The sequence below is a fragment of the Salvelinus fontinalis genome, chromosome 2 (genome assembly GCF_029448725.1).
Source record: "Salvelinus fontinalis isolate EN_2023a chromosome 2, ASM2944872v1, whole genome shotgun sequence".
Taxonomy (NCBI): Eukaryota; Metazoa; Chordata; class Actinopteri; order Salmoniformes; family Salmonidae; genus Salvelinus; species Salvelinus fontinalis.
In genome coordinates, this window is record NC_074666.1 from 40,666,382 (window position 1) to 40,803,151 (window position 136,770).

At 43.9% G+C, this 136,770-nt stretch overlaps 5 protein-coding genes across 7 annotated transcripts; 2 read left to right on the plus strand and 3 right to left on the minus strand.

The window, feature by feature from the left end:
- Positions 1-2,343: 2,343 nt before the first annotated feature.
- On the plus strand, positions 2,344-83,333 carry LOC129818796 (uncharacterized). 2 transcript variants are annotated; one of them, XM_055875047.1, is made up of 22 exons: positions 2,344-2,615; positions 3,745-3,835; positions 15,867-16,444; positions 32,440-35,863; positions 35,991-36,035; positions 37,241-37,356; positions 41,450-41,609; positions 42,146-42,285; positions 50,875-51,001; positions 60,906-60,941; positions 61,102-61,223; positions 61,705-61,834; positions 67,367-67,482; positions 67,720-67,846; positions 68,586-68,618; positions 68,740-68,849; positions 69,175-69,301; positions 69,697-69,824; positions 70,040-70,163; positions 80,679-80,837; positions 81,823-81,982; positions 82,342-83,333. In XM_055875047.1, exons 1-22 carry the CDS (start codon positions 2,500-2,502, stop codon positions 82,428-82,430), a joined length of 6,258 nt encoding a protein of 2,085 aa, XP_055731022.1. In that variant the 5' UTR covers positions 2,344-2,499; the 3' UTR covers positions 82,431-83,333. The 2 variants fall into 2 exon arrangements, with proteins under 2 accessions (XP_055731022.1, XP_055731013.1); XM_055875038.1 differs by having other exon boundaries at positions 2,345-2,615; positions 67,337-67,482.
- Positions 83,334-85,237: 1,904 nt separating this feature from the next.
- LOC129818805 (B-cell CLL/lymphoma 7 protein family member B-A-like) lies at positions 85,238-89,260 on the minus strand. The gene is made up of 6 exons (XM_055875060.1): positions 88,884-89,260; positions 88,371-88,446; positions 88,169-88,274; positions 87,903-88,067; positions 87,686-87,762; positions 85,238-87,493 (listed from the first exon to the last, which is right to left on the minus strand). The coding sequence occupies exons 1-6, from the start codon at positions 88,973-88,975 to the stop codon at positions 87,389-87,391; spliced, it is 621 nt and encodes a 206-aa protein (XP_055731035.1). The 5' UTR covers positions 88,976-89,260; the 3' UTR covers positions 85,238-87,388.
- Positions 89,261-89,872: 612 nt separating this feature from the next.
- Positions 89,873-95,734, minus strand: LOC129818836 (transducin beta-like protein 2). The gene is made up of 7 exons (XM_055875102.1): positions 95,352-95,734; positions 93,610-93,728; positions 93,171-93,355; positions 91,326-91,477; positions 91,027-91,153; positions 90,783-90,935; positions 89,873-90,670 (listed from the first exon to the last, which is right to left on the minus strand). The coding sequence occupies exons 1-7, from the start codon at positions 95,479-95,481 to the stop codon at positions 90,211-90,213; spliced, it is 1,326 nt and encodes a 441-aa protein (XP_055731077.1). The 5' UTR covers positions 95,482-95,734; the 3' UTR covers positions 89,873-90,210.
- Positions 95,735-95,755: 21 nt separating this feature from the next.
- nsun5 (NOP2/Sun RNA methyltransferase 5) lies at positions 95,756-104,058 on the plus strand. Its single transcript, XM_055875090.1, has 10 exons — positions 95,756-95,978; positions 96,179-96,298; positions 96,600-96,771; positions 98,504-98,612; positions 98,697-98,832; positions 99,010-99,125; positions 99,870-100,048; positions 100,238-100,448; positions 103,161-103,319; positions 103,444-104,058. The coding sequence occupies exons 1-10, from the start codon at positions 95,886-95,888 to the stop codon at positions 103,727-103,729; spliced, it is 1,581 nt and encodes a 526-aa protein (XP_055731065.1). The 5' UTR covers positions 95,756-95,885; the 3' UTR covers positions 103,730-104,058.
- Positions 104,059-104,106: 48 nt separating this feature from the next.
- On the minus strand, positions 104,107-120,570 carry LOC129818812 (nuclear envelope pore membrane protein POM 121-like). Of its 2 annotated transcripts, none has more exons than XM_055875080.1 (13): positions 119,966-120,570; positions 119,027-119,242; positions 118,652-118,813; positions 118,439-118,519; positions 118,070-118,235; positions 114,784-114,875; positions 114,591-114,670; positions 114,368-114,489; positions 114,172-114,271; positions 113,805-114,083; positions 111,987-113,651; positions 111,697-111,804; positions 104,107-107,633 (listed from the first exon to the last, which is right to left on the minus strand). In XM_055875080.1, the coding sequence occupies exons 1-13, from the start codon at positions 120,532-120,534 to the stop codon at positions 107,533-107,535; spliced, it is 3,741 nt and encodes a 1,246-aa protein (XP_055731055.1). In that variant the 5' UTR covers positions 120,535-120,570; the 3' UTR covers positions 104,107-107,532. The 2 variants fall into 2 exon arrangements, with proteins under 2 accessions (XP_055731055.1, XP_055731048.1); XM_055875073.1 differs by having other exon boundaries at positions 111,987-113,654.
- Positions 120,571-136,770: the final 16,200 nt, after the last annotated feature.

A 136,770-nucleotide genomic window follows, 5' to 3' on the forward strand; every position in this document is an offset into this window, starting at 1 on the left:
GTTGGGAATATTGACATATGGCATTTAATACTCAAATGGTGCATAGCCTGGCCTGCCCCAGTATCTGTGCGTTAGACATGTCGAAGATGAGTATGACGTGTCTCCTCTCTAACAACCAGGAAGCTCTTATTCAAACTCCCATTACAGCTCTGCAAGCGTTATAATGTCAAAATATGTTTGTTATTCAGCAAACATGGAGTTTTGCTGAGCAACTATTTACTCAATTTATGGACGGTGTGTACTTCCAAAATAGGATTTAATAAAAATGTACAAGCAAGCGAATAAATGCCTAATTGGCACCTCCAAACACTCAATCACTCATTGCACAGGTCGGAAGTCTACAAAAGCTCAATACATTGGAGGTGCCAAAGAGGAATTTTATCTGTTGCTTGTACATGTATATTTAGATACTATTTTGGAAGTACATAGTGCCACAGATGATCCATTATATTGATCAGATACTCAAGATGCTGCTCTAACAATGAAAATAAATGTCTTCAAAAATGGAAGACAGTCGGGAGGAGGCAAGATCAGGTGGGACCATTCTAGCCAATGAGAGGGCAGAAACTAGTGTGAAGACCAGGCACAACTCCAAGATAAGATGTTTTTTCTCAAAGTTGCAGGGATGTCACGTGTCCTACTTATATCAGTACACTCGTAACAACCTAAGCATTACGAAACTTTTATTCGATCAAATAAGCCACACTAGCAAATAAGCCATTACATTTTTTTAAAACTAAATTCAACACACTCTCATTGACGTCCATACAAAAACTTGGTGAGCAAAAAAATAAACATCTGCTGGAGAAGACGAATTTCAGGCCCAGTTATCCCTCATGCTTCGCCTCTACCTCTCTGACACTGCGGTCTAAAATACAATTTATGCTTTGTCTGAAAATGTGGTCAGAGGCTCCGTATGACGGGTGTGGCGCAATCGCAGACTCCAGGCGTAGAGGCCAAATTGAGCTCCATACTGCATCGCTGTCCGCCACACAAATGTTGTAACAATGCGGCGGGTCCGTATAGCTCCGTAATGACATGATTGGTTGATCGTAGGTGGGGCAGGAGATCCTGTATAAACACAAACTCACTTCCTTGACAAAAGCTATGCGCTGCACCGCGAAGCGCAAGAAGTATGAATGCATTGATTACTGCAGAGGCCGCATCACTGCACGGAAACAGATTGACCATGTAACGCATTTTTTTTATTTAACTAGGCAAGTCAGTTAAAAGAAAATTATTATTTACAATGACGGCCTAGGAACACTGGGTTAACTGCCTTTTTTAGGAGCAGAACGACAGATGTTTACCTTGTCAGCTCGGGGATTCGATTCACCAACCTTTCGGTTATTGGCCCAACGCTCTAACCACTAGGCTACCTGCCGCCCTTAATGGGAGAGACTAGCATATAAAGACACAGCTGCCGCTTAAACTGAATAGCCAAAACCTAAAACTGAATCTTACCTTTACCAAACCATTAACCCTGAGCTAATTTGTTTGTTATCGGTTTGGGTGTCAGGTGTGTCCGTAAAGCCCTTTCCCTGTTTAATGGACGTTTGAATTGGAGCTTCCTGGGCATTATGGCGCTTTCAAAACAACTGAGAACTCGGAAATCTCCGACTTCAGTGCGTTCAGGACAACAGAGAACTCGGAATAAAAACAAGCTCACTCTGGGACAAATATTTTTGAACGATCATCCAACTTGGAATTCCGAGTCGGAAACTCTGGCATCTTTCTAGAGCTCCGATCTGAAGATGACCGACGTCATGTTTTGATCTCGTTCTTTTCTGAGTTCCCATTTGTCTTGAAAGCACCATGAAGACTGAAAAAACGAGGTCATAGGCTATAATGACTTCGTGATCAGGTCGGAAATTCGGAGCTCTAAAGATGCTAGAGTTCCCGACTTGGAGTTCCGAGTTGGATGACCATACAAAACTAGTTTTTCTAGTCAGAGCTCGTTTTCTTCCTGAGTTCCAGTTGTCTTAAACGTACTGAAGTCTGAGATTTCCGAGTTTCCAATTCCCAGTTGTTTTGAACACGACAATAGAGGAGGCGCGTTAAACTTACTCATCGTCGACATCGTTAATACCTCGTTCAACTACTAGTCGGAACTTGGAATATCAAACAGTTCTGACTTGAACCTGGTTGTAGTTACAAGCGTGCCACGTTTGAATGACAAATAAAGTCGGAAATGTCAGAGCTTCCTAGTTCCGATTAGTATATGAACGCGGCATACCGCACAGATACTGGGGCAAGCAAGCATGCCCACGCTAACATACTGTATGACATATCATTTGAATATGCCAAATAGCTCCTCCCCCATTTCCTATTGCTACAGCGTAGTAGGGGTTGGACTGGAGTAGAGCACATTACGTCCATAATGAGTCGAGACATGAAGGAATTTACGAAACTGTAGTTTTACCCCAAAAATATCGTGGGTCACCTCAGGGACTAGAGCTATTCAACTCCTTGCTCAGATGTGACTGTTTCAGAACTGTTATGTCAAACATGAAAAGACAAAGTTCATGGCAGGAGGATATCGCCCGAAACTTTTCCAGACTATTTCAAAGATCTAGATCTCAAGAACCTGAGAAAACAGAGGAAAGCAACATCAGGTTTGAACCACAAAGTTAACATTGTAACATTGTAACAAATAACAATCCTACTTTAGTGTAGTGGCTTTCCAGCTTCTAGTTTTGGCAACAAATCCTTCTTTGAATATGACGTGAAGCATGAGAACGAGAGGTTTTGCCGTAACGACAGACAGTGGTCGCAATCTGTTACATTTTCCATCTACATTGTAACTTCTCTCGAAATCTAACAGTATCATTCTGTTTCTATGTAGGCTATCTACTTCTGGGTTTTATATATCTATTAACTACATAGCCCATTCATAGACTCTAAATATCTTTAGCGCCTATTGACGGATGTATCTTCCCGAGGGAATTTTGTTAAGAGGCCCGAAGCTTGCTCGAAACGTTGACACTCATCGCTAGATGTATGGTTTTGGAAACATAATAAACGTATATTTCACAGCAGCTATATATAAAAACAACAACTAAAGGTTCCATTCTACACACCTTTATTGTGTTGGTGTTCCCGCGGCCATGTTACAGCGCTTGTTTAAGAAGACAGAGGTGACCACCTGTGCTATTTGGTATCTAGCATGCTCTGAACACTGTGAAATCATAACTGGGGAGGAAAGTCAACTGGAGGCACACAGCATATGGATCTGTGCAAATCAGATACAGTAATTGCATATGTTTTATTTGAAAGATTCTTTCTAAACGATATGAAAGATAAGGGCCATGTGTTCTGAAACCAGTTTAGCAAGCGGTTATTATTGACGTTTCAGCATCGGAATTGTAGTTCACGTGGTCAGTTTACAATGCTGCAATGTACGCCACTTTTAATCCTTGCCTTTCATTCAGCATTTAGTAATAGCAATTAAACGTCATGTAGCCTAATGGTTAGAGCTATGGGCCAGTAACCCGAAAGGTTGCACGATCGAATCCCTGAGCTGACAAGGTAAAAATCTGTCGTTCTATCCCTGAACAAGGCACTGTTCCTAGGCCATCCTTGAAAATAAGAATTTGTTCTTAACTGATTTACCATGTTAAATAAAGGTTAAAAAAATAATTGAGTGTGGGGGAGAACCAAAAATCCTACAGGTCTTCTGCAGTATAAAACTAATGTGCACCTCTGGTTTATTCTTCTGACCTATTTTTTTCCTCCCATCACCAGTGGCCAGGAGAATTTAGTCAGCAGCAGCCTCAGCAGTGAGACCAATGAAGGGGAACCAATGCTGCACCAAGAAGACCTGGAGCTGTCCAAGGTATGGAGGTTAAGCAGAGCTGACTGGTCAATCCATACCTGGTGCCCAGGTAGCAGTATTGCTTCTGTCCCTCTCCTTTCCCCATCCTGGGCTCGAACCAGGGACCCTTTGCACACATCGACAACAGTCACCCACGAAGCATCGTTACTACTTCAAGGATTCAGAGCGAGTGAAGTCACCGATTCAAACGCTACTAGCGTGCACCGCTAACTAGCTAGCCATTTCACACCGGTTACACCCATAACTGTGTACAAGTAAACAAGGCTTGCACAGAGAGAACCTGTAACACTAACAGAGCTGCTGTCGAATGCTGAGTAGAACAGTTGAAAACATGCGGCATATGCTGAAAGTTGTATGAGGATGATTGCATAAGAAGGGGCCCAAGGTTTGTCTTGAAGCTCTTGCCCTCAGGCTGCTTGTGTGTGTGTGTGTGTGGTGCATGCTCACACGCATTTATTTAGTACAGTAGCGTTAAGGACAGTAAGGGATCTAACCATCAACCAGGGCGGTTTGGTTTTGCAGTCAGGGCTGTGGGCTTACATTTTCCATAGCCTACTCCTGGCAAATTATAATGCTGACCATGGCAGTATATTATTTGCACGTAACCAGAAATAGTTCTAGCATAGCTTTTAAAGCCAGCTTAACAACAGGATTTGCCCCTGACTCAAGTGGTCCCCTTTATAGTAGGTCTGAATTGAATACCATTTCTGTAGCCAACGTTCTACCAGACATCCTCCAGCCTACAAATACTTGCTTACAAGTTTCTGGGAAATTAAATACACAGTCTACTGGGCTCATTAATCAAATGGAGAATTGTGTCAGGCTATACTGTATGTGCTGCCCAGTTGAGAGAGGGAAGGAGCTCATATTTCCTCTGCTGAATCTCTCTCCGCTCTCTCTACTGTAAATAGTATTGACTTGGGTTGGTCTTGCTAAACAGACATTTTGAGTGAATTGGAACACTCTATAAAGACGCCAGAGTTTGGGAATGCTGAGAAGTCTTGCTACCGGGGCTTGTCTAGCAATACAATCCCTCATCCGCAGTGGAAGGTCAAAATGTTAAAATGTCAAAATATGAACAACCCAATTGCATTCATAGCCTTGAATATTCTCTCTACCTCTTCATCTCCTCCTCTTGTTCCCCTTTTTCCTCCCTTCAAGCTGTCCTCCTCTCTCACATGGTTCCGCATTAGCTGCTAGCCTCTCTGTCTGGACTGAAAATACCCCTTTAGTCATGTGCTTATTGGCTATGCTTAGAACTCTGTTGTTGATGTTGTGTTCAGTAAAGTATCTATCCCTGGCAGTCAGACATATTTTGTGTCTCACACATGCTTAGCCTACAGAGGGTGGAAAATGCTAACAATTGCTGGAAAGACTGAGATCCAGCAGCATTGTGACTAGAACCTAACCAGTAATAAACACCTCTCTATGAAGGGTACCTACTGTCAGGACATCATGACCTATTCATGCACATTCATAAGCGGTGCGTAAGTATTTTACAAATGTTTACACATGTCTACACTCGCGAGTTGACATTTCCCTTATGTCACCTATAGTAGGTATACTGCAATGACCAGTGTAGGGTGGCTGACTTTTATGAAATGCCTATGTTTTTCTTGTGAATGTGTTATGAAGGTGTCATGACATCATTATGTAGGTACCCTTGAAATAAAGTGTTTCATACCCCTCTCTCAAACAGAAAAGCAACATTGGCATCTTTCCTTATTTTCTATTTCCTCTGTGTTAGATCTTAGCTATAGCATGCTGAGTCTTCCTTGGCTTGTCACCCTCTTCCTGTGTAAAGGCTGTTGTTGGAAACATTAAGTAGGTCAACGGCAGCAATAGAAAATAGGAAGCTGCTTTTCTCCGTCAGTTTGTTTGCTTTGTCAGCGGGCCAAACAAGCAGAGAATGGGCTCATCAAAACACGTTCCCCCACCTCACGGCCGGCCACCCTCCCAGCCCTCCTGCGGAGCGTCTCGCCACAGAAACAGAGGTAGAGAGGGAGGGAGGGAGGGAGGGAGGCAGGCATCTGTCTGAGTGTGATGTCTGGGTGCAGGATATACAGTAAGGTCCGAAGTTATTGACACCCTTGATAAATATGAGCTATAATGACGATAAAATAAATAATACAATAAATTTGCTATATTGTATACTAAAAATAAATTGTGAATTATATTATTTTATTACAATTGCTCACAGAAGAGATTTTGTTTAACAAGTAATAAAACAAATCTCAAAGGTATGGGTCAAAATGATTGACACCCCTGAAGATTCTTATAAATTAAGTAGTCAAAAGTATAGTATTTGGTTCCATATTCCTATCATGTAATGACTACAAACTTGTTGGATGCATTTGCAGTCCGTTCTGGTTGTGTTTCAGATTATTTTGTGCATAATAGAAATGAATGGTAAATAATGTATTGTGTAGTTTTGGAGTCACTTTTACTGTAAGTAAGAGTAGAATATGTTTCTAAACACTTCTACATGTATGTGGATGCTACTATGGTTACAGATAATCCTGGATGATTTGTGAATAATGATGAGTGAGAAAGTTAGAGAGTCAAAGATCACACCCCCAGATATAATAACATCCCCTGTTATTGGTAATGGTGAGAGGTTAGCATGTCTTGGGGGTATGATCTTTGAACACAACCAAAACTAACTGCAAATGCATCCAACAAGTGTGTAGTCACAAGCTTGTCATTGCATGATAGGAATATGGGACCAAATACTTACCTTTAGACTACTTTATTTATAAGAATCTTTAGGGTTGTCAATGATTTGGATCCCTGATTACTTATTATACCAAATCTATTTCTCTGAGCAATTGTATTAGTATAAAATATAATTTCCCCCCAAAATGTAGAATACAATATAGCTCAGTATTTGAATAATTTATTTTATACAGTCATTATTGCTCATCTTTATCAAGGGTGTCAATAATTTCGGACCCTGTAGCTAGCGGGCTCATCAACTGACTGGCTCTACTAGATGGTGAGGGATCTGTGACTAAAGGTGTCCGCATAAATGGGTTCAGTTTTCTCCTAGCAGAACTCGGCTAGGCAACGCGACCGTCTGTTCTCGCATACTCTCTAAAGACCTTTACTTGAAAAAAAAATCTAATTAGTAAAAGATACATCAAGAAATCTGTAATTAATGTTGCCATTTTTGCCAAGGAAGTCTCGCAATCTTCCATCTAACTTAAGATGTTTGGTGCAGTATTTCTCAAGTGAAGAAATGGGCATGAAAACTAGTCGCCTCTTGTTGAATGGCAAGACACAGTACCGGGGGAATACATGGGAGTCCAGTAGGGCAGGAGTGACAGTGACGGCCAGTGACGACCAGTGACGACCAGAAGGAATGGTGGAGGGATCGCAGGGTAGAGTAGGTTTGTATCTCGATTATGAGGACATTTGGGACAGTGAGGACTATTTATGTCTCCTCTATCAGTCTAGAGAAAGTGTCTTGCCTCAGTGCCCTGTGATGACCTGGACTCACGCCTGCCCAAAAAGTGTTATTTCTATAAAGTGAGCATGGCTGGCAATGTTTTTGACTTCGAGAAGACCAGGTCAAAGCCTATTTTAAGAATACTTTTTGGGAGTATTAAAAATATACGTTATGCGCCGGATAACCATTTAATATTCATTTGATGTAAGTTTCTGTCTGTCTGTCTGTCTGTCTGTCTGTCTGTCTGTCTGTCTGTCTGTCTGTCTGTCTGTCTGTCTGTCTGTCTGTCTGTCTGTCTGTCTGTCTGTCTGTCTGTCTGTCTGTCTGTGCTCATCCTTTGTGATGAGCTGGAGAATAATTGAATGAGGAGAGGTTCAGTTAAGGCCTCCCTGTGAAGGGTGAGGCAAACACAGTGATACCAGAGCTAGTTTACTGGTTGGAGTTATTCCAGGAGAGGCATTGTGCTAAAGGATCATGGGCTTTATGTTCTAATAATTCTAATATTATATGTTAATATAAATAGATTTAAATTATATAAATATATTTAATTGATCTTCTATCATAATGTTCTCAGAGAACTAGATGGTGAAAACATATCCAATCCTTTTCCTACTAGTGTTCTTGAAGGAAAAGCAAACAAAGAGAGGAGCATGCTGTTGAGGAGTATTGTGATACAGCCCCCTGCCTTCAGATACAGCCTCCGACCACTCTGTAATCTATTGTGTCTGGACCTTGACAGCAGCTGTCTGATTGATTTGGTGACCCTAATCCTGTCCCCTCCCCCCCCAGCCCCCACTTCTTAAGATTTGTCATGTTAAAATCTAGTCTGGTAGCACATTACTTTGTCTTCTTGGGATACTGTCATCTCAAGGCAGGAAGTGAGTAGCTGAGGAAGTAAGAGAAACCACAACGTAAGAGAATGCTCTGGTTGCTGATTCCTAATGGACAAAGAGTGCAGGATGTCCATACACAGTGCCTTCAGAAAGCATTCACACCCCTTGTCTTTTTCCACATTTTGTTGTGTTACAGCCTGAATTTAAAATGGATGTAATTGAGATTCTTTGTCACCGGCCTACACACAGGCAGGTATTCTAGCGGTTGAGAGGGTTGGGCCAGTAACCGAAAGGTCGCTGGTTTGAACCCCAGAGCCGGCAAGATAAAAAAAATATTCCGTTCTGCCCTAGAGATTGTCAGTTAACCCCCAACAACTGCTTCCAGGGCGCCGATGACGTGGACGTCGATTAAGGCAGCCGCCCGCACCTCTCTGAATCAGAGGTGTTGGGTTAAATGCGGAAGACACATTTCGATTGAATGCATTCAGTTGTACAACTGACTAGGTATTCCCTTCCATTCCCCATAATGTCAAAGTGGAATCATGTAATTTTTTTTTTTTTTTTTACAAATAAATAAAAAATGAAAAGCTGAAATGTCTTAAGTCAATAAGTTTTCAACCCCTTTGTTATGGCAAGCCTAAATAAGTTCAGGAGTAAGAATTTGCTTAAGTCACATTAAGTTGCATGGACTCACTCTGTGTATCATGACACAAGGCGAGACCCAGATGCAGACACAGGAAGTAGATGGTTGGAGTCTTACAATATTTATTAATCCAAAAGGGTAAAGCAAGAGAATGGTCGTGGACAGGTAAAAGGGTCAAAACCAGTTCAGAGTCCAAAAGGTACCAAAGGGCAGGCAGAATCAAGGTCAGGGCAGGCAGGATGATCAGGCAGGCGGGAAAGTAGTCCGGAGTCAGGCAGGGGTCAAAACCGGGAAGAGTATCAAAAAGAGAATAGCAAAAGGAAGAACACACTGGTTGACTTGACTAACATACAAGACGAACTGGCACAGAGAGACAGGAAACACAGGGATAAATACACTGGGGAAAACAAGTGACACCTGGAGGGGGTGGAGACAATCACAGGAACAGGTGAAACAGATCAGGGCGTGACACTGTGTGCAATAAAGGGAAAGGGGGGTGCCTAGTCAGTTGTACAACTGAATGCATTCAACTGAAATGTGTTTTCTGCATTTAACACAACCCCTCTGAATCAGAGAGGTGTGGGGGGCTGCCTTAATCAACATCCACGTCTTCCTGGGGAACAGAGGGTCAACTGCCTTGCGCGGGGCAGAATGACAGATATTTACCTTGTCAGCTCGGGGATTCGATCCAGCAACCTTTCGGTTACTGGCCCAATAGTGTTTTAACATGATGTTTTCATGACTCTCTCATCACACACATCAAATCAAATCAAATGTTATCAAATCAAATTTTATTTGTCACATGCGCCGAATACAACATTACATTGAAATGCTTACTTACAAGCCCTTAACCAACAATGCAGTTTTAAGAAAATACCCCCCCCCCCCAAAATAAGTAAGAGATAAGAATAACAAATAATTAAAGAGCAGCAGTAAATAACAATAGCGGGGCTTTATACATGGGGTGTCGGTACAAAGTGAATGTGCGGGGGTAGGGCTGTCGAGATAATTGAGGTAATATGTACATGTAGGTAGAGTTATTAAAGTGACTATGCATAGATAGTAACAGAGAAGGGGGTGCAATGCAAATAGTCTGGGTAGCCATTTGATTAGCTGTTCAGGAGTCTTATGGCTCGGGGGTAGAAGCTGTTTAGAAGCCTCTGGGACCTAGACTTGGCGCTCCGATACCGCTTGCCATGGAGTAGCTAAGAGAACAGTCTATGACTAGGGTGGCTGGAGTCTTTGACAATTTTTAGGGTCTTCCTCTGACACTGCCTGGTATAGAGGTTCTGAATGGCAGGAAGCTTGGCCCCGGTGATGTACTGGGCCGTACGCACTACCCTCTGTAGTGACTTGCTGTCGGAGGTCAAGCAGTTGACAAACCAGGCAGTGATGCAGCCCGTTAAGATGCTCACGATTGGTGCAGCTGTAAAACCTTTTGAGGATCTGAGGACCCATGCCAAATCTTTTCGATTATCTGTGAGGTCCCTCAGTCGAGCTGTGAATTTCCAACACAGATTCAACCACAAAGATCAGGGAGGTTTTCCAATACCCCACAAAGAAGGGTAGATGGGTACAAGTAAAGAAATCTGACATTGAATATCCCTTTGAGCATAGTGAAGTTATTAATTATACTTTGGATGGTGTATCAATAGACCCAGTCACTACAAAGATACAGGTGTCCTTCATAACTCTGTTGCCGGAGAGGAAGGAAACCGCTCAGTGATTTCACTATAAGGCCAATGGTGAGTTTAACAGAGTTTAATGGCTGTGATAGAAGAACTGAGGATGGATCAACAACATTGTAGTAACTCCACAATACTAACCTAATTGAAAAAGTGAAAAGACGGATGCCTGTACTTAATACAAATTTTCCGAAGCATGCATCCTGTTTGCAACAAGGCACTAAAGTAATACTGCAAAATATGTGACAAAGCAATTAACACTTTGTCCTGAATACAAAGTGTTATGTTTGGGGCAAATCCAATACAACACATTACTGAGTACCACTCTCCATATTATCAAGCATAATGGTGGCTGTATTATGTTATAGATATGCTTTTTGTAATCGTTAAGGACTGGGGAGTTTTTCATGATGAAAAAGAAACTAAATGGAGCAAAGCACAGGCAAAATCCTAAAGGAATACCTGGTTCAGTCCGCTTTCCAACACACACTGTGTCAGAAGGTGAGTGTAGCTGGTGCATGAAGTCAGGCGCAGGAGAGCAAAATGAGTGAGCAATGTACTTTACTCAAAAAATAAGGCACAAGGTAAACAAATACACTTGACCAATAACCAACGGTAAATATTACGCACGGGTGAAAACAGCACCCGTCGAAAAACCAGCCATCATGAACCGAACTGAACATAGAAATAATCACGCACAACAAACATGGGGGAAACAGAGGGTTAAATACATGAACATGTAATTGGATAATGAAAACCAGGTGTGTAGAAAATAAAGACAAAACCAATGGAAAATTAAAGATGGATCAGCGATGGCTAGAAGACCGGTGACGTCGACCGCCGAACGCCACCCGAACAAGGAGAGGGACCGCCCTCGGCGGAAGTCGTTAAACACTGGAAGATTAATTCACCTTTCAGCAGGACAATAACCTAAAACACACTGCCAAATCTACACGAGATGCTTACCAAGAAAACAGTGAATGTTCCTGAGTGGCCGAGGTATATTTTGGACTTAAATCTACTTGAAAATCTTTGGAAATACCGGAAAATGGTTGTCTAGCAATGATCATCGACTAATTTTACAGAGCTTGAAGAATTTTGAAAAGAATAATGGGCAAATGTTGCACAATCCAGGTGTGGAAAGCTCTTAGAGACTTACCCAGAAAGACTCAGCTGTAATCATTGCCAAAGGTGCTTCTACAAGGTATTGACTCAGGGGTGTGAATACTTATGTAAATTAGATATTTCTGTCTTTCATTTTTAATACACTTTCAAACATCTGTAAAAAAACATGTTTTCACTGTCTTTATGGGGTATTGTGTGTAGGTGGGTGAAGGGGGGGGGGGGGTCAAAACAAGATGACATAATATCCACCAGTTTTGCCCGCTGGGAATGGTTCAATGAGATTGCTTTGATTCATACATTCTATGCAGGGTATGCCTGAGTGGTAGAGAGAGAGATCCAAATAAAACTTGAATATTTGTAGATACCTTTTCAGTTCATTTCTGCAGACAACTTGTGTAATACATTAGGAGACAAAGCAGATTGGTTTCTTCATTTCACCTGTCACATTATTTTACATTATGAAAATTGCCGTAGTCTCTGTACTTTTTTCCGTTAATCTTTTCTTCGATCTTAACTAGTCTTCCAGTCCCTGCCGCTGAAAAACATCCCCACAGCATGATGCTGCCACCACCATGCTTCACCGTAGGGATGGTGCCAGGTTTCCTCCAAAAGTGATGCTTGGCATTGAGGCCAAAGAGTTCATTTTTGGGTTCATCAGACCTTGTTTCTCATGGTCTGAGAGTCCTTTAGGCACCTTTTGGCAAACTCCAAGTGGGCTGTCATTTGCCTTTAACTGAGGAGTGGCCTCCGTCTGTCCACTCTACCATAAAGGCTTGATTGGTGGAGTGCTGCAGAGATGGCTGTCCTTCTGGAAGGTTCTCCCATCTCCACAGAAGAACTCTGGAGCTCTGTCAGGTGACCGTCAGGTCTTGGTCACCTCCCTGACCAAGCCCTTCTCTCCCTATTGCTCGGTCGACCAGCTCTAGGAAGAGTCTTGGTGGTTCCAAACTTCTTCCATTTGAGAATGATTGAGGCCACTGTTCTTGGGGACCTTCAATGCTGCAGAAATGTTTTGGTGCCCTTCCCCAGTTCTGTGCCTCAGCACAATCCTGTCCCGGAGTTCTACAGACAATTCCTTCAACCTCATGACTTGGTTTTTGCTCTGACATGAACTGTCATATGTGGCACCTGATTATAGATAGGTGTGTGCCTTTCCAAATCATGTCCAATCAATTGAATTTACCACAGGTGGATTCCAATTAAGTTGTAGAAACAAGGATGATTAATGGAAACAGGATGCACCTGAGCTCAATTTCAAGTCTCATAGCAAAGGGTCTGAATACTTATGTAAATAATGTATATCTGTTTTTTATATTTAATACATTTTCAAACATTTATTAAAACCTGTTTTTACTTTGTCATTATGGGGTGTTGTGTGTAGATTGACATGGAAAAACATTTATTTCATCAATTTTAGAATAAGGTTGTAGTGTAGCAATGTGGAAAAAGGGAAGGGGTCTGAATACTTTCCGAACGCATCTCCATAGGCCTTTAATTGCTAGTGTGACATAATTTTACCATCCTTATTTACAGTGTCATTCATAAACATGATACCTTGCTTGTAAAAGTTTTTTAAAGAAAATGTGTTCTTCCTTTATCAGTACATTGGAGTTTAGACATATCAAATTGTATTTGTCACATGCGCCGAATCCAACAGTGTGTAGACTTGACTGTGAATTGCTTACTTACGAGCCCTTTCCCATCAATGTAGAGTAAAAAAGTAAGAAAAATGTCCTAAAAATAACAATTAAAAAACTATATAGAAAGAGTACCGGTACCGAGTCAATCTGCAGGGGTATGAGGTAATTGAGGGATATGTACATGTAGGTTAGGGTAAAAGTAACCAGGAAATCAGGAAAGATAATAAACAGAGTAGCAGCAGCTTATGTGAAAGTGTGTCTGTGTGAGTGTTTGTCTGTGTGTGGCGTCAATATACGCGTGTGTGTGTGTGTGTGTGTGTTGGCGTGTCAGTGTAGTATGTGTGAGTGTGCTTAGAGCCGGTGCAAGAGAGTCAGTACAAATAAAAAGGGGCTCAATGCGAATAGTCAGGGTAGCCATTTGATGAACTGTTCAGCAGTCTTATGGCACGGAAGTAGAAGCTGTTCAGGAGCCTTTTGGTCCCAGACTTGGCGCTCCGGTACTGCTTGCAGTGCGGTAGCAGAGAAAACAGTCTGACTTGGGTGGCTGGAGTCTTTGACAATTTTTAGGGCTTTCCTCTGACACCGCCTGCAATTTTATGACAACTTTTATGGAATTATTCTCATTTTACCATGAGACGTAGAGAAACATTTTCAATTCTACTGCTAATTTCCTGCAATTCTACATATTTTGTCATAGGGTGGTGAGAAATGTTTTCAGTTTTTAATGGGATAGCTGAGTGAGATTGACTAACAAAATCAATTGGGGCCACCCGGTCGGTAATTCAACCATGATTACTACATGTTTAGATAGCTGGCTAGACTAAGTTACCAATCTAAAATATGTTAGCTGACATGGGCTAATTGAGTGACTGTGGTTGGAGGAACTTGATAATAAAACATTTGTAAAAAAAATATTTTGCTTCCTCATTCATAATGTCCTTTGGTGAGATAAGGATTTCTCTGTTGTTTTTTTTTAGATAAATTAATCCTGAATATGTTACTCAAACTCCTTTTGTTTTGAGTCTAGATTATTCATTGCTTCTGTAGTACATTTTAGAGCCCGACCAATATGGAATTTTTGGATCGGTTACGGATTTCCGATTTTAGAGCGGAAATATTCACGATAACCGATATCTGCCAATATTTTAATAATTGTAGCTAGAATAAAATTTACATTCTGTATAGATTGTGGTTAAAACAGCCCTACAAAGCTAATTACAAATCTGCAAAAATTTTAGGAGCACCAGAAATAATATTTTTTGTATCCAGATTTTCATATCGTCATACCGTTCTTCTCTCATCCCGGGATTTATGCTATTCCCGGCATAGCGCACAAGGGGCGCTAAAAACGCAAGAAAGGACCATTTACCAGAACGCTAACAAAATTAGCACAACTGCTAACAAAACTAGCACAAACTAATAGTGAAATCATGTAAACCCAGTTAGCTAAATGCTAACAAGCAAAAACGAACAAAACTAATTGCAAAGTCTGGCAAATCCAGCTCATAAAGTTATACAGCATAGCTAGTAGTTACTGAATGTCATTTTCGGTGAGTGTGGACATTTACAAGCTAAAGTGAACGAGAGAAATTAACAAAGGTTTGATGCATGCTTGTTTGGGGGTGGAGTTCGTTAGAATAATAGCCAGTGTGTAGAATAACACCCAAACATGCAAAGAAGGATATTACATTTTTCTACCTTTGTGTACCTATTTAGGATACATCAACATGAAGTGAATGGCGTTCATATTACACATTTCTATATAGTACAGATCAAGGACCCATGATGTCATTCTGTTACCTTCATTCTATTATCGGGTGTTGATCCACTTCACTTACTCTAGTTCAATAACCAAAATTGGTTTTTTCAAACTCCAGGTCTCATGTCATAGCTGACACCCCATTCTTTCTGCAGACATCTTCGAATCTTAATTTGGAGTAGATATTTAAGAATTTATGGAAAATGTTATCACATAAAAAAACTTGAAGAGATTTTACTGTCATTCTGTTACTAAACTTTGCATCTGCACTGTTCCTCAAGTAAATGTGTTTTAGTCAAATTATCAGTGGCAATTGTTAAAAGTAGACTTCTGCATATAGGTGTGTGGTTTATTCAACTTTGCAATCCATAGTTTTTGCTTGGCATACATTTTGTGTTAAAATGTTAGTCTCAGCGTCACTCTGTTACTGTGGAATTGCCCAAATGCATGTGGTGCTCTTTTCCCTCTGTATGACTCATCGGTTCACATGACTATCTGCGGGGACATACCTATGTGCAACAAGCTGTAAACAAGGGCTCTATCTCATTTACGACCCTGGCTGGCTGCTGCGGTGCTGAGAGAGTTAACTGCATTGTGGGCAGGGCTATGGGGGAGGGGAGCGATGTGTGCTCCATAGACACATTTGCATTAGAGTGCCGCTGCTGCCTCTTAGCTGCTTCTGCTATAGAGGGCACAGCCGGTGGAAAGGGAAGAGAGAGAAAGAGAGTTTACCGGAATTTCACGATAATCTTACTCCTCTCTCGTCCCCTGTTCTACCCTTTTGCCAGGGTGCTGCTGTGCAATGCTGTGTCTGTGGCAAGCCTGCTGCTGAGAAAGTTAAACTGATTTGCTCTCACACACCCCTCTCTCTTTCTGTGTCATTCTCTTGTGGTTCCAGGCATTCCAAGGCACGGAAGAAAAGGGAGACGGAAGAGAGGAAGGAGTGCCGGGAGAGGCACTGGAGGACGAAGAGAGAGAGAGAAAGGAGAAAGGAGGAGAGCACAGCAGCAGCATATTGGACGATGCCGGGGCGTCCTCCAAGGACCAGCCCCTCGTCCCGCCCCCCTCAGTGGACTCTCCTTGCTCTCCGGTGAGCCCCCTGGGGCACGGCTCTCCCACGCCTCCTCCCCCTTTAGATGCCTTCTTCAGGAGACTAGGGAGTTTGTTCCACTTCAAGGCTGAACCAACTAGAGGAGCCCAGCTGCAGGAGGAACAGCAGCAGGCAGAGGAGGGAGGAGAAGGACAAGAGAAGGAGGAGGAGAAGACAGCATTAGCAGTGGTGTCTATTGAGCCAGACCTCTCAGGAATGACATGTGGTGCAGAGGTGGACCAGAACCACTGTGACTCTACCGGGAGGCTGACGGGAAACAAGAACACTCGACACACAGAGACAGAGGACAGGAGAGAGGGAGAGTCTGACTTACCTGGTGTAGCGACGTCCACACGGAGTCAAACGCACACAGACCTGGAGAAACCGTGAGTACTGTACTTCCTTCACATGCGTGCGTTTGTGTTTATGTCTGCATGCGCTTGTGTGCATGCATGTATGTGTGCATGCATTCATGAGTGCGTGTAATGGTTGAAGGGAGACAACTCCCTTCAATGTTGATCTATGTAATTGTCAATGTATGTGAACAACAAACAAGCCATATTTTTGTTAATCCCAAGCCTCAGTTTCTCGCCCTTTCCTGGGTTGTTTCCGGAGCAGCACTTTGAGTTCCCTAAGATCCAGTTTAGTAAGACGAATAGCTTGAACGGCTTAAAGCAGATTTGGGACAATAACAACAAAAGCAACAGCCAGGAAGTGTAAAGACCGTGGACAAACCTACCATTGTAGCCTGAGCTTAAAGAGGTATGAACTTCAAAGGCAGCCTTAGCAGATCTGCAAGTAATTAGCACTAGTGGTGCCCGGCCTGGAATCTACAGTGCATTCGGAAAGTATTCAGACTCCTTCCCTTTTTCCACATTTTGTTACATTACAGACTTATTCTGAAATTGCTTAAATACATGTTTTCCCTCATAAATCTACACACAATACCCCATAATGACAAAGCAAAAACATGTTTTTAGACATTTTTGCAAATAATGACAAAAAATGAAAAACTAAACACCTTATTTACGTAAGTATTCAGACCCTTTGCTATGAGACTCAAACTTGAGCTCAGGTGCATCCTATTTCCATTGATCATCCTTGAGATGTTTCCACAACTTGATTGGAGTCCACCTGTGGTAAATTCAATTGATTGGACATCATTTGGAAAGGCACACACCTGTCTATATATGGTCCCACAGTTGACAGTGCATGTCAGAGCAAAAACCAATCCATTAGGTCAAAGAAATTGTCCTTAGAGCTCAGAGACAAGATTGTGTCGAGGCACAAAACATTTCTGCAGCATTGAAGGTCCCCAGGAATACAGTGGCCTCCATCATTCTTAAATGGAACCACCAAGATTCTTCCTAGAGCTGGCCCCCTGGCCAAACTGAGCAATCGGGGGAGAAGGGCCTTGGTCAGGGAGGTAACCAAGAACCTGGTGGTCACACTGACAGAGCTCCAGAGTTCCTCTGTGGAGATGGGAGAACCTTCCAGAAGGACAACCATCTGCAGCACTCCACCAATCAGGCCTTTATGGTAGAGTGGCCCGACGGAAGCCACTCCTCAGTAAAAGTTACATGACAGCCCGCTTGGAGTTTGCCAACAGGCACCTAAAGGACTCTCAGACCATGAAAAAGCAAGACTCTCTGGTCTGATGAAACCAAGATTGAACTCTTTGGCCTGAATGCCAAGCGTCACATTTGGAGGAAACCTGGCACCATCCCTACGGTGAAGCATGGTGATGGTAGCATCCTGCTGTGGGGATGTTTTTCAGTAGCAGGGACTGGGGTACAGATAGATCCTTGATGAAAACCTGCTCAGGACCTCAGACTGGGGCAAAGGTTTAAAAGGACAACGACCCTAAGCACACAGCCAAGACAACGCAGAAGTGGCTTCGGGACAAGTCTCTGAATGTCCTTGAGTGGCCCAGCCAGAGCCCGGACTTGAACCCGATCAAGCTTGAGAGGATCTGTAGGGAAGAATACAGGTGTGCCAAGCTTGAAACGTCATACCCTGGAAGACTCAAGGCTGTAATCGCTGCCAAAGGTGTTTCAACAAAGTACTGAGTAAAGGGTCTGAATACTTATGTACAGTGGACTCCAAAATTACTGGCACCCTTAACTGGCAATGCACAAACAATACTTAAAAATATATAAACAATATAATTAAAGAGATAAACTCAAAATACCAAAATGTGAGAAATACTGTACTTTAATGTTTCAATGGAACCAACTAAAATCATTTGATAAAAAAAAATATATATGTCCTCCAAATCAATGTTTTACAATTAATGGCACCCTTAAATATTTTTGTAAATAACATCTACCAAAATTAAACCAGGAGTTAAATTCCACTTATTTACGTTTATTTAAGTCTTAAGGAACTATATTGAGCCATTACATCACTTCCTGTTTCACTAGGGTATAAAAATTAGGTAACACACATGCAATATCCCTTTGTCATCCAACACCATGAAGAAAACAAAAGAACTGGCAGTTCACAAGAGACAGATGGTCGTAGACCTTCATAAATCTGGTAATGGCTACAAGAAGATCCACAAACGATTGAATATACCACTGAGCACTGTCAGGGCAATTATAAAAACATTCAAAAGATATGGAACAGTTGAAAACCTCACAGGTAGAGGACGCAAATGCATTTTACCCTCCAGGATAGGGAGGAGGATAGTGAGAGAACGAAAAAAATCCCCAAGAATCACTGTGAAAGAATTGCAGGCCTTGGTGGCGTCTTGGGGTGACCAGGTTTCAAAAAGCACCATCAGATGCCACCTCCACAACCACAGGCTCTTTGGAAGGGTTGCCAGAAGAAAGACCTTTCTGACCCCAAGACACAGATGCAAGCGCTTGGAGTTTGTCAAATGTCATTTAAATTATGACTAGAAGAAGGTGCTGTGGTCAGATACAGCATCGGCATGTTTGGTGTCGAGACAGAGATGCATACAAGGAGAGGCATCTCATACCCATGGTGAAATATGGTGGTAGGTCAGTGATGTTTTGGAGCTGTTTAATTAATGAATTCCACCAAGTTTCAGGCAATTTTGGCTGACAATCTGGTTGCCTCTGCCAGAAGGCTGGGACTTTCCAACAAGACAATGACCCAAAACATACCTCAAGACCCACACAGAAATGGTTCTGTGACAACAAAATCAATGTTCTGCCATGGCCATCTCAGTCGCCGGACCTCAATCCAATCAAAAACCTGTGGGCTGAGTTGAAGAGGGCAAACCCAAGAATACGAATGATCCTGAAAGGATCTGCATAGAGGAATGGTCCAAAATCCCTCCAAATGTGTTCCTTAACCTTGTCAAACATTACAGGAAAAGCCTCCATGCTGTTATCCTTACCAGAGGTGGTTGCACTAAGTACTAAATGAGGAGTGCCAATAATTATGAAACCTTGATTTTGGTTAAATTTATTTTCTATTAAATAATTGTATGATTTTTGTTGGTTCCATTGCAACATTAATAAAGTACAGTATTTCTCACATGTTGGTATTTTGAGTTAATCTCTATAATTAATAATTATATTGTTTATATTTTTTAAAGTATTGTTTGTGCAGTCAGGGGTGCCAGTAATTTTGGAGCCCACTGTAAATGTGATTACGAGGTATTCATTATGAGGTATTGATGAGGTTAATTTTAGAATAAGGCTGTAATGTATCAAAATGTGGGGGGGAAATCAAGGCGTCTGAATACTTTCCGAATGCACTGTATTCCAGAGGTCTGAGGTGGCTCTTGGCATGGGTGTTAGCACACCTTGGCACCAGTGATGGGCACCGCGTGGGCAGGGGCTTGCGGACGGGCACCATCCCAATATAGATCCTTACACTATCACATGGTGGGATGAATGAGCCCTCGAGGCATCACAGAATGTTTGGGATACAACAGGCCTGTGTTGTGACACCCATACTGTTTGACAGTGCTGCCTTCCATGTGGCTACCAAACCAGAAGTAGGACAAAGTCCCACCAGATACTGATCTACAATCAGTTTAGCATTTCCTCCGTAATGGTTAAAGTTAGTATTTGGGGGGATGGTAAACTGATCCTAGATCTGTACCTATGAAGAAGTTGGGAAATCTAGGGCATTCCCATGGTTGCTGCTACACTTGAAGGAAAGGAGATGGGCTCTGGGATCATATCAGGATAATGCTAACAGATTAGCAGGCAGCTTTATGTAAACCCACAGCCAGTTAAAAGAGGAAGGAGCCTTTCACTTAGATCAAATCCTCATCAGTTACCTCATGTTCCCCCCATGGAGAAAACCACTCATTTGTGTAGCTAACCGGTCATCCATACGGCTTTGTCTAAACAATGGACACATTGCATTCAGAGGGATAGGTTACCAAGGTCAGTTGGATGTGCTTCACGGGTACAGTAGCTGATGGGAGCAGTATAGATAAGAGAGGCTAATGCATGTCCAGCAGGTACGTGCTATTTAGCAGTAGACAATGAGCTGTCACTACACCATTGAACACAAATCAAGCTAGTACTCAGAAGGGACCACCTATTCTTCCTAAGTCTTCCTGGAGACTCTTCTCAAACCTGAATACTGTTGGTCAGTGACCGAAAGAAGCAGTTTATTTTGATTTTTTTGGTTCCTCATTAACTTTTGCAGAAGCAGCAGCTACTCGTCCTGGGGTCCACAAAAAGCAGCATATGCATCAAAACACTGATACACTAATAGACAAGCACAGTCATACAAATGTAAAAAACAAACAATATACAAGCAATATAATAACAAAAATGTTTTGTTAGTGTGTTTGTTTGTCCCCTCACAGTCCCCGTCATTCATTATGGTGTGTGTGTACGTGTACATGTGTGTGTTTTGCCCACATTGGTAGCTGGGTCTCAGAGGAACAGCTGTGACAGACAGTGGCAGTGTGCGGCTGCGTATGCTAGGGTGTCACACGTGGGACTCTATCTCTCACTCTCTCTCTCCCTGTCTCTCTTTCTCTCCCTCTTTTTCACTTTGTCTCGCTCCCTCTCTCTCCCTATCTCTGTCTGTGACCTCTGGGCTGTTTTAACACCCTGTCCGTGCCAATATCAGCCAGGAGTGATGATTTTTTTCACGTCTCCAAATATACCAGGCCACAACAAGAGCTGGGGAGTGTTGAGGTAGAGGCAGATTCTCTCCTGATGTTCGGTTTCTCTGAGGATTGAGTTTGGAGGGACTTTACAGATTATGTTGGACTTGAAATGTTCCTCTTAAATGCTGTCTTTCAGTGCCTGTTAGGGTTTTTAGCCTGTGGTTATTTAGGTTGGCACAACCTAGGTGGACAGACAGAGTTGTCCCTGGACCCTGTAGTGCATCTCTACCCTCTGCCCATCAGCTCAGATTACACTGATGTGCATGTGTGTATCAGCACTGAGAGGTGACCATGACTATGCACTCCCTACACACACACACACAAACACACACACACACACACACACACACACACACACCAGGGTTTCCGTTAGCTGGTACAGTGGCTTGTGAAAGTATTCACCCCCCTTGGCATTTTTCCTATTTTGTTGCCTTACAACCTGGAATTAAAATAGATTTTTTTGGTGTTTGTATCATTTGATTTACACAAAATGCTTACCACTTTAAAGATCCAAAATATTTTTTCATGTGAAACAAACAATAAATAAGACTAAAAAAGCTATTCACCCCCCAAAGTCAATCTTTTGTAGAGCCACCTTTTGCAGCATGTCACGCCCTGACCTTAGAGAGCCTTTTTGTGTCTCTAGTTGGTTTGGTCAGGGTGTGATTTGGGGTGGGCATTCTATGTTTTGTTTTCTATGATTTTGTGTTTCTATGTTTTGGCCGGATATGATTCTCAATCAGGGACAGCTGTCTATCGTTGTCTCTGATTGGGAACCATACTTAGGTAGCCCTTTTCCCTCCTTTCAGTGTGGGTAGTTGACTTTTGTTAGTGGCACTTAACCCTGTAAGTTTCACGGTTGTTTTCTTCGTTTGTTGTTTTGTTGACATCATTTTTCTAAATAAAAGGATTATGTATGCTACCACACTGCACCTTGGTCTTCTTCCAGCATCGGCTGTGACAGATCTACCCACCACAAACGGACCAAACAGCGTGGTCAGGAGGAGAGGACAGGACGGAAACCCGAGAGGCAGCCCCTAATTTTTTTAGGGGGGGGGGGGGGGGCAGATGACATGGGCGTAGGTGCTGAGGGGTGAGTCCGAGACCGAGGAGGAATTCTTGGACCATTTGAGCGGGGAGTGGTTGGCAGTGGAGAGGGACGAAAGAGTTTGGAGGGGTTGGAGTCTGGAGCAAGATAGTCGCTTTGAGGAGCGTGGTACTGGTAAGGTACCGTGTTATGCGGTGAAGTGCACGGTGTCTTCAGTGCGCGTGCACAGCCCAGTACGTCCTGTGCCAGCACCCCGCAGTTGCCGGGCTAGGGTGAGCATCCAGCCAGGACGGGTTGTGCCAGCCCTGCTCTCCAGACCTCCAGTGCGCCTCCTTGGCCCAGTATATCCTGCGCCGGCTCTACGCACAGTCTCCAGTGCGTCTGCACAGCCCAGTGCGTCCTGTGCCAGCGCCCCGCATGTGCAGGGCGACGATAACCATCCAGCCAGGACGGGTTGTGCAGGCTCTACGCTCGAGACCTCCAGTGCGCCTCCACGGCCCAGTGTATCCGGTGCCTCCGCCAAGAACCAAGCCTCCAGTATGTCTCCCCAGCCTGGTGAGCCTCCACACTGCACCTTGGTCTTCTTCCAGCATCGGCCATGACACAGCAATTACAGCTGCAAGTCTCTTTGGGTTTGTCTCTATAAGTTTGGCACATCTAGCCACTGGAAGTTTTGCCCATTCTTCAAGGCAAAACTGCTCCAGCTCCTTCATGTTGGATGGGTTCTGCTGGTGTACAGCAATCTTTAAGTCATACCACAGATTCTCAATTGGATTGAGGTCTGGGCTTTGACTAGGCCATTCCAAGACATTTAAATGTTTCCCCTTAAACCACTCAAGTGTTGCTTTAGCAGTATGCTTAGGGTCATTGTCCTGCTGGAAGGTGAACCTCAGTCCCAGTCTCAAATCTCTGGGAGACTGAAACAGGTTTCCCTCAAGAATTTCCCTGTATTTAGCGCCATCGATCATTCCTTTAATTCTGACCAGTTTCCCAGTCCCTGCCGATGAAAAACATCTCCACCGCATGATGCTGCCACCACAATGCTTCACTCTCGTCATTTTGTAAGTGCTCATAGTTCAGGTCTGTCTACGTTCGTTTGTTATTTTGTAGTTTGTTGAAGTGTTTTCGGTTTTCGTCTTTACTTTAATAAACATTCATTATGTCAAACTATCACGCTGCGCTTTGGTCCAATCCCTACTCCTCCTCTTCATCCGAAGAGCAGGAGGACGACCGTTATAGAACCACCCACCAACCATGGATCAAGCAGCGTGAGAGGGACCAGCAGCAGCGACCTAAAAACCAGGACTCGTGGACTTGAGGAAATATTGGCTGGAAAAGGACCCTGGGCTCAGACAGGAGAGAATCGCCGCTCTCGGGAAGAGAGGGAGGCAGCTAAAGCCCAGGAGCGGTGATATGAGGAGGCAGCAAGGAGACGTGGGTGGAAACCCGAAAAGAAACCACAAAAATGTATTGGGGGGAGCTAAAAGGGAGAGTGGCGAAGTCAGGTAGGAGACCTGCGCCTACTCCCTGTACTTACCGTGGAGAGCGAGAGTACGGGCAGACACCGTGTTACGCAGTAGAGCGCAGGGTGTCTCCTGTACGTGTGCATAGCCCGGTGCGGTACATACCAGCTCCTCGTATCGGCCGGGCCAGATTGAGCATTGAGCCAAGTGCCATGAAGCCGGCTCTACATATCTGGCCACCAGTGCGTCTCCTCGGGCCGGCTTACATGGCACCAGCCTTACGCATGGTGTCCCCGGTTCGCCTACATAGCCCGGTGCGGGTTATTCCACCTCCCCGCACTGGTCGGGCGACGGGGAGTATACAACCAGGTAAGGTTGGGCAGGCTCAGTGCTCAAGGGAGCCAGTACGCCTGCACGGTCCGGTATTTCCGGCGCCACCTCCCCGCTCCAGCCCAGTACCACCAGTGCCTACACCACGCACCAGGCTTCCAGTGCGTCTCCAGAGCCCTGTTCCTCCTTCACGCACTCTCCCTGTGGTGCGTGTCTCCAGCCCAGTGCCTCCAGTTCCGGTACCACGCATCAAGCCTCCTGTGCGTCTCCAGAGCCCTGTACGCACTGTTCCTTCTCCCCGTACTCGCCCTGATGTGCGTGCCCTCAGCCCGGTACCACCAGTGCCGGTACCACGCACCAGGCCTATAGTACGCCTTGAGAGTCCAGTGTGCCCTGTTGCTGCTCCCCGCACTAACCTGAAGGTGCGTGTCTTTAGCCCGGTACCTCCAGTTCCGGTACCACGCACCAGGCCTACAGTGCGTCTCAGCCGGCCAGAATCTGCCGTCTGCCCAGCGGCGCCTGAACGGCCAATCTGCCCAACGGCGCCTGAACTGCCCGTCTGCCAAGCGGCGCCTGAACTGCCCGTCTGCCCAACGGCGCCTGAACTGCCCGTCTGCCCAACGCCGTCTGAACTGTCCGTCTGCCAAGCGCCGCATGAACTGCCCGTCTGTACTGAGCCTTCAAAGCCGCCCGTCTGTACTGAGCCTGCAAAGCCGCCCGTCTGCCATGAGCCTTCAGAGCCGTCCGCCAGACAGGAGCCGCTAGAGCCTTCCGCCAGACAGGAGCCGCTAGAGCCTTCCGCCAGACAGGAGCAGCCAAAGCCTTCCGCCAGACAGGATCAGCCAGAGCCTTCCGCCAGACAGGATCAGCCGGAGCCTTCCGCCAGACAGGATCAGCCAGAGCCTTCCGCCAGACAGGATCAGCCAGAGCCGTCAGCGAGCCATGACCAGCCAGAGCCGTCATCCAGCCATGACCAGCCAGAGCCGTCATCCAGCCATGACCAGCCAGAGCCGTCATCCAGCCATGACCAGCCAGAGCCGTCATCCAGCCAGGATCCGCCAGAGCCGTCATCCAGCCAGGATCTGCCAGAGCCAGCCAGCCAGGATCCGCCAGAGCCAGCCAGCCAGGATCCGCCAGAGCCAGCCAGCCAGGATCCGCCAGAGCCAGCCAGCCAGGATCCGCCATCCAGTCCGGAGCTGCCGTCCCTCAGTCCGGAGCTGCCTTCCCTCAGTCCGGAGCTGCCCCTTATCCCGGTGCTGCCCCTTATCCCGGTGATGCCCCTTAATTTAGGTGGGTTTATTTGGAGGGTGGTCATTGAGAGGGGGATACGGAAGCAGGGAGTGATTATGGTGGGATGGGGACCACGCCCAGAGCCTGAGCCGCCACCGTGGACAGATGCCCACCCAGACCCTCCCCTAGACTTTTGGTGGTGCGTCCGGAGTTCGCACCTTGAGGGGGGGGGTTCTGTCACGTTCCTGACCTGTTTTCTGTTATTTTTGTATGTGTTTAGTTGGTCAGGACGTGAGTTGGGGTGGGCATTCTATGTTTTGTGTATCTATGTTAAGTGTCAGTGTTAATTGACCTTGTATGGCTCTCAATCAGAGGCAGGTGGTTTACGTTTTCCTCTCATTGAGAACCATATATAGGTAGGTTGTTTCACATTGTTTGTTGTGGGTGGTTGTCTTCCGTGTCTGTGTATGTGCACCACACGGGACTGTTTTGTTTTGTCGTTCGTGTATGTAGTCTGTTCCTGTTCGTGCGTTCTTCGTCATTTTGTAAGTGCTCATAGTTCAGGTCTGTCTACGTTCGTTTGTTATTTTGTAGTTTGTTGAAGTGTTTTCGGTTTTTGTCTTTACTTTAATAAACATTCATTATGTCAAACTATCACGCTGCGCTTTGGTCCAATCCCTACTCCTCCTCTTCTTCCGAAGAGGAGGAGGACGACCGTTATACATAATCGGTCGACCTCTAATGAAAACCAACAGAACAGGAGAGAAATGGCATATGAGGAAGTCTTTCATAGGCAGCGTGTGTGGCAAAAGGCATAGCATATGATTGAGTTGTGGCTGTCAGTGAAAAGCATCTCAAATATGTGTGAAGATAATGTGTCTTGAGTATAATTTTAAATGTTGAGACAAGAAGAAGGGGAGAGGTGATTGGCGAAGATAGCCTATAGCATTCTCTCTCCAAAATGCTTGCGCTCAGCTGTCTCTTGCCAATTCTTGCGCATTCATTGTTTCATTTGGGGCTCCCGAGTGGCACAGCGGTCTAAGGCACTGCGTCTCAGTGCTAGAGGCGTCACTACAGACCCTGGTTTGATCCCGGGCTGTATCACACAACCAGCCTTGATCGGGAGTCCCATAGGGCGGCGCACAATTGGCCCAGTGTCGTCATGGTTAGGGGAGGGTTTTGCCGGGGTAGGCCATCATTGTAAAGTAAGAATTTCTTCTTAACTGACTTGCCTAGTTAAATAAAGGTGAAATAAAATAAAATAAAAATAACACATTTTTAAGGACATTTTTATTTCTGTCATGTACCACTCACATCACAGTGCGCTGTTTAGAATTGGTGCTTTCCCGCGAATTGCATTTTGGCAAATGTTTTAAAATAAAATTTTATTGGCTGCTTCATTACAGGAGTTACATGTTCTGTTAAGATGAATTACCATAATGTAAATGTGATTTCTGTCATTCTGAACACTGTGGGGGGACACCTTAATGGGTTACGCACTCAATGAATATGGATCCGGTATATTTCTCAAATGGCCGGTAAATTAAAAATTTCCCAGTCACCCTGACACACACACACACGCACACACACACACACACCTGGCCCCTAAGCTCGTTATCAAACACTATTAGGTATGCAAAACTATACCGCCAACCACTGCACTATTACATTTTCCACACAGTATGTGTGAAAGTGACGGCTTATCGCATATTGAACAAATCCAGGCATTAGGTGCCCATTGAAATGCATTAGCCTGTTGATTTCAATATGGATGGACAGCAAGGCAGATGGATGGTCTGAGATACTGTATCCTCCGCAGATGGTGTGTAATGGGAGACTGTGAGACACAAAGGGCCTGCGGTCCACAGGCAGCTCTGTTCGGTTCTGCCCCCTGTTATGGAATAGAGATGAAAGCAGTAGTCAGACTCTGACAGTAAGGAATAAGCAGAAAGACACCATGACCTCTGCAGAAGAGAAGGAGTGTGGGAAGTGGAGTGAAGAAGAGAAGTAGTGTGGGAAGTGGAGTGAAGAAGAGAAGGAGTGTGGGAAGTGGAGTGAAGAAGAGAAGGAGTGTGGGAAGTGGAGTGAAGAAGAGAAGAAGTGTGGGAAGTGAAGAGAAGTAGTGTGGGAAGTGGAGTGAAGAAGAGAAGGAGTGTGGGATGTGGAGTGAAGAAGAGAAGGAGTGTGGGAAGTGGAGTGAAGAAGAGAAGTAGTGTGGGAAGTGGAGTGAAGAAGAGAAGGAGTGTGGGAAGTGGAGTGAAGAAGAGAAGGAGTGTGGGAAGTGGAGTGAAGAAGAGAAGAAGTGTGGGAAGTGGAGTGAAGAAGAGAAGAAGTGTGGGAAGTGGAGTGAAGAAGAGAAGAAGTGTGGGAAGTGGAGTGAAGAAGAGAAGAAGTGTGGGAAGTGGAGTGAAGAAGAGAAGGAGTGTGCGTAGGGAGATGGAGGAGAATGAGGGAACAATCACAGAGTCATGATAAGAAAAGACATTTAAAATGCAAAATAACAAACAAACTGTGGAGTCAGGACATTTGGCTGCCTGGGTGAGACCCACTTGATTAGTATACTCCCTAGATGATCTGTAGATGCTCATTATCAACAAACTATCAGTTTATTTTCTTAATATCATTTGCAATTCTGTTGATGTCAATAAATACATTCACAACTATCTTCGTAAATTATCCCAGTGGCTCTAGTTTCTGCATGTGCAGCTGATAAACTGATGTAGAGGTCTGCACAGGACTGATTTCTTCATACTACCTGCCCGCTCCCACTGGCTTTTTGTCTGGGTCTCCCACCCGCTCCCACAAGAACATGTCCCGAACCTGACCGATGTCCTGCAAATGTTATTTTAGGCTTATGCAACGCAGCTCACTTGGCAGCCATGGTCCCACCAAATTTTGCGCCCAATAGGTAATATCAAAATGCGCAAAAATAACCTACGAAATATGTCAAATTTCCAGAGATTCTCACATGGCCCATTATATTAGTCTCTCAATATTACTGGGCTATATCAGCCAATATGCTAGACTTAGTTTGATTAGAGCAGAGTTGGAGCGAGAGCAGACACTTGTACTTTCTTTTGAGCTACGTTTTGCTACGTTTTGCATACCTTTTAGGAGCGGGGCGATTTTTAGACTGAGACAAAAATGGGTGATCAATATGTATTTCAAGGCAATGTAATAAACTATAGCCTAATCATATCTAGGAATTTCATTTCCTTAGAAAGATAACTGCCCCGCCCATCCAGAGCCTAGAACAGGGATCATCAACTAGATTCAGCCGCGGGCCTATTTTCTTTCTTGAGCAGATGATCGGGGGGCCAAAACATGTTTACAAATAGTTTGTACACTACAAACTGACAAACAGATATAATATTTGACTAAAACATAATCATTTCAAACCTTGCTTACATTTGGATATGATCTGTCTCTCTAATATATGTGTAAAAACTTGAACAGATTTCCCAAATTAAAATCACTTGGAGCTATTTCCTGGTGTTTTTGCAGTTTTTTATGCCCAACAAAGAAACTTTTTTCTTCTTCTATGTAATATTTTTTGTTGTTGCTCAGAATAATTGGGGGGCCAAATAAAACCACATGAGGGCCAAATTTGGGCCGCGAGTTGGGGAACTCTGGCCTATAGCCTACTCTATTTAATTGATACCACATATCTATTCCTGCACGCCCAACTAGGAGAGGAGAGGTAGGCTACTGAACTTGAAGTAGCAATAAGGATGAGAGCATACACTTGCACTTTCTCTTGAGCTACATTTTGCATAGGTTTAGGCTTGGGCGGTATCCAGATTGTCATACCTTCATACCAGCACTGAACACAAGGGACGCTATTTTCAAACCCCACTGAGCCTTTTTAATCCGAAGGTTAGCAATACTAACAAGTACATGTAAAATCCCATAGAAAATGCTAACCAAATGCTATCAAGTGCATTGCGAACTTTTTATACAGTCTCTGACCTAAAGTATTTGCAGGACAGACATCCCAGCTCTTAAAGTTCTACAAGTAACAAAAAAATGCTACTCACATTTTGCTGCACGCACCAAACAAATATTAGGAAGAGAAAAAGAAAGAGGTGTGTAGAGTGAGAGAGGGACGAGATAGATCGTCAGAATTGTCATTGAAGGTGAAGCTGCATTTCACTTGCTGTGTGAAGAAGTAGGCCAAACAACAATTATATTCATAGCACAGCAATTAACTACAGGAGAGTGGAGTAGCCACTCAGACGGCTGGGGCTGACGCTGGGGAACCAAATGAAATGAAAATAAATTAAGTGGAGGATGTCGAGTTTTGTCCTGAAGGGATGTAAGAAGGGAAATGTAACAGCAAGGTTTGCTGAGGAGGGAAACATCTGAGTGCAAAAAGGAAATAAAGAACGCCACTTGATTAAATAGGGGATTGGAAAGCACTGCCTGGGCCAATAGTTATCAAACACCAGTGGATTCTCCTCATCGCACATACGCAATGTCCATGAGCTAGAAATAGAATGAGAGATGAAAGGGAGAGAGTGGGCGCGAGCGAGAGGGAAAGAGAGGGAGAGGAAGAGATCGTTTTTCTCGGAGGGGGAGCTGCTGTTTGAGATAAGCCACCGGCCGATAACTAAAGACAGACCACAGCAGACCAGAGAACCCACAGCGTACACACACGCACGCACACACCAAAGGACATGCAGCATCGAGTCCGCAGACAGCATACCAGACATTCACACCACAGTCCATACACCATTGAATCCACAGACACGACACACCATGAAGGACACCCATGTATACTTGTGTCATGAAGGCATGTTAACTTCATATAGCTGCTACTGAAGGTCATTTCAACATTCCTACATAGTATGCCATATTTGTGAGCTGAAAATCACTGAAACTGAGGGGGAAACATTTCATTGCAATGTTTCACACTCATTCTGGCAACTATGCTATGCTATACATGTTGTAGATGCTGACCTTTGATTGAATATGAATGTTTTGTGTCACCTCACCTCAAGACTCAAAACATAAAAGCAGTTGACTTCTGAAAGTTGAGCATGACTTTGAAAGTCTTGTTACTGCAGGAGATTAACTAGTAGCTTATTTAGAAGCTTATTTTAGAGCACAAATCTTACAGGGCTACATTCTTTGACATTGGTTTCTTGTGATTCCGCCAGTTCTGTCATTGAGTCATGGTAATATGTAGGCTGGGTGTGTGTTCAGGAAGCCAGAGAGCGCAGGATAATTGTCCAGTGCAGGCTAGGGTGCCTGGTTATTGTGTGTGTGGGCGGGTGGGTGGGGGCGTCTGGCTCTAGCTAAGCCCTCCTGGCAGCCAGTCAGTTACTGGTGCTAAGTCAGGGTGGGGAGGCTATGCATGGAAACACAGGAATCTTGATCCTTTGACACTAGAGCGTGCTTACGTGCTCACACACACACACTGTCGTCAGACTGATTCATACAGCACAGCATGTAGAGGGGAAATGTTTGTAATGATTCGTCCCTGTGCGTCCGAGATGCTGGCAGGAAGAGCATCACTGGTTGGAATGGTTTCAGCCATTTGGCTGGGGAGCAGGAAGTGTGAGCATGGCTCATTTGCACGAATGAGCCAGCCTGGTTTCCATTCTCGACACTGATTAGCGCTTCGATATCCCTCTGCACTCTACAGACCACAGATCCATTTCAATATGAAGCCGCACAGTCATTGGAAAACGCATTGCAGTCTAGTGGCTTGAGCGGTTCACGCCCTTTAACAAGTGTGACAACTGTCATTTTCCAAAAGGAAAAGTAAATGTACATGGTAGAATTTTTACATGAAATATAATGCTGGTCAAATAAAGACAGTGTCATGTTTTTGTCCCAAAGTATCCAGTCCTCCCATGCCACACAGCTCATCCTACACACTGTGACTTAATACAACGTCTAGAGGAGTAATCTATCTGGGCTCCTGTCTATGATGCGTCAAACTAAGCCACAGTTTGTACACGGTGTCCTGTGGGGAGCTGTCACGATACACTGCTGCTCCTGAGGCCTTGGAGTCTGAAAGCTGACAGCCATCAAGACAACGCTACAGACAAACAATCAGCTACTCATCAATGTACTGTATTTATAGTCCTCTTGAGAATCCAATCAGACCTTGTTGTTGTTATACCAAAGGCTTTTTTTGAGCTGGAGAAGAACTGATAGTGAAGAATAGAGCTACAAGGAAATATCTATAAATAAGTATCTATAAATAATAATATATTTATTCGAACTCGCTGCAATGGGGTTTCTTATTTTCATTCTGTAGATGGACCCACTGAAGTGATTTCTTGTGACAAGATCTTTGCGGCCATAAACGTCATTCATTTTTTTTAGTTGCGGGGGTAACATCATGAAAATATGACTCAAATCAACCAAAATCACCTCATCACCTCATGACTCAGGCTGACTCATCCAATGAGTTGAACTCTAAAACGTAATACCAGCCTGCTGTTTTTGTTGACATTGATTATATAGTTCATCTCAGATACATTTTGTATTATCCAAGCCACTGTCACTCCTTTTGAGATGACTAGTTTATTTGTGGGAGATACCTGCATCTATCTTCCCAGTAGTTTTCTTCTCTCACACCAACACAGGCAGCAATCAATTTAAAAAACAAAACAAAGCCAAGCGCTAATGTTAGTGTATCAGTTGAACACCATCTGGGTGAGTTGGGGTTGGGGTGAGGACCAGCTGTGATCTACTTTGTACTAAAGAGGGTGGGGAGGTCATTGTAAAGGCTATAATTATTTGATGTGTGTTTCCAGGCAGGGAAGCTAATTGAAAACACTGAGCACAATTGTGTTTGGAAGGTAAAAGCCTTGAAAAATGCCTTTTCCCCCTGAACACCATTATTATCTTTTTTGAAGCATTGTACTATTTGATTTCTCATCAAGCCCTTTGAAGGATTAAGATGGGGGAAGTGAAGGCAACAGATAAGGTGCTGGTTGTGGGGGTGTCAAAGCTGGTAGATCTATGCATTGTCCTGGGGCATGCCGTAGCTTTGTCCAGTAGCTGTTGATGAATATTTGATGAGGATGTTCTTGAACTGCTGTATGAGTGTCTGCTTTTTACACACACTGCTTATATGCATGAATCACCCAACCCCCCCCTCTCCTCACCCAAAGCAGCACTGGGTGATATGTGTGTCCTTGTCTGTATTGTTATGCACCTTGTTTCTCTGTGCATTATGAATAGAGCCTGGGAGGAGACGCAGACGGAAGGCCACAGGGAAGGATGCGGAGAGGGCGAAGCAGCGGCAGACAGCGGCCCGTTGCGCGAAGGTGAGGCGGAGGTGGAAGAGCATCAGCGGCGGCTGGCCCTGGCCTGTCTGCCTGTGGTGACGTACGGGACGTACCGTGGCCAGAGAGACAGACGCAGGATGATGCAGAGGCACCAGGTGCAGGTGGACTTCCCCATCTCAGAGGGGGATGAGGCCCTGCATGAGAGGGGTTCAACCTCAGGGGGGGAGGGCAGCCCCTTGGTTGGGGTGACACCCTCCACTTTAGAACTCACTATTTCAAAGCAGAGTGACATTCAGACCATATCGACCAATCAGATTAGAGCTCCAACCTCAGAGACCAATGAGAGAGGAGCTTGGACTTCCGAAACAGACTCTGCTGTTTTGGGTCCAACTGGACTTGGCTCTAGTCACATTCCACTAACAACGCAGACAGCAGAAAGGGCTGGGAGTCAAAGTGCCTTCCCTTTACACAGGGAAGGCTGTGTGGCTGGCTCAGTCACAGGCACCCCTCCCCCTCCCGCACCCACGGAGGACTTTGTTGATGCCGGGACTAGTACAGCAGGCAGTGAGACCCACAGTGGGGAGCAGAGCCCTCGGGATAGAATCACTCATGCAGAGATGGCCAACGAGGATACACACAGGGACACAGACAGGGACAGAGACACAGGGCTGAGTGAGCAGACAGAAACCTTATCTGCACACTGTGTCCAGACTGGGTCACCTTCATTAGCTGCTGCGTTGCTCAGGGAGCCGCCAGGCACCGGGGGGACTGCGCAGCACACTCATCTGCCTGCTGCTGTTTCCGATGTCGATGGAAGCCAGCTGGCTCCGCATCCCATTTCACCGTCCGCCTCGCTTGCATCAGCGGACGAAAGCCAGGGACCCACGCCAGCAACTAGGTACTCCGATTCTCGGGATGTACTGGATTCAGGCCCTGGTGCTGGACTGCACTGCTTTGAGTCAGGGGAGGAGGAGGAGGACGTTGGTCCTTCAGACGATCTGTTTGACCAGGCCCTTCATTTGGAGTCTAAAATGATGGTGGATAACATTGTGAGGAATGCTCTAGCGGCCCTGGAGAGAATAGAATCCTCTGAGTTGGAGGGGGACGAAGCGCTCCAGAAGGCCAGTGAGGAGATTTACCTGGTCCTACCCGCAGGACGAGAGGAGGAGGGCATGGAGCAGTCCTTCGAGACGGATAAGCTCCTGGAGGTAAGGCCTTCAGTGAGGGGTGATGACAAACATCCCTCAGCCTTCCCAGCAGAACAGACCCTCTTGTTGAACCCTAACCCTCTGGCGGAGGGCCCCAGGTCTACCCCCTCCTCGGGGTACGAGTCTATCGCAGGCTCGGACACTGACATCAGGAGCAGCCCTGGGCCGGCCTGTGAGAGCAGTGCACCCACCATCTGTGTCTCAGACCACAGGGAGGAAGAACACTGTGCCGAGGTGACCCCAGGCACCGGTCACCAGTTACAGGTCAAAGATCAACAGCTAATGGATGCTAATGCTAATGAGCATCCACAAGGGGAAGAGGATTCCCAGCCAAACGATGCTATCACGTCTGAATACAGTGGCAATAAGCACCAGGGAGATGTGTTGCCTCGCTTGAGCTGTGGAGTGTCCCACGAGAAACCAGGTATCCATGGTGATGGTGGGGATATTATTCAATTAATGGGAGCGAGTCATGAGTATGAGTCTGTCTCAGAGAAAACAAATGAAAACAAAGATCAGGTGTTCGGCACTTCAGAGGACAATGGTTGTAACGAGATGCTAGGCGTTAAAGAAACACAGGTAGGAGACAGAGTAGTCCACGTAGCCAAAGATGATATCGAAAGCAATACACATAGTCCTAAACAAGATGGTAAGGCTCAATATGGTCCTGTGTCTGTGTCCAATATCTCTGAAAGTCCTAATAAGCTCAACAGCACTCTGAATGACAATACTTCCTTCAGAAACCAAACAGCATTTCCTGAGACTGATCTGCTTAGGAAAGGTTCCAAACCTGAAGCTAAGGGCAATTCTGAGACAGACCTTTTGTCAGTCAGACCAAAACACGCCCAAAACTCACTACAACCATCTCAAGTCAGACATGCTAAAGGGCTGAGGCCTATTGCCTGTATAACTCTTCATGATGAAGGCCAAGAGAGCGGTGCTGAAATAACACTGAATGTTCCTCAGACTGAGACCAATGGGCCGAATGGCACTATGGCCAGTGGGGATCAAGGCTTTGTCCTGGTTGAGACTTACTTAGCCTCTGTAGTCTCAGAGGGCTCTGACTCTGGAGGTGAGGAGGATGGGGCCGACAGCAGACCCACAGGCACCATCTGCATGGACCCTTCTTCCTCAAGGAGACTCCCCAAGGACCTGAGCACCTCAGAGGGCCTTGTGTCTAATTCAGCCCCTGGCTCCAGTAACGAGGACATGCCACAGAGGAGCTCGATGAGAGCGTATCGCTGCGATGTCTCTCCGCAGCAGCAGAGCCAGGACTCAGAGACACCAGGACACAGTGGTACAGGTTCAGCAGCTGCAGCTATGGCAGGGTTTCACCAGGACCTGAGCAGCAGGCTAGCTGGGCTCCATGCTACAGGGGCTACAGGAGGCCGGAGAGCCCCAACCCTGGAACCTCTCCCCCCCCTCCTCCCAGTCCCCCAGCTTGCCTTCCACGACATGGAGGCGAGCGGTTTCTCCATTATCGACGAGGAAGAGGAGACTGATGCCGTGTTTGTCAATGACACAGGCCCCATGCTGAGCCCCACGGCGCGGCGGGCCAAGGCCTACCCCTTCTCTCTGTCGCCCATCGTGGAGGAAGACAGTCTCCGCAGTGAGGGAGCGATGGAGGGGGGCCTGTCGCAAGATGACAGGGGACTCATGGTGCCACCAGCCACAGAGGAGCTGAGGAGTCTGAGCGGAGGTGTGGGGATGGAGCAGTTAGCCTCGTCCTCCTCTCTGTCCATCCTGTCCCTGCTGCAGTCGGTCAGCGAGCGCCTGCAGTCCAGTGGCTACTCCGACACGGACGCAGACTCAGAGGAGCCCTCCACCCCTCCTCTACGGCGGCCACTATGGGACTTCTTTAACAGTGGCCAGGAGGAGGGTGAGGAGGGGGATGGCCAGGGAATGGATGGAGACCAAAGCAGCAAGCAGGAGGGCCCAGCCTCTCTGACACTTCCTACTGATCCATTCACTATGGGACCTCGAGAAGGGGATCCAACGGAGGACGTGAACAATCTGCCCACCCAAAAGCCTGCAGATTCGCCAATGAATCAGTACTTGAAATCAGCGCAGCCAGTGTTGCCAGAGCCTGATGATGACAACAGTGAACATCATGCCAAACTCATTCCGTGCTTCCATGATAACAAGTGTCCATCCACAGCAACTGACATGGTAGGTTCAACAGCGACTGACATTTCTATTCAACAATTTTATATGATAAGCTCATTATGCAGCCTGACATTAAGAACATTAAGAAGTAATATATGCTAATATTTGACTCCTGTTTATATCATTTTAGGGGGAAAATTGGAGTTGTGGAAAGGTCATCCCAAGGCCTACTCTGGTGAGTTTCCATCTTTTACATGACTAGTACTTTCTCACTGTCACGCTCATTTATGATCGCATCTAATGACTGTCTTATTGTTTGAGGCAGAAGCCTCCTAATCACTGTGCTGAATAGATTGGAGATGCCAGACTGCCTTTGAGCTGGACAGAACATTTCTCTTCCATTAGCTAATGATACCTCAGGCTATAGAAAGTAGGGCAGCAGCTCTTCTTTTTTTTTGTTTAATCTCTTCCTAAGGTCTGTCATAAATGGAAATGAGATCTCAATTATGCAACTGCCTATTCATTGCTGTTAAACGCTATCCCATCTACTGATGAGGGCTGTAGTTTCTCAGGATCTGTACAAAAGGAGTGAGGGTCTCATCTATAGCACTCTAATGACAAGTAAAAACCACCTGCAATGCCAGTCTGCATTCCTGTGGTCTAGCACTGTATATGTGGATTGTTTCATCCAAATAAAACAAATCAGGAATGAGTTTTCCCCACAAAACAACTTGTATGCAGTTTTACATAGATTATGAAGTTTATAGGCTCACAACACAGGCAGTGAACAGAGCACTGGGTGCCAAGGATTTTGTCTGCATTGTTGTTTCACACAATCACTGATGGAATTGCCTTGCAACCACACAACCAAGCTTTTCTGTTATGTTATCCGTGGTGAGAAAGTACTTGTTTTTAAGGATGAAACAAAGGGAGCAAACTATCAAGACTAGGAATGAAGCAGTATTACATCAGGCAGAGTCTTGTAGGCGGGTACGATTAACGGATGAAGAAACACAGCGTGTTAATTCTAGAAGAGGCAGTGTTTTATAATGACTGCTAGGGGGCTGGTTGGGGGATTAAGGGCCTCTCTTCCTTTTCCTCATCAGAACTAAGTCTAGTGGTCTCAGGTGTAGTCAGTCAGCACCGGGCTCCATTCTGGAAACCCTTCCCCTCAAGCTTTTGAAACCTGACTGTGTTGACACGCACCTAGCTTATCATGAAAACAACACCAAACCACCACAGTTCAGTTACTCGAATATGATGAAACTTTGAAAAAGCATGACTTTGAATTATTGTTTGTTTCCCCTGTATTGAGTCAATAAGTCAAACTCTGTTTAAAGATCATTTGCGGAGGTTGACTGTCAGACTGCGTCTATTTTACAATATAGCCCACATGTTACTCTCTACATTTTCCGAATGACTTCCTCTCTGTTTCTTCAGATGAACATCTATGATGGTGTGACATTCTCTGGGGAGAGGCGGACGATCCACGCAGACCAGGAGGATTCTGGGATGGTGTTTCCACAGGGTGCCTCTGTGCGAGTCTTGGGAGGATGGTAAGAGGACCTTTAGAGCAAGTGGACTTCTTTTAAGGTTGCTCACTCCTAAAAGAGGAAGGATGTTCTTTATGAAGTTGTATATACATCTTTGAATGACGCAACAGTCTAGGCTTCCAGAAGTGTTTCTGTCGGATCAAGGCCTAGAGTTTGGTGAAGCAGGTAGTTGAAAATCTGTCAAACTTGATTAAGTCCCCTGTAAAATAGCCCACCTGGTTCAGAAGGAGCCAGCCCTTCTGTAGCATCATCCTCTGCTTTGGGCTAATACCCCTGTCTCATCCATTCCCTACCTGACTCATGCACACTCACTGAAAAATAGCCTTATTATTACTGAACATGAGGCTTAGGAAGTGTAGCTTATGTCAAATCAGAACATTTAGTTTAAACCGTGATTGATTCCTCTGAGCCCCCATATGTTCCTTCCCACTGTGTGTGTATGTGGGGGGGGGGTAATCTCCTGGGCTGGTGGTGATTGGGTAATTTATCGCTTTTCGCTCCCTGTGTGTTGATTAATCTGCCCTCTCAAGACCTTCTTTTAATGTGATACATGTTCCATCATGCCACAAGCCAATCACATTGTGAGGCGGCACTGTTAATCATAAGGGTTGCGTAATAAGCCACACAAACACTGCCGTCACTGCACTGGTGCGATGGTGCGCCGATGCTAAGTTTAATATAGGAAAAACACTGTACATCAATGTACTATCAGCTCCATATCATCTTACTACTGCAGTTGGAAAAAGACGGTGCTTCCATTTATATTTCATGATGGAAAAGCTAAAAAGCATTGCCTAAAAGAACAGTGCCTTCGGAAAGTATTCAGACTTTTTCCACATTTTGTTACGTTACAGCCTTATTCTAAAATTGATTAAATTGCTTTTTTCCCTCATCAATCTACACATAATACCCCATAATGACTAATCAAAAACAGCAATTTTTGCAAATGTATTACCAATAAAAAACAGAAATATCACATTTGCATAAGTTTTCAGACCCATTACTCAGTACTTTGTTGAAGCACCTTTGGCAGTGATTACAGCATTGAGTCTTGAGTATAACGCTACAAGCTTCGCACACCTGTATTTGGGAAGTTTCTCCCATTCTTCTCTGCAGATCCTCTCAAACTCTGTCAGGTTGGATGGGGAGTGTTGCTGCACAGCTATTTTCAGGTCTCTCCAGAGATGTTCGATCCGGTTCAAGTCTGGTCTCTGGCTGGGCCACTCAAGGACATTCAGAGACTTGTCCCGAAGCCACTCCTGCATTGTCTTGGCTGTGTGCTTAGGGTCATTGTCCTGTTGGAAGGTGAACCTTCGCCCCAGTCTGAGGTCCTGAGTGCTCTGGAGCAGGTTTTCATGTTCCGTTCATCTTTCCCTCGATCCTGACTAGTCTTCCAGTTCCTGCTGCTGAAAAACATCCCCACAGCGTGATACTGTCTCCACCATTCTTCAGCGTAGAGATGGTGCCAGGTTTCCTCCAGACGTGATGCTTGGCATTCAGGCCAAAGAGTTCAATCTTGGTTTCATCAGACCAGAGAATCTTGTTTCTCATGGTCTGAGTGTCTTTAGGTGCCTTTTGGCAAACTCCAAGTGGGCTGTCATGGGCCTTTTACTGAGGAGTGGCTTCCGCCTAGGCACTCTACCATAAAGGCCTGATTGGTGGAGTGCTGCAGAGATGGTTGTCCTTCTGGAAGTTTCTCCCAACTCCACAGAGGAACTCTAGAGCTCTGTCAGAGTGACTATCGAGTTCTTGGTCACCTCCCTGACTAAGGCCCTTCTCCCCTGATTGCTCAGTTTGGCCGGGCTGCCAGCTCTAGGGAGATCCTCGGCGGTTCCCAACTTCTTTCATTTAAGAATGATGGAGGCTACTGTGTTCTTGGGGACCTTCAATTCTGCAGAAATGTTTTGGTACCCATCCCCAGATCTATGCCTCGGCACAATTCTGTCTCGGAGCTCTACGGACAATTCCTTCAACCTCATGGCTTGGTTTTGCTCTGACATGCACTGTCAACTGTGGGACCTTATATAGACAGATGTGTGCTTTTCCAAATCATATCCAATCAATTGAATTTACCACAGTTGAACTCCAATCAAGTTGTAGAAACATCTCAAGGATGATCAATGGAAACAGGATGCACCTGAGCTAAATTTCGAGTCTCATAGCAAAAGGTCTGAATACTTATTTAAGTAAGGTATTTCTGTTTATACATTTTAATACATTTGCAAAAAATGGTCTTCATGGGGTATTGTGTGTAGATTACTGAGGATTTTAAAAAATGTAATCCATTTTAGAATAAGGCTGTAACGTAACAAAATGTGGAAAAAGTAAAAGGGTCTGAATACTTTCCGAAGGCACTGTATACTAGCAATAAGTTTAGTTGTTAATATTCATATCATGCCGCACTAGGTTTAACTAATGCACATGACAGTAAGTCTCTGTGCCTCTCTGCCTGAGGCAGAGCAGGTTTACATACAGAGAAGCCTGGTAGATGTGTGCAATGCTGTAAGACTCTACTCATATTTAATGGATGCAGAATGAGAAACCTTCAGTCTTGCAAACATGTTCTGCCGCCGTGTGCTTTTTGTCAAACGACTCACGCAAAGGCAGGCTCACTCGACCCTGCGCGCCATCACTAGTGAAAGTTTGGTGCCTTACGCAACATCTCATACTTAATGAATGGGCCCACCTTCCATTTGTGTACTAGTACGTTGGCTCAGCCCCCCTTTCCCTAGTCCTGTTGTATTATTTACACCAAACCGTCATTCCCGAACATAAAGTGGGAAAGGCAAAGCAGCTTTCAGACCATGTGAGTGGGAGCTCTCTCCCCTGTCCACAAGAGTGGTGGAGAGAAAGAAAGCGAGTCACGTTGCAGCTTCATTGTTATGCTTGTGTGTGTTCTCCCCCATCCACTTCTCAGGTTAACCAACCGACTGGCGTCCCATTGTTCCCTCTACGGTCCACAGAGGAAGTAATGTGTACGACCGCTTCGTTCTTCCCCAACTAGTTTTGATTTGCAGTACAAGAGCTACTTTACAAGTTGACTTATTCAAGTTCAACAGATTCTCAACTACCTGACTCAGCAAACTCCTAGCGGTTCTAACAGAACCCCTTCTGGACACCCAGATTGTTGGTCATTCAAAGTTTTGAATTCAGTTCAAGTTCATCGGTGAAGGCGTGAGCCACAAATGGTTTCTCCTACATGCTAGTTATGAGGGATTTGACTTTCTCGTGAGATGCTTCCTCCTTGGGCTTCAACCCAGCAGCCTATCCTATCAGGAGCTATTGATCTCTGTCTCTCATGGTGGATGTATAATCAGTGAAAGCAGCCTAAGCCTTTTAGGAGAACCCTGACTGTCTGTCTGAGTCAATATAGACAGATTCCTACCGCTTCAAAGCAGTTCCTGACCATCCACATAGATTATTTATGGAAGGGGGCAATGATTAACATGGGGAAAAGTCCCTGGAAATACTTGTTTATGGGCTACTGGCGACACAAACACACACACACACACAATAGTGTTGTTTACACTGCACACATCACACCGCTGTGTTATTTTCAGAATCCACAATATTTGTTGACTTGGCAAGTTTAACCCCAGATAAAAGGCAGTGTTCTGGTCAAGTCTCAGCAGGGATATTGAACTATTGAAGGGCTCTGCTTGGTTTCCCCATGCCCCCTACTGTGAGCTGTGGGCCTGTCGTTCAGGGGCATGAGTAAGCCGCTTTTAATATTTCAACAGAAGAAGAAAAACATTTGTGATTGCCAGATTGATTTCCATTAGTGTCAGCACAGTGCTGTAATCTTCTCTTCGACGTGTAACTTTAATCACCAGCTGTTGTTGTGTTGGGTGTGTGTCTGTACTGGTAGGGTGTGAAGGGGGGTCTTTGAATTCTAGGTCCTGTCACCAAGGTTTCCATGGCAATGCCCCTGCTCTGTTTGTGTGTGCTCTGTGTGGTCAGTTGGTGGCTGGCGTCTCTTTTTGTGCTTAGTGGGTGAGAGAGAATGAGAGTGTGCGTGTGTGTGTGTGTGTGTGAGAGAGAGAGTGAGATTGAAGTGGGTGCTCACACAGTGTGTGTGTGTTTGTGTGTGTCGTAGCTGGCTGCTGTACCGGGAGCCAGGGTTCCAGGGTCCCTGGGTGCTACTGGAGGAAGGGGAGACGGTACTGAGCCACCAACCAGGCCAGCAGCAGGCCAGGCAGGGGATAAAGAACAAGCCCACCAGCATCACCATCGGCTCCATCAGAAGACTAGTAAAAGTGAGTATATTTATTACCATTAAATTACAGTGTCAAGTGCCATTAGTGATTTCCCTCCGACATTTTTATTGGGAGACAATGGTTCCATTATTTACACCTCCCAGTAGCCTCCGGTCCCAGTCAATCATAAATTGTATTAATTAATCCTCTCCGTCTAAATGGCATGGCTTGAATAGGATTTTCTGTAGTTATCAACTAACCTGTCACTGTTACAAATAGAAGAGAGACCAGTTGTAAAGTGAACAGTGTATCCAAGCTGTAGTCTCAAAGGATACAACAGGGGGGGAAATGCCAAAAAGCACAGAGCTGGAAGAACACTGAAGCTTTGGTAGAGGGCCAGGGTCTCTCTGTCTATCCCTTCTTCTTTCATTCTCTCCTCTATTTCTCTGACTTTCTCTCTCTCTCTCACTCTCTTTCTTCCCCTCTCAGCCTTAGGCATTATAGTGGGGCCTGATAGAGTAGGATTGATAGAGCGGTGTGTGGAAGAATGTCTCCACATGTTGAGGGAATGCTGTTGTGTCTCTCTCACCGTTCAGGATGACGGCATTCCAGAAATTCATCTGCTTCCGATCGGAGCGCCAGGAGGAGCCACGGAGCATCTCCACTCGAAAGCGGACATCTTGGGAACACGTGGTGGACCTATCCACCTGTCAAACCTGACTGTCAAGTCTGGCTGGTGAGGAGCCCTATCCTATTCCTAGCCTGTTAGTGGTATCTGTAACTGTGTAGAGGACCTCACTGCCATTGTGTGAGAGAGAGCTTCAGTAGCTAAGGCTATATAGACTCAAATAGGAAGCGCCATCATTGCTAAAACAACGGGGGAAATGACTCGTTGAGAAGACGTTTCCTTGCCAACCGGCGTCTATATTGTTTCTCCTGAATTTGGGTGGATTGTTCTCTGCTGGGTCATTGAGCTCCAGCTGCTAGCATGCACCTGCTAGGAAAGTCAATTTCCTGCTCAAAGTGTTTATAAAGCACAAACTTTGGGTATTACAGGAATGTTTAAGAGAATAGGGTGCTATTATATAAGTAGAAGTGACGCCCTGTCCAGTTCAGGAATGAACACTTAGAAAGGAAGTTTTTGCATGACCCACGTCAGGGTGGAGGTAGTGAGGTAGCCTAGTTATTGAGGTAATTCCTCAATAAAGACTCTGTAAAACTTCACAAACACACCCACATTTACGGTAGAAGAAAGGCACATTTAGGATCGGAATATGACTGCCATAGTATGATGCAGCAGCCTCTGATAATTCTGACTGATTGATGAACCAACAACAGTAAACATTAAATGTTTTGGAAGCATGCCAGGATTTACTCCAGGTAATTAGCCGTTTTTACAAGATCATGCGCCTTTGTCAACATTGTCTGGCGCCCATTAAAATAGTTATATATTGTTCAACTACCACCTATTGCACGGTCTGCATTGAAGCAGATTGAAATATTACAAGGTCAAGGCATCTTGGTTGTTCCATATCAACAGATTTCCAATACAATATTTTTCAATTTCAAATATATCACAGTCAACAACAACAACATACCACACACAAAACACACACAATCACCAACAACAGCATAACACAGTACAACATATACACAAAGCACACAAAAATAGCAACAAAAATGTCAAGGTCTTCTAAAAAATCTAACATGTTACAGTAAGCAGGTAAAAAAAAGGTCACTGAATTCTACTAGTCATTACTCTTTTTTACAATTTAATTTTTTTACTTTTATTTTTTACAATTAGTTTTTATAGTTTTCCTGGCAAATAATGAAGCATCTTCCAAAAAAATAAGAGTGAAAATGTACTGTATACAGTGCATTCAGAAAGTATTCAGACCCCTTGACTTTTTCCACATTTTGTTAATTAAGTTGCAGCCTTATTCTGAAATGCGTTAAATAATTGTTTTCCCCTCATCAATCTACACACAATACCCCATAATGACAAAGCAAAAACAGGTTTTTATATATTTTTGCAAATGTATTACACATAAATAACTGAAATATCACTTTTACATAATTATTCAGACCCTTTACTCAGTACTTTGTTGAAGCACCTTTGGCAGCGATTACAGCCTTGAGTCTTCTTGGATATGACGCTACAATCTTGGCACACCTGTATTTGGGGAGTTTCTCCCATTCTTCTCTGCAGATCCTCTCAAGCTCTCTCAGGGTGGAAGGGGACCTTCACTGCACAGCTATTTTCAGGTTTCTCCAAAGATGTTAGATTGGGTTCAAGTCCGGGCTCTGGCTGGGCCACTCAAGGACATTCAGAGACTTGTCCTGCAGCCACTCCTGCGTTGTCTTGGCTGTGTGCTGTCATGACGTGACCATCATTAATGTGATGACTGTTTCATCAAATCAATTAACTATGTTCAGTTATTACGTGATTAAATTAATAATGTAACAATTAACTCATTAGCAATCTTGGGGCACCAAGGAAAAAGTTATTTAAACGAGTTACTATCTCCCGACTTAAACTCTAAAAATATAAATACCTCTTATCTCTCAATAACAGTCCATTATTAATTATTATTACCTGATATCAGTCTCATTCTGACGTTGTTGACCTCGTAAATCTGCATGAACCCTAGTCTAAATGATGATTCAGCGATACACAAATTGGCATAATTATTTATTTACTAACTAACTAAATAATCACACAGAAATACATAAACACACACACAGTATAGGTTGAATTGATTACTAACATAATGCAATGAAAAGTCCCTAGTGGACCAACCCGATATGACTGCTTGTTACACAATGGAGAGGGGTGGGGAAAGAAAGAGCGGGAGAGACAGAGAGGGACCCATCGTACATACAGTCAGAAAACTATGCTCATGGGAATGTGAATACTTTGCACATGAACGACCGCTCATTCGAAAATAATTGCAATGTATATATTTACGCTTGTATGTCTTTGTCGTCTCTCTCTGTTGAAATCGCCCGGTCCGTCTAAGGGGAGTCGTTCGACAGAAGTCTCTGGTTTGTCCACCAGTGGTCGCAATGTCCTTTGTAGTTGTAGTAGGCTACTTTGTCTCGGAGTGTTCGTTAGATTCGATCCTTCAGATGTACCACACGGTGGTCAGAGGGAAATGTTCTTCCCCTCTCGTCTTCTTTAGACTGGATCCTTCAAATGTTACCCACGCAGTGGTCTTTGGTCGAGTTTACTAGACTAAAGTACTTAAACAGCTGCAGACTGAATGTTCCGATGTAGTCTTTATCTTCTTCACTCGAGAGTTTCAGAGTCTTACCGTTTTATGGTCTGGTAGTTTTAAACCATTTTAATGTGTGGATGATCCTCACGTTCTCTGGTCTCAATGGTTCATTATTCAGGGTACAGCTTGGACAACTTTACACACTGGCAGAAACCCGGCATGTTTTGGTCTCCAGAGGTTTTCTTCTTCACTCGTGTTGAGAGTTTCTGACCATTTCGTAACATTCAGCTCACGCTGTCGGTCACGTTGGTCTGTTGTAAATTTCATTAGGAGTCCTTTATAAGCATTCTGGGAAAAGGGGCGTTCCATCCTTTTGGCATAATGTCTGTGCTCACGTGGGCGTGGTTACTGACTGGGTAAACCTTTAAATGACAACAATTATCTAATTTAGAAGGCTAAAACCATATTGCTATCTTTTCAAAAATAGTTTAATATTTAATCATATAAGTTTCACAACATTTAGATATAAATCTGATAACTGGGATGTATAGATTTGTAGAGTTACCATTATCTTGCTATACCATCTTTAATGACATCACAAAACAACAAATGATATGACATGATTATTGTTTGGATCCTCACCAACCATTTCCCACGTTCTTTATGTTAGAAACATTGTTTCATTATCCACTTTTGGATGATGGCGTTTTGGCTGCCGATTCTCTCTCTCTACACACATCAGATTCCTTTGTTCAATACTGCTGGTCCAGAGAGAGAAAGTTTACGACCGGTCGTTAAAGTCATAACCCCCCCCCCCCCTCTGGTGGGAGAGAGGGAGGGCTCTCTTTGATCCTCGCCCAGGAGGGAAAGTCATGACAGTGCTTAGGGTCGTTGTCCTGTTGGAAGGTGAACTTTCACCCCAGTCTGAGGTCCTGAGCGCTCTGGAGCAGGTTTTCATCAAGGATCTCTCTGTACTTTGCTCCGTTCATCTTTCCCTCGATCCTAACTAGTCTCCCAGTCCCTGCCGCTGAAAAACATCCCCACAGCATGATGCTGCCACCACCATGCTTCATCGTAGGGATGGTATTGGCCAGGTGATGAGCGGTGCCTGGTTTCCTCCAGAAGTGACTGTCAGAGTGACCATCAGGCTCTTGGTCACCTCCCTGACCAAGGCTCTTCTCCCCCGATTGCTCAGTTTTACCATGCGGCCTGCTCTAGGAAGAGTCTTGGTGGTTCCAAACTTATTCCATTTAAGAATGATGGGGCCCACTATGTTATTGGGGACCTTCAATGCTGCATAAATGTTTTGGTACTCTTCCCCAGATCTGTGCCTTGACACAATCCTGTCTCGGCTTGGTTTTTGCTTATATAGATCCTAATATAGACAAGTGTGTGCCTTTCCAAATCATGTCCAATCAATTGAATTTATCACAGGTGAAGTCCAATCAAGTTGTAGAAACATCTCAAGGATGATCAATGGAATCAGGATGCACCTGAGCTCAATTTCGAAGCTTATAGCAAAGGGACTGAAAACTTATGTAAATAAGCTATTTCTGTTTTTATTTTTAATAAATTTGCAAAAATATCTAAAAACTTTTTTTGCTATGTCATTAAGTGGTATTGTGTGTAGATTGATGAGGGGGGGGAAAAAATCATCAATTTTAAAATAAGGCTGCAACATAACAAAATGTGGAAAAAGTGAAAGGGTCTGAATAATTTCCGAAGGCACTGTACATACAGTGTGAGAGTTCTCAATGTACACTGAGTATACTAAACATTAGGAACACCTTCCTGATATTGAATTGCAACCCCCCCCCCCCCCCCCATTGAATTGCAACCCCCCCCCCCCCCCCTTTGCCCTCAGAACATCCTCAATTTGTCGGAGTCTCTACAAGGTGTCAAAAGCGTTCCACAGGGATGCTGGCCCATGTTCACTCCAATACTTCCCACAGTTGTGTGAAGTTGGCTGGATGTCCTTTGGGTGGTGGACCATTCTTGATACACACGGGAAACTGTTGAACGTGAAAAACCCAGCAGCAGTGCAGTTCTTGACACAAACCGGTGCGCCTGGCACCTACTACCTTACCCCGTTCAAAGGCACTTTAAATATTTTGTCTTGCCCATTCACCCTCTGAATGGCTCACATACACAATTCATGTCTCAGTTGTCTCAAGGCTTAAAAATCGATCTTTAACCTGTCTCCTCCTCTTCATCAACACTGATTGAAGTGGATTTAACAAGTGACATCAATAAGGGATCATAGCTTTCACCTGGATTCACCTGGTCAGTCTATGTCATGGAAAGAGCATGTGTTCTTAATGTTTTGTATACTCATTGTATATCCCAAGTATTGGTGTTTGATCATGCATTCATACAGTTCATGCATAAAACAATGAACTTAGAAGCCTCCATAAATGCTGTGCCACATAAATCAGTGGAGGCTGGTGACTTGGAAATTTGAGGAGGATGGAAGACACGTTATAGATGCGGACTGCATGGAGACAACAAACTGTGTTTAAAAAACCATCGGACCAATTATTTTAACCTAAAGCATTTAATAAAGACATTTATAGTACAATATTGTTGTGAATAAGAGGGCTACTTACACAGTGTTGGGAAGGGATCACAGCAGTGATTGAATGAGGGTATGAGGCATGAGTTGAGGTGTTCAGAGGCTTGGCTTCAGTGCAGGACAGGCCCATCATGGAAAGGGGGATACCTAGTCAGTTGTCCAACTGAATGTATTCAACTGAAATGTGTCTTCCACATTTAACCCAACCCCTCTGAATCAGGGAGGTGCGGGGGGCTGCCTTAATCAACATCCACGTCTTCGGGGCCCGGGGAACAGTGGATTAACTGCTTTGCTCAGGCAGAACGACAGATTTTTACCTTGTCAGCTCGGGGATTGAGTTTGTCCAAGCAAGGAGGTTAATCATTGATGTGTAATAATATGATTGTGTACATGATTGACTCTACATACAGTAATGACACAACATTGACAGGTCTGCTCACAGTGCTTGGAGTGGAAAGATTCAATGTGCCAGTGGATGAGAGGGCACATGAGACGTGGCTTCAGTTAATGTCAGGAGAGAGTTGACCGTGGTAGTGGAGTGGAGAGGTCATCACCTCTTAATCAGGGAACAGGAGGGGACTTGTAAATACAAATACCAGACACATCATAGGTGTGGGCAACAAGTTTCTCCACGAAGTTAAACTCCGACATCTCAGAATTCACAAAGTCGAACACAGACTGCGTATCTCGCTCACTTGACACATCAAAGTAGCCCAAGAAACGTTCCTGAATAAAGCCCTGATCATCCACATACCTGACGATAACTGACAACTGCAAGCAGACTGGTGGCACAATAGAAGTGGGGAGTTCTTCCTCATCTTGTAACATAACCAGGAAAATTCCGGACCCTATAGGGGATGACAGTGATTAACCAGGTGTAAAAATGTTTTATACGGGCTATGGGACCAGTTTTTCAGATCACATGGTGTAAAAAAACTGCTGTAAAAACTCCTGACCCTGGGGAGGATGAAAACCCTGTCAAACTGCAGCAACCTTATACATTTAGACTCGACTAATAGGGGAGTTTCCTCTAGCCAGACAGAAAGACTATAACGGATGGACAGTAGAACTCACTGAGGCTGCTTTATGAATGTTTCCACCATGCAGGCCTATGCAACTGTAGGCCTAATTAAACATTTACTCACAATCTATGTCGTCACTATTATGTTGATTGATTCATTCCAGTTAATAATTGTGGATTGAAAAGGTATAGGCAGCCAAGCCACCCCAAGTTTGATTATAAACCAAATTTGATCACATTCACATTTTCTCCTGACAAACAAATAGACTATAAATACATAACGTTACAAATTAGTTTACCCTGACCAGATGGACAGGGCACATATGCTGTATGCAGCTTCTATTATCAGTGGCCTAAAGTTGATCAGACTGAAAAATCGTCTCGTTTTCATCCCATACAGCATGTCAGAGTTATGTAAAGAGTTTTTGCTTGTGTCTGTTTGGAGTCGAGCTCTCTTTTTAATCGGACTTTTATTGGATGATGCGATGGAAGCAATCAAATCATTCTGAATTGATTTCGACACGCCAGAGAAGACAGTAAGAACTTCCATATGCTCAGCAGGTAAAGCATCGTAATGAGCAATTACCTCTGCAAGCTCCTGGTAGATGCCCTTTCCCTGTCATCGTGCCCTTCAGTAAAAGCCAACTCTTGCCGATAAGCTGCTTGTGACCTTGTTTCCTCTCACCTTCTTGCTGTTGTTGCGCAGTTTGAGTATGCAAGCGTTCGTCCATTTTCAAAGGAGCTTAAATCTGATCAAATCAAATGTTATTGGTCACATACACGTGTTTAGCAGATGTTATTGCGAGTGTAGCCAAAGGCTTGTGCTTCTAGTTTCGACAGTGCAGCAATATCTAACAAGTAATATCTAACAATTTCACAACAAATACCTAATACACACAAATCTAACTAAAGGAATGGAACAAGAATATATAAATATGTGGATGAGCAATGTCAGAGTGGCATAGACTAAGATGCAATAGATAGTATAGATTACAGTATATATATATGAGATGAGTAATGCAAGATATGTAAACATTATTAAAGTGACATTATTAAAGTGACTAGTGATCCATTTATTAAAGTGGCCAATGATTTCAAGTCTGTATGTAGGCAGTAGCCTCTCTGTGCTAGTGATGGCTATTTAACAGTCTGATGGCCTTGAGATAGAAATGAAAAGGGTTCTTCAACAATGAATCCACAACATTGTTGTTAGCATTAGCTAGCCATTCTGGTTGAGAAAACTGCACTCGTAGATAGCTACTTGAAACTAAAGTCAGTTCAATTTATTTCAATTTGAGGCCTCACGAGTGGCACAGTGGTCTAAGGCACTGCATCGGAGTGCTAGCTGTGCCACTAGAGATCCTGGTTCGAGCTCAGGCTCTGTCGCAGCTGGCCGTGACAGGGAGACCTATGGGGCGCCGCACAATTGGCCCAGTGTCGTCCGGGTTAGGGGAGGGTTTGGCCGGCAGGGATGTTCTTGTCCCATCACGCTCTAGCAACTCCTGTGGCAGGCTGGGCGCAATGCACGCTGACACGGTCGGCAGGTGTATGGTGTTTCATCCGACACATTTGTGCAGCTGTAGCATTATAAGCAGGCATTATGTCAAGAAGCGGCTCGGCTGGGTTGTGTTTCCGAGGACGCACAGCTCTTGACCATCGCCTCTCCCCCGAGTTGCAGCGATGGGACAAGACTGTAACTACCAATTGGATACCACGAAATTGGGGAGAAAAAGGGGTAAACATTTTTTTCGTTTTATTTCATTTTGCCTTGCTAACTCCACACAAAAATGAAGTTCTAAAACCGATTAAACATTATATAATCTACCTCTTCCGTCTCCTGTAGTTTGAAGAAGCTCATTTGAATTGAATGATATACTAAAAATGCTCAACTATGCTCAACTAATGCTTCACTCTCAATCTCCATCCAACATGTCACCAACTCACCAAGCTACTCAACACATAGAACCCCCAAAATGTTCTGTGGCACAACCCCAATACACCACACTAGGTTCGTTCTCTGATCCTAATCCTATGATTGGATGGACAACATGTCAGTTCATATTGCAAAAGCTATGATTGGTTGGAGGACGTCTTCCGGAAGTGGTCATAATTACCATGTAGGTCTATGGAAGTAGCCTCCTCGGTTTTGTATTGAAGTCAATGTAGCCAGAAGGGGACGGGAAATAGCTGTCCTCTGGTTGCACAATGGTGCTAGCAAAACATTTTGTTTTAATCAGGTATTTGGTGAAGTGAATATATTTTGTGTAGTTTTATCTAAAAATAAAACTTTTTTAATGTTTCATTATTTACATTTTTTCTGAAATTCCCTGAGTAGGATGGTCCTCCCCTTCCTCCTCTGGGGAGCCTCCACTGACATAAATGGATCATGTTTACCTGTAACTTGAAAACAATGACACCAGATGCTTGTAACAAAGCATCTGCTTAGAAAACAAGAGAGATTAGATTACCTGGACCTCTCATTTCTAATGCCTTAATCTTGTTTTTCCACCTTAGTTGGCTTGCCTATGACAACCCTGGTTTCCATGGGAACTATGCGATTATGGAAGCAGGTGGCTCCCCAACACCTGGCGCTGGTCATCCCCAGGTTGCTGCTGTGAGGTCACTGAGACCCCTCAGAATGGTAAGGTTTGACCAAGGTGACATCACTCCGAGTCAGCTGACATTGCTTGGCTGTGGTCGGGTTTGGGCTCAATTCCACTTCAATGCTATCCATGCAGGAAAGGGATTTATATTTGATTTTGAAATTGGCACAGTTTTAGCCGATAAAATTAGCCCATAGGATTTCTTCAATGTAATAGGCTATGTTTCAATGTCTCTCAGAAATATAAAGTGCCTTCAGAAAGTATTCGTTCCCGCTGACTTTTTCCACATTTTGTTGTGTTACAATCTGAATTTAAAAAGGATAAAATTTATATTTTGTGTCACTGGTGTACCCCATAAAAATGAAAAGCTGAAATGTCCTGAGTCAATAAGTATTCAAGTATGACAAGCCTAAATAAGTTCAGGAGTAAAATTCTGCTTAACAAGTCACATAATAAATGGCATGGACTCACTCTGTGTGCAATAATAGTGTTTAATATGATTTTTTAGTGACTACCTCATGTCTGTACTGCACACATACAATTATCTGTCAGGTCCCTCAGTTGAACAGTGAATTTCAAACACAGATTCAACTACAAAGACTAGGAAGGTTTTCCAATGCCTCACAAAGAAAGGCACCTATGTCTGCTTTAAAAAAGCATGAATATCCCTTTGAGCATGGTGAAGTTATTAATTACACTTTGGATATCAATACGCCCAGTCACTGCAACGGTACAGGCATCCTTCCTAACTCAATTGCTGGAGAGGAAGGCAAACATCCAGGGATTTTACCATGAGACCAAGAATGACTTTAAAACAGTTTGTAATGAACACGAGGGGAGACAGAGAGCTGGTTTCAAGCGCAGGGCGCAGCAGGTGTTTATTGCAGAGGACCACAGGAGCAGGCAGGTAGCTGGGTCCAGGGGCAGGCAGAAGGTCATACACAGGGGGGCCAAAAGGGCAACAGTACAGGCAGGGAAAAGGCTAGTAATGTAGTCTGGGAGATCAGGCAATAGGTACAGTTGAAGTCGGAAGTTTACATACACTTAGGTTGGAGTCATTAAAACTTGTTGTTTAACCACTCCACAAATTTCTTGTTAACAAACTATATTTTTGGCAAGTTGGTTAGGACATCTATTTTGTGCATGACACAAGTAATTTTTCCAACAATTGTTTACTTTACTCATAATTCACTGTATCACAATTCCAGTGGGTCAGAAGTTTACATACACTAAGTTGACTGTGCCTTTAAACAGTTTGGAAAATTCCAGAAAATTATGTCATGGCTTTAGAAGCTTCTGATAGGCTAATTGACATAATTTGATTCAATTGAAGGTGTACCTGTGGATGTATTTCAAGGCCTACCTTCAAACTCAGTGCCTCTTTGCTTGACATCATGGGAAAATCAAAAGAAATCAGCCAAGACCTCAGAAAAAATTGCAGACCTCCACAAGTCTGGTTCATCCTTGGGAGCAATTTCCAAATGCCTGAAGGTACCACCTTCATCTGTACAAACAATAGTACGCTATTATAAACACCATGGGACCACGCAGCCGTTATACCGCTCAGGAAGGAAACGCATTCTGTCTCCTAGAGATTAATGTACTTTGGTGCGAAAATTGCAAATCAATCCCAGAACAACAGCAAAGGACCTTGTGAAGATGTTGGAGGAAACAGGTACAAAATAATCTATATCCACAGTAAAACAAGTCCTATATCGACATAACCTGAAAGGCCGCTCAGCAAGGAAGAAGCCCCTGCTCCAAAACCGCCATAAAAAAAGCCAGATTACGGTTTGCAACTGCACATGGGGACAAAGATCGTATTTTCTGGAGAAATGTCCTCTGGTCTGATGAAACAAAAATAGAACTGTTTCGCCATAATGACCATCGTTATGTTTGGAGGAAAAAGGGGGAGACTTACAAGCTGAAAACACCATCCCAACCGTGAAGCACAGGGGTGGCAGCATCATGTTGTGGGGGTGCTTTGCTGCAGGAGCGACTGGTGCACTTCACAAAATAGATGGCATCATGAGGAAAGAAATTGATGTGGATATATTGAAGCAACATCTCAAGACATCAGTCAGGAAGTTAAAGCTTGGTCGCAAATGGCTCTTCCAAATTGACAATGACCCCAAGCATACTTCCAAAGTTGTGGCAAAATGGCTTAAGGACAACAAAGTCAAGGTATTGAAGTGACCATCACAAAGCCCTGACCTCAATCCCATAGAAATGACTCATGACTCAGTTACACCAGCTCTGTCAGGAGGAATGGGCCAAAATTCACCCAATTTATTGTGGGAAGCTTGTGGAAGGCTACCCAAAACGTTTGACCCAAGTTAAACAATTTAAAGGCAATGCTACCAAATACTAATTGAGTGTATGTAAACTTCTGACCCACTGGGAATGTGATGAAAGAAATCAAGGCTGAAATAAATCATTCTCTCTACTATTATTCTGACATTTCACATTCTTAGAATAAAGTGGTAATCCTAATTGACCTAAGACAGGGAATTTTTACTCGGATTAAATGTCAGGAATTGTGAAAAACTGAGTTTAAATGTATTTGGCTAAGGTGTATGTAAACTTCCGACTTCAACTGTAGATAACAGGAAATCCGATGGGCTAAAGTACAGGCAGGGAATAGGCAAAGGTGAGGCAGGCAAAAACTATCATACACGCGAGTAAATCACGGGGAACCACAGCGTTCCGAAAGACGTTTCTCACAAAACAAACAATACCTCACAGTGATGGGGTGCAAAGAACTGAACTAAATAGTATGTGATAATGACATACAGGTGTGTGAACAGGTGATTACATTTCAGGTGATTGGGATCTGGAGAGTGAGTTGCGTTCAGGGGATCTAGGTGTTTGAGGGTGTGAGTTGGATGCAGACGTTACACAGTTACAGAGTTTAATGGCATTGATAGAAGCAAACTGAGGATGGATCATACAAACTCAGCAAAAAAAGAAACGTCCCTTTTTCAGGACCCTGTCTTTCAAAGGTAATTCGTAAAATTCCAAATAACTTCACAGATCTTCATTGTAAAGGGAGTAAATACTGTTTCCTATGCATGTTCAATGAACCATTAACAATGAAAGAACATGCACCTGTGGAACGGTCGTTAAAACACTAACAGCTTACAGACAGTAGGCAATTAAGGTCAAAGTTATGAAAACGTAGGACAGTAAAGAGTCCTTTCTACTCACTCTGAAAAACACCAAAAGAAAGATGTCCATGGTCCCTGCTCATCTGCGTGAATGTTCCTTAGGCATGCTGCAAGGAGCCATGAGGACTGCAGATGTGGCCAGGGCAATAAATTGCGATGTCTGTACTGTGAGATGCCTAAGACAGCGCTACAGGGAGACAGGACGGACAGCTGATCGCCCTCGCAGTGGCAGACCATGTGTAACAACACCTGCACAGGATCGGTACATCCGAACATCACACCTGCGGGACAGGTACAGGATGGCAAGAACAACTGCCCGAGTTACACCAGGAACGCACAATCCCTCCATCAGTGCTCAGACTGTCTACAATAGGCTGAGAGAGGCTGGACTGAGGGCTTGTAGGCCTGTTGACCCCCCCCCCTTAAAAGATTTAGATGCACTATTGTAAAGTGGCTGTTCCACTAGATGTCATAAGGTTAATGCACCAATTTGTAAGTCGCTCTGGATAAGAGCGTCTGCTAAATGACTTAAATGTAAATGTAGGTCCTCACCAGACATCACCGGCAACAGCGTCACCTATGGACACAAACCCACCGTAGCTGGACCCGACAGGACTGGCAAAAAGTGCTCTTCACTGACGAGTTGCGATTTTGTCTCACCAGGGGTGATGGTCGGAGTCGGGTTTATCGTCGGAATGAGCGTTACACCGAGGCCTGTACTCTAGAACGGGATCGATTTGGAGGTGGAGGGTCCGTCATGGTCTGGGGCGGTGTGTTACAGCATCATCGGACTGAGCTTGTTGTCATTGTAGGCAATCTCAACGCTGTGCATTACAGGGAAGACATCCTCCTCCCTCATGTGGTACCCTTCCTGCAGGCACATCCTGACATGACCCTCCAGCATGACAATGCCACCAGCCATACTGCTCGTTCTGTGCGTGATGTCCTGCAAGACAGGAATGTCAGTGTTCTGCCATGGCCAGCGAAGAGCCCGGATCTCAATCCCATTGAGCACGTCTGGGACCTGTTGGATCGGAGGGCGAGTGCTAGGGCCATCCCCCCCAGAAATGTCCGGGAACTTGCAGGTTACTTGGTGGAAGAGTGGGGTAACATCTCACAGAAAGAACTGGCAAATCTGGTGCAGTCCATGAGGAGGAGATGCACTGCAGTACTTAATGCAGCTGTTGGCCACATACTGACTGTTACTTTTGATTTTGTCCCTCCCTTTGTTCAGGGAAACATTATTCCATTTCTGTTAGTCACATGTCTGTGGAACTTGTTAAGTTTATGTCTCAGTTGTTGAATCTTGTTATGTTCATACAAATATTTACACATGTTAAGTTTGCAGAAAATAAACGCAGTTGACAGTGAGAGGATGTTTCTTTTTTTGCTGAGTTTATTCCAAAACATGCACCCTGTTTGCAATAAGGCACTAATGTAAAACTGCAAACAATATGGCAAATAATTTAACGTCTGTCCTGTTTGGAGCAAATACGACACATCACTGAGTACCACTCTTCATATTTTCAAGCATGGTGGTGGCTGCATCATGTTATGGGCATGCTTTTCATCCGCAAGGATTAGGCAGGTTTTTGAATAAATAGAAACAGAATAGAGCTAAGCACAGGCAAATCCTAGAGGAAATCTTGGTTCAGTCTGCTTTCCAACAGACTCTGGGAGACAAATTCCGCCTTCATCGCTGGGATTGCCTGTGTCTGCGAAGGCGCTGACTCCAGCAGCTGCTTCGTTGTCGAGTTCGGCTCCTTTCCTTCTCTCTGGATCTGACAGTGTACTACTGCCTGCTGTGGGAGGTCTGGACCTGTCGCCGGGCGCAGCGGGCATACGCTATCCTGCTTCTTGTGGACCCGTGAAAGGTTCAACAAATTGTATGAGGGGTAGGAATGGGCGGATTTCTCCATTCCCTTCTCCGGCCGTTGTATTGGGCAGTTCAATGGTGAGAAATATCTCAGTCCCTGGAGCAAAAACCTTGTGCTATCCAAGAGCACGAGTACAGGACATCAATACGCTGCTCCCAAACATTTTAAACAAGCATCAGGAAATTGAGTCTATCATAGTTCATGTTGGATTCAATGACATTATGAAGGGCAGCTCAGAACAGCTGAAGATGGATTTTAAAGAACTGATTGGGTCACTGCTTGACACCAACAAACGACCCATAATATCTGGCCTTCTGCCCTCCCTAAATCGTGGTATTGAACGTTTCAGCAGACTTTTATCCTTCTATAACTGGCCACGAGACTATTGCAGCTCTGTGGATGTAACATTTATTGACAATTTTTATACCTTCTGGATACAAAGCTTGTTTTATAAGGAGGATGGGATCCACCCAAATCATTTGGGTTCCTGGATCCTTTCACAGCATTATACGTCTGCGTTGAGACAATGACCCAAGCCCAGCTCAGTTAAACCTTACCATTGTGTCACTGTGTTCTAATGCTTCAGCAAATGTACATTATCCCAGGGGTGTTGGAAGACACAATGTACAGCGTATTCGGAAAGTATTCAGACCCCTTGACTTTTTTCACACTTATTCTAAAATTGATTCAATTGCTTTTTTCCCTCATCAATCTACACACAATGCCCCATAATGTCTTTCAGCGGCTGGGACTGGGAGACTAGTCAGGATCGAGGGAAATATGAACGGAGCAAAGTACAGAGAGATCCTTGATAACCTGCCCCAAGGCGCTCAGGACCTCAGACTGGGACGAACGTTCACCTTCCAACAGGACAACGACACTAAGCACACAGCCAAGACAACACAGGAGTAGCTTCGGTACAAGTGTCTGAATGTCCTTGAGTGGCCCAGCCAGAGCCCAGACTTGAAACCGATCGAACATCTCTGGAGAGACCTGAAAATAGCTGTGCAGCGACACTCCCCATCCAACCTGACAGAGCTTGAGAGGATCTGCAGAGAGGAATGGGAGAAACTACCCAAATACAGGTGTGGCAAGTTTGTAGCGTCATACCCAAGAAGACTCAAGGCTGTAATCGCTGCCAAAGGTGCTTCAACAAAGTACTGAGTAAAGGGTCTGAATACTTATTTAATTGTCATATTTCAGTTGTTTATTTTTTATACATTTCCAAAAAAATATAATGTTTTTGCTTTGTCATTATGTGTTATTGTGTGTAGATTGATGAGAGAGAAAAATAAATGTAATCCATTTTAGAATAAGGCTGCAACTTCACAAAATGTGGAAAAAGTCAAGGGGTCTGAATACTTTCCGAATAAACTATGTGTTATGGCTTCACACCCGCTGCTATATTGTGGATAAAGAGTTACTTGTCTAACAGAACACAGAGCGTGTTCTTTAATTACATTTACATTTAAGTCATTTAGCAGACGCTCTTATCCAGAGCGACTTACAAATTGGAAAGTTCATACATATTCATCCTGGTCCCCCCGTGGGAATTGAACCCTGGTCCCCCCGTGGGAAATGAACCCACAACCCTGGCGTTGCAAGCGCCATGCTCTACCAACTGAGCCACACGGGACCGGATGGAAGCCTCTCCAGGTAGATCCAGGTAGAATCAGGAATTTCCCAGGGCAGCTGTTCTAGACCCCTTAGTTTTTTCAATCTTTACTAACGACATGCCACTGGCTCAACACTATTCACGTCGGCTACTACAGTGACTGAAATGACCAAAACACTGAACAAAGAGCTGCAGTTAGTTTCAGAGTGGGTGGTAAGGAATAAGTTAGTCCTAAATATATATATATATTTAAAGCATTGTATTTGGGACATATCATTCACTAAACCCTAAACCTCAGCTATGTCTCGTAATGAATAATGTGGAGATTGAGCAAGTTGACTAAACTTTTTGGAGTAACCCTGGATTGTAAACTGTCATGGCCAAAACATTGATACAACAGTAGCTAAAATGGGGAGAAGTATGTCCATAATAAAGCGCTGCTCTACCTTCTTAACAGCGCTATCAACAAGGCAGGTTACAGGCCCTAGTTTTGTCGCACCTGAACTACTGTTCAGTCGTGTGGTCAGGTGCCACAAAGAGGGACTTAGGAAAATTGCAATTAGCTCAGAACAGGGCAGCACGGCTGGGCCTTGGATGTACCCAGAGAGTAAACATTAATAATATGCATGTCAATCTCTCCTGGCTCAAAGTGGAGGAGAGATTGACTTCATCACTACTTGGATTTGTGAGAGGTATTGACATGCTAAATGCACCGAGCTGTCTGTTTGAACTACTGGCACACGGCTCAGACACCCATGCATACCCCACAAGACATTCCTCCAGAGGTCTCTTCACAGTCCCCAAGTCCAGAACAGACTATGGGAGGCGTACAGTACTACATAGAGCCATGACTACATGGAACTCAATTCCACATCAAGTAACTGATGCGTAATTTTTTTTTAATTGATAAAAATACACCTTATGGAACAGCGGGGACTGTTAAGAGACACAAGCACAGGCACATGCATACACACACACAATAACATATGCACTAAACCCGCACGTACACATGGATTTTGTGTTGGTGATATGTGGTAGTAGAGTAGTGGCCTGAGGGCACACACTTAATGTTTTGTGAAATCTTTTGTGAATGTATTGTAATGTTTTTAAAATTGTATAAACTGCCTTAAGGCAGCAGCTAATTGGGATCCAAAATAAATACAAATATACACTGGAGTTGCTTACCAAGATGACATTGAATGTTTCTGAGTCGCCTAGTTATTACAGTTTTGACTTAAATCCTCTTAAAAAATCTATGGCAAGACTTGAAAATGGCTATTTAGCAATGATCAACAACCAATTTGGCACAGCATGAAGAATGTTTTTAAGAAGAATTTGCAAATATTGTACAATCCAGGTGTGGAAGCTCTTAGAGACTTACCCAGAAGGACTGTAAGCTGTAATCACTGCCAAAGGAGATTCTAACATGTATTGACTCATGGTGTGTAAATACTTATGTATATTGGGTCTCTGAATTTAATTTTTAATAGATTTGCAAACATTGCTAAAAACATGTTTTCACTTTGTCAGTATGGGCTATTCTGTGTAGATTGGTGAGAAAAAAATATTTAATCAATTTTGAATTCAGGCTGTAACATAACAAAATGTGGATTAAGTCAAGGGGTATGAATACTTTCTGAAGGCACTTGCAAAAGTATTCAGACCCCTTGGATTTCATCACATTTTATTGTGTTACAAAGTGGGATTCAAATTGATTTGTCTTTTATTGTCAACAATCTACTCAAAATATTATGTCATAGTGGAAGAAAAATTATAATATTTTTTAAAGATTAATAAACATCAAATAACTAACATATATTGGTTGCATAAGTATTCAGCTCCCTGATTCAATACATGGTAGAAACACATTTGACATCTATTACAGCTGTGAGTCTTTTGGTTAAGTGTATTGTGCAATATTTTCCTATTCTTTTCAAAATTCTTCAAGCTCTGTAAAGATGTTTGGGATAATTGCTAGACAGCCATTTCCAAGTCTTGCCATAGATCTTCAAGCAGATTTAAGTCAACTGTAACTTGTCCACTCAGGAACATTCACTGTCTTCTTGGTAAGAAACTCCAGTGTAGATTTGACCTTGTGTTGTGGGTTATTATCCTGCTGAAAGGTGAATTCCTCTCTTAGTCTCTTGTGTAAAGTAGGCTGAATAAGTTTTTCTTCTAGGATTTTGCCTGTGCTTAGTTCCATCCCATTTATTTTTATCCTGAAAAACTCTCCAGTATATGCTGATGTCAAGCATACCCTTACCATGATGCAGCCACCACCATGCTTGAAAATAAAGGAGCAGTTACTCAGTCATGTGTTGTGTTGGATTTGCCCCAAACATAAGGCTTTGCATTTAGGACAAAAATTGTAATCCTTAGTTTTTTTTTTGCAGTATTACTGTAGTTCCTTGTTGCATACAAGATGCATGTTTTGGAATATATGTATTCTGTATATTTGTATTCTTCTTTTCACTGTCATTTAGGTCATTATTGTGGAGTCACTACCATGTTGTAAATCCATCCTCAGTTTTCTCCCATCATAGCCATTGGACTCTGTAGCTGTTTTAAAATCACCAATGGCCTCATCGTAACATCTCTGAGCAGTTTCATTCCTGTCCTGCAGCCCAGTTCAGAATAACGACTGTATCTTTGATGTGTCTGGGGGGTTTAATACATAATCCACAGCATAATTATTAACTTGACAATGCTTCAAGAGATATTCAATGTCTGATTTGTTATTGTTACCCATCTGCCAATCACTGCCCTTATTTATTAGGGTTTTCGAAAAGCTCCCTGGTCTTTGTAGTTGAATCTGTTTGAAAGTCAATACTTGACTGAGGGACCTTACAGATGTTGTATGTATGGGGGACACAGGAAGGGTTAGTCATTCAAAAACAATTTCAATCCCAATTTCAATATTTCACATAGAGTGAGTCCATTTAATTTATTATGTGATTTGTTAAGCCACATTTTACTCCTGAGCTAATTTAGCCATGCCTAAACAAAGGGCTGAATATTTATGCAACGACTATATTTTAGTTCAAAATGTTTAATTTATCTTTAAAAAAAAAATTTTAAATCTGGGGACATGCGCTGGGAACCCTGTAAGTATTTTGTGTAGATTGTTGACAAAAAAATATATAAAATCAAATTTAATCCCACTGTAACACAATAAAATGTGAATAAATCCAAGGGGTCTGAATACTTTTCAAATGCACTGTATATGACTGAGCCTTGTTCTCATCAAGGTTAGGTTTCATTGTGTTCTGTGTCTCTCTGATAGAGTGGACTCAGAGTGAGGAGACCTCTGGATCCTAAGGTAAGCAAGACATTATCGATAGTGAAAGTACATCATAAACCCCTATACCCTGCAGTTAAATAATCACATCACTTTGCCCGATGATGATGATGAATTATAATGATAATGGAAGTAAATTAATTTAAAAAGTGCCTGAGATATAGTTTTTTTTTTTTTATAGCTGTTGGTGTTCGAGCAGCCCCACTTCCAGGGGCAGGGCGGAGAGCTGGGAGGCCACACCCCCAGTCTGGGAGCTGTGGCTGGGCTGAAGGGAGCATTGTCGCTACGGGTCATTGGTGGAGTGTGAGTCCAAGCTACATACTTGATTTAAGATTTTTATAAGGTGTGTCTTTTTGCTGAAAACAGTTTCACAATCTGCTGGTCATGTGATTACTCTGGAACGCTACCTCTACTGTAGTTTACTGTCAAATAGAGCAAATGTAGCTCACCTCCCTGTGCAAACATGAGCCAGGCAGAACTGGAGGTAAGTGTGTGTTCATATGTAAGTGTGCGTTTGTGCGCGTGTGCATGCTTTGGTGTGTTACAGGGAGGGATAACATTTCAATTGTAACATCTCAAAAACCTCAAACATCACGATCAACCAAACAATAAAGATATCACTGCTTTTTGTCCAAGGCATTCCTTTGCAGTAACTCACGTGGAATATCCACATCTAAGACACTGTTATCAGCATCACTGTATCATTGACACCCAGGCTCCTATTCAAGCTGTGTGGGTAGAAGTATTTAGCTGTGGTTTGACCTGTGACCTATGTTTTTGACAGATGGGTGGGCTACACTGGAGAGGACTACACAGGATGGCAGTATTTACTGGAGGAGGGAGAATACAGTGACTGCGCAGATCTGGGTGGGGCTGATCACCCTCTGCTGCTCTCCTTCCGCTTCTTACAGGCAGTAAGTTACAGGGTTTTAATGAAATGGTTATTTACAGTTTAACATGTATTCAGTATATGTGGCCTATGTGGGAATGTGTACCTGTGCAAAGCCAATCCTGGAAGCCGACACTTGATTTGAAAGAATGAGGGAAGTCAATTAAATGTGTTGGGCAGGGTTTCCTTAGGAAAATGTGGCTCCGGACATTTGACCGGCAGCATTGCAGCATTTTAATTTACCGGACATTTAAGAAATTTACCGGACCCATATGCATTGGGTGCTTAACCTCAATAGGGCGTTCACCCACTGTGCTCGGAATGACAGAAATCACATTTAGTTTATGGTAATTCATCTTAACAGAACATGCAACTCCAGGATGCAACAGTCTGCGTCCTTCTTACCAAATTCTGATGCGCAATTTGAAGATGTTAGAATAACTGTCCATGTTTACTTTTCCTCAGACAACAAGAGGAGTAATGAACAGTAAAATCACTAGTAAATGTCAATCTACTATCCACCATAGTAGAAAACCTTACCTATTATATTGGTCAGCTTGTCGTTCTGTGTGAGGAAATCAATAGCATAATCCAAACGGACTCTGGGACAGTTGTGGGATGATAGAGCCCAAATTCCTACAGGTCTAGGCTACATCCTGACAAAAAAAAAAGCAATGAGGCTCATAAAACAAATCAGAACGTTTAGCTTAAAATGTTGATAAAATAATATTTATTCACATGATAAGGGCAGCAATGCACACAAGGCAGTAGACTATGCTCAAATGTTTGTTCCATAATGCAATTAGCAGGAAAACACTGTTGTCAAAAGCGCACTGCACATGCGAGCTGTTTCACGAGACAGAGATGAAAATATCCTTTAGAAATGTTTAGAGAAGGGAGCTCTAAAGACAACTAGCCTGGGTTGTTAATATGATTAGGATTGTACCTTTGGCTGCTGGGCAATGAAAGACAGTTGATTTGAAAACCAATAGAACACGAGAGAAATAGGAAACTGGTTTCAATGGGTGGAGGAGATTAATCATAAAATAATTGCCTGCACGTTTGGTTGCATTTTGGCTATGCTACTTTGAAGCGAGGTAAGATATGGTTCATAATATTTACTAAAAGATTCCGTTTCAAACAATTAAGTATATGTTTTCTAAATGCATACTGCCTCCAGCTCATTGCAAAGTGGTGTGTGACGTGCTGAAGCCTGCCTAGTTGCCGATGCACTTGACTGGCAAATAGGAAGTGCGCTTCAATGAATGAATGAATTACATTTTATTTTCGTGTCAAATTTTGTGATAATTCCTTCAGTGTTCTGTGCAGTGCGCACCACATAATAACTGAAAAAGAAGTCAATACATAATAGTAAATAAGGTTATCCAAGCAATAGTTATGTCCCTAGAGAAGTAAAACATAATTAGACCAAAATATATATTTAAGTGATAATGCCAGAGAAGCCAGTGTTTGGAGGATATATTGACACGGGTTTTGTTAGGCCCGAGAAGAAGTCGAGGGCCCGCAAACCGTGCCAATATATCCTCCAAACACCAGCTTCGAGGGCATTTACTTTAATATAACTTGTTACCAACATATAAAAAAAATGATTTACATATTTTCATTATTAATTCTATTTCATCCTTCCCAAGATATAGTCCCGACGCAAATCTAGGGTCGCTACCCAAGCCGGCTGGTCGTTCGTTCTAACGGTTCGGTTGCTAAAGACGCGACCCAGTCGTTCAGTCTAAATCTTCCATTGCCATACTGGCTGGCAATGTTCTTATCCCTTGCTTGCTAGCTAGCGAACTACGGCTAACTTAGAGTCATGTCAAACATTGCAGACAGAATAACAGCAAAGTAGCCGCATTTGCATTTGTTTAAGCTGTTTTCTAGTGGCATTTATTTGGATACATCCATAACAATGAGCTAATGATGCGCTATTTCGCCTGTTATAGAAAATGTGCTCTCTCTCTTCAGGACACTGTTGTTCAGAGGAGCTAGCCAACAACACAACTAACACAATCACTTCAAACTGAATCTTGAAAGACCGCAAACTAGCTGCACTTCGTTTCGTTTTTACCTGTTTTCTATTGATAGTTCTTTGTATATCCATACAAATGATGCTGATTCATTTGATTGGCTGAGAAAAGCTGCCTGCCTGTCTGCCCTGTCCCGACTCCCGACATGTTCATTACTATGGGACAGCTGGAGATAAAATTAGAATATTGAAACAATGTTACAAATGTCGGAGAGAGAGAGACAGCAAGGTTTATACCAAACTCCGCTGTTGAAAACTAAATGTTAGCGTAAAATAAATGTCAGATAACGTCTAGATTATTTTATAGATTGCCTTTTATAAATTGCCTGGCTGAGCTGATGTGACAGTGGATTGCGCACTCAGATGAAACAGAGTAAATAGGCATTTCAACGTCATAGATTTAGCCGGTGGTCATTTGTGGAATAGACACCGTCTGGAATGTGGTTTTAACCTATCAGCATTCAGGATTAGACCCACCCATTGTATAAATACAGATAAATAAATACTTAAAAATGAAATGGAAGGCATTTGAACCAAGTCTGTCACAAAGAGTGTAAGATTCAAGTGTAAGACAGGCCTACACACAATCTATACATATGTGCCATTTGCTATTTAAGGGCAAAATATTTTTTTATTCCAGGCTTTCTCTAGAAATTCTGCAAATGGAAATACACAATGGACAAAAAAAAATCTGTTTCACCTCATTGCTCAGAAATATAATGCCAGGGTATATCTGGTGTGCTTTCTGGAACAAGGACAAGCATATATCGTGGTAGAAAGGGAAATAGAGGATCAAATGTAATTCTCTATTTTTTCGAGGTCACAATAATTACTTAGTCTTTCCTCTTCCATTTCACCACAATACCGACGTGTTTCAATACCCAGAGGCAATATCCCTGATCTTACCTGTTTCAATACCCACAGGCAATATCCCTGATCTTACCTGTTTCAATACCCAGAGGTATTACCACCCTGCATACCACTGCTGGCTTGCTTCTGAAGCTAAGCAGGGTTGGTCCTGGTCAGTCCCTGGTTGGGAGACCAGATGCTGCTGGAAGTGGTATTGGAGGGCCAGTAGGAGGCACTCTTTCCTCTGGTCTAATAAAATATCCCAATGCCCCAGGGCAGTGATTGGGGACACTGCACTGTGTGTAGGGTGCCGTCTTTCGGATGGGACGTTAAACGGGTGTCCTGACTCTCTGAGGTCATTAAAGATCCCATGGCACTTATCGTAAGAGTAAGAGTAAGAGTAAGAGTAGGGGTGTTAACCCCGGTGTCCTGGCTAAATTCCCAATCTGGCCCTCAAACCATCACGGTCACCTAATAATCCCCAGTTTACAATTGGCTCATTCATCCCCCTCCTCTCCCCTGTAACTATTCCCCAGGTCGTTGCTGCAAATGAGAACGTGTTCTCAGTCAACTTACCTGGTAAAATAACGGTAAAATAAATAAATAAAAAGAGGCAATATCCCTGATCTTAACTGTGCACATAGCGATCTCTTGCTGTTAGGTAGGTTATACATAATATATTTCTCATTAACGAATTCACCCTTAATCAAACGAAAGGTTCTCAATTTGGGTTTATGATTAATCTCCTCCACCCATTTTTTCCCCCATATTGCATCATCAGTTGTTTTTTAATAGTGTCTATGTCTCCCTTAATTTGATTTTTGTACAACTCTCCACAGTCAGACTATTGGAAAAGGTCAGACATTTTAGTTTCCCAGGCTCCCAATATGGAGAGATCCCATTGAAAAACTTTGCTGGCTATTATGGCAATTGACATATCCATGTAATGAATACTCAGGAGAAAAAGGTGTAGATTCACGCGCAGAGCGCAGCAGGTTTTTATTTCGCCTTCACAGAAGGCAGGAATCGTGGTCACAGGCAGGCAATGGTCATACACAGGTAGGCAAACAGGCAGGGGAATCAGAACTAGGACTGAAGGCTATAACTGGTTCTCACAATCGAGCTAGGAAAATGCTTAGTAGAGTCAAAACGAACAATACCTCACAAAGGCACAAACAGAATGAACTGAACTAAATAAGGAGCTGATGAGACCAGGTGAGTAACTAACAGGTGAAATCAATGAACAAAAATGAAAGACAGGGCTACATTCAAGAACACTATGAAACAGCACACAAGGTTTACTAAGAAAATAAATACAGAACCTTACAATCCAAAAGTGTATTCCAAGGTCTCACCATACACACCTTACAGGGTTCCCAGCGCATGTCCCCAGCTATTGCCAGTATAGGTGCAAACTTGCGGACACCTAAAAAGTAGCGTACTGCTCTGTTATGGACATGTTTGTTTTTGAGATACTTCTTAGCACCCCACACTCCTGCTGAATAGTCCAGAACAGGACACACGTCTGATGCAGTTTGGAATAAGTAGAATAACCAATATCTTTGAGTGTTTTTGATTTTCCTAGAACTTCCCCAAGAGCTCTACTTGCTGAGTCGGCCAGGGCAGATGTGCCGCATAGAAAGGTCATGTGTTCATCAATAAAAAACTGTTGAGAAATAAAAATAGTAGCTCTTTTTTAAAGCGCGTTTCACTCTAGCAGCAACCAACAGCTGTTTGATGAGCTGAAGCAGCTGCTCTGGTGCTACATTGACTGGTATTTAAATAAATGAATAGGCCAAATTGCATTATTTCGCAATGGGATTATCATTTTCTGGGGACAATTGGCTGGCGGCAATTTTTTTAATCGGCTTTTCATATTATTTTTTATCAGCTTTTGGCTGTTACCGGCTAAAGGAAACCCTGCTGTTGGGGGTTGTGAATGTGCCTGCATGTGTGTGTGCATCTGTGTGTTTTCCAACCCTCAATGTCACAGGCATTTGTCTGAAACCAGGCCAAATTCTTTAAATTGGACATTTGTGTGTCCCAGTTTGTCAGCCATCAAACCTCTAGTCCACTCCCTTTCAATCACCTCACCACTGAACGGGGGCTAAGTGTCTATTTTAGCCTCCAAGTATCAGTCAGAAGCACTAGCTAGTAGAAGCACTCTTACAGCTAACTCCTGGCTAGGATAAGCAAGGCTATGCTCCTAATGGGATTAAACAGGTAGATCTAATTGCTAGCTGTTTTATCATATGGCAGGTTAATTAGCATTCCAGTTCCCTCTACTCCTCGTGCCCTGTGGCTGTTAGCAGCATCACTCTTTTGATCAACTCTACACTGACGTGTAGTCGCCAGCAGCCATTTTGTAAAGCTCCCACTATGAATAGTGCTTACAGAGGGGTTCACAATGAACTACCTAAGCTAAATGCAGCAGCTATGTAAATGCAGCTTGCAGAGCTTTTCAGTTTGAGGCTACTTAAACATGAACAGTTGTGTTTGTTTATATACAGTTAACCAGCCCACATTTCTTCATATTAACTCTGTTTAAACATGACGCTATTTCAGTGCAAAAGTTGTTGCAGCTATTTTATAAAGCAGTCTTACTTATTGAGCTCTTTGCATGTTTCCCATTGCCAGGACTTCATAGAGCCCTCCGTGTCACTGCAGGAGGAAACTGGCTGTCCTGGAGACGGGGGGAGGAACATTTTGGATCTGGACGTCCCTGATCTGGAGAAAGCTGGAGCCACTGAGAAGACCACTGCCATCTCTGTGAAGAGTGGAGTGTGAGTATCAATCAGGTGACCAAGGTTGAAGTCAATTCAGGAAGTAAATTTAAATTATGTTTACTTCCTGAATTTAAATGGAATTGACCCCAATCCTGCAGAAGACCAGTTACAATAACATCTCAATAGATGTGCAGCCCAACAATCTAAAGTTCACATAGTTTCATATAATTTTGTCATTCACTACTCACTGTGCCTCTGTGGTGCTGATGGTCTCTGGGCTTTGGTGGGTTTCAGATGGGTGGCGTATAGCGAGCGATGCTTCGGCGGAGAGCAGTGCATACTGGAGAAAGGCAAACATCCTGCCACTCTGCACTGGGGTGGCAACTATGGAGCAGCTAAGTCTATCAGACCCATACGATTGGTGAGCTCTGTTTCATAACCTATTAGAGGAATAGATCTACATATTTGTATTTGTACAAATAAGAGTGTCATAAGAATGTCAAAGGAGTGACATATGCGGATGATATCCCTCCTATGTCTCTCCAATGTAGCTCTAGGGCACAATGAAAAATACACTGAGTGTACAAAACATTAGGAACACCTTCCTAATATTGAGTTGCACCCCTTTTTGCTCTCAGAACAGCCTCAATTCGTCGGGGCATGGACTCTACAAGGTGTCAAAAGCATTTCCATAGGGATGCTGGCCCATGCTGACTCCAATGCTTCCCACAGTTGTGTCAAGTTGGCTGGATGTCCTTTAGGTGGTGGACCATTCTTGATACACACGGGAAACTGTTTAGCATGAAAAACCCAGCAGCGTTGCGGTTCTTGACACACTCAAACCAGTGCGCCTGGCACGTACTACCATATCCCATTCTAAGGCACTTAAATATTTTGTCCTTCCCGTTCACCCTCTGAATGGCGCACATACACAATCCATGTCTCAATTGTCTCGAGGCTTAAAAATCCCTCCCCTTCATCTACACTGATTTGAAGTGGATTGAAGGTGACATCAATACGGGATCATAGCTTTCACCTGGTCAGTCTATGTCATGTAAAGTGCAGGTGTACCTGATGCTTTGTACATTCAGTGTATGCTATAGATGTTGGGAAATATGACTTGGGAAATATGTCAAGAAGTCTCTTTTTTTTTATTGCAGGAACTTTGTGGCACCGGAGAACCAAAGGTCTTGGTATGTATATGGAATTCCGCCACATTATTTTCACCTGTCAAAAGACTAGTGAAAAGGGCAATTTTTTTGTCATTAGTTTCAGCTGTGAAGTGTGTACTGAGTTGTGCTTTTGTGTCTCCAGCTGCGGGCCTACAGCCAGCCCCAATACGGGGGAGTGAGTGAGGAGTACGAGGGGGAGGCAGGACACTGTGGATCTCCCTCCCCCATGTCCTTCAGAGTCATCAGGGGAAAGTGAGTACTAGAGGACTACATACCATTGTACTATTGGATCTGTACTGATCTTAGAGGTGGAGTTATGTCCCCTCTTACTATGTAAAACACTTTGAGCAGTGTAAAAGTGCTATATAAATACCCAAAATTATTATTATGGGTCAATGCAAATTTGAACTTCACAATTTCCCTTATAGGTTGTTGCTTATTAAGGCTTGTCAGTAGCCTAATGTAGGCATGCCACAATGTATCTTTCACTGTAGTTGCCATAGGAGGCAGAGAACATGTGTCTGTGATGCTTATTTATGTCTAAATCATACTTACTGCTCTTTCTGCCCCTTTCCAGCTGGCTGCTCTTTGATGAGGATGGTTACTGTGGAAACCAGTATGTTCTGGGAGAGGGTCTTTATCCTGACCTCATTTCCTGTGGCTGTGTGGACACTTCTGTCAAATCACTAAGGCCCATTCCCTATGTGAGTGTACCTGGCATGACCTCAGCCCATTTACTGCTATCTTTAGGTAGCACCACAAGCTAGATGAAACATGTGAGCACACATGCAATTTAACCATATTATATGCCATGATAAATAGATTAAGGTAGATTCCGTTCATCCGCCATTGCAGTTCATTGCAGTGCCATTAACGACAACCTATTCCCCATAATGCACTACCTTTGACCAGAGACAAGTCTTAGTACTGCTGGCCGGCCAAAAGCAGTGGACTGCTTTACGAATATACGTTTTTTTGGGGTGTTTTGCCCTAATATAGTTCAATACAGGCACTTTGAAAAAGGATAGAACATAAGTACAGTACATCCAATGGCGTTCTCATCTAAGATGGCTGCTCTCCCTTCCTGTTGTGTCTGTAGAGTTTCTCCGACCCGTCCATCAGCCTGTTCTCCCTGGATTACTTAGAGGGCCTGAAGATGGTTGCCGTAACACCAACAGAGCACATGAAGGACTTCTTCACTCAGTCTCTGCGGGTTGACAGTGGACTGTGAGTAGAGAGAGAGCCTGCCATCTCCTATGTCACTAAACAGCAAACATTACTGCCAGACACTATACAGTACATAGAGAAGGAACACAGATTCTTTTGCATCAGGCCGATGTCATGTTCAGTAAGAAAACAAGTGAAACAGGGAGGTACTACCCAAACTTGTTTCAAGACGTTTCTCTACGTTTTGCACTAATGAATGTGTGTGTCTTTGGCAGGTGGGTGGTGTATGAATACAGTCACTATAAGGGCCGTCAGATGCTGCTGCAGCCAGGGGAGCTTCCTGTGTGGGGAGAGCACAGCGGCTGGGACACCATTGCCTCCTTACGGCCCCTCAAACAGGTACAATACACACACACAAAACTGACATTTGAGTCGCTCTCATCAAAGTGTCCTTTGTTACTGCATAAGATTCAACTTAAGCCGGGTGTACACTACACGATTTTGGCCCCGATTTAGCTGTCCCAGACAAGTTTTTGAGATCAGAAACAAAATCCCCATGTCGTTGTCTACTCGGGGCGCACGGCCGTCACCGACGCTCATTTAATGTGAGCGGGTCAAAGACGCAATCTTAGGGCTATCGATCTCGTCTTTGAGCAGTCCCAGACGTCCCGATATTACGTCCCTGCAATGCTCTTGCTGTGTGAGATGTGCAACGGCAAGTTTTGAGAATGGTGATGAGCAATAGCCAACGTGAATTTGCCACAGAAGGCAATGAGATGATGTTGTTTCGCATCACCCAGAATGTGTAGACTCTGGAGCACTAGCAATGACTACTACTGGTATGTGTTTGTATTTGCCTTTAACCAAAGCAAAGTGTCAAATCGTAACAACTCTGATGTTCACAAGCGATGTTATTCAATTCAAAATGTTGGCTAGATATTTCAACTCTGTATGGCAAGTGTGAGTATCTGACTGAATATTTATGAGGCTTCTTTGAGCCACAGCTCGTAGCTACGTTAAATCTAATCACATTGTTTTAGCGAGACAGTGAATCCTCACGACCAAGTGAAAAGTCTTGTAGTGTGTGACCCCATCTGTGCCACATCGTTTAGTGTGTGACCCCGTCTGTGCCACATCGTTTAGTGTGTGACCCCGTCTGTGCCACATCGTTTAGTGTGCGACCCCGTCTGTGCCACATCGTTTAGTGTGTGACCCCGTCTGTGCCACATCGTTTAGTGTGCGACCCCGTCTGTGCCACATCGTTTAGTGTGTGACCCCGTCTGTGCCACATCGTTTAGTGTGTGACCCCGTCTGTGCCACATCGTTTAGTGTGTGACCCCGTCTGTGCCACATCGTTTAGTGTGTGACCCCGTCTGTGCCACATCGTTTAGTGTGTGACCCCCTCTGTGCCACATCGTTTAGTGTGTGACCCCGCCTGTGCCACATCGTTTAGTGTGTGACCCTGTCTGTGTCACATCGTTTAGTGTGTGCACCACTATGTTGGGAACACAAAATAAACTACCTGCAAGACGGTTGTTTAATGTGAGATGCTCAGCGATGTTAGGATTTTGAAAGTCGTGTAGTGTCCAACCGGCTTTTCCTGTATGTTCACATTCCATTGGGGGTTATGCATGTGTCTGGTGGTGATGTAGTGTAAGTGTGTTAGGGGGTTGTGTGGCTGGCACAGTATTATTATTTTAGCTGTGTACGTGCATGCATGCGTGGGTGCGTGTTTTTAGAAGAGAGAGAGTATTGAACTCTTCTGCGTATATGGTTGTTGTTGAATTCTAGCATGCAGTCAACACACAGAAGCTCCATGCTTGGGACTTTGAGCCTGAAGCCTGCTGGGTCCTGATAAAACCCACTTCCCAGAAAGTTATTTATACCCTGTGACAGACAGACAAGGCTTAGCACTGACGTGTGTGTGTGCGTGTGCGTGCGTGTGGCGGAGCGCTACTCTCACCCTATTTGTTGACAAGACAGACAGGATGTGAAAGGGGTCGTGGGGATTTATACCCGTTTCTCACTCAAGCTGATTTGACTGAAGCCATATGCAGCTATATAAGTTCTTCCACTTGCACATATTCCATGATGTGGCATGGGTCACGTTTCCCATTGACCTCTATGAGTGCATCACTCTCGTCTGTGCAGTATAACATGATACTAATGTTTCTGTTTCAAAATAGCTCGGTATACGGTATGACCGCCCAAGCCTAGTGCTATGTTACTGATGATTCAGTACCACAGTGCCTACAGAAAGTATTCATACCTCTTGACTTATTCCACATTTTGTTGTGTTGCAGCCTGAATTCAAAATGTATTAAATAGATGTTTTTCTCCAACATCTACACACAATACCCCATAATGGCAAAGTGAAAACATGTTTTTAGATTTTTTTGCAAATGTATTGAAAATGCAATACAGAAATATCTAATTTACGTAAGTTTTCACACCCCCTGAGTCAACACGTTATAATCCCCTTTGGGAGCGATTACAGCTGTGAGTCTTTCTGGGTAAGTATCTTAATTTAGAGCTTTGCACAATTGTATTGTACAATATTTGCACATTATTCTTTTTTAAATTCTTCAAGCTCAGTCAAGTTGGTTGTTAATCATTGCTAGACAGTCATTTTCAAGTCTTGCCATAGATTTCCAATTGGATTTTAAATCAAAACTATAACTAAGCCACTCAGGAACATTCAATGTCATCTTGGTAAACGACTCCAGTGTATTAAAATAAACTGAATGGAGCTAAGCACAGGCCTTGTTTTTTTGGTTATTGTCCTGCTGAAAGGGGAATTAATCTCCCAGTGTCTGGTGGAAAGAAGACTGAACCAGGTTTTCCTCTAGGATTTTGCCAGTGCTTAGCTCCATTCCATTTATTTTTATCCTGAAAAACTCCCCAGTCCTTAGCAATTACAAGCAAACTCATAACATGATGCAGCCACATCAATGCTTGAAAATATGGAGAGTGGTACTCAGTAATGTGTTGTATTGGATTTTCCCCAAACATAACACTTTGTATTCAGGGCAAAAAGTGAATTCCTATACCACATTTTTTGCAGTATTACTTAAGTGACTTGTTGCAAACAGGATGCATGTTTTGGAATATTTTGATTCTGTACAGGCTTCCTTCTTTTCACTCTGTCAATTAGGTTAGTATTGTGGAGTAACTACAATGTTAATCCATCTTCATCTCCTATCACAGCCATTAAACTCTAACTGTTTTAAAGTCACAATTGGCCTATGGTGAAATCCCTGTTTCCTTCCTCTCCGACAACTGAGTTAGGAAGGACGCCTGTATATTTGTGGTGACTGAGTGTATATGATACACCATCCAACGTGTAATTAATGACTTCACCATGCTCAAAGCGACAGTCAATTTCTGCTTTTTTTTTTTTACCTATCTACCAATAGTTGCCCTTCTTTGCGAGGCATGGGAAAACCTCCCTGGTCTGTGGTTGAATCTGTGTTTGAAATTCACAGCTCGACTGAGGGACCTTACAGATAATGTATGTGTGTATCAAGGCACAAAGCGATACCCAAATGCAGACACAGGAGGCAGATGGTTGGAGTCTTACATTGTTTATTAATCCAAAGAGGTAGGCAAGAGAATGATCGTGGACATGCAAAAAGGTCAAAACCAAATCAGAGTCCAGGAGGTACAGAGTGGCAGACAGCCTCATCGTCAAGGTAGGCAGAAGGGTCAGGCAGGCAGGTACAAAGTCCAGAAACAGGCAAGGGTCAAAACCGGGAGGACTAGAAAAAGGAGAATGCAAAAAGCAGGAGAATGGGAAAACCGCTGGTTGACCTGGAAACATACAAGACGAACTGGCACAGAGAGACAGGAAACACAGGGATAAATACACTGGGGAAAACAAGTGACACCTGGAGGGGGTGGAGACAATAATGAGGACAGGTGAAACTGATCAGGGTGTGACGGTGTGGGGTACAGAAATGACTGATGTCATCATTCAAAAATTACGTTAAACACTATCATTGCACACAGAGTGAGTCTATGCAACTTATTATCTGACTTAAGCAAATTTTTACTCCTGAACTTATTTATGCTTGACATAACAAAGGGGTTGAATACGTATTGACTCAAGACATTTCAGCTTTTTGTTTTTAATTAATTTCTAAAAATGTCTAAAAACATAGTTCCTCTTTGACTTTATGGGGTATTTTGAGTAGGCCAGTGACACAAAATCTCAATGTAATACATTTTAAATTCAGCCTGTAGGACAACAAAGTGTGGAAAAAGTCAAGGGTGTGTGTCACGGCTGTTTAAAGAAGAGGACCAAGATGCAGCGTACATTTTCTTTTATTTAATAAAAATGACGCCGAACAAAACAATAAACACTACAAAAACAAACCGTGAAGCTAAAGGCTATGTGCCTTAAACAACGTCAACTTCCCACAAAGACAGGTGGAAAAAAGGGATACCTAAGTATGGTTCTCAATCAGAGACAACGATAGACAGCTGCCTCTGATTGAGAACCACACCTGTCCAAACACAAAGAAATAGAAAACATAGAAATAAAGAAACTAGAATGCCCACCCTAGTCCCACCCTGGCCTAACAAAAATAGAGAATAAAAGCCTCTCTATGGCCAGAGCGTGACAGTGTGAATACTTTCTGAAAGCACTAGAGTTAGAGTTCTAGACTGGCTTACGCTAGCCTGACGTGTTATATAGCAGGGTTTCTTACATTACTCAACCCTTAGAGAAACTACCAGATAATAGGATAGCCCCTGTAATTATTTAATTGTTGCAAAAGTATGTATTGTGAGCGAAAATATAAACGCAACATGCAACAATTTCATTGATTTTACTGAGTTACAATTCATATGAGGAAATTTATTAGGCCCTAATCTATAAATTTCACACAACTAGGAATGCAGATATGCATCTGTTGGTCAAAGATACCTTTAAAAACAATGGGCCTCAGGATCGGTATTTTTGTGCATTCGAATTGCAAAAAAATGGGGGGGCACACAATGCAAATAGTCCGGGTAGCCATTTGATTATCTGTTCAGGAGTCCTATGGCTTGGGGGTAAAAACTTTTGAGAAGTCTTTATGTCCTAGATCTGGCACTCCGGTACCGCTTGCTTTGCGGTAGTAGAGAGAACAGTCTATGACTGGGGTGGCTGGGGTCTTTAACAATTTTTAGGGCCTTCCTCTGACACCGCCTGGTGTAGAGGTCCTGGATGGCAGGCAGCTTATCCCCAGTGATGTACTGGGCCGTACGCACTACCCTCTGTAGTGCCTTGCGGTCGGAGGCCGAGCAATTGCCATACCAGGCAGTGATGCAACCAGTCAGGATGCTCTCGATGTTGCAGCTGTAGAACCTTTTGAGGATCTCAGGACCCATGCCAAATATTTTTAGTTTCCTGAGGGGGAATAGGCTTTGTCATGCCCTCTTCACGTCTGTCTTGGTGTGTTTGGACCATTCTAGTTTGTTGGTGATGTGGACACCAAGGAACTTGAAGCTCTCAACCTGCTCCGCTACAGCCCCATAAATGAGAATGGGGACGTACTCGGTCCTCCTTTTCCTGTAGTCCACAATTATCTCCTTAGTCTTGGTTACGTTGAGGGATAGGTTGTTTTTCTGGCACCACCCGGCCAGGTCTCTGACCTCCTCCCTATAGGCTGTCTCGTCGTTGTCGGTGATCAGGCCCAACACTGTTGTGTCGTCTGCAAACTTAATGATGGTGTTGGAGTCGTGCCCGGCCATGCAGTCGTGGATGAACAGGGAGTACAGGAGGGGACTGAGCACGCACCCCTGAGGAGCTCCAGTGTTGAGGATCAGCGTGGCAAAGGTGTTGCTTCCTACCCACACCACCTGGGGGCGGCCGGTCAGGAAGTCGAGGATCCAGTTGCAGAGGGAGGTGTTTAGTCCCAGGATCTTTAGCTTAGTGATGATCTTTGAGGGTACTATGGTGTTGAACACTGAGCTGTAGTCAATGAATAGCATTCTCACATAAGTGTTCCTTTTGTCCAGGTGTGAAAAGTCAGTGTGGAGTGCAATAGAGATTGCATCATCTGTGGATCTGTTTGGGCTGTATGCAAATTGGAGTGGGTCTAGGGTTTCTGGGATAATGGTGTTGATGTTAGCTATTACCAGTCTTTCAAAGCACTTCATGACTACGGACGTGACTGCTACGGGTCGGTAGTCATTTAGGCAGGTTGCCTTTGTGTTCTTGGGCACAGGGACTATGGTGGTCTGCTTGAAACATGTTGGTATTACAGACTCAATCAGGGATATGTTGAAAATGTCAGTGAAGGCACCTGCCAGTTGGTCAGCACATGCCCAGAGCACACGTCCTGGTAATCCGTCTGGCCCCGCTGCCTTGTGTATGTTGACCTGTTTAAAGGTCTTACTCACGTCGGCTACCGAGAGCGTGATCACACAGTCGCCCGGAACAGCTGATGCTCTCATGCATGCCTCAGTGTTGCTTGCCTCGAAGCGAGCATAGAAGTGATTTAGCTCGTCTGGTAGGCTCGTGTCACTGGGCAGCTCGCGGCTGTGCTTCCCTTTGTAATCTGTAATAGTTTGCAAGCCCTGCCATATAAGACGAGCGTCGGAACCGGTGTAGTATGATTCAATCTTAGCTCTGTATTGACACTTTGCCTGTTGGATGGTTCGTCGCAGGGCATAGCAGGATTTCTTGTAAGCTTCCGGGTTAGAGTCCTGCACCTTGAAAGCGGCAGCTCTGCCCTTTAGCTCAGTGTGAATGTTGCCTGTAATCCATGGCTTCTGGTTGGGGTATGTACGTACAGTCACTGTGGGGACGACACTTTGGCAAAAGAGAAATGCTCACTAACAGGGATGTAAACAAATTTGTAAACAAATACATTTACATTACATTTAAGTCATTTAGCAGACGCTCTTATCCAGAGCGACTTACAAATTGGTGCATTCACCTTATGACATCCAGTGGAACAGCCACTTTACAATAGTGCATCTAAATCTTTTAAGGGGGGGATCAGAAGGATTACTTTATCCTATCCTAGGTATTCCTTAAAGAGGTGGGGTTTCAGGTGTCTCCGGAAGGTGGTGATTGACTCCGCTGTCCTGGTGTCGTGAGGGAGTTTGTTCCACCATTGGGGTGCCAGAGCAGCGAACAGTTTTGACTGGGCTGAGCGGGAACTGTACTTCCTCAGTGGTAGGGGGGCGAGCAGGCCAGAGGTGGATGAACGCAGTGCCCTTGTTTGGGTGTAGGGCCTGATCAGAGCCTGAAGGTACTGAGGTGCCGTTCCCCTCACAGCTCCGTAGGCAAGCACCATGGTCCTGTAGCGGATGCGAGCTTCAACTGGAAGCCAGTGGAGAGAGCGGAGGAGCGGGGTGACGTGAGAGAACTTGGGAAGGTTGAACACCAGACGGGCTGCGGCGTTCTGGATGAGTTGTAGGGGTTTAATGGCACAGGCAGGGAGCCCAGCCAACAGCGAGTTGCAGTAATCCAGACGGGAGATGACAAGTGCCTGGATTAGGACCTGCGCCGCTTCCTGTGTGAGGCAGGGTCGTACTCTGCGGATGTTGTAGAGCATGAACCTACAGGAACGGGCCACCGCCTTGATGTTAGTTGAGAACGACAGGGTGTTGTCCAGGATCACGCCGAGATTCTTAGCGCTCTGGGAGGAGGACACAATGGAGTTGTCAACCGTGATGGCGAGATCATGGAACGGGTAGTCCTTCCCCGGGAGGAAGAGCAGCTCCGTCTTGCCGAGGTTCAGCTTGAGGTGGTGATCCGTCATCCACACTGATATGTCTGCCAGACATGCGATTCGCCACCTGGTTATCAGAAGGGGGAAAGGAGAAGATTAATTGTGTGTCGTCTGCATAGCAATGATAGGAGAGACCATGTGAGGTTATGACAGAGCCAAGTGACTTGGTGTATAGCGAGAATAGGAGAGGGCCTAGAACAGAGCCCTGGGGGACACCAGTGATGAGAGCACGTGGTGAGGAGACAGATTCTCGCCACGCCACCTGGTAGGAGCGACCTGTCAGGTAGGACGCAATCCAAGCGTGGGCCGCGCCGGAGATGCCCAACTCGGAGAGGGTGGAGAGGAGGATCTGATGGTTCACAGTATCAAAGGCAGCCGATAGGTCTAGAAGGATGAGAGCAGAGGAGAGAGAGTTAGCTTTAGCAGTGCGGAGCGCCTCCGTGACACAGAGAAGAGCAGTCTCAGTTGAATGACTAGTCTTGAAACCTGACTGATTTGGATCAAGAAGGTCATTCTGAGAGAGATAGCAGGAGAGCTGGCCAAGGACGGCACGTTCAAGAGTTTTGGAGAGAAAAGAAAGAAGGGATACTGGTCTGTAGTTGTTGACATCGGAGGGATCGAGTGTAGGTTTTTTCAGAAGGGGTGCAACTCTCGCTCTCTTGAAGACGGAAGGGACGTAGCCAGCGGTCAAGGATGAGTTGATGAGCGAGGTGAGGTAAGGGAGAAGGTCTCCGGAAATGGTCTGGAGAAGAGTGGAGGGGATAGGGTCAAGCGGGCAGGTTGTTGGGCGGCCGGCCGTCACAAGACAAGAGATTTCATCTGGAGAGAGAGGGGAGAAAGAGGTCAGAGCACAGGGTAGGGCAGTGTGAGCAGAACCAGCGGTGTCGTTTGACTTAGCAAACGAGGATCGGATGTCGTTGACCTTCTTTTCAAAATGGTTGACGAAGTCATCTGCAGAGAGGGAGGACGGGGGGGGGGGGGATTCAGGAGGGAGGAGAAGGTGGCAAAGAGCTTCCTAGGGTTAGAGGCAGATGCTTGGAATTTAGAGTGGTAGAAAGTGGCTTTAGCAGCAGAGACAGAAGAGGAAAATGTAGAGAGGAGGGAGTGAAAGGATGCCAGGTCCGCAGGGAGGCGAGTTTTCCTCCATTTCCGCTCGGCTGCCCGGAGCCCTGTTCTGTAAGCTCGCAATGAGTCGTCGAGCAACGGAGCAGGAGGGGAGTACCGAGCCGGCCTGGAGGATAGGGGACATAGAGAGTCAAAGGATGCAGAAAGGGAGGAGAGGAGGGTTGAGGAGGCAGAATCAGGAGATAGGTTGGAGAAGGTTTGAGCAGAGGGAAGAGATGATAGGATGGAAGAGGAGAGAGTAGCGGGGGAGAGAGAGCGAAGGTTGGGACGGCGCGATACCATCCGAGTAGGGGCAGTGTGGGAAGTGTTGGATGAGAGCGAGAGGGAAAAGGATACAAGGTAGTGGTCGGAGACTAGGAGGGGAGTTGCAATGAGTTTAGTGGAAGAACAGCATCTAGTAAAGATGAGGTCAAGCGTATTGCCTGCCTTGTGAGTAGGGGGGGAAGGTGAGAGGGTGAGGTCAAAAGAGGAGAGGATTGGAAAGAAGGAGGCAGAGAGGAATGAGTCAAAGGTAGACGTTAAAGGTTAAAGTCACCCAGAACTGTGAGAGGTGAGCCGTCCTCAGGAAAGGAGCTTATCAAGGCATCAAGCTCATTGATGAACTCTCCAAGTTCAGACCGATGGGTAAGGGGAGAAAGAGAGAATGACCACTTGGGAGAGATGAGGATCCCGGTGCCACCACCCCGCTGACCAGAAGCACTCGGAGTGTGCGAGAACACGTGGGCAGACGAGGAGAGAGCAGTAGGAGTAGCAGTGTTATCTGTGGTGATCCATGTTTCCGTCAGTGCCAAGAAGTCGAGGGACTGGAGGGAAGCATAGGCTGAGATGAACTCTGCCTTGTTGGCCGCAGAGACCTGGAACTCCACGTGGTTCGTGCGCGCTGGGACCACCAGGTTAGGGTGGCCGCGGCCACGCGGTGTGAAGCGTTTGTATGGTCTGTGCAGAGAGGAGAGAACAGGGATAGACAGACACATAGTTGACAGGCTACAGAAGAGGCTACGCTAATGCAAAGGAGATTGGAATGACAAGTGGACTACACGTCTCGAATGTTCAGAAAGTTAAGCTTACGTTGCAAAAATCTTATTGACTAAAATGATTAAAATGATAGAGTACTGCTGAAGTAGGCTAGCTAGCAGTGGCTGCGTTGTTGACTTTGTTTGAAAGTGTAGCTGGCTAGGTAACCACGATAACTGGCTAGATAATTACTCTAAACTACACAATTATCTTAGATACAAGGACAGCAAAGACAACTATGTAGCTAGCTAACACTACACTAATCAAATCGTTCCGTTGTAATGTAATAGTTTCTACAGTGCTGCTATTCGGTAGAAGTTGGCTAGCTAGCAGTGTTGACTAGGTAGGAGAACGGCAGCGCGGCGGACGAAAATAGCTGGCTAGCTAACCGATAATTACTCTAAACTACACAATTATCTTAGATACAGAGACAACAAAGACAACTATGTAGCTAGCTAACACTACACTAATCAAGTCGTTCCGTTGTTCCGTTGAATGTAATAGTTTCTACAGTGCTGCTATTCGGTGGCTAGCTGGCTATCTAGCTTTGTTGACTACGCTACGTTACGTTAGAAGGACGAAAATAGCTGGCTAGCTAACCTAGATAATTACTCTAAACTACACAATTATCTTTGATACAAAGACGGCTATGTAGCTAGCTAAGATCAAACAAATCAAACCGTTGTACTGTAATGAAATTAAATTAAATGTAATACTACCTGTGGAGCGAAGCGGACCAACGTGTTAGAGTGATAGTTTTTTTGTGCGTATAGAACATTTCTGGGATCTTTTATTTCAGCTCATGGAACATGAGACCACACTTTACATGTTGCATTCATATTTTTGTTCAGTGCAATTGGAGTACAATACAACTGGTTAACACTGCACACCCGATATTCTGTAACCACCTATGTTATTTTAAGTTAGTTAAATGTTTTTCCCTTTTGTGAAAAATGTATTTTCCCTGCAGCAATGTCTATGTCTATATAAAGTTCTGTGAAAGTTGATGACCCTCATTCAGTCTGTACTGTGTGTGGTCTCCCTCCAGCCCCGGCTGTATGTACAGGTAAGGAGCCGTGCTCTGGGTTCAGTGCTGACCTCTGAGAGTGTCCAGGACGATTTGTCCCTGGCCAGAGTGTCCCTGTCCCCGGCCTGCTCTCTGGACACCCAGCGCTGGCTCTTCACCGGAGGGCTGCTCTGCTGCAAGGTATGTGTGTGTGTGCTCAAGTTTTGTCAACCTTTTTTTTTTTTTTTTTTCTTTTCTCCCCAATTTTCGTGGTATCCAATCGCTAGTAATTACTATCTTGTCTCATCGCTACAACTCCCGTACGGGCTCGCGAGAGACGAAGGTCGAAAGTCATGCGTCCTCCGAAGCACAACCCAACCAAGCCGCACTGCTTCTTTAACACAGCGCGCCTCCAACCCGGAAGCCAGCCGCACCAATGTGTCGGAGGAAACACCGTGCACCTGGCCCCCTTGGTTAGCACGCACTGCGCCCAGCCCGCCACAGGAGTCGCTGGAGCGCGATGAGACAAGGAAATCCCTACCGGCCAAACCCTCCCTTACCCGGACGACGCTAGCCCAATTGTGCGTCGCCCCACGGACCTCCCGGTCGCGGCCGGCTGCGACAGAGCCTGGGGGCGAACCCAGAGACTCTGGTGGCGCAGTTAGCACTGCGATGCAGTGCTCTAGACCACTGCGCCACCCGGGAGGCCCCAGTTTTGTCAACCTTTAAGCAAAACTAACATGGGAACATTCTGGGAAATATGCAAATAAAAGTGAAATCAGTCATCTACGAAATGGATTGACTGTTTCCCCCAAGCTGAGGTCTGCAGCCAGCCAGTGATCACTCCACAGTTTGTCATGGTGTCTCCCAACTGTACATTAGCTGCTGCTAATTATAGTAATTAAGTGGGTGGTTACATTTGTCATATTTCACACATGTGCAAGCGCATATGTGAATTGGAAATTATTATTTTTTTGCCTAACCAACTCCCTCTGAGAGTGGGGTCAGAGCCAGGGATTAGCCATTATTGACGGCGACCATGGAGCAATTCAGATTAAGTGCCTTGCTCAAGAGCACAGACAGATTTTTCACCTTGTCTGCTCTGGGATTTGAACCAGCAACCTTTCGGTTACTGGTCCAGCGTACAGTATCTGTGTGATATTGACCTGTTGTGTGTTGTCTGTAGGCTAGTAAGGCGTGTCTGTCAGTGATCGGAGGGAAGGCCACAGTGGGGGCCAGAGTGGCCCTGTGGGCAGAGCATGGACGCACACACCAGAGATGGAGCCTGAACCACAACGGAACCATCTCTTCCCATCTCAACCACAAACTAGTACTGGACTTCAGAGGTGAGACAATAGAGATCCACTATAATTTATGGTCATTGATAAACACTGACATAGTGGAGATCAGGTTTCTGTTGTGTACTGCTGCTGAACTCATCTACCGTATGCTATACATAGTGAAGGATCTATTTTGAGATCAATACAACCATTTTTGGAGAGCCATCTCAGAAAAGAGCTAGATATCATATTGTATAGAATTAGTTATTGGGGGAACCATCATGAAATGCTGTTTGCTTTCCAGTTCTTCTGCAAACACAAATCTTTAGAAAAAAACATGGACATAACTTATTTTCAGTTGTCTATTAGACGCAGTAAAAGAAAGATTGTCCCCTAAAAGGAACAATTTGTGTCATGTCTTTCAGGTAGAACAAGTTTCGAGAGGGACCACCTGGTTGTCAATGAATTTGCTGCTGATCAGGCCACACAGTTCTGGGACATGGAGTTGGTCTAGAAGAAAACTCCTGCCAAAGCCATGAGGCATCCCAGTGCAGTATGGGAGATGTTTGTTGTGGTGTTTGTTTCTATCCTGGCAGAGCACTTCTCCCAGCCATCTGGCCCATGTGTCCATGACAAACGAGCAAGAAGCATCGCGTTCATTTCCTGTGTCATTTTTTGCTTGATCTCAGGACCCAGAAACCATTGCAGCGGCACTGACACACAGAGTAGCGATACAGAATCCAATCGTCTTTCTCTACTTGAACATGTCAGTGTGGCACTTAAGTCTAAAGCTAATGTGTAGACAGTTAAGAACTGACAGGGGAATTTAAAGCCAAAACTACAGGATCAAGGCAGTTGAGCAATCACATAAAGGTTATGATAACTACCACTACTACACCATTTAAATAGAATGGAAGTCAGTCAGCCAGTCTTTAACTTAATGGGCTTACTGCTCTGTCTGAGGCAATATAATGTAGCTTATTAGCTTCTATTTCTGATATATTTTCTCAAGCACATTTGCACTACCAAGATTTTCACGTGAAATGCGGCCAACATCTTGTTTTTTCTCTCTCGATGATGTCAAGGAATTTGCTGCTGTGAGCTACCCTGGTCCTTAAAATATCATGTCACCACTAACTGCCACTAGCCCATGGTAAAATAGTCAGCGGCACTCTACAAATGTGTTCAGCGGGAGTGTTTTAAAAGAGCGTTGGGTTATTTCACTGGAGCAAAAGGTGCAGAACCTTAATATATATGTATGATATTCAGGAATAGATGTAATAAAATATTTCTAAAATAATTGATGTCCATAAAGATGAGATGACAGTGTACAGTTGAGGCAAGCTGATGATTAATAATGAAGATGTTTATGTTTTTAAATCTGTGAATAATATTAAAGGTTAATGTCATATCTGTTCACTGGCTGTGGGTTGTTATTCAAAGGTTCTGAGAACTACAGCTGATTGGGAGTAAGCAATTGACAGGTAATTGCATTCAGTACATTTTCACAGGATACACTCAGAAGAAATGCAAGATTTTCAAAGTCATTAAATGATCTTAATTCTGAATGTACCAAAGGTCCATAGTTCCAAATGGCTTTTTGCAAATCATAGAGATAATACCACAATGTGGTGCATTAAGTAAGCCTAACTGTGCCCTTGCTGCATACATCTTTTGTGCCCTTTTTTTGAGTCACACATTCCAAGCATGAACAATGATTTCTGAAAATGTTTGCCTGCGGTGGCAGTGCATGGTATACACACAGGCTATTCATGTTTCTGATGGAGACCGATCATTTGCCAGTGTGAGTCAGTAGTCCGGTTTGCCTGGATGACTAACAGTAACTTCCACAGTAGTCACAATACAGTACAGACGTTTGCCTGGGCTGATCCAACTGTGTACCTCATTGTCCTCACATTGGACACCGCTGAACAATAGCAGGCCTTGTAATGGAAAAATACTGTCACTATAACAGACCAACAATGTGCCATCTAACTGAAAGGTTTGTTTATTTAATAAATTGTGTACACACAGGCACATTTATCATGATCAATTTTGAGACTTGGCACCAGTTGAAATGTCACATTAGATTTACAGTAATATCTGATCTGTAAGCCTGGAGATTCAATTGTCATTTGTAATGTGTGATAACATCATGTTCTCAAATATCTAACTCCCACACACTTGTTTTTTCGTGACCAACGAAAACAGAGCCTTCGTGCAAGATTTGGTTCTGCGTCGCCAAGATTTCACATGTACCAGTAATTAAACAATGTTTAAATAAATTAAGCACACGCTCCAGAGTGACAGGGCAAGGTAGACTGTGAACTGCTAGAATTGGCTGATTGCTGGGTTTGCACTCCTCTAGCTCCATCTATTGGCAAGATCTGTTTCTGGCTGGTTGAACAATTTTTTAAGGAACATAATATAACACCCATTCACTAAAATGCTTAAAAGGCCAATAGTGTCACGTTCCTGACCGGTTTTCTGTTTTGTATGTGTTTGACGGTCAGGGCGTGAGTTTGGGTGGGTAGTCTGTTGTGTGTTTCTATGTTTGTTAAGGGTGACCTGATATGGCTCTCAATTAGAGGCAGGTGGTTTTCATTTCCTCTGATTGAGAGCCATATTAAGGTAGGTGTTTTCACACTGTTTGTTTGTGGGTGGTTGTCTCCTGTGTCTGTGTTATGTTACTCCACATGGGACTGTTTCGGTTTTGTTTGTTCGGTTTATGTAGTCTGTTCCTGTTTTCATGCGCTCTTCGTTATATGTAAGTTCTTATGTTCAGGTGCGTCTACGTTATTTGTTGTTTTGTAGTTAATCAAGTATAGTTCGTTTTTTGTCTTGTTTGAATAAATAATATGTCATCACACAACGCTGCATTTTGGTTCAATCCCTGCTCCTCCTCTTCGGATGAAGAGGAGGAGGAAAGCCGTTACAAATAGGCTGTTGAAACGATAATGCCTTTTCCCTGCCGCTGTTTTGGTAAAAAGCTCAGGGATGGGGCTGGAGAAATGTACTCACTCAAATTCATAGACAGAGCTATGGATGCTAGGACATCCAAATTATAGTTTTAACCATGTTTTGGAGGCTATACAGTGTTATACATTGTTTACAAACATTGGAATTGATAAAGAGTATATTTTGGGGTCCAACAGTTATACTAAGCATTTATATGTTATATTCAAGAATCAATGGGTACATATCAATTTATAAATCAAAGAAATTATGTAGCAACTGCTGATTGACACTTTATACTATGGCAAATACTTTCCCAAAAAATTCAAACAAAACAACGTGCACAAAAGACTTCCAAATCCATACTCCTTTATAAATCATTTTTACTTGGAAAATTACAATAAAATACAAAGTACTTTTTACAAACTCTTCTCCAAACTACCTTCTTGAAAGATAAAATAATGCATTAGCAGAATAAGCCTACCATCTCCAAATGAATCTATCTGCAAGGTGGTCATTAAAATGTGGATACAGAAGTCATCACATTGTAAATGCCTTCATTTTAGTTGCCCATTCAACATACTGGCATCCCTGCAAATATTCATGTCTTATCAAGAGACTGACAGTACTATGAAATAATAAGACTGAAAATTGTAATTGTTATAAATTGGTAATAACTAGTGACATCGTGGGAGTTACCTTTTTGCCTCCCAAATTTTACAGCATTTCTTTCATAAATGGCAAACCACTGAATGTGCCCCAGTTGCCAAATGTGTGCAATTGTTTTAGATTGTCAGAGAGAGAAAAAATATATTTTATATAATAAATATAATTGGTTACTATTTAAGTATTATAGTCACTCCCAAATAACATCACATTTTCAGTGTACACGCTAACCTGATAAAATAATTTCCTAATTTCACTCAAGTAAAACATGACATAAAACAGTATCTGAGAAATACAAGTGCTTCCTTGGGTTACTAGGGACAATAGCTCAAGAAACACCATTTTAGACTGAGGAAAACAATGGGTGTTCATTTTACAAATGAACCCTAACTTAAATAACTACTAAGTCAACATCTTTAAGAGATAAATTACAAAACATAAGGACCTAGTAATTTAAATTAACTCTTCATTCAGTGAATGTGATGTTCATACCAAAAACAGCACATACAGTACTTGTAATGTTGAAACATTCTCCAATGTTAAACTTAGATTTAGGCACTGAGTGTGTTTGATTTTCACAAAAGTGTGTCCCGGATGGACGGAGTTGACACTTCATTTAGAAATTGGCAGTGCCGATTGTCAACTTTATCTTTCACTGTTGCTGTGACAAAGATCCTGACAGCTAGCATTGAGTAACAAGTGTCAATGGCACAAAATGAAACTGCACTCACAATAAAGCCAATCCTACTTGAACCATTCAACACTAACCATATCTGAATTCACCTATTACTTCATAAATGGCCCATCATTGTTTTGCATTAAAATAGTTTTCGCAAAAAGTTAAATTTTGGAGACAGAAGACTGTATTTCCCAAATCACAGAAAATAAAAGGACAGACATCTAACCTACCTCACTGCACTACTTCAGGAGTGTGCTGTAGTAGAGTCAAAGATTTGTATAACTAAACCAAGATAGACCACAGCCTGTCGTTTCCAATGGGAAAAAGTGAGTCATAGTGGGAAGAACAAGCAAGGAGGTGGGCAGAGCCAAGCACGAGCTAGCGAGATCCTATTAGCCTGTTCTAGCAAACATCTGCATATTTATTTTAAGGAACTCCTACTCTGTGAAGTGCGTGTGTGCAATAACTTAATTCGCCTTTGCACTCCTAAACAATGCCATTTTTTACAACTTTGGCGAAGATTGAAGTCTACAAAACGTAGTCCACTCTGTTCATAACAGATTCTAGTTTTGGGAACAGAAAATTGTATTGAGATAAATGTTTCATTGATGAGAAAATATGCAGAATGTCAGCCAAAATCCATCTTGTTGCATGTTCTCCCACTGCCGGTCACTCGGCTTCCTCTCACTACCATATTGGGTAGTGAGTGGAAACGCCAAGTGGATGCGTCACAGTTATACATCCGGTGAAATATCTGTCTCATTGTTCTATCTGTGGTAAGGTGCTTTGATTTTGTATTTGGCTGTTAATCCATTCAAAACAAAATAGGCTAAACTAAACTACATATTCATAAATCCTTTGAGGGAGAAACTTAATTCAATATATCATCATAACAAGTATGGTGGTCCTTAATTTAACCAAATATGTCTGGTCCTTAAAATGGTGTCTATTGCAGTCATCGCAGGATAGACTGGTGGTCGTGCAACTCGCTGACTAAAAGCTAAGCAGGGCCGGGTTCAAATCAATTCAAATTCAGGAAGTTTGTTGAGAGTTCAAGTCATGAACCAGAAGTGTTCTCATTGAAAACGCAAATTTTTCCAAATCACAAAACGAGATTCAACAAAATGCCTTAAGTGAATTGGGCCCGACCCGGATGCTAAGTGCAGTGTGTGTTAGGTCATCATGGAGGAGCTCATCATGGGGGAGCTCTGCAGGACTGAGTTCTGCTCAAAACACACTCTCTTCAGTGGTGGCGCTCCAGAACACTCCTCTTCCTCCTGTGTGGGGAAATACAGCCAGGTTTGTTTGAATCCATGTTTTATCAGTTTAATGTATGCTGTTCTGAGTATATTGTTGGACAACCTATGAGTCTGATGTGGTGTATTAAACAGTCTTGAAAGTAAATCGGTTGAGTGACAAAGCTGTGGTGTCAAAGTGGAATGATCATTGAGATATTAGATGTGCTTTACCTGAGCAGTGAGGGGCAACAGGTCCTCTTTAATCAGCAATGGAGGTTCATCAGCCAATTCACTTGGCAATGACGAATCTGACAACCAAAAATGTATATTTACTTAACCTCTAAATAATCAGAAGATATTTTTGATCTTATTGAAATCAGAAAAATGGAATAAGTGTGCACATTTGCATGTGCGTGTGTGCATCTGTCGGTCTGTCTGCCTATCTCACCCTCCATGATCTCCTGGCCCAGAGTGGGGGGCTGGGAGTCGTCTGTGCGGAAGTCACACAGATTCTTCGGGCTAAGAGGTTCACTGAGCTGGGGGCTGGAGTTACTGCTGCTGTCCACTTTGGGCTGGTACACATCAGAAAAGGAGCTCTGGTTACTGTTCTCATCTGGGGAGGAAGAGAGTACAGGAAATAGGAGGAAATGTCAAAAGCTCAAGGCCAGTACATGGTGAGGTCATATGTCACTCAAAACGGTTTTACATCCTTACCATGAAAATCCAGAAGACTTGAGTGTGGGTTTTCTGAGGCTGGATCCGTGGAGAAGCGATTCAGCTCCCTGACTGCCCCAACCGGGACTGCCTTACTCTTCTCCTTCTACAAGAAGAGAAATCAAATTCAGACACTGCATTTTTAGGTAGCAACACATTAGAAACTGACATAGCTAGCTTATTAAATAAGAAAATAACTTGCTTCCTTTGTATCCACCACTGGGACCCATTTGAATATCCTTAAAGATGTGTCCCCGACAGTCACCCATTTCTTCTCCCTGTAGAAAACAATGTGATTGCACTCCATTACATTCAAATGGTTCAAGGGTCAAGTGCACCTGTTGAAATATCCCTTCCATAGAGTGAGATGCTATTAGTGAAAGCTGCTACAAATGAGCGAGGATACACCTCACTGGCTATGGTTGGCTAGCATCTTATTGATTACTACATGACTGTCACTACATACTTGCTTCCTAGTCTGTCTGTCAATTCATATTAGAAAGCTAGCTAACTAGGTTTACTCAAATCCTAATTTTGGGTCCGCCTCTTGATGAAAAGCCACTTGTCTTGAGGGAAAAAGCTTCACAGTGATTCTCATTGGCTGTGCTCTCGGTCTTTCACTGTCATTTTGTCTCAAACCACGCCTCCCTGTCGCTGAACTTTGTATATGCAATCTTTTATGATCTTTCACACAAATAAACAGTGTTGTGCTTACCATCTTCTGACCCTCTCAATGACCGCCATGACCTTCTTCATGTCATCTTTAGCACGGCTTCGTGTCTCAGCGCGAACCGAGCGTCCAGACATGTTTGTGCTTGGTTTTAGTTTGATTTGCCTCCGACAGACTGTTAAACCACAGACAGAAGGGGTAACCCAGACACGTCACAGTGGCTATAAAGCTGAAGCATCCGTTTAAAACGTTTTCTCACCACCAAATATGGTAGTGAGAGGAAGTCCAGTCGCGGGTAGTTGGTTAAGTATGGAACTAGGTGAAACAGAGCCAGCATTCTGCTAATTTTCTCAACGATGAAACATCTGATCTCAAAACATTTTTCTGTTCCCAAAACTACAATCTGTTACGAACACAGTGCACTAAGTTGTAGATGTGACACTTGCGTTGTTTAGGAGTGCAAGGTCGAATTGAGTTTGCGCACTTCAGTAAATATGCAAATATAAGCAACAACGCGCCAATGGGATCTCGCTAGCTAGTGCTTGGCTTTGCCCACCTCCTTGCTAATTCTGCCCACAATGCTTAATTTGCTCTCTGTAAACGACACCGATGAACTATCTTGGTTTAGTTATAAATACTTTGGTTTAGCTTTTAAGCTCTCCGTCCTGCCCCGACTCTCGCGAGCTTTCGGGATCCATTCACTTCATGTTCTCATAGAACGCCCTCCCTAAATTCGCATGTGTTACGTGAAGTTACCAGCTGGGGTCACTTGTTACATTGTAGTTACACTGAGCTTTATTGTTAGTTTAGGAACCGTAGAAAGACAAGACACCCCAGCAGGATTCTGGTCCTATTATCAAATTAAATTGTATTTGTCACATGCGCCAAATACCGTGAAATGCTTACTTACTAGCCCTGAACTAACACTGCAGTTAAGAAAAATTTGAGTTAAGAAAATATTTAATAAATAAACTAAAGTAAAAAAGAGCGAAGGCTATATACAGGGGTTACCAGTACCGAATAAATGAGCGGGGTTACATGTAGGTACAACATTTTTATTACATTTTTAAAAAGGTACAAAGACCACCAGAGTCAAAGCAAATTCTCCTATAGTAGTATTACTGGTCGATGTAGAGGTAAGGTAACACATAGTATTCTTGATTTTTGGAGGCAGGCAGAGCATTCAGAAAACAAAACAGAGCCATATTTCTGTAGAAACACATGATTTATTAAAACCAGCATGCAAATGCCACATCCCTGACAGGAGTCGAATTGCAGGCCATTCTGTGAAGAGGCAGTGTGAGAGAGAAAAGGAGGAAGAGAGAGATAGAAAGAGGGATCTACACAGCCAGCCCGGGGGGTCTTTAGTTCTTTAGTCCTTGGGTGCCGTGAGCACAGTGTCTAGCGTGCTCTGCACCTCCTGTATCTGCTGCTGCAGCCTTTGTTTCATACCCTCGTTCTGGGCATTCTTCAGCATGGCTTGCATGTCCTGGATGGCTGCACGGTAGCCTGGCGCATTGTGGAACACACGTACCGCCCGGTCCCCGCTGCACACCAGGTAGCGGCTGTTGATGTCAAACCTCAGCTCGGTGATCTCCTCGCTGTGGACTCCGTGGAACTCCTCCTCCAGCTGACCAGTGGATGTGCTGTACATGGCCACGCTGCAGCTGTTGGAGATAGCCACCACGCGGGCATCTGGCGACAGGGCCACCCGGCTGCCTTCCGACGACTGGCAAGGCACCGACTTCAGGAGGTACGGGTCTTGTTGCTTTTTGTACTCCACGTCTGTGTCCCACAGCCGCCAAGTGCCGTCCTTGGAGACGGTGGCCATTCTGGGGGAAATCGGAGACAGCTTCAAATATCAATGGGGAATGTAATCATAATGTCATTCATGGAAATCAACCATTGATGTTTCGATAGGATACCAGACAATGCATACCTTACCTGCGTGAGTCGTTAGAGAAGGCAAAGGAGTGGACCCCTGCTGAATGGCCCTTCAGATCAAAGGCGCGGGTCACCTCTTTGAAGTCACCACCCTTCCCGAAGCACACTTCCCATACCTTCACGTCAGGAGTGAAGCCACAGGAAGCCACAAACCTGAAGACAGAACCATCCAAAACGTATTCACCCGAGAGCACTATTACATTAGCTACCACCCACCCACACACACTTAGGGGACTGTACTGACCTTCCACAGGGTGAAATGGCAGCGTAGGAGTTGGTCATCTGGTTGGTGATGATAGAGGCCAGTACCTCTCCTTTCAGGTCCCAGATGAGGATGTTGGTGTCGGTGGAGGCACTCATGATGAACTTGCCTGGAACACAGAAAACATATAAGGGAGAGCGATGAGAGTTTAGACAACAACTGGAACAAGGGTCTCTTCCATAACTTCTAACATTCATAACTTAAAAAAAAAAAATGCATATCACGCAGTCACGTCTTCCTGCCTTTTAATCATTCAGCCTGAATACATTTAGCCATCATACCCGTCTCTGCGATGCCGATATTGATGACATTGGCCTTGTGTTTCTGTGGGAAGTCTTCAGGGGCAGCTTTGAAAGTGAAGCTCCCATCATCCTTCTTGGTCATCTTGAAGATGCGAATGGTATCGCCGTTAGCCAGCCAAGTAATGAAGGCCCTTCATACCAAGACAGAGCAAGTATAGAAAGACAAGAGGCTCTATCCACCTATCTATATATACAGTTTAAGTCAGAAGTTTACATACACTTAGGTTGGAGTCATTAAAACCCATTTTCCAACCACTCCACAAATTTCTTGTTAACAAACTAGATTTGGCAAGTCATTTAGGACATCTACTTTGTGCATGACATGTGATTTTTCCAACAATTGTTTACTGACAGATTATTTCACTGTATCACAATTCCAGTGGGTCAGAAGTTTACATACACCAAGTTGATTGTGCCTTTAAACTGCTTGGAAAATTCCAGAAAATTATGTCATGGCTTTAGAAGCTTCTGATAGGCTTATTGACATCATTTGAGTCAATTGGAGGTGTACCTGTGGATGTATTTCAAGGCCTACCTTCAAACTCAGTGCCTCTTTGCTTGACATCATGGGAAAATCAAAAGAAATCAGCCAAGACATCAGACAAAAAAATTGTAGACCTCCACAAGTCTGGTTCATCCTTGGGAGCAATTTCCAAACACCTGAAGGTACCACATTCATCTGTACAAACAATAGTACACAAGTATAAACACCATGGGACCACGTAGCCGCCATACCGCTCAGGAAGGAGACGCGTTCTGTCTCCTAGAGTTGAACGTACTTTGACGCAAAAAGTGCAAATCAATCCCAGAACAACAGCAAAGGACCTTGTGGAGAAAACAGGTACAAACATATCTATATCCACAGTAAAATGAGTCCTATATCGACATAACCTGAAAGGCCGCTCAGCAAGGAAAAAGCCACTGCTCCAAAACCGCCATAAAAAAGCCAGACTACGGTTTGCAACTGCATATGGGAACAAAAATCGTACTTTTTGGAGAAATGTCCTCTGGTCTGATGAAACAAAAATAAAACTGTTTCGCCAAAATGACCATCGTTATGTTTGGAGGAAAAAGACCTCCCTTGCATGCCATAGAACCCCATCCCAACTGTGAAGCACAGGGGTTGCAGCATCATGTTGTGGGGGTGCTTTGCTGCAGGAGGGACTGGTGCACTTCACAAAATAGATGGCATCATGAGGAAAGAAAATTATGCGGATATATTGAAGCAACATCTCAAGACATCAGTCAGGAAGTTAAAGCTTGGTCGCAAATGGGTCTTCCAAATGGACAATGACCCCAAGCATACTTCCAAAGTTGTGGCAAAATGTCTTAAGGACAACAAAGACAAGCTATTGGAGTGGCCATCAGAACAAGGCAGAACTGAAAAAGCGTGTGCGAGCAAAGAGGCCTACAAACCTGACTCAGTTACACCAGCTCTGTCAGGAGGAATGGGCCAAAATTCTCCCAATTTATTGTGGGAAGCTTGTGGAAGGCTAACCAAAAAGTTTGACCCAAGTTAAACAATTTAAAGGCAATGCTACCAAATACTAATTGAGTGTATGTAAACTTCTAAACCACTGGGAATGTGATGAAAGAAATCAAAGCTGAAATAAATAATTCTCTCTACTATTATTCTGACATTTCACATTCTTAAAATAAAGTGGTGATCCTAACTGACCTAAGACAGGGAATTTTTACTCGGATTAAATGTCAGGAATTGTGAAAAACTGAGTTTAAATGTATATGGCTAAGGTGTATGTAAACTTCCGACTTCAACTGTACCCTTTTATGGACAAGAGTGTGTGCACACATATATATACACACCTTGAATCAGGGCTGAAACGGACCAGTGTGGCGTGGTCCAGCTCTACGTTGGCCCTCAAACATTTGTGGTCTCTGTCCAGGAATTCCTTGGTGCTCCATATCCTGACAGTGCGGTCGTCAGCACAGGTGGCTAGGTACTTTCCGTTGCTGCTGAAGTCCAGGGACGTCACTTTTCCACTGTGACTCTGGGGGGAGAAGAAAAAGAAAAAAGAGAGCGAGAGTGAGAGCGAGAGACGAGTGAGCCAAGCAATGATCAAGCATCCGATAATTCTGCAACGTCGTCACACACCACTGTCATTACATTATGTTCTGTGAACCTTGTTGGATGAGCACTACACAAGACTGTGGCCTGTGGGATGGTTTTTAGAATTGATTAGATAGGCAGAGTATGCCTAAATATGGCAAATATTAAGTTCACAGTATGTAAAGTGTGGCCCACCTTCAAGGATGATGCTAGGAGAGGGTGGCTGAAGGTGTGCTGCTGGGCTTTCTCCTTGCGAGGACGCTGTTGTTGTTTCTGTTTCTTGGCAGTGGGAGCCTTCACTGCATTTCTCTCTGCTGCAGGGGATGAATTGGCATCACATTACACAAGACGTTCAAGCAGACACTTTCTAGTACCTTCCATAGAGGCTAACCAAGATACACTACATGACCAAAAGTATGTGGACACCTGCTCGTCAAACATATCATTCTAAAATCATGGGCATTAATATGGAGTTGGTCCCCCTTTTGATGCTATAACAGCCTCCACTCTTCTGAGACAGATTTCCACTAGATGTTGGAACATTGCTGCGGGGACTTTCTTCCACTCAGCCACAAGAGCATTAGTAAGGTCGGGCACTGATGTTGGGCGATTAGGCGTGGCTCGCAGTCTGCGTTCCAATTCATCTAAGTTGCTTGATGGGGTTGAGGTCGGGGCTCTGTGCAGGCCAGTCAAGTTCTTCCACACCGATCTCGACAAACCATTTCTGTATGTACCTCGTTTTGTGCACATGGACATTGTCATGCTGATACAGGAAAGGGTCTTCCCCAAACTGTTGCCACAAAGTTGAAAGCACAGAGTCGTCTAGAATGTAATTGTATGCTGTAGTGTTAAGATTTCCCTTCACTGGAACTAAGGGGCATTGTCCAAACCATGAAAAACTGCCCTAGACCACTATTCCTCCTCCACCACACTTTACAGTTGGCACTATGCATTCGGGCAGGTAGCGTTCTCCTGGCATCCGCCAAACCCAGAGCCGTCCGTCGGACTGCTAGATGGTTAAGCGTGATTCATCACTCCAGAGAATGCGTTTCCACAGCTGAAGAGTCCAATGGTGGCGAGATTTACACCAGTCCAGCCGACGCTTGGCAATGCGCATGATGAACTTAGGCTTGTGTAAGGCTGCTCGGCCATTGAAACCCATTTCACAAAGCTCCCGATCAACAGTTCACGTGCTGACGTTGCTTCCAAAGGCAGTTTGGCACTTGGTAGTGAGTGTTGTAACCCAGTTCTGTGAGCTTGTGTGGCCTACCACTTCGCAGCTAAGCCGTTGTTGCTCCTAGACGTTTCCACTTCACAATAACAGCACTTACACTTGACTGGGGCAGCTCTAGCAGGGCAGAAATTTGACGAACTGACTTGTTGGAAAGGTGGCATCTTATGACGGTGCCACATTGAAAAGTCACTGAGCTCTCCAGTAAGGCCATTCTACAGCCAATGTTTGTCTTTTGAGATGGCTGTGTGCTTGATTTTATACACCTGTCAGCAACAGATGTGGCTGAATCCACTAATTTGAAGGTGTGTCCACATACTTTTGTATATATAGTGTAGGTAGCCTATAATTTGTTTCTCATTATCAAAATGTTCAGGTTGATTTCTCCTCTGGGAACCGTAAGATGTTGATTAATAAAACATCTGTAACAATAATACAATGTTTTGGTCACCATTTAATTCAAACGTTCTTCCATAACTTTTCCTCCAGCAACACCCCTTTATGGTTGGATACAGTTAAACTTTTTGGACCTGGTGCCAATACTTTTAAATTAGTACATATATTGTTACTATCGTAAAGGGCTGATATTACAGTGTGTGTAAGTTGCACCTGTTTGACACATTTACAGCTAGCTAAATTAATAGAATAGCAATCCATCGTGACAAGAAGACATATAATATGCAAACAAGTTAAGAGAGCAACTTACCAACTGAGTCTAATTCATTCTGCTCTAGTTGTTCACTTATTTCTCCTTTCTGCTTTCCCACTGCGACGGCGACCAAAATTATTAGCATTCCTATTAATAAGGTCAAGGCAAACAGAGCCGCAAACTCCATCTTCGCCGAGTTTGTGCCACGTTAGCACTAGCTATTCTAATATTACGGCTAACTGGCACGCTAGCTAGCAAACTCCTTTGACACAAGAGGCTCTTTAGCTACTTGCTCTGGCTGCAGCTTTGTTCAGCTAGCAATATAGTTGTATTTAAATAGTAACAATATTGTTGTCGTTATTAACTGTATGATAACGACTAATCTAACTTGCTTTACACATGCATTAAAAAAATCAGTTACTGAAGTCAGCAGCAGAGAACTTTGAGTTCTAACGTAAAGCTTTTTTTCAGCAGGCCGTAAAGTATATTGTCCACTTGCGGAAACGTGGGTGTCGTGGATATATTCATGTACATAGCTAATGATAATACATTCTCTTTTTTTTTTAAATACGGTAAATTAGTTTTGTAGCAATGGCTTTGTACGCGAAAGCTGCCGAGATTCTCGAGAAAGTGGAGATGAAGCAGGCTACTGTAAAGACTTTGGTTTACGATAGTAAATTTCAGGTAATTACTAGTTTACTGAGTAGCGTTAGCTATTATTAGCTTGCTAACTCCTTGCTTTGTCAACATTTACCATGTAGCTAACACGTACACATCACATAGGCAATAACTTTCTGGTCATGCCTAGAAGCTAAAAATCCTGTGTGTAAAGAGACTTACAACAGTAGTGTGTTAATATTGTTATAATGCTCTCACCTCACCAGAATATCAAGCAGCTTTTTGCCCTGGTGTGTGAGACACAGAAGTTTTCATCCATCCTTCAAGAGATCATTGAGTCCACCAAGATCCTCAAACAGACCAAGATAAAAATGAATCTGGCCAAGGTAATGTGAAACACATGGATGCAATTTTCTTCCCCATCATGCCTTTTTGAACAAACTCCATTCAGTCCCTCCAACAGAGTTCTTCAAGCCTGGGCCTGGGAATCCACAGGTCATAATATGCAGGCATTTGTTTCTGCCCATAACAAACACACCTGATTAGCTACTGTAATTTAATCAAGTGTGTTAGAACAAAAGCCTGCACACCCTGTGGTTCAGATTCCCAGGACCAGGAATGAAGAACACTGCTCCAACACTTTGGCTGGTAGCTTACCTCTTGTTTGGTCCTATCCACACTATGCAGGTTCTGGTGTATGACCTGGTCATCGGTAAGGGGCTGAAGTGTGGCGGGGCCTGGAAGGCGCTGATGATGAAACACCACTCTAGACTGCAGGCTGCCCTGGCCCGCATGAAGATCAAGCAGAAGGTCAGCCGCAACCAGGACCTGCTCTCCTCCAGTCTCCAGCAGCCTGAAGGTTATATTGATTGATCCCTATTACTCCTGTTAGAAAACAATACATTTGGGCTTCCAAGAGATGAGTGGCATAGGACTGTATCTGCGAGATGTTCTATAGGCTATAGAGCATATGTGCCAATACCAAAGTGGGCACATTCGCTATATAAATGCAACATTGTTTGTGACAAAACCATCAGAGCGGTTGAAAATGCGATGGAAACCCATTTAACTTGTATTTTTTTATTCGGTACATGGGAATTTAACCGCATAATTGTTTTTGTGCGCTACGACATCACACACACAGTATTTTACCTTCAAAAAGTTAATTTGATGGAAACGTCTCTGCTGGGAAAATGCACATATTATTTTTATGCTGATTTTAGAATATTTGCATCTAAATCTGTCGCCAATTGGATGGAAACCTAACTTGTAACCAGTATGTTGGATCAAGAATGTCATGACAGGCCTGATGGAAACAGCAAATTTGTTGGTAAACTTTCCAAATGTCGACAAAACAAAATATCCGGACAAGGAACACAATTGCATTATATCGATGGCAATTTGAATTCTACACATTTTGCCATGAGGCAGAGAGATGATTTTGCAATTGTATAACACATTTCATGTAATTCTACACATTTTGCCATGAGGCGGAAAAGTTAGCAATTTTACACCTTGTGTATTCTATTATTCTAACTCTCAACAGTAAGCTGGAACCACAACTGAGTTCCTAAAAGGGGGGCTGCCAGCTGCCCATCCCTGATCTAAAATGACATTGGAGGTGGCTTATGGTAGAGATTTGAATATTAAATTCTCTGGCAACAGCTCTGGTGGATATTCCTGCAGTCAGCATGCCAATTGCACACTCTCTCAAAACTTGAGACATCTGTGGCATTGTGTTGTGACAAAACTGCATATTTTAGAGTGGCCTTTTATTGTCCCCAGCATCAGATGCACCTTTATAATGATCATGCTATTTAATCAGCTTCTTGATATGCTGGATGGATTCTTGGCAAAGGAGAAATGCTCACTAACAGGGATGTAAACAAATTTGTGCACAAAATATGGGAGAAATAAGCTTTTGTTCGTGTGGAAATCTTTTATTTCAGCTCATGAAACGTGGGACCAACACTTTACATGTTGCATTTATTTTTGTTCAGTGTAGCTTCAGCATGCTGGTGTGCAACCATGGCAAAGTTGTTTTGACTTTGAATAGCTTTGTTAGGGACCATCAATAATTATGTTTCATGTTGCACACCTTTAGTTCTCATTAAAGGATTTGAATATGAATTTCTACAATTTATAGTTGGAGGTTATACAAATTTGGAGCTATTCGAATTTTAACATATTGTCCCATGTACATTGTGTATTTTACTGATGGCCCCCTAACTAATCCCCATAGGGATTTCCAAAGTCAACCCAAATTTACCACAGGTCATGTGCAGCTGCACTCAGAATTTATGATTACTTATGTGCTGCCAGCTGTTGGCAGTATTGAAACAAACCCAACCTTCATTTACGTTGTGATGCAGTCAACCACAAATCTCACAAAACTCGGTTTTGGATGAGACTGACTTTATGACCAAAATTATACCTTTTACACTTTGTAGTCAATTTTGACATAATAAATGTTTGAGTCATATTGATGCCACACAGGCTGTTTTCTAAACTAGAAGGTTTTTTTAGGGGTAGTTGGTCTTTAAATGTTACTCTCCTTTTTGTTAAAGAATAGACATTTTCACCTTCCCCAGGCGATCAGCTCCCAAGGTATGTGCGTGTGAACACGTTAAAGACCACAGTGGAGGACGCCATTGATTACTTCAAGAGAGAGGGCTTCTCCTACTTGGGACAAGCCTACAGGTATTTGATGTTTCTTCCTTCCCTGTTTATTCTATTGACTGAGGTTGACATGAGGTAAATGGAATGTGTGTTTCTGATGTCCAGGCTCGATGACCTGAATCTGAAGGGGAAATCCTTTGTGGGTGACCTGCACCTTTCAGACCTGCTGGTTTTCTCTCCAAAGACAGACTTCCATGACCACAATCTGTACAAGGCTGGCCACATCATTCTACAAGACAAGGTGAGGATTTTCAATGCATCTGTCCATCCTTGAGGTCATCACTGATCTGTACATGATTGGATGAGATTTCCTTGTCAGATCTATTCTGATAGAAATTAATTTTAGAATAATTTGAAGGTATTCTAAAGGGGCCTATGGACTTGACTGTGTACTACTGTCTACCTTATATCCCAACAGGCCAGCTGTCTCCCTGCATACCTCCTGAACCCTCCTACAGGCAGCCACGTCCTGGACGCTTGTGCAGCACCAGGGAACAAAACCAGCCACCTCGCTGCCATCATGAAAAACAAAGGGTAAAACTTGATTGGAGAAAAAAAGAGAGGTCCCAGACCCAGATTAAGCCTAATCCTGGACTAAATGCCATGTACAAAAATGAAGGACACTTTCTCTTTCCATGACAGAGACTGATCAGGTCAATCCACGTGAAAACTATGACTTGTTAAATCCGGAGAGGAAACAGTTTAAATGATTTTTTTAGCCAATTGAGACATGGATAGTGTATGTGTCTCAATGAGGGTGAATGGGCAAGACAAAATATGTAAGTGCCTTTGAACAGGGTATGGTGCCAGGCGTGCAGCAGTTTGTGTCAAGAATTGCAACACTGTTGGGTTTTTCATGCTTAACAGTTTCCCGTGTGTATCAAGAATGGTCCACCACTCAAAGGACATTCAGCCAACTTGACACAACTTTGGGAAGAATTGGAGTGAACCTGGGCCAGCATCCCTGTGGAACGCTTGACACCTTGTAGAGTCCATGCCCCAATGAATTGAGGCCGTTCTGAGGGCAAAAGGAGGGGGTTGCAACTCAATATTAGGAAGGTGTTCTTAATGTTTTGTACACTGTGTACTTTTTATGGTTCTGGGAAACTATTGTCTAGTAGGAATAGGGTATTAACAATTTTATGATGTAAATCCTGAAAAAAAGAGTAGGTTACAAAAGGATGGCTATTTTGATGAAATTTCAAAGCACATTGTAAAGGTTACTTGCCTCACCTTATACATTTGACCCAAACCTCTTTTCTCTGGCCCATGTTGAAGGAGGCTGTTTGCCTTCGACCTGGATGCCAAGCGTCTCTCCACCATGTCCACTCTCCTGCTCCGCGCCGGAGTCACGTGTCAGCAGCTGGCCAATCAGGACTTCCTAAAGGTGGACCCGGATGGGCCGCAGTATAAAGATGTGGAGTACATCCTACTGGACCCGTCGTGCAGCGGATCAGGTAACAACACAACCGGTCTGCCTGGTGTGCTCAAAACAAAATATAGAAGTTTAGACGCTTGTTTATTACTCCAGAAAGATGTACCTCAATGACCCAGAAGGACTCTGTATGACCTGTAAAACAAGTACCTTCTTTGTACTCTCAATTTCATTGTTGATTAAAAATAATATTTGTGTGTTTCTCTCTCAGGGATGGTGTGTCTGCGGGACGAGACCTCGCCCTCCCAAAAGGAGCAGGACAAGCGTCGTCTGCAGGCCCTGGCAGCGTTCCAGCTGCACTGTCTCAACCATGCCTTGCGCTTTCCCCGTCTGCAACGCCTGGTGTACTCCACCTGCTCCATCCATACCGAGGAGAACGAGCAAGTGGTGGCCGCCTGCCTGCTGCAGAACCCAGGTTTCAGGTAGGGAACAGAAATGTATATTAAAGCTGCAAGTAGCTTTGCTGGGTTTCAGCTGTGTGCCCACTGCCACCATCAGGACAAATTGCCCTAGTATTTCTGTACTGTTTAACAAATATCAGAACTCAAAATCAAACATAAATGTATTGCATTATGTATTTTTGCTATTTTTTTTAATGATGTTGACTACTTCAAAACGTATTCCTCTACAGAACCGCTGGACTAAGTGGCACCAAATTTGGTATATACAGTCATGGCTAAAAGTTTTGAGAATGACAAATATTAATTTTCAAAGTCTGCTGCCTCAGTTTATATGATGGCAATTTGCATATACTCCAGAATGTTATGAAGAGTTATCAGATGAATTGCAAAGTCCCTCTTTGCCATGCAAATTACCTGGATCCCCCAAAAACCTTTCCACTGCATTTCAGCCCTGCCACAAAAGGACCAGCTGACATCATGTCAGTGATTCTCTCGTTAACACAGGTGTGAGTGTTGACGACGACAAGGCTGGAGATCACTCTGTCATGCTGATTGAGTTTGAATAACAGACTGAAAGCTTCAAAAGGAGGGTGGTGCTTGGAATTATTGTTCTTCTTCTGTCAGCCATGGTTACCTGCAAGGAAACACGTGTCATCATTGCTTTGCACAAAAAGGGCTTCACATGAGAGGATATTGCTGCCAGTAAGATTGCACCTAAATCAACCATTTATGGGATCATCAAGAACTTCAAGGAGAGCGGTTCAATTGTTGTGAAGAAGGCCCAAGAAAGTCCAGCAAGCACCAGGACCGTCTCCTAAAGTTGATTCAGCTGCGGGATCGGGGCACCACCAGTACAGAGCTTGCTCGGGAATGGCAGCAGGCAGGTGTGAGTGCATCTGCACGCACAGTGAGGAGAAGACTTTTGTAGGATGGCCTGGTGTCAAGAAGGGCAGCAAAGAAGCCACTTCTCTCCAGGAAAAACATCAGGGACAGACTGATATTCCTCAAAAGGTACAGGGATTGGACTGCTGGGGTAAAGTCATTTTATTTGATGAATCCCCTTTCCGATTGTCTGGGGCATCTGGAAAAAAGCTTGTCCGGAGAAGACAAGGTGAGTACTACCATCAGTCCTGTGTCATGACAACAGTAAAGCATCCTGAGACCATTCATGTGTGGGGTTGCTTCTTAGCCAAGGGAGTGGGCTCACTCACAATTTTGCCTAAGAACACAGCCATAAATAAAGAATGGTACCAACACATCCTCCAAGAGCAACTTCTCCCAACCATCCAGGAACAGTTTGGTGACGAACAATGCCATTTCCAGCCTTTTCTAGCATGATGGAGCACCTTGCCAGAAGGCAAAAGTGATAACTAAGTGGCTTGGGAAACAAAACATCGATATTTTGGGTCCATGGCCAGGAAACTCCCCAGACCTTAATCCCATTGAGAACTTGTGGTCAATCCTCAAGAGGCGGGTGGAAAAACAAAAACCCACAAATTCTGACAAATTCCAAGCATTTATTATGCAAGAATGGGCTGCCATCAGTCAGGATGTGGCCCAGAAGTGAACTGCCAGTATGCCAGGGCAGATTGCAGAGGTCTTGAGAAATAAGGGTCAACACTGCAAATATTGACTCTTTGCATCAACTTCATGTAATTGTCAATAAAAGCCTTTGACACTTATGAAATGCTTGTAATTATACTTCAGTATTCCATAGTAACATCTGACAAAAATATCTAAAGACACTGAAGCAGCAAACTTTCGAAATTAATGTGTCATTCTCAACTTTTGGCCACGACTGTACCATCTATAGATTAACATCTTCAAACACAATTTTCCAAGACTCTTGCTCAAACAATATGGCCGCTATGAGCTTGCATGAATTATTTTTTTCTTGTCCAACATCACCACCATGCGGCCAAACTGAACCATATTTTACAGGTTAGCTAGACGCATATCCCTGAGCATGTGTACCAAATTTAATCAGTCAAACCGATCAAGAGATAAAAACGTGCCTGTTATAGCGCCACCGTGTGGTCGATTTGAATGTGCTTAGATATGTTGAGTCTTGACAGTATTTGGTACATATGCTGCAAATGAATATCCGTGTTGGAGTTATATGCATTTGTGCCAGACCACACCCACATTTATTGGTCAGTAGCAGCCATGTTGTTTGAGATGCTATCTTGGGAAAAAAACAAATTGTGAGATTTTGGTCCATAGATGCCAAGTCTCAAGTTTTGTGCATATCGGTCTTTCAGTCCCAGAGGAGTAGCGTTTCAAGTGTTAACAAAATTAAAAATGGCGTAAAACCCATCATTGTACTTTATGGGTCCTTGAAGCACATTTGTTCCTTGTGAGGAGAGGAACCTATGTACTGGATTTCAGGACTCTAGGTCAGTCACATTGGGTGAGAGGCGTGACCTTTCACTTGTTATAGCGCCACCATCTGGTCAATATGCACAGTAATGGATGAGAGGGTGTGGCCCCTTACCGTCATGCATTGTTGCAACCTGGGAATTTGCATTTTCACAAATTGGCAGAAAATAAATCAACGTCAACAAATACATTAGGATTCACCAGCTTTGCTGCTTAACCCCTAATGATCAATTCCCAAATAGATTTATCATGGAACCGACTAAGTATGTGACCTGTGTTTATGATCATAAGAACAGTATAGCATTGTGGAAACTGACGTAAACTTATGATCTGAGACACCGGCTGTTTCTGCAGGCTGGTTCCACTGCTCCAGCAGTGGCCCGAGCGTGGTCTGGCTCCCCTCACAAAGTGTCTCCGAGCCAGCACCACCAAAACCCTCACCCATGGCTTCTTTGTGGCCCTGCTGGAGCGACACACAGCACAGAGGCTAGAAGAGCAAGCCTCCGAAACACTGTGAGTAGCAGTTATACATTCCGTGAAAGCAAGGCAATTTAGAGAAAGTCTAGATTATACCATTGCTGTGTGAAGTTAACCAACAGAAATGCAACATTGTTAATGCTTGTCTTCACTGTTATAGCAATCCGGTCGCTGAGATGAGTCCAAGTAGTCCTTCTGCCAATAAGGACATACATGAGGCCGATATCACAGAAGGTGGGGATGAGGTTCAGGAGCCGATGAGCACCACCAAGGATATGGACATGGCTGAGGAAGCCAAACCCACAGAAACCTCAGGAGGAGTGAAGAAGAGGAGGAGGAAGAAAAAGAAAGATGGGGATAAGGAGGCTCTGAAGCCCAAAGCCACTGAGGAACAGACAAATACCTCAGGAAGAGCAAAGAAAAAAAAGAATGCTAAAGTGGAGTGAGACTGACCCTTCAAAGGAACACTGGCTTTGGGTGCCTTGGCGGTCATTTAGACGAGCTATATTTTTGCCCTAACTCCAGTCGACATCGAAGCTGGCTGTGCCACGTTGGGAAAGCTTAGTCATAGTGACAATGATTGTCACTGCTGGATTATAGGTAGCCAATCTAGACATGGCATTGCATTTTTCTACCCAGTCAAGTTCTGATATTGTGGAGAGTACTGAATCTTATAAAACACCTTTGTATTTGTCTGTTACTGCCATTTGCCAGTCGGGCAGTCACTTGTACCCTTGACCATGTGTATTCCTTAAATAAACACACATCCAATCTTTTTTTTGATCAGTTCAAATGTATAGACATGTTCAGACAGACCAGTCACTATGATATCTTTATCACATTTTTATTTAAAACCAGTACATTTAAGACATGAGCAGAGGGGAGAATGTTATAATACGCTGCCCATGTCTGCACATTCACTCTCCTCTCGAATTGCCCATTGTGAGCAGATGTTTGCGTTCCCATTCACAGTAATATACCTCTCAAACACTCAATTTAAGACGTCCAGCTCGAACACTTTGCATGTTTTAAAAAGTCAACATTTCATGTCATTTGAAGCTTCAACAAAATAAAAACACATTGTAAAGCCTTGGCCCTTGATTAAATCCACAGGTAAGTACAGCCATAAGTCCAAATGTTAAACATTACTTATTTACACAGCTCTGCACAAGGGTAAATGACTGTTCGATTTACAAATGGGTAAAGCACAAGTGTCAATGGATTATGAACCCAAAAATGTGACAGTGTGGTTAAATATACTACATTCAATGTATTGTGCATACGCAAGATCTGGACCAACAAGATAAGACAATTATAAAGTCCTGTCTATGGGAACAAACAAGGTGGCCAGGCCATTCAATATGGTTTGAGTTGACCTTCAGCACATTGTCCACCGATCTGTCATAAGCAGATATCACAAGATGTAAAAACAAGCCTGGTAAACTGAGCAAAACAAAAACAGCCTTGTTTCAAAAGCTGTCAGTCAAAAATGACCACAGGGCAGACTTCATTGATCTCACTTCACTTCCAGATAACAGAGGTGGGGTGCTATCAATTGTTTTAAAAGGGATTTAAGTATAACATGGGTATCATACATAGTTACATCGTGGAATGATGCATAATTAAAATATAATTTAAAAGAATGAACAGGGTACTTTAGTCCCAGCAAAAATAAACTCACATTCAAGTCAGTCTTTCTATACACACACACACAGTAACACACAAAGCCACAAGTCTCATTCAAGTCTAAAGCAACACAATTCACGTTTGTCCGGCTTATACTGTACACAATGATCAGACAGACAGCATTCATTTACAGTACCCATACAGTAGCAGACCCAGTATGCTCGCCTATAAAAAAGTGGAGCTCTTACAAAGGGAAACTTTTAGACGCTTTTATTCCACAATTTCATTACGGTTGAGGAAACCTTAACGAACTAGAAAATTTCTATAAACTAGACCAATTGTCTCAGTGAGCCAAGCTTGAAGGAATTCTAAAAGGCAACCTGCCTTAATACAAAAATAAAGTTTGTGTACATTGACACTATTTAGCCAAATCATGCCCCCCACACACATTCATACACCTCTCACAATAACTAGCCTAATTGGCTCGACCAGGAGAGGTTCCGATTAAAAATTAGTATTCAAAATCCTAGTTCTGTCTCAAGAGGGGCGAACCGATTCAACACCCGAGGTAATTTTTGTAACCTACATGGTTAGTCATGTTTAGCGCACAAAGAGTTAGGTTTGACTTGAAAGACAATTCCCCCCCAGTTCCTTTAGTCCTGAGTTTTGATCCAGCATTAATGAAAATAACACCTCTCCTGCTGTGCACATTTGTGAATCCAGTTGTATTGACACACTCAAACACATTCATCAATAAATTGTTAAAAAGTCCCAACAAAACTCAGAACCTCACCCATTGAGCATACGGGTAAAACCACGTCCGGCACTAGCAATATGCCGCCATTCACCACATTACTTCCTCCAAGCCAGACTCACCGAGGCAAAGATAGTAACAAGCTAAAAACACCAGAAAAGACTTGAGGGGAATCATACAAGGGAGGGGAAAGTGGTTTGACGGCTGAAGGCGCACGTAAAGTATGTCTATCTGCAACGCTTAAGAGGGGAGCATGTAAACTCCAAATTCAATTATCTTATAAATGCACTCATCTTGGTCTTGATAGTATACAGATGCAGGGGTCTTGTGGTACAGTGCCCAGATGTTTGTAGTTTCTATCATTGCCAGTCAGATGAAGGTGGAGGCTGGCATTCAAGATAGAAATTGTTCTGTGCCATGTCATTGTGAGGAACACTTACAACACTGGCTTTCACTGATCAAGCAGGGTCATCATCAATCAAGACTGTGACTAGTTGAATCTGTGTTCAGTGCTGGGGAAGACTCCATCCCCTATGGCTCTCAAGGACCACGTTACTCATCGCTCCCATAACACACACCTGCTCTTAATGACCACGTTTAAAATGCATCCTTATTTCCTTGTAGTAATACCTAGGGTAGGATAGGTGGCTTTTACCCAGCCAATGTAATACAATCCTCAGGAGAAGTTACTTCAAGGAAAAAAGGATTTGTTTAGATTCTCAACCAGTCCCCAGATCTGTTTTGAATGCCCCCACCTCCCATCTTCACTATGGTGAGAGCAGGAGTAGTGGGGGAAAAGGAGAGATAGTCTAGTACAAAAAGGACCCATGAAAAGGTCTAAGTGGTAGAAGAGATTATTTTGAAGGTCAAACCTTAAGTATTGGCTTTGGTTTTCTCCACAAGTCCAGGGTAACCTATTTACACCAACACAATATTGACCCATTAATGACTACTACCCTGGGACTCCACATAATGTATACATGTGTTATGTTTAACTGATCCCATGATGGCAGTCTGATTAAGGATTTTATTGTTTACCTTATTCTGTCATTCAGTATCAAATTTACATTGCAGGAATGCTTCCCAGTGTCTGTGATACTGTACAATAATAAAAGGGCATATCTGGGACCAATACACTAAGCACTCATTTAAAACAGCTAAGGCCTAACTAGTGCAGAGATGCCACATTCTAGTCTTCATTAACCCAAATTAAAAATGTCTTTAAAATGTAAAATAAATTCATTATCTCAAAACTGTCAACATCTCCTATATAGTTTGGTTACCATGTACGGCTGGATAAATCCACAGATTATACTGTATGTGAGCCCCATTTTGACCGTGGGCATATGTCAGAAAAACACATTCAGCCCTTGTATAGCTGTTAAAACAGCCCTGCTTAGAATTTCATACAAAAACAAGTGTGTAAGCACGAGTCTCGATTCGACTGTCAAAAACGTGTCATTAAACGGGCGTAGTAGGGGAAACCCAAAAGCCGGGACAGAAAGTTGTTTTAATTGGATATGCTTCCCTCAAAGTCTAAAGGATTTCAATAGTCTTTTCTCTTTCAAGTATAAACCCACTATCGTTTTGCCTCATATCCCCCTTTCTTTTCCTCACTGTGAGAGTGGCTACACAATCAGTAGAGTGGTAGACATCCTAGTAGGTGTGTGTGCTCCTCTGCTAACCCTGTACCACAAAGGGGGCCAGCCCGGCCAGGGGAACAGAAGGCTAGAGAGGGCTGTTGGTCTGACTGGGGTTACAATGTGTTAGCCATAGAAGTATCAGTTCAGCTCCTCTGGACGATGTCATGGCTGTGCTGAATGGGTAAGGGCATCCGGGCTATGCCAGATGCTACCACACCTGGCTGGGCTACTTCTTCCTGGGGTGCTGCCGTCGGGCCTGTAGTCTCTGGCGCGCCCCTGATGTTTTGGAGCCAGCGCCAATGGAGAACGAAGGAGCTGATGGAGAGCCTGGTCACAAAGAACAAGAGAGGAGTTAGTGTGTCAATACAAAAATGCACCTGGCTGTTGACTAGAAACACCACAGCTTCTCAAAGTCAAAAAGAAATACAGATGTGATGGTAATTTAATTACTGCAACTTATGGAAGACCATGAAAATAAAATAACCGTCAAAATTCAAATTCTGAACTATATTTTCATGTAGATGAACTGTACCTAATAGTAGGAGGTTACACTATCTATTAAACTTTCTACGTCTCCGCCTCTTTCCTTTGATGCTGGAGCAGCTAATCCGCTAGACGATCGGGGCTGTAGAACGCTACGAGCTGTGGCACTTCACTACAAAACATTTTGACATGTAGACTTTCTTTTATACAATGCATGTTTTCATTGCTTGCTAGTAAATAGTTTTTTTGGAAGGTTGGATGTGTGACTATTAATTAATTATTCAACCGTCAATGAGGCCTATAATGCGCTAATATGTCAAATGGATAATGCTCCAATCCTCTCCAACCTGGCATGATATAATCTGATACGGAATATTTTCTTAAAATGTAGACTGATCAGGCCTGGCCGCTATGCCAACCTAGGCGACACCAAAAAAATTGCCGCCCTCCAATCCACGCAAAGTAGAATAGTAGCCTAGGCTTTAGTGTGTCGGCCGGCAATGCACTTTTGTGAATACCCAAGTGATAGCCTACCGTTTGTAAAACAGGCAATTTATCATTAATCCCTGTCATTTCGTTATATACATTTCTGTCCCCATTATACTTTCCTTGTCAACAAATTATCTTATAGCCTACTTTCAGAAAGCCTAAGGTAGGCCCAGGTTTTTTATTTTATTTACTTTTTAAGGAAAGGATAAATATTTTTTGATGTCTGACACACGCTAGTGGCTTTGACTGACAGATGCGTGCGTGTCTGTTCGCTGATTCTCTATAGGCCTATACACGTGTGTGTGTGTACACAAAAAGAGAAATATCCCCTTTTCAGGACCTGGTCTTTTAAAGATAATTTGTAAAAATCCAAATAACTTCACAGACCTTCATTGTAAAGGGGTTAAACACTGTTTCCCATGCTTGTTAAATGAACCATAAACAATTCATGAACATGCACCTGTGGAACAGTCGTTAAGACACTAACAGCTTACAAACGGTAGGCAATTAAGACCACAGTTATGAAAACTTAGGACACTAAAGACGCCTTTCTACTGACTCTGAAAAACCCCAAAAGAAAGATACCCAGGGTCCCTGCTCATCTGCGTGAACATACCTTAGGCATGCTTCAAGCAGGCATGAGGACTGTAGATGAGGCCAGAGCAATAAATTGCAATGTCCGTACTAAGAGACGACTACGCCAGCGCTACAGGGAGACCGGGCGGACAGCTGATCCTCGCAGTGGCAGACCGTGTAACAACACCTGCATAAGGATCGGTACGTCACACCTGCGGGACAGGTACAGGATGGCAACAACTGCCCGAGTTAGACTCTCAGCCTATTGCGGACAGAGTCTGGACTGCGGGCTTGTAGGCCTGTTGTAAGGCAGGTCCTCACGACACAACACCTGCAACAACGTCGCCTATGGGCACAAACCCACCGTCGCTGGACCAGACAGGACTGGCAAAAAGTGCTCTTCACTGACGAGTCGCGGTTTTGTCTCACTAGGGACGATGGTCGGATTCGCGTTTATCGTCAAATTAATGAGTGTTACACAGAGGCCTGTACTCTAGAGCGGGATCGATTTGGAGGTGGAGGGTCCATCATGGTCTGGGGCGGTGTGTTACAGCATCATCGGACTGAGCTTGTTGTCACTGCAGGCAAATCTCAATGCTCTGTGTTACAGGGAAGACATCCACCTCCCTCATGTGGTACCCTTCCTGCAGGCTCATCCTGACATGACCCTCCAGCATGACAATGCCACCAGCCATACTGCTCGTTCTGTGCGCGATTTCCTGCAAGACAGGAATGTCAGTGTTCTGCCATGGCCAACGAAGAGCCCGGATCTCAATCCCATTGAGCAAGTCTGGGACCTGTTGGATCGGCGGGTGAGGGCTAGGGCCATTCCCCCCAGAAATGTCCGGGAACTTGCAGGTGCCTTGGTGGAAGAGAAGAGTGGGGTAACATCTCACAGCAAGAACTGGCAAATCTGGTGCAGTCCATGAAGAGATGCACTGCAGTACTTAATGCAGCTGGTGGCCACACCAGATACTGACTGTTACTTTTGATTTTTACACCCGCTTTGTTCAGGGACACATTATTCAATTTTTGTTAGTCACAATTCTGTGGAAATTGTTCAGTTTATGTCTCAGTTGTTGAATCTTATGTTCATACAAAAATGTACACGTTAAGTTTGCAGAAAATAAACACAGTTGACAGTGACAGGACGTTTCTTTTTTTGCTGAGAGTGATGTGTGTTTACATCTCCACACATATACAAAAGTATGTGGACACCCCTTCAAATTAGTTGGATTTCTCCATTTCAGCCACACCCATTGCTGATAGGTGTTTAAAAAAATGAGCACACAGCCATGTAATCTCCATAGACAAACATTGGCAGTAGATTGGCTTTACTGAAGAGCTCGGTGACTTAAGGTGACACCGTCACAGGATGCCACCTTTCCAACAAGTCAGTTCGTCAAATTTCTGCCCTGGTCAACTGTAAGTGCTGCCATTGTGAAGGGATAACATCTAAGAGCAAAGTGGTAGGTCACACAAGCTCACAGAACAGGACCGCCGAGTACTGGAGCATGTAAAAATTCTGTCCTCGGTTGCAACACTCACTACTGAGTTCCAAACTGACCCTGGAAGCAACGGCATCACAATAACTGTCAGGAGCTTCATGAAATGTGTTTCCATGGCCAAGCAGTCGCACACAAGCCTGAGATTACCATGCGCAATGCCAAGCATGGGCTGGAGTGGTGTAAAGCTCGCCGCCATTGGACTCCGGAGTGATGAATCACCCTTCATCTGGCAGACGAATCTGGATTTGGCGGATGCCAGGAGAACGCTACCTGCCACAATGCATGGTGTCAACTGTAAAGTTTGGTGGTGGAGGAATAGTGGTCTTGGTCCGTTTTTCATGGTTCGAGCTAGGCCCCTTACTTCCAGTGAAGGGAAATCTTTACGCTACAGCATACAATTACATTCTAGACAATTCTGTGCTTTGTGGAAGGCCCTTCCTGTTCCAGCATGACAATCCCCCCGTGCACAAAGCGGGGTCCATACAGAAATGGTTTTTCGTGATCGGCGTGGAAGAACTTGACTGGCTTGCACAGAGCCCCGACCTCAACCCCATGGAGCAACTTAGATGAATTGGAACGCCTTCTGCGAGCCAGGCCTAATCGCCCAACATCAGTGCCCGACCTCACTAATGCTTGTGACTGAATGGAAGCAAGTCTCCACAGCAATGTTCCCACAACTAGTGCAAAGCTGTCACAGAAGAGTGGAGGCTGTTATAGCAGCAAAGGGGGAGACCAACTCCATGTTAATGCCCATGATTTTAATCCACATACTTTTGGCCACGCAGTGCATGTCCACTCAAAAAGCTTCCTAAAGTAGCCTGCCTGGATTCCATCTCTTTAATAAGATTCAAACACTCCTGTCATGATGTAATCCAGTAAAAAGGACTGTTTTCAGTAGCTTAGACCACATTATTTCTCTCATTACAGCATCCTCTGAAGAATATGTGAATGCCATCGGATGACCGCAGCAGCAGGGTTGTGACTTTTGCGAATAGGTCGGGAAAACTGGGAGAAACCAGGATCTGTATTTAAACAAAATGATATGCAGAAAAGCCAACAGACACGGCCACGGTCGGCATACATCTTTATTTGACTCCATTCATGTTGTGTCAATATGACAGATCCTCTCCAACCAGGGAATTCTTAATTTGTTGATGAATATTTATAAGTAATAACCTCAATAATAATTATAATAACGCCCGCCCCCGGAATAGTCATGCTGGTGACAGTGTACACTGGTCTGGCCAATTACCGTAACCTCAAATTCCAAGACGCTTTTTGCTACACAGGCATAATGCGTGAGAATCAGAAACAAGCTCCAGTTATTTTCTTACCAAAAGATGAGGATCCCATAGCACTGAATCCTTGAACTGGAGTTCCTGGGCTTCCAAAGGGGACAGGACCTGCAGCTGTGCTCTGGCCAAAAGCAGGGGTAGACGTCCCTGTACATGTGACAGCAATAAATGAACAATTAGGGACTAAAATAAAAGACAAACTTGTTTGAACTGGCCAAAAATGTAGAGTACTACTTCTGCCACCAAATGCAGAATTTATCAAAATGTGTGAATTCCTGAAATCATAATCAGTAAAAGAGTGTGTCTTATATTATACTAGATCTACTAACCAAAGTTGAAGCCTGGTGTCTGTGTTGTGGGGTTAGAGGTTCCAAACTGAGTGCCTGAAACGGCTGCGCCGAAGTTGAAACCTCCGGTGGCTGGCTGGGCAGGGGTAGCAGGGGCCTGCTGTGTGGACACACCACCAAACGAGAAAGTTGGGGCGGAGGCTGGGAGTATGCCGACAGTCTGGGTGGCAGAGCCAAAGGCAGGGGCTGCTGTGGTGCCCGTGGTGTTGCCAAATGCAAAACCTGTGGAGTTGGCTCCAAATGCCAGCTTAGTAGTGGTCCCAAAGGTAGAGGCCGCCGTAGTGGCAGCCGCGCCAAAGGCAAAAGGGGCAGGGGTGGCCCCAGTGGCAGATGAACCAAACGTGAAAGGATTAGCTGCCGCAGTAGCAGCCGGGGCCTGAATCGCACTGGGGAACGCCGATGCCGCCGGAGCTTCGAACGACGACTTCCCAAACGTGAAAGTGGACTGGTTTGCAGGTGCAGAAGCAGTAGCAGTGGCTGTGGCTGCAGTGGGCATGCCAAAGCCACAGAAGGATGCGGTGGTAGAGTTCTGGGTGGCTACAGGCTGGCCAAAGGTGAATCCCCCCTGGGCGGTGGCTGAGGGTGCGAGTTGAGTGTCGGCAGAGGTGGTGGTCATCGCACCAAACGAAAAGCCGCTGTTGCTAGTGGTGGCGGCTGCGGTGGAGCTGAGGGTGGGTCCAGGAGCTGTGGTGGAGGCAGTGCCGAACTGGAAGGTACTTCCTGTGGCAGTGGTTGTGGCAGCAGTCGTTGCAGGCAGCGCACTCCAGTTTCCGAACAGAGACTTGACAGATGGCGGGGCGGCTGGGTTGGTGGAGGGGGCGGTGCTATTAGACAGCCCGGTGAACAGGGAGGCGGCTGGGGCCACTGTACTGCTGTTGGTTAGCCTGCTGAACACTGTGGCAGATGCACTGGCATTGGAGGGGGCTGAGGTGGAGGCTGGCTGTCCAAAAGCACTGGTGGCTGTGGCACTTCCAAATATGGGTTTAAAGGTGGGAAGAGCAGGTGTGCCCTCTGGGGTTGAGGCCGTGGCCCCGAAGATGGGCTTGAACCCAGAGGACAGGAGGGGATTATTACTACTGGTTGTTTCTGTGGTGGCGGTTGTGGTAGTGGTGGGGGCCGGTGAGGAGGACGGGGCAGTCAGTGGATTGACCATTCCAAACAGGCTCGCTCCACCCAGGATGGGGACACTGCTGGGGGCCTTGGTGACTTGGCTCAGTGCCTGGGTGAAGGCAGAGGGCATGGTGCTGGCAGGCTGGGAGAGGGAGGGTAGTGCAGGCTGGGAGAGGGAGGGTAGTGCAGGCTGGGAGAGGGAGGGTAGTGCAGGCTGGGAGAGGGAGGGTAGTGCAGGCTGGGAGAGGGAGGGTAGTGCAGGCTGGGAGAGGGAGGGTAGTGCAGGCTGGGAGAGGGAGGGTAGTGCAGGCTGGGAGAGGGAGGGTAGTGCAGGCTGGGAGAGGGAGGGTAGTGCAGGCTGGGAGAGGGAGGGTAGTGCAGGCTGGGAGAGGGAGGGTAGTGCAGGCTGGGAGAGGGAGGGTAGTGCAGGCTGGGAGAGGGAGGGTAGTGCAGGCTGGGAGGGTAGTGTGAGCTGAGGAGCAGTCAAGCTGGTCTTTGACTTCTGCTCTGCAGGCACCAGTGGTACATGGGTCGTCACTGCTGTCACGAAGGAGACAGCCGGAGCGGGAGGGAAAACAGGAGAAAAATAGGCTTATGAGTAACAACTCATATAAACAAACAATCACTCAACGGCAACTACCAAACAAAAGTGGCTCGCAACTTTAAATGATTGATATGTGATTAACAGACCTGTAGTATTGTCAGCAGCAGCACTGGTGAGGGGGTTGTTCCTCATCATTTTCAGAGACTCCAGGAGGGGGTTGGCTGCAGGGGTGTTGGTGACGGGGTAGGCTGGGGCCGTGTTGACGGTGCTTGAGGGGACAGGGTCCAGGTTGATGACAGGGATAGGAGCCGCCACACTAGCAGGCATTGATACGGTAAGATGGCTAGCCAGCAGGGTGGGTGTGGGGTTGTCTGACACGGGAGGCTTAGAAGATGTGGCCACTACTGGAGCAGGCTTCTCTGGCTCTGGAACAAAAGAAATGGCCCAAAATCAATATCTTATTCGTTTTTTTGGGACACTGGTTTATAAAAGTTGGGAATTGGCAATACTCACCAGGCTCTTTGAGGACTGTGTTGATCTGGCTGAGAGCGGCTTTCTTCTCCTGATCCAGGTCTTTCACCGTGATGGTGTAGCCCAACTCAGGAGGTGGAGGCTGCAGAGACAACATCAATGTTAATACTCCCTGTCTGTCAGATGATTAGCTACATGTCCCATTTGAGGACATGTTATATTATGCAGTATTTCTCACCAAAGAGATTTGGTCTCCTCTACGGCTGGACACCAGCGGAATCTTACGTTTCCGTTTCCCACTACCGGCAGAGTCTGACGAGGCTGAAGCCACAGGGACTTCAGGGGCTGGAGACAGCTTCCCTGTGACAGGACATTGACTTAATGTGTGTCTCTTTTGGGACGTGACTAAAGCTCTGAACCTGATCGGAATAGTGGAATACACATCATAAACATGTTCTAACCAGTGGTTGGTGCTGGGTCTGTCAACGTCTTGTCAGACCTCGCCAAGGACACGGAGCTGGGTGAGCGAGCGTCCTCTTCCCTGACATACAGAAAAAAACGGTCACAAACAGCTAGCGGCCATGACAGCTCTCATTTCATCACGGGACACAGTGTGAACCTAGAAATGTTGTCTAGAAGGAGGAGGGTGAATACCTGGGCTTTTTAGAGGCTCTCTCTGGGGTCTGGGACCGGGACGACCCAGGGCTGGAGAGCGGGGACAGACTGCGGGTGGAGGCTTTTTTCCACTTTAAAACAAACGTGATAATTAGGTTTAGGTTAGCACTCACCCCAGTTGTCTGACAAAATACAGCTCAGTGTAGGTCAGCTCCAGGGTTTCCATTAGGAAATTGTGGCAGTGGACAACGTGACAGGGAAGATAAAAATTTACCGGCCATGAGAAATATACCAGATCCATATTCATTTGGTGCGTAACCCATTAGGGTGTCCACCCACAGTGTTCAGAATGACAGAAATCACATTTCCATTATGGTAATTAATCTTAACAGAACATGCAACTCCTGTAATGAAGCAGCCAATAAAACATCCTTTTCAAACACTTCCCAAAAAGCAATTTGCAGGAAAACACCATTCTAAACAGTGCACCTGATGCAAGCGGTTCCATATGTGATAGAGATGAAAATCTCTGTTAGAAACTTAGAAAGAGGGGGACTCTAACGATACAACAACTATGATGGGTTGTTAATATGACTACCGTAGGATTGTGCCTTTGGCTCCTGGACAACGAAAGAAATTAAATCGGCTGATTGTTTTGTTTATTTGTAATAATGACAATTACAACAATACTGAATGAACACTTATTTTACCTTAATATAATACATCAATAAAATCAATTTAGCCTCAAATAAATAATGAAACATGTTCAATTTGGTTTAAATAATGCAAAAACAAAGTGTTGGAGAAGAAAGTAAAAGTGCAATATGTGCCATGTAAGAAAGCTAACGTTTAAGTTCCTTGCTCAGAACATGAGAACATATGAAAGCTGGTGGTTCCTTTTAACATGAGTCTTCAATATTCCCAGGTAAGAAGTTTTAGGTTGTAGTTATAGGAATTATAGGACTATTTCTCACTATACGATTTGTATTTCATATACCTTTGACTATTGGATGTTCTTATAGGCACTTTAGTATTGCCAGTGTAACAGTATAGCTTCCATCCCTCTCCTCGCCGCTACCTGGGCTCGAACCAAGAACACATTGACAACAGCCACCCTCGAAGCAACGTTACCCATGCAGAGCAAGGGGAACAACTACTCCAAGTCTCAGAGCGAGTGACGTTGGAAACGCTATTAGCGCACACCCCGCTAACTAGCTAGCCATTTCACATCGGTTACATCAGCCTAAACTCGGGAGTTGATAGGCTTGAATTCATAAACAGCAGAGCTGCTGGCAAAACGCACGAAAGTGCTGTTTGAATGAATGCTTACGAGCCTGCTGGTGCCTACCATCGCTCAGTCAGACTGCTCTATCAAATCATAGACTTAATTATAACACACAGAAATACGAGCCTTAGGTCATTAATATGGTCGAATCCGGAAACTATCATCTCGAAAATAAAACATTTATTCGTTCAGTGAAATACGGAACCGTTCCGTATTTATTTAACGGGTGGCATCCATCAGTCTAAATATTCCTGTTACATTGCACAACCTTCAATGTTATGTCCTAATTACGTAAAATTCGGGCAAATTAGTTCGCAATGAGCCAGGCGGCCCAAACTGTTGCATATACCCTGACTCTGCGTGCAATGAACGCAAGAGAAGTGACAATTTCACCTGGTTAATATTGCCTGCTAACCTGGATTTCTTTTAGCTAAATATGCAGGTTTAAAAATATATACTTCTGTGTATTGATTTTAAGAAAGGCATTGATGTTTATGGTTAGGTACACGTTGGAGCAACGACAGTCCTTTTTCACGAATGCGCACTGCATCGATTATATAACGCAGGACACGCTAGATAAACTAGTAATATCATCAACCATGTGTAGTTATAACTAGTGATTATGATTGATTGTTTTTTATAAGATAAGTTTAATGCTAGCTAGCAACTTACCTTGGCTTCTTACTGCATTCGCGTAACTGACGGGCTCCTCGTGAGGCAGGTGGTTAGAGCGTTGGACTAGTTAACCGTAAGGTTGCAAGATTGAATCCCTGAGCTGACAAGGTAAAAATCTGTCGTTCTGCCCCTGAACAAGGCAGTTAACCCACACGTCCTAGGCCGCCATTGAAAATAAGAATGTGTTCTTAACTGATTTGCCTAGTTAAATAAAGGTGTAAAAGATATATATATATAAAATATTTTTCCCGGCTACATCGGCATCCAAAATTACCGATTGTTATGAAAACTTGAAATCGGCCCTAATTAATCGACCATTCCGATTAATCGGTCGACCTCTAGTATAGAGTTGTGATAACAGGCAATGCAATAAACTCCAAGAATGAAAACTATATAAAAGGATGGAATGTAATAGAGAACTAGACAAAGTATTGCGATAGCCCTCATCTTTCTTGTGTTATGTGCTATGAACCGCTTCGCTCTTGGAGACATGGTAGCACCGCCGGAGGACTCTGATATCCCATGATGGCTCACATCAATTAGTATATATTTTTATTAATTGAACCTTTATTTAACTAGGCAAGTCAGTTAAGAATTAAGAACAAATTCTTATTTACAATGATGGCCTAGGACCAGTGGGTTAACTGCCTTTTTCAGGGGCAGAACGACCGATTTTTACCATGTCAGCTCGGGGAGTCGATCTAGCAACCTTTCGGTTACTGGCCCAACGCTCTAACCACTAGGCTACCTGCCACCCAAACAGCCAATATAATTGATTTGCGAGCCCATATGAGCACAGATTGAGCAAAAATGTTTTACTGTTTACAATAGTTAATTGTAAAAATAAATTGAAGAATCAGAAAAGTAATTGCTCCAACTTGGGTTTTAAACCAGTCGGCTTTTAAAAATCCATCATCCATATGAGCCTTGAGGTATGGCTAAAGAAGCCATATGAGAAACAGCTCTAGTGCTGTCTGAGGTAATACTCCGCTCAAAATTGACTGTTTGTCGTGAGTGTGATAAATAGCATACACCATGAGTCATGAAAATGCAAACAAGCCAATTCCACTAAATGATGCATATTAACCTAAATATCGATAAGCATGACTGTCAAATGTATTTCCATCGACTGGTATTGTCGAGCAATGATTAAAAGCATTATTTTTCAGCGGGATTACTTTTTTCTCCAGGTCAACTTGGCTGGAAACAATTTTATTTATTAGCTTGTTGTTTATTTTATTCCTAAAAACTGCAATTAATGGCTAATGGAAACCCTGGTGAGCGCTCAACTGAACTCATAGCTGTTGATCCAAAACAGAGGAATCCCATCAGAGGTGTACTGCCCATCCCAATTATAAAAGGTACCTGAGAAACGCCTTGTGAGGAGCTGAGGGAGCTGCGGATGGAGTTGCGGACCGAGCCCAGGGTGCCGCTGGGGGTCAGGCCACAGCTCATGGAGCTGATGGAGGAGGTGCGTGACCTCTTCATTGTTGACTCCTCCACCATAGCATTCAGCCCTCGCTTCAGAGAACTGGGCCGAGACAGGAGAGGAAACAGGATTTCAGGAGTGATTGGAGAGGATACAGTATTTGTATTAGATATATATATATATCTATATCTCTCTCTCTAACATTAAGAAGACACTGAATGAAAGCACTTTTGTATTCAAATTTAGTATCAGGACTTGAATCACTGAGACAGACAACTTTTTGTACAGGCATTGCTCCTACTCACTTCAGCACCAGCTGTGATGGAGCTCCATTGGGCAGCAGTGGCTCAAATGCCAAGTGAGCACTCCCACTGCTGTCATGGCGCCTAAGTGAACAAAGAGCGGGTGTACGTTGTAGACATGGTATTGTGTGGCTCTTGAAGACAGAGACACTAAAGTGTGAGAAGAACAATGGTACATTCCATACAACAGCATTTAATCCTGTGGTAGTCACATACCTCCTTTTGCTCTTTTGCCCTGCAGTGAAGCTCCTGTCATCTTCCACCACTCTTTTGCGACTCTCTTTGAGCACGCTCAGAACAGTCTCCCTGGAGCAGGGGTCTACAGGGGCCCCCAGGCCTGGAGAGCCAAGGACTCCCGGGGAGTTCAAATGATCAAATCTGCACACACACAACAGCAGCATTACAGAACAAATGTCAGTGGGGCCATCCAACAGCTAAGGATGTTTTCCAGCTTCACACAGACACTCAAATAATGTGCCACAGAACGATGACAGTAGTGTAAGATAAAGCTGCTTGCATTATCACTAACAAATCTTCAAAAAGTTTGTTATAAGATTTTAAATGAGGCAAGACAGGAACAATATGACTTACAACTGGGATCGAGTGGTGTTGTGATCTGGCCTAGCGATCTTCACTGTGACTGGACTGTGGACTGACGGAGAGTTGCGAGGGGTGAGAATATTCTTCTTTCTGAAGCCGTCCCACTGGTTCGGGGGCAGGATGCCCACAGAGGAGGTGCCCGTCTGCTGGAGGGGGTAGTGGCGCTGGGGAGTGATGGTGAACCTGCCCATAGTGCCAAGGGGCTCCCTGTACACAACAGAGAGGCCACAGGTTTAGGTCAATGCATTCTATACAATAAACTGTCTGGCACAGATCGTTGCTAAGCTGATTTCAAATGCCACACAACAAGGACTTTAAAGTAGCAAAATAGGGTACGTTTCCTGTCAAGAGGGAGCTCTGACCAACCATTTATTTACATATCTACTTTCATAACCATATCAATGTTTTGAAATGACATTAAAAGTAGTAACTGCAGTGATCATTACAACTTAAATAATATTACTCTAGTAGCTAGCTAACGCATGTTCAAAACAACATTGTTACCGCTAGTCTCGTGCCTTTCACGCGTCCAAAGTACCGTATGGTCTCAATCAGGAATTGAGGGGGAAGGAACACTCCCTGCCTTGCACAGAATGGAGCCCGATAGTAACTCCCACATTTTCAAATCTTGGAGGGAATGCTAGGACGCGTTGGGGCGAAGCCGCAAGTCTTCTCAATACATTTCAAAACAAATGTTTTTTATATTTACTAATAAGTAGCTACGATGATAACTTTCCTAAAGTTTAAAATCGTGTAACTGCACCATGTGTGCAACATGATCCGCAATCGAAACATTTTGTTCGGAATTTAGCACGTTGCATTGGCAAACCAGCTAACGTTGATGTGTTAGGATAACTAGCCACCGTTAGCTGGTCAGCGAAATGTTATACTAATGTTAGCTAGCTAAGTAAATATTATTTAAGTACTCACCCCCCGAATGACAGACGTCTGTTTGGAGTACTGACAGCCTGGTTGGGTCGCGCCAATCTTTCGCGTAAAGTTAGCTGTTCTCGTGCGTTGGGGTTAGCACCCGAACTTGCACCCGCTCGCGGCCTCCCAACTGAGGGAGGACTTTCTGCCTTCCCAATGTAACTTCCCATGAGTATATCCCGAGGACTGAGAAGAAATGAGTCACTGTGACCCACGTCTTTCCGACAAATAGCGCTCTCGAAACGTCGCTGGCCAGTAAATACTACTGATTCCCGAACATCATCCTTGACAGTGCGACTCCTAACTCTTCCCGCTGTGGGTACTCCGTTTGCAATCCCTGGCAACCAGCGTCGCAGCACGGGTGGAATTCTCAGACCACGGCGTGGATGAGGGCCTAAACTAACGTAAAGAGATTCTCCGCTGTGATAATAACAGGCAACGCAACAAACTCCAAGAATAAAAGCTATGTAAAGCAATGTTGGAATATAATAGAGAACTAGACAGAATATTGCGGTAGCACAGAACACGATAGAGATAAGCGCTATTAACCGCTTCTCTCTTGAAGACATGGCGGCACCGCGCCGCCGGGAGGACTTTGATATCCCATGATGCCGCGCGTCAACATAGCCAATATAATTTATTCGCGAGCCCCGATGAGCGCAGATTCGTAAACTAATGTTTTACTGTTTACAATATTTTATTGAAAAAAATACACCCAAGAATCAGATAAATGTAATTGCTCTAACTTGGGTATCGCACCAGCCGGCTTTTAAAAAAAAAACATGATTCCTTATTCCTATATGAGAAACAATGAAGTCTATGATGAGAGCCACAGTCCTGAACCTACAACATTATGCAAATTCCAGTGATGTAAATTACTTCAGTAGAAATACTTTAAGGTTCTACTTAAGTACTATTTTGGGGTATCTGTACTTTACCATTTATATTTTTGACAGCTTTTACTTCACTCCTAAAGAAAATTTACTTTTTACACCATACATTTTCCCTGACACCCAAAAAGTACTCATATTATGAATGCTTAGCAGGATAGGAAATTTGTCTAATTCACACATTTATCAAGAGAACATCCCTGGTCATCCCTACTGCCTCTGATCTGGCGGAATCACTAAATACATGCTTCGTTTGTAAATGATGTCAGAGTTGGAGTGCCCCTGGCAATCCGTAAATACAAAAAAAATAGAAAATGTGTCAGTCTGCTTTGCTTAATATAAGGAATTTGAAATTATTTATACTTGTACTTTTGATACTTAAGTACATTTTAGCAATTACATTTACTTTTAATACTTAAGTATATTTAAAACCAAATACTTTTAGACTTTTACTCAAGTAGTATTTTACTGGGTGACTTTTACTCTAGTATGACAAGTGGGTACTTTTTTCACCACTGGCAAGTTCTGACTGGTTCATGACAGTGTAGGACATAGACACACAATTTGCTCAAATATCTCATTGGGTCTGACTTATTACTTGCAGTGATTATCAAATATGTATTTTGCCAGTGTAACATTACACCTCGGTTTAGCCAAGCAGGCTCGAACTTCAGCTACATAGTATCTAACTTGTGTCTGAGTACAGGAATCTAACTAACTAGAGCTACCTCAGTTCTAAGAGTGGAGAAATATGGCCATGATCATTTATTCATCCGAAAACAGATAGTTTACTTATGGTGAGTAAAACATTTAAACGTGTTAACCCTCGCAAGGCTGCAGGCCCAGACGGCATTCCCAGCCGCGTCCTCAGAGCATGCGCAGACCAGCTGGCTGGTGTGTTTAAGGACATATTCAATTAATCCTTATCCCAGTCTGCTGTTCCCACATGCTTCAAGAGGGCCACCATTGTTCCTGTTCCCAAGAAAGCTAAGGTAACTGAGCTAAACGACCACCGCCCCGTAGCACTCACTACCGTCATCATGAAGTGCTTTGAGAGACTAGTCAAGGACCATATCACCTCCACCCTACCTGACAACCTAGACCCACTCCAATTTGCTTACCGACCCAATAGGTCCACAGGCGACACAATCGCAACCACACTGCACACTGCCCTAACCCATCTGGACAAGAGGAATACCTATGAGAATGCTGTTCATCGACTACAGCTCAGCATTTAACACCATAGTACCCTCCAAACTCGTCATCAAGCTCCAGACCCTGGGTCTCGACCCCGCCCTATGCAACTGGGTCCTGGACTTCCTGACGGGCCGCCCCCAGGTGGTGAGGGTAGGTAACAACATCTCCACCTCGCTGATCCTCAACACTGGGGCCCCACAAGGGTGCGTTCTGAGCCCTCTCCTGTACTCCCTGTTCACCCACGACTGCGTGGCCATGCACGCCTCCAACTCAATAATCAAGTTTGCGGACGACACTACAGTGGTAGGCTTGATTACCAACAACGACGAGACGGCCTACAGGGAGCAGGTGAGGGCCCTCGGAGTGTGGTGTCAGGAAAATAACCTCACACTCAACGTCAACAAAACAAAGGAGATGATTGTGGACTTCAGGAAACAGCAGAGGGAGGAAACCCCCCTATCCACATCGACGGGACCCCCCCAGGAAACCCCCCTATCCACATCGACGGGACAGTAGTGGAGAAGGTGGAAAGTTTTAATTAAGTTCCTCGGTGTACATATCACGGACAAACCGAATTGGTCCACCCACACAGACAGCGTTGTGAAGAAGGCGCAGCAGCGCCTCTTCAACCTCAGGAGGCTGAAGAAATTTGGCTTGTCACCAAAAGCACTCACAAACTTCTACAGATGCACAATCGAGAGCATCCTGTCGGGCTGTATCACCACCTGGTACGGCAACTGCTCCGCCCACAACCGTAAGGCTCTCCAGAGGGTAGTGAGGTCTGCACAATGCATCACCGGGGGCAAACTACCTGCCCTCCAGGACACCTACACCACCCGATGTCACAGGAAGGCCATAAAGATCATCAAGGACAACAACCACCCGAGCCACTGCCTGTTCACCCCGCTATCATCCAGAAGGCGAGGTCAGTACAGGTGCATCAAAGCAGGGACCGAGAGACTGAAAAACAGCTTCTATCTCAAGGCCATCAGACTGTTAAACAGCCACCACTAACATTTAGTGGCCGCTGCCAACATACTGACTCAACTCCAGCCACTTTAATAATGGGAATTGATGGAAATTATGTAAAAATGTATCACTAGCCACTTTAAACAATGCCACTTAATATAATGTTTACATACCCTACATTACTCATCTCATATGTATATGTATATACTGTACTCTATATCATCTACTGCATCTTGCCATCTTTATGTAATACATGTATCACTAGCCACTTTAAACTATGCCACTTTATGTTTATATACCCTACATTACTCATCTCATATGTATATACTGTACTCTATACCATCTACTGCATCTTGCCTATGCCGTTCTGTACCATCACTCATTCATATATCTTTATGTACATATTCTTTATCCCTTTACACTTGTGTGTATAATGTAGTAGTTGTGGAATTGTTAGGTTAGATTACTTGTTGGTTATTACTGCATTGTCGGAACTAGAAGCACAAGCATTTCGCGACACTCGCATTAACATCTGCTATCCATGTGTATGTGACAAATACAATTTGATTTGATTTGATTTAGGCCTAGATAGTGGGTAAGAGATGATGGATTTTTACAAGAGATAAACAAGGGGGCTTGGTCTTGGGGGGTAATGTAAAAATGTAAAAATATTTATAATGCAAAGAAGTTTGGAAAGGGCTGAGGTTTGCCAGCCAGACAAAGTTAAGTAGCCCTATTATGGTGTTTCTCTTTCTGCCAGGCCTATTATGGAATGTCTGCAGAGGAAACTGCCATGCCAGCCAGGAAGGGCCTCAGAGTTGCACAGGAATTTCCTTTCACATGCGCTATTTCAGTGATTCAGCTTTATTTAGCCATACTTTAACTATAGCTACAGCCCAAGCCTGATGACACATGCCTTCTGGAATTCAACATTTTGTACAGATTTCCTGTGGGGTAAAGTACTTAAGTAAAAATACTTTAAAGTACTACTTAAGTAGTTTTTGTTGGGTGTCTGTACTTTTCTTTACTATTTATATGTTGGACAACTTTTACTTCACTACATTCCTAAAGAAAATATTGTACTTTTTATTCCATACATTTCCCTGACAACCCAAAGTAGTCATTACATTTTGAATGCTTAGCAGAATAGGGAAATTATGAAATTCACTCACTTACCAAGAGAACACGTGGTCATCCCTACTGCCTATGTTCTGTCAGACTCACTAAACCCAAATGCATCTTTTGTAAATAATCTGAGTGTTGGAGTGTACACCTGGCTATCTGTAAAAAAAAAAATAATCAAGGTGCCGTCTGGTTTGCTTAATAGAAGGAATTTGAAATTATTTGTTCTTTTACTTTTGATACTTAAGTATATTTTAGCAATTAAATGTACGTTTGATACTTAAGTATATTTAAAACCAAATACTTTGACTTTAACTCAAGTAGTATTTTACTGGGTGACTTTCACTTTTACTTGAATCATTTTCTATTGGTTTCCATACTTTTACTCAAGTATGACAATTGGGTACTTTTTCCACCACCGCAGATTTCAGTACTGCAATGCAGTTTATCCTGATCTCAAGGTTGACACAGCTATATTATGTCTCCCAAAGCTATAAACAGAGCATGTTAACCCTTCAACAATGTGTCAGATTTCCCATAATTTGGTTAGCTTGAGCAGACCTACGTTAAAGCCAAACAGCACTGGCTTATAGGCTGCACATGTGTAGAGCCTTTCATTTGGATGAGCCAGTCAGTCTATGAAAAGGAATTTCTTACCATTCCTGGTCAGGGTGATGAAACTTTTTATGGGCTTCCATTCATCCCTAGAAACATGTAAATACTATTTGTTCCATGTATGTTTGGGTTTATTCCATGTGTTATTCAGACCAACTTTCATGCATACTGGGAGGTAGCGTTGTTCTTGAGGCTGCACTTCCACATATGTCCAGCAGATGTCAGTCTCAACACTTCTCATATCTGAAAATCACGTGTGAGATTAACTGTTGTCGCCCTTGGGAATGAAATCCACTCTCCTTCCCAATGTTGTTAATCTAGCATTAGCACTATACCACCTGTACTTGATGAAGTCCAGAGCATGGATGTGCTGCTTACACTTTGATATTTGCTGATGCACACATTTAAATATAATTGTATTTGTTTTTTAATTTGTTGAAAATATGGAGAACTTGGTGAATTTCAGCAAGCTCTCAGTAGTGTTCATGTGACGTCTATTCTTTTTCAAAGGAGTGAAAGGTTCTCTCTGTTCATTGTATCGTACACTGTGTGCATGCATCGGAGTGTGTGTACTTCGTGGAAAGAGGTTTGTCTAAGGGTTAATGGAGGACCAGCTGTCCCATTACAGGTTTTTAGGGGCAGGTGTGTAACGCCCCCCCCCCCCCCATCCATTTTCTCTCCCCAAAGCTCCTCTTTATTTAGGCACAGGTCAGAGGTCACCCCCTAAATCAGTTGGCTCGTGTCGCTAGGGGACTGAGACAACATGAGACATTATGGGGGTGATGCTGCCTCTGAGCGAGACTGTTGTCCTGTAACCCCCCTCTCCAGTTCTGGTACTTTCGGAGAACAAAGACACCCCAATTGGCAAGGCTCTCACTAGCCATAATCAACTCTGTGCAGATGGCGCTGGGCTAACCGCTCAGCTAATGGCTTTAATTTGGCACTTCATGGATTAGCATTCTGCTGCCAGACCCCCAGCCAGCATCCACAGGAGGGGCCGGCAGGGCCAATTACCAACCCTAATCTGGGTTGGTAATTGCGGGCTGTAAATGCAGGCTGTGCCTGGTGGGGTGAGGGGGGACACCCCTGGTACTCTGGGTCACCCTCTTTCATCAATATACTCTGTCTCTTTGTGACATGGTCTGCAAAGAATCTTATTTATGTTGCATCGGGTGGTGCTGGTGTTTTGGGCCTGATAACGTAAACAGTCTTTGTGTCCATTTCTTTTTTTTGTGGAAGGAATATGTAGATCTGCGAAATATAGTCAACATTGTCTGTTGTTCCTCTCTTTCTCAACATTCTCGGTTGTTCTGTGCTGCTGTCAAAATTTGTATTTTTCCCTCACTGTCTGTTGTAAGAGTCATTGATAAGAGTCATATTCAAGGGGGTCGTAAACTAAAAGCAGGGTTACCATGGTCAGTTTCCCTGCCCTCCTCTACCCAGCTGTGGCTCTGGTACTTACATCAACCCCCCCCCCAAACACCATCTGCTAGAGTGAAGGGTATTTACAAAACACCGACCATCCCCACCCAAGCAGCTACCCCTCGCCTTTGATGGGTCCCCATTCTTACCACCCAACCTTCACTGCCCCCCTCTTTTGTCTGTAGACCATGATAAAGGAGTTATTGATATTGGGATAGGGAAACAGGGCTTTTCAATGAATTGTAATCAAATGTATTTATAAAGCCCTTTTTACAACAGCCAATATCAAAGTGCTGTACAGGAACCCAGCCTAAAACCCCAAACAGCAAGCAATGCAGAAGCACGCTGGCTAGGAAAAACTCCCTACAAAGGCGGGAACCTAGGAAGAAACCATCAAGAGGAACCAGGTAATGTAGACATTGAAGCAGACACTCCAGTCCAGCTGATAGTAATTTTTGTAATTTTATTTAACTAGGCAAGTCAGTTAAGAACAAATTCTTATTTACAATGACGGCCTACCCCAGTCAAACCCAGACGACACTGGGCCAATTGCGCACCACCCTATGGGACTCCCAATCACGGCCAGTTGTGATACAGCCTGGAATCGAACCAGGGTCTGTAGTGACGACTAGCACTAAGATGCAGTGTCTTAGACCGCTGTGCCACTCAGGAGCACAACTGAGTAAACTCAGTTGTATGTATATCAATGAAAATGTAATTGATTTGACCCAGGATGTACCATCCAATGACATCACAAACAACCTTCTTTGATACAGCCCAGGACATCTGTACTGGCTTTGGGAAGTTGCAGGTGCAAATAAAGGCCAAGCCTCCTCCCCCGACCTTCCCTGGCATTAATGCCATGGAAATTGGACAGGCCAATCTTTATACTGACACACTTGTCATTCTGCCAGCTGGACACCTCAAATCACTGTGTGTGTGGTGCACGCACACGTATGCCATAGGTACATGTGTGCGCGCACACAGCAGATGGCCTGAGTGCATCCTGAGTAGACTGATCAGCTTAGTGTCGGCCAGGGCCATTGCATGTGAACGGAGTCAACGGTCGTAATTAGACGTATTTATGTCCTGTGGATCCATTCTCCTGAAGTGGGCCAGTGCAGGAACCAACTGATTAGGAAGAAACTGAACACCCAGGCGGAGCCATTATGGGGGACAAGCGATCATCATTGTAGAAGACCTCCACTATGGTGACAGTTTTACAGTGCAGTAAATATTTCAATAGTCATCCACTTACATTGGTCCAGTGATGACAGTAAGGTTTAGTCATGCGTTTGTATAAAACGGATGTTGATAATATGAAGAGGACTTACTGTATGTCCTTGGTGCATGTTACACAAAAGCAAGATGTTCTTGTCATAATTTGACAGCCTCAACCAAGACAATAATCTTCACTATAAGCTATGATAAAGCATATTGTTAGTCAGGCTTTATGTATGGTTCAGCATTCAACAAGCCCAAACAGCAGTGATGTCAAACTCATTCCATGGAGACCTAGTGTCTGCGGGTTTGTGGCTTCTCTGTACAAAAAAGACCTTGACAACCAGGTGAGGGGAGTTCTTTACTAATTAGTGACCTTAATTCATCAATCAAGTACAAGGGAGGAGCGAAAACCCGCAGACGCTCAGCCCGCCGTGGAATGTGCAGTACAGGAAAGGCCTTTTCCTGTATTTGTTCAGTGTTTTACCAGACGCAAAGCATTAGAAACACGTAAACTTCAGTCTGTATGAATAAAGAGTATTCTATAAAATATCAGCAGCACTGTCCACTTATAACACATCCTTTGTATTTACATTAAGGGTGTTTGTGGCACTAGCACCCTGTAGCCTACACCGCAGTCCAATCCCTGTGGCGTGCAGCTAACAAACTGCCCTATTCAAACTGGTACAGCTATGCGCCACTATATATGACCCAGTACTTTAATGTACTGGTTCATATAGCTCACGTGGCAGCCTGATGGGCCTCTTAGTCATGGTTACAGCGTTGAACAATGGCTACCTTTCATGCTTCTCCCCTGCAACTCCAGGCCTTGAGAAAGAAGCCTGGCACGAGCCAGAAGAGTCACACACAAAAACTGTCTTTCACATACAGACACAAAAATTGTCTCACACAGCTGAATCAGTCAGTATAATCTGAAACCAATGTAGAGATTACATGTCTAATCCAGGGAGAAAACACTGTGCTAAATCATTTTATTTTTATTTATTTTTTATTTAACCTTTATTTAACCAGGTAGGCAAATTGAGAACACGTTCTCATTTACAATTGCGACCTGGCCAAGATAAAGCAAAGCAGTTCGACACATACAACAACACATAGTTACACATGGAGTAAAAACAAACATATAGTCAATAATACAGTGAAAAAAAAAAATAAGTCTATATACAATGTGAGCAAGTGAGGTGAGATAAGGGAGGTGAAGGCAAACAGATATATGTATAAATAAATAAAAATATAAAAAGGCCATGGAGGCGAAGTGAGTACAACACAGCAAGTAAAATAAAAACAAAAAAAAAACACTGGAATGGTTGGTTTGCATTGGAAGAAAGTGCAAAGTAGAGACAGAAATAATGGGGTGCAAAGGAGCAAAATAAATTAATAAATAAATACAGTAGGTAAAGAGGTAGTTGTTTGGGCTAAATTGTAGATGGGTTATGTACAGGTGCAGTAATCTATGAGCTGCTCTGACAGCTGGTGTTTAAAGCTAGTGAGGGAGATAGGTGTTTCCAGTTTCAGAGATTTTTGTAGTTCGTTCCAGTCATTGGCAGCAGAGAACTGGAAGGAGAGGCGTCCAAAGGAAGAATTGGTTTTGGGGGTGGCTAGAGAGATATACCTGCTGGAGCGCGTGCTACAGGTAGGTGCTGCTATGGTGACCAGCGAGCTGAGATAAGGGGGGACTTTACCTAGCAGGGTCTTGTAGATGACCTGGAACCAGTGGGTTTGGCGACGAGTATGAAGCGAGGGCCTGCCGAGTAGAGTGTACAGGTCGCAGTGGTGGGTAGTATATGGAGCTTTGGTGACAAAACGGATGGCACTGTGATAGACTGCATCCAATTTATTGAGTAGGGTTTTGGAGGCTATTTTGTAAATGACATCACCGAAGTCGAGGATTGGTAGGATGGTCAGTTTTACAAGGGTATGTTTGGCAGCATGAGTAAAGGATGCTTTGTTGCGGAATAGGAAGCCAATTCTAGATTTGACTTTGGATTGGAGATGTTTGATGTGGGTCTGGAAGGAGAGTTTACAGTCTAACCAGACACCTAGGTATTTGTAGTTGTCCACATATTCTAAGTCAGAGCCGTCCAAAGTAGTGATGTTGGACAGGCGGGCTGGAGCAGGCAGCGATCGGTTGAAGAGCATGCATTTGGTTTTACTTGTATTTAAGAGCAGTTCGAGGCCACGGAAGGAGAGTTGTATGGCATTGAAGCTCGCCTGGAGGGTTGTTAACACGGTGTCAAAAGAAGGGCCAGAAGTATACAGAATAGTGTCGTCTGCGTAGAGGTGGATCAGAGAATCACCAGCAGCAAGAGCGACATCATTGATGTAAACAGAGAAGAGAGTCGGTCCAAGAATTGAACCCTGTGGCACCCCCATAGAGACTGCCAGAGGCCCGGACAACAGACCCTCCGATTTGACACACTGAACTCTATCAGAGAAGTAGTTGGTGAACCAGGCGAGGCAATCATTAGAGAAACCAAGGCTGTCGAGTCTGCCAATGAGGATGTGGTGATTGACAGAGTCAAAAGCCTTGGCCAGGTCAATGAATACGGCTGCACAGTATTGTTTCCTATCGATGGCGGTTACGATATCGTTTATGACCTTGAGCGTGGCTGAGGTGCACCCATGACCAGCTCTGAAACCAGATTGCATAGCGGAGAAGGTGTGGTGTGATTCGAAATGGTCGGTAATCTGTTTGTTGACTTGGCTTTCGAAGATCTTAGAAAGGCAGGGTAGGATAGATATAGGTCTGTAGCAGTTAGGGTCAAGGGTGTCCCCCCCTTTGAAGAGGGGGATAACCGCAGCTGCTTTCCAATCTTTGGGGATCTCAGACGACACGAAAGAGAGGTTGAAGAGGCTAGTAATAGGGGTGGCAACAATTTCAGCAGATAGTTTTAGAAAGAAAGGGTCCAGATTATCTAGCCCGGCTGATTTGTAAGGGTCCAGATTTTGCAGCTCATTAAGAACATCAGCTGACTGTATTTGGGAGAAAGAGAAATGGGGAAGGCTTGGGCGAGTAGCAGAGGGGAGGGCAGTGCTGTTGTTCGGGGTAGGGGTAGCCAGGTGGAAAGCATGGCCAGCCGTAGAAAAATGCTTATTGAAATTCTCAATTATAGTGGATTTGTCGGTGGTGACAGTGTTTCCTATCTTCAGAGCGGTTGGAAGCTGGGAGGAGGTGTTCTTATTCTCCATGGACTTTACGGTGTCCCAGAACTTTTTTGAATTTGTGTTGCAGGAAGCAAATTTCTGCTTGAAAAAGCTAGCCTTGGCTGTTCTAACTGCCTGTGTATATTGGTTTCTGGCTTCCCTGAAAAGTTGCATATCACGGGGGCTGTTCGATGCTAATGCAGAACGCCATAGGATGTTTTTCTGTTGGTTAAGGGCAGTCAGGTCAGGAGAGAACCAAGGGCTATATCTGTTCCTGGTTCTAAATTTCTTGAATGGGGCATGCTTATTCAAGATGGTGAGGAAGGCATTTTTAAAAAATGACCAGGCATCCTCTACTGACGGGATGAGATCAATATCCTTCCAGGATACCCCGGCCAGGTCGATTAGGAAGGCCTGCTCGCTGAAGTGTTTCAGGGAGCGTTTGATGGGTTTTGCTTTTCCATTTGAACGCCAGTGGGACAGAACAAGCAAGGACTTACACACATTAGAACTCATACAAGGACTCATATGCCTACATTTCATTCACACATCACCTGCTATTTTTAGATGAATTGAGATGTTTAGATTACAATTATTTAGATTAGTACAAACAAATTCAAAGGCAGTTATTCACTGCACCAATTCACTTCAGACATATATTCAGTCTAAGTATCTGCTTTTCAAAATGCAATATTCCCTTCTGATGTGGATTTTCTTGTTACTTGTTAACAATACAATTAACTATCACCTAATCAAACTGCTCAAAATTGCAAACTCCAGAATCAAAATGATGTAGTGCCTTCCCACTTGTAATGAACGAGGGGAGACAGAGCGCTGGTTTCAAGCGCAGCAGGTGTTTATTGCAAAGGACCACAGGAGGAGGCAGGTAGCTGGGTCCAGGGGCAGGCAGAAGGTCATACACAGGGGGTCCAAAAGGGAAACAGTACAGGCAGGGGAAAGGCTAGTAACGTAGTCCGGGAGATCAGGCAATAGGTAGATACAAGGAAATACAATAGCCGAAAGTACATGCAGGGAAATAGGCATCATTAGTGAGGGAGGCAAAAACTATCATACACAGGAGTAACTCACAGGAACACCATGTGTCAAAAAAAAAACATTACGTCACAGTGATGGGGTGCAAAGAGTTCAACTCAATAGTGTGTGATAATGACATACAGGTGTGTGAACAGGTGATTAGAATTCAGGTGATTGGGATCTGGAGAGTGAGCTGCGTGCAGGGGATCTACATGTTTGAGGGTGTGAGTTGGAAGCAGACGTTACACCACTGGGCCAAACTGGTTGAATCAACATTGTTTCCACGTAATTTCAACCCAAAAATTCAATGTGATGACATTGAATCAAGGTGGAAAACTGATTGGATTTGCAAAAAGTCCTCAACATCATGGAATTTCGTATTTTTTTCATTTAACTTTTGACCTAAATCCAATGACGGGTGACATTTTTGATTGATTTCACTTTGAATTCAACCAAATGTAGATCAAAACTAGACGTGAAAGACATGAAACTGATATCTGGACAAAGTGGAAAGATTCACTCCATGTGCTACCGTTTGGAATTATAGTGTAGTGGAATTATAGTGTAGTGTACAATGCACTGCTCAAATATCTGGGATGTTCAGTACATAACAATATATTCCACTAATTATATGAATGTCATTGATACACTGTAAGCTGATGAATTTCAAGCAGATATACCGGATTACTTTATCAGTTGACACGTCACATAAAAGTGATCTTGTACAATGTTGCATGGGGCAGAAATGGCATACAATACCGCGCTACGTTTTTACAATAGCCAACTGCTTTACAATACACTATTTCTGATGATTTGTCCTAGGTATGTACTGTATAAGAATAATTAAACTGTAAGACTAACATATTTCTCAACATGCTCACAACCTGCCAGTGGATACAAATGATTTAAAATAATTGTGCATGTCAAGTTATAGTCAAATACTGAATGTAAAGTTATATTTACCATCTACTATTCATTCTATTCAGCACTTCAAAAAGAACAGTTTTGACATTTGTATCTTGTATCTTTTTGCTATTGGATTTAATGGTAGTTAAAATGACTAAATGGTAACTAAACGAAATGTCATTGTCTAAAACATTGAATTTGCATTACAACTCAGGGGTGAAAGATGTGTGAAACCCCAATGAATGCACAATCAAAGGTTCTGAATCTGAATATAAGATAGGGGATATTACAGGTTTTATCAGTTTAGAGTTTTGTACTTAGTTTTTCAAATTCACCACATACTTGTGAAAATAGTACCAAAGCGATTGAAAAAAACGGAACAGATGTAGGATCTAAATTTGATCACTATTTTGTGGCTGAGAATTTACCTGTACTGCAGGAAATGTAGATGAGCTTCGTAATTTACATGAATTCACAGAAAACACTCACTAACACACAGTTAAATCTCTAATATTAAGAAACTCACCTGAGTTAGAATACCTCATGATAAGCTGTAGACCATACTATTTACCAAGAGAGTTTTCATCTATATTTTTCGTAACTGTCTATTTCCCACCACAAACCGATGCTGCCACTGAGACAGCACTCAACGAACTGTATTGGGCCATGGCCGGGAACTTTAATGCAGGAAAACTGAAATCCATTCTACCTAATTTCTACCTGCATGTCACCTGCGCAACTAGAGGTGAAAAAATCTCAAGATCACCTATACTCTACACACAGAGATGCGTACAAAGCTCTCCCTCGCCCTCCATTTGGCAAATCTGACCATAACTCTATCCTCCTGATTCCTTACAAGCAAAAGCTTAAAAAGGAAGTACCAGTGACACGATCAATATGGAAGTGGTCTGATAAAGCAAATGGTAAGCTACAGGGCTGTTTTGCTACCACAGACTGGAATATGTTCCTGGATTCATCCGATGGCTTTGCAGAGTTTACCACCTCAGTCACCGGCTTCATCAATAAGTGCATTGACGATGTTTCAAGCAGATCACCATAGTCCCTGTGCGCCAAGGTAACCTCTCTAAATGGCTATTGCCCCATAGCACTCACATCTGTAGGCATTAAATTCTTTGAAAGGCTGGGCATGGCTCACATCAACACCATCATCCCAGGTCAAATAGCCCTTGCACAGCATGGAGGTGTGTTTTGGGTCACTGTTGAAAAACAAATGATAGTCCCACTAAGCGCAAACCAGATGGGATGGCGTATCGCTTCAGAATGCTGTGGTAGCCATGCTGGTTAAGTGTGCCTTGAATTCTAAATAAATCACTGACAGTGTCACCAGCAAAGCACCCCCACACCATCACACCTCCTCCACTTTACTTCACGGTGGGAACCAAACATGCAGAGATCATCCATTCACCTACTCTGCATCTCACAAAGACATGGCAGTTGGAACCAGAAATCTCATATTTGAACTCATCAGACTAAAGGACAGATTTCCACCGGTCTAATGTCCATTGCTCGTGTTTCTTGACCCAAGCAAATCTCTTCTCCTGATTGGTGTCCTTTAGTAGTGGTTTCTTTTCAGCAATTTGACCGTGAAGGCCTGATTCACGCAATCTCCTCTGAACAGTTGATGTTTCTTTTTTATTTTTATTTAACCTTTATTTAACTAGACAAGTCAGTTAAGAACAAATTCTTATTTACAATGACAGCCCACCTATGTTGAGATGTGTCTGTTACTTGAACTCTGTGAAGCATTTATTTGGGCTGCAATCTGAGTTGTAGTTAACTCTGATTAACTTTTCCTCTGCAGCAGAGGTAACTCGGTCTTCCTTTCCTGTGGCGGTCCTCATGAGAGCCAGTTTCATCATAGCGAAGGGTGGTTGCACCAGTCCCTCCTGCAGCAAAGCACCCCACAACATAATGCTGCCACCCCCGTGATTTACGGTTGGAATGGTGTTCTTCGGCTTGTAAGCCTCCCCCTTTTTCCTCCAAACATAACGATGGTCATTATGGCCAAACAGTTCTATTTTTGTTTCATCAGAACAGGGGACATTTCTCCAAAAAGTACAATCTTTGCCCCCATGTGCAGTTGCAAACCGTAGTCTGGCTTTTTTATGGCGGTTTTGGAGCAGTGGCTTCTTCCTTGCTGAGTGGCCTTTCAGGTTATGTCGATATAGGACTTGTTTTACTGTGGATATAGATACTTTTGTACCTGTTTCCTCCAGCATCTTCACAGGGTCCTTTGCTGTTATTCTGGGATTGATTTGCACTTTTCGCACCAGAGTACGTTCATCCCTAGGAGACAGAACGTGTCTCCTTCCTGAGTGAGCTGCATGGTCCCATGGTGTTCATACTTGTGTACTATTGTTTGTACAGATGAACGTGGTACCTTTAGGCATTTGGAAATTGCTCCCCAAGGATGAACCAGACTTGTGGAGCTCTACCTTTTTTTTCTGAGGTCTTGGCTGATTTATTTTGATTTTCCCATGATGTCAAGCAAAGAGGCACTGAGTTTGAAGGTAGGCCTTGAAATACATCCACAGGTACACCTCCAATTGACTCAAATTATGTCAATTGGCCTATCAGAAGCTTCTAAAGCCATGACATCATTTTCTGGAATTTTCCAAGCTGTTTAAAGGCAGTCAACTTAGTGTATGTAAACCTCTGACCCACTGGAATTGTGATACAGTGAAATATAAGTGAAATAATCTATCTGTAAACAATTGTTGGAATAATTACTTGTGTCATACACAAAGTAGATGTCCTACCGACTTGCCAAAACTATAGTTTGTTAACAAGAAATTTGTGGAGTGGTTGAAAAGCGAGTTTTAATGACTCCAACCTAAGTGTATGTAAACTTCCAAACTCAACTGTGTATATATAATAATGGTGTGTATAGACAGTATGAACCGTATATGAATAGAAAAGGCGTGTACAGCAGTAGTTGTATAGGATGAGCCATTACTAGAATATAGTATATATTATTACTTTATATATATACTTTATATATATATATATATATATATATATATATATATAAAGTGGGTAAACAGAATGTAAACATTATTAAAGCGACTAGTGTTCAATTAGGACCTCTTACTCTATAGTGCACAGCAGTCTCTAAGGTCTGGGTACAGTACCGGGTGGTAGCCAGCTAGTTACAGTGACTAAGGTTCAGGGCAGGGTACTGAGAGGAGGCCGGCTAGTGGCGTTATGGGGGAAACATATAAAGCACCTGGTTTCACAGGAAGACCAAGAAGATCACCAAGGACCTCATCCAGAGGAGGTCCTTGGTGATCTTCTTGGTCTTCTTGTGAAGCCAGGTGCTTTATATGTTCCTCCCATAATGCGTTGGGCTGACCGCACCACCCTCTGGACAGCCCTGCTGTTTCGGATGGTGCAGTTGCCGTGCCAGGCGGTGATACAGCCCGACAGGATGCTCTCAATGATGCATCTGAAGAAGTTTGTGGGTCTTAGGGGCCAACATTAATTTATTCAGCCCCCTGAGGTTGAAGAGGCGCTGTTGCACCTTCTTCACCACACTGTCTGTGCGAAGAGACAATTTCATGTCGTCAGTGACGTGCACACACACACACACACACACACACAATGTCACCATTGCTAATTCAAGATCACACACCTCTAAACCTCTACTGGGCTGTACTACTGAATTAAAAGTACATCCCAACTAACCCCCATCCCCCAAGAAAATCCCTTTCATACATACATTCACTCTTTCCAACAAAAAAAACACTCCACACCAATTTAGCAGCAGCAGCAAGTGAGAGGTAACTGTGCTCTCAATGTTCATGAAGGACTCTCATAGAGGAGTACAGTATGTGACAAAGCCAGCACTGTGCATTCATAGGGCCATTCTACACGACTATCTATAGCACATAATGTTATGGCTTTGGGACTAAGAGACTAAAAATGGATCTCGAACTAAATTAAATGTTTGTTGATGTAGTGGTTAGCAGGTGGGGTCCGGCGTTTTAGTAACCCAGTGCCACTGCTGCATAGCTTAACGTTAAATACTGTATCAGATAAGTTATATTTGAAGTTGTTCAAGGGATTGTGTATGATTCTAACATTACGGCAACATAACTCATTCCCTCTAATGGGATATTCACATGCAACTCAAACTTACATGCTTACCTTCCACTGCCTTCAATGCTCTAATCTTGGCTCAAGAACAAGCCATGCATACATATCCCAACTAAGCATTTCTGTCCCTAATAAATCCCATCAAAT

What these genes read in the sequence shown, in the direction of transcription:
- LOC129818796 (XM_055875038.1), top strand. Translation starts at nt 2,500, where the DNA reads ATGTCAAACATGAAAAGACAAAGTTCATGGCAGGAGGATATCGCCCGA. An exon ending in TTCAGAGTCATCAGGGGAAA is followed by an intron (nt 68,850 to 69,174) that starts GTGAGTACTAGA and finishes GCCCCTTTCCAG; the next exon opens with CTGGCTGCTCTTTGATGAGG. An exon ending in CACTAAGGCCCATTCCCTAT is followed by an intron (nt 69,302 to 69,696) that starts GTGAGTGTACCT and finishes TTGTGTCTGTAG; the next exon opens with AGTTTCTCCGACCCGTCCAT.
- LOC129818805 (XM_055875060.1), bottom strand. Translation starts at nt 88,975, where the DNA reads ATGTCTGGACGCTCGGTTCGCGCTGAGACACGAAGCCGTGCTAAAGAT. An exon ending in GGGCCAGGAGATCATGGAGG is followed by an intron (nt 87,763 to 87,902) that starts GTGAGATAGGCA and finishes TTTGGTTGTCAG; the next exon opens with ATTCGTCATTGCCAAGTGAA. An exon ending in TGTTGCCCCTCACTGCTCAG is followed by an intron (nt 87,494 to 87,685) that starts GTAAAGCACATC and finishes TTCCCCACACAG; the next exon opens with GAGGAAGAGGAGTGTTCTGG.
- LOC129818836 (XM_055875102.1), bottom strand. Translation starts at nt 95,481, where the DNA reads ATGGAGTTTGCGGCTCTGTTTGCCTTGACCTTATTAATAGGAATGCTA. An exon ending in GAATGAATTAGACTCAGTTG is followed by an intron (nt 93,729 to 95,351) that starts GTAAGTTGCTCT and finishes CATCCCCTGCAG; the next exon opens with CAGAGAGAAATGCAGTGAAG. An exon ending in TATCGGCATCGCAGAGACGG is followed by an intron (nt 91,154 to 91,325) that starts GTATGATGGCTA and finishes TCTGTGTTCCAG; the next exon opens with GCAAGTTCATCATGAGTGCC.
- nsun5 (XM_055875090.1), top strand. Translation starts at nt 95,886, where the DNA reads ATGGCTTTGTACGCGAAAGCTGCCGAGATTCTCGAGAAAGTGGAGATG. An exon ending in GCCATCATGAAAAACAAAGG is followed by an intron (nt 99,126 to 99,869) that starts GTAAAACTTGAT and finishes CCCATGTTGAAG; the next exon opens with GAGGCTGTTTGCCTTCGACC. An exon ending in CTGCAGAACCCAGGTTTCAG is followed by an intron (nt 100,449 to 103,160) that starts GTAGGGAACAGA and finishes CTGTTTCTGCAG; the next exon opens with GCTGGTTCCACTGCTCCAGC.
- LOC129818812 (XM_055875073.1), bottom strand. Translation starts at nt 120,534, where the DNA reads ATGTCTTCAAGAGAGAAGCGGTTAATAGCGCTTATCTCTATCGTGTTC. An exon ending in AGAGCCTCTAAAAAGCCCAG is followed by an intron (nt 114,671 to 114,783) that starts GTATTCACCCTC and finishes TCTGTATGTCAG; the next exon opens with GGAAGAGGACGCTCGCTCAC. An exon ending in TATGGGATCCTCATCTTTTG is followed by an intron (nt 107,634 to 111,696) that starts GTAAGAAAATAA and finishes CTTTGTGACCAG; the next exon opens with GCTCTCCATCAGCTCCTTCG.